This window comes from Paramisgurnus dabryanus, chromosome 9 (genome assembly GCF_030506205.2).
Source record: "Paramisgurnus dabryanus chromosome 9, PD_genome_1.1, whole genome shotgun sequence".
NCBI classification, from domain to species: domain Eukaryota; kingdom Metazoa; phylum Chordata; class Actinopteri; order Cypriniformes; family Cobitidae; genus Paramisgurnus; species Paramisgurnus dabryanus.
This window is the reverse complement of record NC_133345.1, coordinates 41,542,904-41,687,082: the sequence shown is the minus strand read 5'-3', so window position 1 is coordinate 41,687,082 and position 144,179 is coordinate 41,542,904. Positions and strand designations below refer to the sequence as shown.

Here is a 144,179-nt window from a genome sequence, read left to right as displayed (position 1 = left end):
TGACCTTTTGACATGATTACACAATTTTAAACTGCATTGAAACCGTTGAGGTCCACTTAAATTCACTAAATGGAGAAAAATGCTGGAATTTTTCCTTAAAAACATTACAGTATTTCTTCTCGACTAAACAAAGAAAGACATAAACATCATGCATAACAGGGGATTAGTAAATTATCAGAATTTTTCTTAATAAAAGTGGAGTATTCCTTTAAGTTTAGACATTATTATGTGTCTTTTAGAGGGTTCAAAAATTATTAACCATGTATGCAAATGCATGCACATCATGCAACCACAAATTTGTATTAGAAGGACCTGCAAAGTGGAATAAGAGGAGAACATACAGGTCTAATGCATGGTTAGAGTTGCTTTTATTGTTTAACACAGCATATGTAGAACACATGTCTGTTTTCTGGCATCAGTCTTCCTTCTCTGTCATTGCCTCCTATTGCTTATATTTGTCATAATAAAACAGCGCAGACTGCGCCAAAAATCGGTCTCTGACAGGGAAAATAAATGAGCATAGATTTTCATTACCTACAGCTTCCAAAGCCTGACAGACACTATAGGAATATGTTTACTACAGTAATTAAAGAAGCCGGGCAAACAGGAAGGGGGGCAGAGATTAAAGAGATAATCGAAGCTAGTCAAAACAGAAGTAATACAGAAATAAAGCCGGAAGCAAATATGTAACAAGATCCGCGGCCACCTTTGACCCCATCTCCTATTGTTTAACTCATCTTTGAGTTAAGTTAAAAGCCGGTCTCGACATTCCTTAGACAAGAGTTACATAGTCCTGTGTCATTTACAGATTACAACGACACCGTCTGGAGTCCGGATCTCTATTCAGTGTCGGACACTAACGCTTATGCTCAGACATGCATGTCAATGGGAGGCTTTTAGCAAGCTTGGCTTAGCCTTTAAAGCGGCTAAACACAAATATATCGTCTTTCCTTTGTTGTCACAGTTAAGATGTAAAACAGGTCAAAACCCTCATAAATTACCCAAAAAACAAACGGTTTAGTGGTTAACTTGGTTTAAGCCGAAAAGCCTGCATCTGTTTTTTTATCCGCACCACCGTACACCTTCATTTAGGTTTCCCTCCCTCGCTGCTTTTATTTGTGCTGAAAAATTACAATCCTGAGGGACCCTGACCGGACCGTGTCAACTTAATCGTAATCTATAAAAAGGAAACATGTTTTCGGACTTTAGCACAGAAACGGTTCAGAAGGAAATCTGTTATTGTTAAAAGCATAGCTCGATACAGATGTATAAATTGTTGCATTGCATGCTGTCACGCTGTCGAGTGCAATCGCCATAAACCTGCTATGAATGAATTTATGTAGCACCATCTTGGTCTTTGAGGTTAATGTAACATGCTGTGAAACTTCATGAACAATTGGTGCTTGCCTGTGTAAAAATGCTATAATGTTGCCATGCTGAGGTGGCTTTTAGCATGTTGAGTAGGTTACTAGGGTATTTTTTTGGGGGGGGGGGGTGCTTGCTTTCATACAGAAAATCAAAGCACTCCCACTGTCTTCCATTGGCTGGACAAACAGAAATGATATATGGTATAGCACACAATACCGGTATCTATTAACTTCAACTGTGTTGTTGCCATCATTTATTAAAATATCTTCTTTGTGTTCACAGAATAAAGAATGTTTAGCACAACGTGAGGGTGAACATCATATTTTTGGGTAAACTATACCAAAATAGGTGTACTGACTGTCCCTCAGCTCACTATAATCAGTGGACTGGAGTTACACGACTCAAGTTTGTTTGCTTTTTGCAAGATTCAGTTCACAGGAGCAGCTTGGCAAATCCAGGCTAGTAACCTCATCAGTATGGGTGAGCTTGTTGACTCGGCAGGTGAACAAGGGAGGTTTGACTCTACAGTCAGCAGTAACTTCACTACATACATGCACCACAATGCCTCCCCCTATCTATTTGATCTGTTTGAGCAGGCCAGGAGGACAAGCTCGTATGAAAACAACAGGTGAGGATGGGGAAATATTTGTACAATTTATCACTATTTCTACACGTTTGCATCATGGGTGTAATACGGCTGAAATATGATGACAAAGAATGAGCTTTTCGTCAGCAAGATTATACATGTTTCGGAGCTGACCCAGCTCCGACATATCTGTTCCACCAGAGTCGGGGGTTTTTTCACAATATACATCTCCAGGCCATGTCTAAAAACCCAGAACAGAGCTTCCTTCCTTTTTCTGGATCTGGAAAGGTAATATAGCAGCCACGAATATAAGGAAAGAAGATTCTGGAAGCAGACACTTAAGTCCTGGGATATATTTCAAATGTAAGGGATTGTAAATTACAGACATAACGACGTTGCTTAACAAATTAACAAACAAACAGAAGTCCAAAAATGAAACAAAAGGCATCTGGAGCTCAGCTGTTAAGATGAAATCTTTCGTTCTGTAGACAAGTGAACATACACTATGTTTGAAAGGCTGCTAGTGTGATCTTATTAATCCCACCAGTCCGTGTCTTTTTTCTTATTTCTGAAAGCTCTAAAAGTGTTAATGTTGGCTCTGGGCAAGAAATTAAACTTTTAAATGAAAAAAATAGATTGTCTTGATTAAAATGTATCAATGTCGTGTGAGTAGCGTGAAAGGTCACATGACCAGATCAGTTTACTTCCTGCTTGCACATCTAGAAGAAGATGTCTACCTCAGACTACTACAAAAAGAAGTAAAACATCTTAATTCACAAATAGAACTATAAAATGTATATATTTTGAGGATTTTTTTAATGGTCACAATTGTGACCGGTAGTATAACACACTGTTTCTAATGTAAATATGTCTAATTGAATTTGAATGAAGTCCGACTACGCTGTTTCCCAGCGGTCACTATTGTGACCGCGTATAAAACCTAATATTTGACTAACTTAACCAATATAAAATCAAAGAAGGGCTATAGTTTGTGTGTTAGGGAGGTCTAATGGGTAAATTGCATGTATTCAAATTCCAAGAAAAAATTTGGGATTAAACGGGTTAAACTTGTAGTATGAAAAATATATTTGATACAGAAACATGTGTGACCCGATCATCTGACCAGATGACCAAATTTTTCAAGTGAAGGATGTTAAAATAAGACATTTGTAATGTTTGAAATGTGACCAATAATGAGGGAAACAAGGTTAAGACAATTGGACTTTAATTTTCTATTGAAAAATCAGACTGATCTCTCGGAAAGTCGTGTTATAGTCACGCAAAATTTGATTAATTTATTCATCTCCATGGCACGAAATTTAGGTCTTGAGCACAAATGTCTTTTTCGTGTAACTCGCAGAAATTTCTATAAATAGTTTTTCGTGTTAGTGGCATGACTTTCTTTTTCGTGTCATTTTATGTATTGTTTTCTTATGGTTTTTTCCCATTTTCTTGCCATTGTAGCTTGGGGTTGGGGTTAGAATCACTTTCTGTTACATTTTTAGACATCCTAACCCAAACCCCAACTCTAACCCCAACCCTAAAGACAATGGCCTCTTTCACACAGTAATTCTAGTAAATTACCATGAATTTACCAGAATGAATTTACCAGTAAATATAAAAATGTGCTGTTCACACATGCAGTGACGTTCCGTCTTTTTACCATTAAGACTTCCGTATCATTCACACATCAGTATCAAAATACCGGTAAATTCGGGGAGAAAGCGGAAGTTACCTGTGGTGCGCGGCCGCGAGCTCCGTGTCGTATTTGTACACAATGGCGGGTTATGACTTAATATCGTCGGTCCGTATTTTGTTGTTTTCACATCTGTGGCAAACAGTCGCGAAGTTGCTCGTGACCAAACAACATTGCGTTAGGCGTCATGAAATGGAACCTGCGTTTGCACATTAGGCTTCACCGAGGGTGTGCTAAGGACGTCGGCAATTTGGCAAATATATGGTAAGCTGTTTTAAACAACTTTGAAGAAATGTGGATGTTAACTTCAGTTGAGCTCGACTTTTAAGCAGCATGGGTGTGGAAACGAACGTAAACAGTGCGGTGGTAAACGCGTCATCTGTTTTAAAATGTTCTGATTGGCCCGATATGTCAGCGCGGTCTGACGTCGTCCGTCATCCTATATTTTTTGTTCACACATAGTGCTTACCGGTAAATTACTGGTAATCTTACAACCTGTCTTACTGGTAAATTGGGAGCACTGATTTACCGGAAAGGTTCTGTTCACACATGACCTGTTAACTGCAATTTACCAGTAAATTACCAGTAAAGACTGTACGTGTGAAAGAGACTAATGATTTAAAAATAGGAAAAAAAAGAGAAAACAATACATAAAATGACATGAGAAAGAAAGTCGTGCAATGGACACGAAAAACTATTTACCCTATTTTCCAGACTATAAGTCGCACCGGAGTATAAGAGCCGATTCACACCGGATCGGTGGCGTGAGCGTCTCAGCTGCGTGGCGTGTCCGTTCTTATTTAGGCTCCCATTTTAGCAGGTTCGACTGGCACACCACCTGCATGACATGCACATCTCAGGCGCGGCTCAAGCTGCGCCGAAAACGCGTGCATGCTAGGAATAGGACCGACGCCTATTTTTCACGCCGCACCCAAGCATCTTGGAAGCGTCAGGTCAGTTTATCAATAGGAAACATACATGCATACAGAATAGGCTAGCAGAGCAACGCCGCGTCAGAAGCGCTTCTGGTAAGCAAGGGCATAGAAAACGCCACACAGCTGCCATGCGAAAGACACACAACAGACACGCCACGCAGCCGGTGTGAATCAGCCCTAAGTCGAATCAGTCAAAAAAAGACATTCTAGCTCAAGGCGTGAAAAAAGCTGAATTTCATGCCATGGACACAAATAAATTAATACAATTTTGCGTGACTACTATATAACATGACTTACCGAGAGATTTCACATGTTGTTAAAAATAAACTATTTAGTTTTGTTTAAAGCCCTTCAGTGAGGTTCACATCACACCATCATCCGTGTCTGGCCATAAGCACAACATATGTGATGATTTGACATGAAAAGATCTGCAGATTGCATCACATAAGGGTGAAAGCTGTGGGGTTAAAAGTGTAGAGTAAACATACTGAAAACATGTATAACTTTCTATGCATGCTGTATTGTTATCTAGGGACGTTCTTTAACAGGTCAGCAACAAACACGATCACACCTTAAAGTCAAAGTATCACACAAAGTACACTGTCAGAAAAAAAAATATATTATCTGTCGCTGGGGTGGTACCCTAAGGTTTTGTTTTGTTGTCTGGTACAACATAAAATTTAAATGCACATAATAGGTCCTAAGGGTATAATATCATGGCTAAACCAAGAGTGTGAACTTGTTACAGGACCACCTGTTTTACCTATGAGGGTCTGTGTGGGGGGAAACTTTTTGCCACTCACAAGTTATCACTAAGACAGTGCTGTTTTTGGAACCATTTTGGAACAGATATGCAACTTTGAGAAACCAGTATGTACCTCTAATGGGTTGGGAATTTAGGCGTGTTAATAGATAGCTCTCTTAAATTTGATAAGCACATCAGGGCGGTAATTGGATCTAGTTTTTTCCATCTCCACGCTTTATAGAAAATTAAATCCTGCCTCCACAAGCGCTCCTTTGAGACAGTTGTCCAGGCCTTCATCACTTCGCGCCTAGACTACTCTAATTCCCTTTATTTCGGTTCTCCGGCCTGTCTCCAGATCGTTTAAAATGCTGCGGCTAGATTTTTGATGGGGAAAAGGAAATTTGATCATGTCACTCCTCTCTTGACATCCCTTCACTGGCTTCCAATAAATTTCAGGATTGAGTTTAAAATGATCCTACTGGTATATAAACCTTTATATAACCTGGCACCCTCCTGCTGGACCTGTCTGATCTCCTACATATATATATTCCCCTTCCAGAAGTCTCAGATATGAATCAAACTCCTTCTCAAAATTCCCTGTACCCAGCTAAATTCAAGGGGACATTGAGCATTTAATGTGGCAGGTCCCACTTTATGGAATAGGCTCCCACTTTACATTAGATCGGCTTTCTTCTATTCGATCGTCTGAAGTGTTTTTATGTTTGTGTTTTTTATTTGTTTCTCATATGTACAGCACTTTGGTTGGCCTGCCGCCATTTTTAAATGTGCTATAAAATAAACTGAATTGCACTTTTTACACTGCACTTAACCCTGGGTTAACTTCGTTCTAAACCTCGCTTTTAACCCTAGGTGTGCATTAAAGCTGTGTCTCAGTAAATTGTGCAATATTCTTTCATATAAATCCTCTTGCAAAAACGTATCAAAATCTCTTTATTAGCAACGTTTCAATCGTGGGATCTTCATCAGACACCAACACACTTTTCTGAGGTTGTGTCTATATTTGGACTTCATTATCTTCTCTTACGCACCTACCGATTACTTACAGGTGTGCGACATTGACTTGTAATTGATATAAATCCTCAAAATGGAAGTTTGAATGAAAACCTTGCTTCAATTGTTGGACTTCATATTGTAAAGTTTTTGTTTTCTGTCGAGAAATACAAATGCTTTTGTCTCAAGCGTCAAATGCAGTTATATTGACATCTTTGAGTATTAAATACAGGACAGCTTTAGAAAGATAGATGAATGCACTATACAAACAAATGGGTATTCTTTCTCTCACACACTTAAATCTCTCAACAAAACAACAGACTTCGGAGACTTTAATTGCAATCCCCAGTCTACCCGGAATGCTTTAGAAACATCAGCATTTCTGAAGGGACTAGCTCTTGGAGTTCATCTCTGTTATATTCGCTTCTTAAGGAGAGTAAAGTCCAGCTCTTAAATCGACGACACATAGGTCCGCTTTCATTTCAAAGATACCAACCAATTAATCCCAGAGACTTGATAAATTTGTTTGCTCGGTGGCTCATTTGCAGTATTGTAAGTGTGAAGCAAATAAGCATACAACTAAGAGGTGATGCTCTGATGTGAACAATAATGATTATGATTGCTCAGTACACTGAACAAACACATCCTCAATTAAACCCTTTGAAATATACATTTACAAAACTGATAGGCCACTGTGTGCACTACCAATATAATTAACATACTTATAAAACTGTATAGATTCAGTGAACTGTACTGTAAGGGCGCACTCACATTATCCAAACCAAACCAAGCCCCAGCGCGATTGTCACCCTTCCCTACTCCCCCAGGTGCACGCACTCACACTGTACTTTTTATCGATCCAAGTCCGGGCGTGCTTTCGTCATTAACTCTTTCACCGCCAGCGTTTTTAAAAAAAGTTGCCAGCCAGCGCCAGCGTTTTTCATGATTTTCACCAAAGTTTAATGCCTTCCAGAAAATGTTCTTCTTTGAGTATATAAACATACAATATACCAAATGAAAGAACAGACCCTCTGCTTTCAAACAAAAAAAACCGTTTCATCCTACCTTTAGTGGTTCTTTTGCAATCAGCTTTTGAATATGGGTAGGTTTTTGCAAAAACACCATATTTTGAGCAAAAAGCAAAAATAATTCCATATTTGTGACGGACTTTTCATAGAGATCCCATTCAGAGCGATCTTTAAAACAGACACGGACATGCAGCAGCTTGCCATAGGGCAATACTTCCGGTTTTAAAAAGTTGCGGAAGGGCGCCACCTGGTGGATAATAGCGGTATCGCGGAAAGACGGAAAATCTCGTCATTGGCGGGGAAGCGTTTTCTCTTAATTGACGAGATATCTCGTCAATGGCGGGGAAAGAGTTAAGATGTGATTGTTTTGAAAAAAGCAGGAAGTAAAGCTCTCTCTTAATACTGGAACCCTCCGTAATGATAAGTCTGTGTTTTTATTTTGAGTCGTTTGGTGGGCGATTACAGACAGCCCTCTCACATGTCATCATATTGCTCAGTTGATCTGTCACGTGTGCAGCTCGGACATTCACGTAACCACGCAGCTCGCATCAAAAGGTTTTTACGGAGGCAGATGAAGGTGAGCGGTCGTGCAACTGACGTCTTCAACTTTTGAATCACGCTCAGCGTGCGATTGCATTCACACCACAGCCTTCCGCGCCTGAGCCCAAGTGAATCGTGCTCCGGCCTACCTCTGCAACCCGGCCGCGTCGCGATTAACTGATCCGCGCCCGGGCGTGGTACAGAGCGATCACACTAAACCAGGCTTTGGGGGTCAAACGCGCCTGGGCGCGGTTTGGTTTGGATAGTGTGAGTGCGCCCTAAGTCAGGTGGATAACAGTGTCTGCCAAATGCATAAATGTAAATGTAAGGTTTATTGAAGGAAATTGTGGGAGATCCCTGCCAGTGCCAAATTCGCTGATACCATGCGGTAGTGTTATGGGTAGTTGCCAGTGGTTGGTAGGGAGTCACTCCAAAGACCTCCAAGTCTCTTTACTGTCAACATTTGCTAATCTTTGGCTTATCAGTGCAGCAATAACCCATCAAACGTTAAACAGGTCAACACCAAACGCAAAAGTCAAAGTTTAAATGGGTCATATGACGTTGCTTAAAAAGAACATTATTTTGTGTTAAGGGTGTCATGATCGAAAATAAGAACCCACAATGTCGGGGTCATTTCTAGGGCTGTCACTTTTCGTTCAAAAATCGATTGCACAATCGATCGGACCAACCAAAAAAAGTTTCGAAAACGAAAATAGGCAATCGATTTTAACCAAAAATGTACACTATTAATTTTAAAAGAATTAAACAGTTAAAAATATAGATGTAACAAAACTCACAAACAAGCAGAAAAAGAAAATAAATAATTCCAAAAGTGCATTAGGTGTGCGAAAGCTAGACGGAAAATACCCAGCAATATTACGCACCTATAGTTTCACGCTTTCAATCGCTGCATCTAGTGTTTTGCAAAGAAAATGGAGGACAACGTCAATAAACCTGTGCAACACGAGAGAGCGTCGAAATTGTGACCTTACAGGAGATGATGAGTTATGACAAGGAGCCACCCTTGTGAGCTGACAGAAACCCGCTTTTGTGATGGAAGATTGGCAGTACGAAATACGCAGCTGGCAACGAAATACCCGAGTTTAACTGGAACATCAGTGCGGTCGGAGTGCGTCTTCTCAACAGATGGACATATAGTGAATGAAAGGCGCTCTGCTCTTGACCCCTAAAATGTTGATCGACTTGTTTTCCTGACCAATAATTTGTAATGGCCCTAGTCTTTTTGCGCATTTCATTATGCCTGCCTAGTGCCGCCTAAGTGTCGGTTACGTTTAATAAAAAAATACACAGCATGTTCTCAACTTCAAGTAAGTCTATTTAAAGTTTCATTTTTGAACAGTTGTTTGAAATGGATCGAATCATTATTTAAAATAATTTTTGAATTGCCTAAATCATAAAAGCAGCCGGTTGAAGCCTGCAGTAATGTTTTTCATTTATGGCAGCAGTCCACTCTGCATATTTTTTTAGAGAATGTTGCACTACTGTACTGTTGCTGTTTTTTATTCTGCACGAAACTTAATGACAATGAATTCGAAATATTGCTGACTTGTGCGTTTCAGGCGCTCTCTTTACATTTGTCTGTTATGTGGCGTTGAAAATGGAAACGTCTTTTTAGACATGGAAAATCGATTTTACAATCGATTCAATGAACACTTATATATTAAAAATCGAAAATTATTTTTTCACAAAAGTAACAGCCCTAGTCATTTCTCTGAACTGAGATCTGTTAAAGTTTCAGAACTTATTTCAGTTGCTTAAGAGTTATGAAAACAGCATTTAAACATGACTTATTGGGGTATAAAAAATTGGGTAACACCCAATATTAATTGGGTATATAAAAGCGCGTTTTAAAGGCGCTCTAAGCGAATAATGTGCGACGTCACTTCCTGTTGATGTTTGAACTGTTTTCAAACAGACAGAGCGTAGCTAACTCCTCCCCCTCCCCCTCCCTTCCGTGCTTTCATGAACGCGCCCAACCCCCACCCCCAAATCCTTCTTGTCGTTTATTGGCTGGAATACTTTGTTTCGTTTTGTGCTGCTAGGTTTGGCCATTTGTTGATATTGCCGTTTGTGAAGCCTGGGCTGTCTACAGAGATCGCGTTTTTTTACAGTTTGATCAGCAGACAGTAAGCAAGCAGATAGTGAGGAGATGTTTCCGGTATGTAACAAAAAATGTTTTATGGTCTAAAACGCTTCAATTCGCTTAGAGCACCTTTAAGCTGCAAAGTACTGACAGATGTTCATCTGACAGGAAGTAACTAATTGCATTACTTAGTTACTTTTCATGGAAAGTAATGCTCACATTACTTTTAAGTTACTTTTGCGTTCCTTTTTTTACTTGGCTGAGGCTTGATCTCTTTCAGGCCTTGCATGTGTTTATATGACGGCAAAAATGTCAAGCTCTGGCCTGCCATCCCCGTTTCTGACTCAAACTGTTCCCGCTCAGGCGCACAGAGTGCGTAACTCTACGTTAATATGTTCAGTTTAATTCAGTATTATTTTATTTTTAAATTGAATTAATTGAACTGAAATGCATTACTTTTTTTAAAAAGTAACTCAAATATTACTGTGTACATTTATAAAGTAATGCGTTGTTTCTCCTCTATGACCCGCCTTTCTAAAACGCATCAATTTTTACAAAGCTCATCGTTCTGAAAAGCAAGCACTGTAAAAAATACTTTGCTGCCTTCAAATTTTTTGTTAAATCAACTCAGATTTACAATTCATGTCAACAGTGTTGTGTGTAACGCTTTACAAAGTAACGCGTTCAGGGGCGCCGTAAGGGGGAGAAAAGTTAGGATGATTCTAAGGGCCCATGAACTTTTGAGGGCCCCAGCCGAGGACTGTGCCGCACGTTTGTTTCTGTGTAAGTTATGAACAAAATGATTGGAACACAATTTTGATTCTGTGATTCTAAAGGGCACCAGGTGAAATCTTGCCTAGGGCAGCAAATTGGCCAAGGCCGGCCCTGCACCATCCAGTGCACTAGTGGAAAGGCTGTTCAGCCTGGTAGGTCTTGTGCTTACCCCCAGAAGAAACAGACTTTCAGATAAATTTATTTTGAGACATATGACTCATTTTGAGGTTACCATGTTGTTCCTAAGGAACTTATTGATACTTTTTGATAATAAAGAGCACAAAAGAAATACCTGTTATGTCCTTCATAGTATAACTTTATTTAGGCCTACACATTTAGAAACAGATATTGGGTTCTGCCCAATGTCAGGCAACATAAAAGTAACGTAAAAGTAACGAGTAACGTAAAAAGTTACTTTCCAAAGGCGGTAACTAAGTAAAGTAATGGATTACTTTTTAAAAAAGTAACGAGTAACGAGCAAACACTACTTTTTTAAAGTAACTTCCCCAACACTGCATGTCAACAGAGATGAGTTGTCACAACTTATAAAATATAGTTGAGAAAAGTCAACTAAATTTTATAAGTTATAACAACTAACCTGTAGTTATAACAACTCATCTCTTGTCAAGTTAAATATGAAATCCGAGTTGATTCAAAAAAGATTTTAATGCAGCAAAGTATTTTTTACAGTGTGGTGTGCTTTGATTGGCCAGCTATCCAGTGTGTTGTGATTGGCAGAATACCTCAAGTGTGTGACATAAATGTTAAACCCCTTACCATATTTTGAATATCAGAACTGTCTAAAACACGGCATCTCCACGACATGGCGGCGGCAACAATTCAACTGCGAAAATAAAAGTTAAATATTCTTTCTTTGCTTGAGCGTATTTATGCAAATCGTCCAATTAAGTGACTCAGATATGTGGGGGCGTATTTGAATGAGGTGTTTTAGGAAGGCGTGGATGAACCTTCAGGTTTAGACAGAATATCTCTTTGGTTTAACCCTTTAATCTTTGCAACGTTATGGATCATCTATACGCACAAACAGCTTTTAACATTTCCAAGACAAAGGAAAACATAAAATTGCATCATATGACCCCTTTAAACGATTGCTAATCAACGTCAGATGTGTGTGTGTGGTGGGGGAGTGCTCAAGAAACTTGCTCTTCCTGTTGTACCTATTAACAGTAAACAAAAGGGTATTTACCCCTGAAGGGACACTTTCGTACATCTTAATGTGTTAAAGGGTAAGTTTATTTGAACTCCATTTAAGTGCATTATATGATATACATAGCAGTTCACACACACCGATCCCTTCATGACCTAGATACATATAGGGGCAGTTTCCTGGACAGGGCTTGTCCTAGTCCCAGACTAAAATGCATTTTTGAGCTGCCTTAATTCAAAATCATCTTCTCTTAACATATATCAGTGCTTTTGTTTTGTCTCAAAATGCACACCAGTACTGTTTTTGTAAGGTATGTTTGTAAAAACTTCTTATGGTGTGTTTTCCCAGACAGGGATTAAACTAATTTTAGAATAAAATAAATGTAAGAGCTGTCAAAACTGATAACAACTTGCACTGACATATCTTAAAATACATCAGTGCCCTTTGTTTTGCCTGAAAATGTACATAAGTGATGTTTTTAGTGAAGCATGTTTGTTAAAACTATAGTTATATTTCCTAATATAACTAAGGCCTAGTCCTGGATGAATCAAAACCCTGTCCAGGAAACCGTCCCTAAGTGTACTAAGACTTACATTATGTCAGGAAAAATCATATTTTTATCAACAACAAGCTTTTTGTATATTCTTCTTGTCCGACAGTATGTATTTTCTTGTCAAAATATATATTTAGCATGTCTTATAATTAGTGCTGCCTCACGACTAATCGTTTGCAGAATAAAAGTTTTAGTTTACATACAGTAATATATGTGGGTGTACTGTGTATAATAATTATTTATAGATACAAACATACACATGCATGTATATATCTAAGAAATATTTGCATGTGTATATAAAGTTTTGTATTTATATATAATTTATATTATATATAAATATAAATATTTATTATATAAATATAAATATTTATTATATAAATATATTTTTTCTATAAATTATACATGCACGTGTATGTATTTATTTATACATAATTATTATACACAGTACACCCACATATATTATGTAAACAAAAACTTTTATTCTGCAAACGATTACTCGCGAGTAATGGTGAGGCAGCACTACTTATAATCAACATATTTCTTGGACTTTTATGTTGCTTCAGTCGTGATTGCCTTTGTAGTGGATAAAAAATTAATGTAAAACAGGGTTTGGCTCTTTATCGTGTTTTCTAGACTAGGTGGGCTAATTCCTGTGTGTATTTCATGCAAGATTAAAGCTTTTTAATAAGGAAAGGAACTGAAATACCACAAGCCCTGGCAATCTATACATTACTGTACATTCAAACGGTTGTTATGTGCAAGTGCCGACATGTTACAGAACCATTGCTTGCTTACAGTTGTTGGATACATACATGCAAGCAAACAACGACTTACAAAACACGTCTACATGTGTAAACATGCAGTAAACTGAAATATTTGTCATTGAACTGGATCTATGTGCCCGCACATTCACATGAATGTAAATCATATCTAAAAGACAAAGAATTCATTTGAAATATCTGAGGAATACAGTATAACACATTTCTAAAATATAGAAAGATGTATTTGTGCAGAGCATATGTAGGTCTCCATTTATTTTGAATGACCTGTTTTTTACACTGGTTTACTTTCTTTCAGCCTTATCCTCTTACTCGGTTCATAAATGATTTTTCAACAAAGATTTTCGTCAGCGAGTAATTTTATTTATACTGTCTACTGTACTTGGTTAAACTGTAAAAAAGAAGAGAAATGTTAGCTTGAAACTTATTTTTTTGTGATTCTGAAGACAAGACATTCCCTTTTACTAAGAAATGATTGATGATTTCCCAGTGTTGAAAAACAGACAAACAGTCAAAACTATTATTTTGTGATAAATAGTATCGAACAAATAACTATTATTTTTTGTTATTATGCATGCTTTGTGGTGAATATTGTTGATATTCCTGTAGTAGTGCATCCATTCCACAGACTGTAAAAAAGGACGACGCGACGCCACTTCCTTCTGTTGTAATGAACTAAAAGTAAAATGTACGACGATTGGCGCTGACACGTTACGCAAAAACGTCAGTTTGGAGCCTGAGCATGCTCAGAAGGAATCGTCTGTGAGCCCGGAGGCGGAGCCACGGTATCAAACTTCCCCAATTCAACCACACCCTTTGAACGTCTCATTTGACTAGCTAGCTAAAATAAAGTAAGTTAAATACAACTCATTTTGTCGAGGTGAAATATCACCAAAATCGAAATCTTCCCTTGAAGCTCTGACAGTCCTCTCTGAGAAGCTGTCAATCACAAATGTCAATCATAATGACACGTCCCCTTTCTATAGCATCAAATTACTAACTAAAATTAAACTTATCAATAAAATGAACAATTGAACATATATCAGTGTGCTAACAACTACCTTGAAGAAAGTTTATCGGAAGTGTAATTTTTCCTGTTCGTTTGCTTGGAGAGAGCAGGTTTATACTCTCCAATATATATTATAAATATGTGTAACTAAATGACAGAACGTAACAAAAACTCTTTTCACTTTAGGTGCATCATGCAAACTATACATATGGTATCATATAGGGGATTTAGCTTTCTGCATAATGCATGTGGGCTAAAGAGCGAACCGGAGAGCGACGTGGAACAAGAATACTGATCTCTTTATCTCCGCACAATCATCAGAAAATATGTGTGAGAGCTGACATGAGCACTTCTGTATGAGAAGCTGTCAATTACAAGCTTCACAGGTAGGAACAGATAATGCATTGGGAATAAATAGACATACAGTCTCGATTCACTGTAATGAAACACTTTCTAGTTTTGGTGCCATGAAAGAAGAGTGATGTGACTTCGAACCTCTAAATAGATCCAGAGACTAGAGAGCAGTGCCATTGTATGCACATCCCAGTCTAAATGGCAACAATAGGAATATTGCGAAGTTGTTTGGCATCTTTATGAACAGGGTACAAAATAAGGGCTCTACTTAACCTTCAGAAAATACTGATCAGCAACCTGAGGAGGTCAAACTAAATATTCAGTTAGCTGCATGAGGTTTGTTGTTTTTGCTAAAACAAACCCGTTAACTTGGTTAATTGTATCAATAAATAAACATCTTGCAACGAACATGCTTGCAAATAAAACATGTATTTCCTATAAACATAATAATGTTAAACCAACTGTTCTTAGTTTATTCATTGTGCACTACCTAATTTTAACAAAATAAAGGACTCATATAGTAATGTTGAAGTTAGCATTAACTAATAAATGTTGTAGATGTATCATTTAAATTTAATCAAAATAATTCAGAATTGTTTTACATAATAACTTAGGTAACAGGGTTGAATGGTTCAACATGATAAATGCATTTAACACTAACATTCATTAAAAGTGAGAAAATGGAATAAGATTATTAACTTGTCCCCCTGCCATGCTGTTGAACACTTGCTAGTTTTCATGTTTTTGTGTTAGCTCTAAATTAGCGATATGTCTCTTGCGGTTTGTGCCTGTAATGCTGTAAAAACAGAAACCTGTAATGTATCCATTGAAATTGTTATATGTGCTTAATGATTTCATGATTTTGTTTATTTACTGATAGTCCAGAGCTATTCATTTTAGATACAAATGTACAGTATGCTTCTGTAAAACTGCATACCAATATGACAGCTAAACAAAAAGCGACATACATTGAACCGGGTTACATGTCAATCACAAAATTAAAATACTCTCACAATGTTTACAAATTAAAATACGCAACGATTAGACAACATTTTCGGTTAATATATACACTATAATCATCTGCCTAATTCATTTATTTTTATCACCCTGAATTTATAGTAGTGAAGAGCGGGGTAAGTTGTCCCACTTTTCATACTGTCTGACATTTACTGAACACCATACATCAGAATGGTATAAATCTCATATCAAATGAAAGGAGGATGTCTTGGGCACATATGTTGTATTCATTACATTTTCATATCTTCTCTCATTAGGAAGTTGTAGAATGTGACAATTTGGCCCATCAGCAGGTAAATTGTCACACTAGTTTATCTAAAAAGAAGAACACAACTTAATTGTGATTATTGATTTTAATTTTTACATTCAAACCAGAACTGGAAATATTAACTCTGTGGCTTTTCACACTGGACTTAACCCTGGGTTATCTTCGTTCTAAAAGGTTAAGGATCATTTCACACTTGTAATTTAGAAGCGACGTTATCCTTGAAATTAACCCAGGGTTATGAACCCCTGCCGATGTGCCAAACGCACGCAGTGTGAAACGAAGCAGGGTTATAATGTTATGACATATGTTAAACAAGTAATTGTGTGCACATCCCACCGTCTGGCAGGTAAAGGACAAAAGAAACTATTAAAGTGAAAACCATGTAATTTGTGCAACAGTGCCTTTAACTCCCATGTTTTAATAAAGAAGCAACGTTTTGACCCTACTGAAGAAGACCTGTCGAAACGTTGCTGCTTTATTAAAACATGGGAGGTTAAAGCAGTGTTGTGGACATTATATCTTTTTTCACTTTTATAATGTTATGACCCCAATTAAACACAGCTGAAGCAGCTAATCTAGGTGTCCAGGGCTGCTTGATAATTACAGACAGGTGTATGAGCAAGGTTTCAAACATCTGACCTACACTGTCAATAAATTCTGTAGAAATTATAGTATTACTGGGTATTATTGGCAACTAGCTGCAAGTAACTTACTGTGTATTTTACATTTATGTTATTTACTGGCAACAGTTTGTTCAAAGTTAAATGAATATGAAACATTTTCAGTCTTTATCTTCTACAGTAAGTTACTGGAAATCAGCTGCATTATTATAGTGTAGGGTTTAGGAATGCACAGGGTGAAAGTTCAGATTATAAATAACCAGGGTTATCTCTTAACCCCTGCTTAATTACGGACAGTGTGAAAAGTGAAACAGTTAACCCAGGATTCTGTTAACCTGCGGGTTTAAAATATCCCAGAGTTCATAATAACCCAGGGTTAACTATTTTCAGTGTGAAAAGAATCTGACGACTTGCCCCAAAATCATTAAGACAACTTGCCCTACCTTGGTTCTAACGTGTAAGCAACTCAGAAAGTTTATTAAAACGGTTTCCCAGCATCAAAATGTCTGGTTGTTGCATTTGGTTGCACTAATATAATATACGTATATACATATATATGTATCTGGCAACTTTATTTTTGGCCATCTGCTAACGTCTTCTATCCACTCCACGGCTGTAGCTGTGTTGGAAAAGTTGATAAAGGTAACTTGTAAAAATAACTTTCTCTGTCTGTGTTGCTCACTGCTGATTCTTGCCATACTTCCGTCGCTAAATGCGCGCGCATACGCTGCCACGTCATCATTGTGTACAAACAGTAAAAAGGTCTATTTTGTGCAAAATAATAATTTTAAACATTCATACCTAACAAAGTTGTATTCCATAAAATTTTAAAGTGCAATTTTTTTTACTTTTTAAAGGGATACTTTGGCCAAAAATGATATTAAACCCATGATTTACTCACCCCCAAGCTGTCCATCGTTTTTCAGACAAACACATTTTCAGACATTTTAGAAAATGTTTTAGATCTTTCAGTTAATTAAATGTGAAGTTACGGGGTCCACGTCCTTCAAGTCCAAAAAATGTGCATCCATCCTTCACAAATTAAATCCAAACGGCTCCAGGATGATAAACAAAGGTCTTCTGAGGGTAATCCGTGCGGTGTTGTTGTAGAAATATCCATATTTAAAACTTAATAAACTAAAATAACTAGCTTCTGGTAGCGCCGCCATCTTAGACTCCTCTGTATTCAGGAGAGAGTATTAGCGTAGTGTACGCACTTTTCTTAGTGACGTATGACAAATTCGGAGGGCGGGGGCACAGAGCAGCAGCAGAGTAACCTCTGTAAGCTGCATAAAGCTCTTATCTTGAATGCGGACGTGACTAAGATGGCGGTGCTACCGGAAGGTAGTTATTTTCGTTAATAAAGTTTTAAATATGGATATTTCTACAACAACACCGTGCGGATTACCCTCAGAAGACCTTTGTTTATCATCCTGGAGCCGTTTGGATTTAATTTGAGAAGGATGGATGGACATTTTTTGGACTTGAAGGACGTGGACCCCGTAACATTACATTTAATTAACTGAAAGATCTAAAACATTTTCTAAAATATCTGAAAATGTGTTTGTCTGAAAAACAATGGACATATGCAACTCGGACAGCTTGGCGGTGAGTAAATCATGGGTTTAATATCCTTTTTCGGCCAAACTATTTCTTTAAGCCAAAATAAAAATAAGAAAATTGTGCTAACATCAGATTAGAACGATCTTGACCACATGTGAACACGAAGTTGACTATAGAAGAAGTTGTCACACAAAGTGGCTATTTGATTTTTGAGATAAAGCCTCTAGTGTTGGAGTTATGAACAGTGTGATACTATCTGTACAGGTACATACACAGTACTGTGCAAAAGTCTGCGCTTACACCAACCACTGTAGAGGGGGCAAGCGTGAGTGATTTCAATGTTAAGTCAATGTGAAGACGCGTTGACGCGCGTCTGGAGGTCCCGCGGCGCGAATGAGGCGTTTAGTGCGGCGCAAATTGAGCGTATGGTGCGGTATGCATGCTTTTTGTGCATTTTGCGTTTGACACGAATTTGCAGCTGACGCGCGAGCTGAAAAATCTGAACTTCAATGGATTTCCGCGCCACGTAAACCAATCAGGACCTTGCTGTAGTAGTGACGTGATTACGGAGTCTCCTCGGAGTCGCAGAAGCACCTCCCATGACGCGAATTTCCGCATGAATTTCTGGAATGACTAGAATTTCACGTATGAGGCGAGTGAACTCAAATGTTCAAGCATCCAACTACGCTCGAATAGCGCGTTTTGCCGGCCCTACCGTGGCTGGTGCAAATGCAACATTAGGCCGCCACAACCAGATTTGTTGTTTTAGCAAAGATTTAATATCCATCCATATTTAATTTTTTACCCTTTCTTTAAGATACAAACTGAAAATACTGGAAAATATGTTCACAAAATTAAAAACATTACGACTTTCAGAACTAAATGTCTTCAAAGGCATCAGTCAGTATTTAGTGTGACCTCTATTGGCACGAAACACATCTTGAGCTTTTTTGAGAAAACTGAAGTACTGAAGTTATTAAATATTAATTATTGTAAATTCTAAGGTCATTGATAGTGTATAAGCATACAGTATAGTATGCACAAAAGTAAACTATGAACGAATAGTGTCTGTTCATGATAATGAAAAAAATACATGTCACCCACTGTAAATCATAATAAACCTTAACAGCAACATTTAATAAATTCACACCATATTACCATGTTATTCATGTGAGAGTCTCCATGTATCCCGTGTCTGTTGAGTGACACAGCATGACAGTCAGCTCCGGATGCAATGAAGCCGATTCTGTATCATTTGGGCTTATCAAGAGTGAATTTGCTTTCAAAGGCCTTTGGGGCTACAAAGAGAGCTTTGAGGAGACGGACGGGGACAGCTGCTCTCCAGGCCAGTAGCTCTACGCTCTCTTCTGAGATGATGAAGGGCTGCATTTAAAACTACCAGATGATGGAAAACTGTACTTGCTGTGAAAATGGACCGTGCACATTGTATTTCTCATTCACATCGAGCAGGGTAAAAATATAGTGCTGTAATATTTTTTTTAGATTAAACACTGTGATTTCTAAGTGCAAAAGTGGATAATGCGCATTGCTTCAGAGAGCTATCGGTTTTCTCTATAGGGAGGCCACATCCAGCTGTTAGTGCTATTGGGTTTTAAAGCTCGTGGTTGCAGCTATTTTTTTACAAAGACAAAAGACATTCAAAGGCATAATGAATGCAAGAGTCTTGTATAATGGCATAGTATTTAAGAGTAATTTCCTGTACCTAATGTAAGTATACAATGTGATCTTATATTTAAGACTAAAAATGTAACATCAATTTCACATGAAATAATAAAATAAAACAATTTATGCTCCATCATCTGCGCTTTCAGAAAATATGGTAAAAAAATATCCCTATAGCTGTCAATGCGGCGATACCCTTTAACAAGATCTAAATATGTACCATTTACGTACAGATACTGTATGCATACCAATAAGTATCTTTTAGGTACTAATATGCACTCTTTATGTACAAAGGTGTATTTTTTGAAAGGGTACCACAGTACACTAGGGACAATTTTAACAACTTTTTGTTTGTAACTTGAGTTTATTACGGTGGCCCTGAAGTGCAAACCACAACAACAAATTACTAAACAACAACATCAAATTAAAAAACAGCACAACAAATCAAAAAGCACTGCAACAAATAAAAAAAACAACAACAAATCAAAAAGCACTGCAACAAATAAAAAAAACAACAACAAATTAAAAAAACACTACAGCAAATAAAAAACCGCTACAGCAAATTAAAAAACAATACAACAAAATAAAAAACAAATACAAAATAAAAAACACAACAGCAAGTTAAAAAAAACACTACAGCAAATTAAAAAAACACAACTAAAAATTAAAAACACTACAATAAATTAAAAACACAACTACAAATTAAAAAAACACTACAACAAAATAAAAAACCATAACAAAATAAAAAGCACAACAGCAAGTTAAAAAACACTACAACAAATTAAAAAACACTACAACAAAATAAAAAACCATAATAAAATAAAAAACACAACAGCAAGTTAAAAAAACACTACAACAAATTAAAAAACACTACAACAAAATAAAAAACAACTACAAAATAAAAAACACTACAACAAATTAAAAAAACACAACAACAAATTAAAAACACACCTACAAATAAAAAACACAACTACATTAACGTACAGAGGTAGGTACCAGTGTGCAACATGAGACATCGCTGATTGGACGACACTGCAGTTCGGCTTTTGAACCAGAAGTTATTCTTCCTGTAACGCGTGGTTTGGAGAGGAGGAAGGACAGCAAAATGTTTTGGCCAAACTGCGGAAAAGAACTGGTTGAGCCATCCCTGAACTTTTGCAGCGGCTGTGGCAAAAGGCTTAAAGAAATATCTACCATCGGAGACACCCAACAACCTTCGAGTAAGTTAATAAGAATAGTGTAATGCTTACGTTGCTTGTGGATGTAACGTTAGCTTACTACTATCGTTAGCGGATTCCAGACCGTACCCTTAGCCGGCCCCAGCAGCTGCTACATTTGGGTCATCTGTAACACGCATGTTTGAAAAACTGCGCAACAGGAAGAATAGCTTCCAGTTCAAAAGCGGAACTGCAGTGTCGTCCAATCAGCAATGTCTCATTTTGCCCACTGGTACCTACCTCTTCCGGTAGGTTAATGTAGTTGTGTTTTTTAATTTGTAGTTGTGTTTTTAATTTGTTGTTGTGTTTTTTAACTTGTAGTTGTGTTTTTTAATTTATTGTAGTGTTTTTTATTTTGTAGTTGTTTTTTATTTTGTTGTAGTGTTTTTTAATTTGCAGTTGTGTTTTTAATTTGTTGTAGTGTTTTTTTAATTTGTAGTTGTGTTTTTTAATTTGCTGTAGTGTTTTTTTAACTTGCTGTTGTGTTGTTTATTTTGTACTTGTTTTTTATTTTGTTGTAATGTTTTTTAATTTGCTGTAGTGGTTTTTAATTAGCTGTAGTGGTTTTTTAATTTGTAGTGGTGTTTTTTAATTTGTTGTTGTTGTTTAGTAATTTGTTGTTGTGGTTTGCACTTCAGGGCCACCATAGTTTATACTGCATTCGGAGTAACTTCCATCTATATGTATGTTATTACTAATTAAAGCAGCAAAACCGAATGTGTTCACACAAGGTGCATTTTCACATCTGAAACAACCACGTGCAAACGCAAACACCTGTATTGGATATGCATGTGAGTAATTGTGATTATATTAATTGTGTCATGTAATTATTTCAGTTATTAATTCATGTCATTTGACAGCTTTACTTCTTACATCGCATGTTTTGTATTTAGGGTTAAACGGTAAAGAACTGAAACTTACTGAAAACCTCTGCGATGAACTGGAACGACTGTGAGCCAGACCTCCACTGTCCAACATTGGTGGCGCCTGACCTCACTGATGCTCTTCTGGATGAATAGAAGCAAATTCCAGCATCCACATTCCATCATCCAGTGGAAAGCCTTCCCAGATGTCTGGATATATGCTGTTTGACATGATCTTTAGATGAAATGTTCAATAGACCCAAAAGACATGTTTGGTGAGGAGACCTGGCTCACCATTTCAGATTATCCCCACAAGTTTTTAAAAGAGATTGATGTTAAGGCTTTGTGCAGGCCAATCTTAATCAAGAATTTTGTTTTATAAACAGGAACACTATTATTATAGAGAATAAACAAGCATCAAAAAACTATTGCAACAAAGTTAGTTGATGTGGCATGAGCAAAAGTTTTTAAAAACCACACAACTGGGGTTAGGGGTGGGGTTTCATTATTGTTTTTGTATGATGTTTTTGCAGCATTAATTCAACCAATTCCCATGAGATCAGGCTGGAACAGAATGAATCTGTTATGTTAAACTAAGTAAATGCATTAGCTAAAGATTTTTTATTATTACAATTATTTCTAAATACAACCGATGTATAATTCGCAAAGGATTTATAAACATCTCTCAGTATGCAAAAGAGGTTGTTTTAGATGCTGTTAAAGAGCATCAATTATCCGATTCCCGATTTTACATTTCTTTTGGTGTGTAAGTGTGTGCATGTTAACAATATGCAAAGGTACAAACCCCAAAGTAAACGATGATGCGAGTTATCATCTCCAACGTAAATCTCTTTTCTTGGACTACAACAAACACACGGATTGTAGGCAACAGTTTTCTTCCTAGGATTGGTGATGTAGACATGACTGACATTATCATAATTCCTCCCGCTTCTGACTCACAGCCTGTAAGTTAACTCCTAAGGAGCGTCACATTTCCGGCTGACATCAGAGGTATTCAGGCCAATCACAATGTAAAGATAAGCTGGCCAATCATGAACACAGCACTTTTCAGATCGATGAGCTTTGTACATGAATCTGAAGAGAGTGAAATCTGGAGCTACAAAAATGTATGGTTTGTGGACAATTATGTGTTTTTAACCATAAAATACACAAACACATTGTATTATACCAAATACACAAAATAATGTTGTTTTTAGCAATGAAACATGTGCCCTTTAATATGTTGATTTGTATACACTACTGTTTAAAAGTTTAGGGTCACTTACTCATGCTATATTTAGTAAATTATATATATTTTAATATAAAAGTAAACTCATCAATGGAGTAATACACACTCTAAAAAAAATCTAACCAACATATATTTTTTACTTAACAAATAAAATTAAACAACTTATTTTGACTTATCACAGATCAAAACTTTAGGTCTCATTGTGAGATGCTTATTTAAACAGCAAACATGCTGAGCTCTTATTGGCTGGATATTCTTCATTATTTGTACAACTTAGGTTATGTTAATCTCAGCACTTACTCATACATTTTAAAACCAAAACTTATAACATTAACATTAGTTAGTTAATGCACAATGAACTAACTCAAACAACTGTATTGTTATTAACTAACATTAACAAAGATTAATAAATGCTGACAATCTATATTACTCATTGTTAGTTCATGTTAGCTAACACAATAAGGTTGTATTAACAAATAGGGGAGAGTAGGGCACAAAGTAAAGCTTTTTGGCTTTATCATTCATAAAATATTTAAGTTAGATTCATATATTTTTAACAATTAACACACACATCTCTGCTACAATAAACACTTGAGTTTTGTTTGTGGAACCTACTGTTATCGTACAATTACACAGAAAGTGACAGGAGGAAATGTTTCAGGTTATCCCGGTGGGGTTCATTGTAACAAAAAGAGGGATTGTTGTAACACTTGCTAGAAAATAGTTAAACACAAATAATTCAACCAAATTCTGCCTATATACTAAAGGTGGATATTGTTTATATGTCTGCCTATAATAAATAGATATCCACACATTCATCCAGCTATAATCGTTCATCTAACCATCCTTGTATTGTGCATCATTGCATATGAATAGAATTTTTTAAAGGGCTGCACAATTAAGACAAAAAAAAAAAATCGTGAGTTATTTCCCCTGATATTGTATTAACAGTTATCATTTTGATGAATAGTATTTAAATTGTTTTCATTTCATTATCATTGTATATCTAAAGCTTAATTGTAACACAGTGTGACAACTTACCCCGCTGTGTAAAAATGTTTTTAATCCCAGCTATCATTTACTAGGAGTTGCTGACATGTTTCAAAATGGTGTTATGTTTTAGGTAACAAGACAGTGATTAAAATAGTATAAGGTTGGATTTGGTGATTTACACACCCAATTCAGAAATGAAAAAAAAAAAAAATTATATATATATATATATATATATATATATATATATATATATATATATATATATATATATATATATATATATATATATATAAGATGAAAAATTTTACTTTTATGCCTCCAAAACACTCTTGTTTAGAATTCACAAATTCACAGGAGGTCAAAAGCACGGATTGCTCAGCCCTGTATAAAAATATTGAGTAGCCATGTTACAATTAACCCTGCGTTAGTTTGTGCCCCAACCTTATTGTAAATTGTTACCAAGAAACAAATATGATTTTTTTATTATATTTTTCTTCACACGTTACTAATTTTAAACATTTAAAAACATTTTAATCAAGTGACTCTAAATATTTGAACACCATAGTGTAATGTATTCAGTATAGGTCTCAAACCATTTCAATTCTCAGTTCTAAGCTCATAATGACAATTGTGAGAATAAAACATCATGAATAAACATCCATAGAGTGATCTGGGACCAAGCGTATTTGAACATTGAAATCATTTTAATGTTTTAAAGCAAATACAGTTTACTTCACTGGGTCAACACATGTGAACAATATATATATTTTTCATATCATTACCGACCTCAGCAGACATACATTCACACGGCTGCATGAAGACAAGATCTTTCTTTTTGTTTGTTTTATGCTTTTTTCGTTTGTTTTGTTGCAGTTATGTACAAAGTCATCGTAACGCATCGGCCCCACGCCTCTATACAGAAGCCATTGACATATCAAAACGTATCTACCAAAGTCAATGTTAAAGTAGATTTATGGCAATAAGCTATATATCTCCAACCAAACTGAGCTGTCTAAATTATTTTGCAGACTCCACGCTGCTTCTGTTCCCTCTACATACAGTACAGTAAACCCAGCTATAATCTCCAACTTACATTACATTATTTACAGTGGAATGTCAGGCTTTGAAGTGGGCAGTTAGAAAGACAAGACACAGTGGAATGAGAAAACCGAGACTCCAACCGGACGAAAATATCAAAAAGGAATACAAAAATCAATACTTTACAGCTATATCTTTCTTAAAAAAAAGAAAAACGTTTATGTACGCCCATGCGCTTGTGCGGAAAAGCCTTAACATCAACTGCGCCACCAGACAAAACAAACGGCCGATATGGTTTTTGAAAATGAATTATAATAGCTCGAGTCTTCTTACATGTCATTACAGCCTTTTGGTGGATAAGTTACTTGTGCTTAGCTTGACAAAAATAAAAAGGACCCTCAATAAACAAACCCCTGGGTGCACAGGGATCAAAACAGTCTGTTCATGAGACAGAAGCAAAAAATAACAAAAAACGATTAGAAAAAAGCTTGTGCTTTAGCTGAAGTAATGCCAGTCCGACTGATCTTGCAGCAATGTTTTATTTTTTAAGCTGTCGACGGACCAGCGATGGCCCGCTTTTAATTTATCGAAGCAAAGAAATGCGTGAATTCATAAAAGTTTAAAAACAAACCTGCATCTTCCGTAATACTTGAAGTCCAGGCGATGAGATTTCAGACTCGTGATATGTTTATGATATTGTCATGCTACTGTCTAAAACGATGTACAGTAACACTGCAGACAGGACACGATAAAAAAAAAAAAATATAAATCAAATATGTACAAGTTTCGGACATAAAAAAGTAAAACCTTACATCTCACATCATAGGCACTGCAATTTGAATAACGCTGCACATTCACTTGAGTTAAGCTAAAATATAATCATCAAACTAAGCGACAAATGTACAGTTTTTCATCATGTGGATTGTTTTAGGGAAAATGTGTGAGCATGTGGTCTAGCATTGAGTTTTTAATTAATATGCAACGTAGATAAAAGTGAATTGAGACTATATATATTTTGAGACTTTCATGTATTCGAAGTACACATGTTCTACACCTGGCCGGTTGCATAAACATAGCCGTGACATTAAGACTGCGTCTTAAGAATGATTCTGACTAACTAGCAATTAGTTAGGGCTAATCAGTTTTATTATTTGTATTTAAATAAAACCAATCTACCTTTCTATGTAACATACTTAAAACAGTTATGATCAGTCTTGAAGAAAAAAATTCATGACTAACTTTTAAGACTAGCCTTAAAGTTTTATGCAACCGGCCAATTCAGGTATTCAAATATGCTAATTTGATGATCATTTAAGGAGTGTACAGTGATACACCCACATGTTGAAATCCATCAAATCTGCGTATTTTTGCTTCAGTGCATTTCAGATTCGGTCTGGACCGGCTCGTATAAGTGGCTTTCATCTAGCGTTTCCTTGGGTCCTCATGGATTGTCTGATGTGTGATTATAGCGATTCAGCATCCTGATCTCTATTTCTTATCCAGAGCCCTGTTTAAGGCAGACAAGGGAATTAAATATTTCATGATAAATTCCACTAATGCATTCTTTTTAGAGTCTGGAGGGCATTATGGATGCAGTCGGTGAGCTTATTTGTCTCTGGAAATGAAATCGTTTCGGTGAATACCGCCCACCCTTTCACAAACACAAAACTCCAATACCCTGGTGGATCTCTTGAGAAACATCAAGTCTCTGGCTAAACCGACCAAACGAAAGCGAAACACATGCAATAAAATAAGGCTTGGATGTCCGTACGGTTTGGTGCAGACCGATGTCCATGTGTATAGATGAATTCCGACTTGCGCTGAAAGTTTTACGTGTCTTTTGCGCCATTTCGCGAAAAACATTGATGCCGTTTCATTTATTGAAATGTTGATTAATATGTAGCCAACAAATGTGCTCCTTTTAGAGGATCAGGTACAGCGTTTGGAAAGCATTCCTGACTGCAGACTAGCAGCACTGTGCTTTCGAATATCCAGCAGGTGGTTTCATGCTCGTGCCTGTATTTTTCGGCCAATGGGAGCCGGTCGCTGCCAAGTTTACCTTTGGCTCCAGACTTTGCAAATTCCCATGACCCTTGCCTTTAATGCTACGTTCTCCAGTGTCCAGCAGAAAGGCCCTAAATGGTGCTTGTAAAAACAACATCCTGTGAAACTAAACATTATCATTGAAACATTTGTAGGTCAAAATCCACCACTCCACATCACCAAATCTAAATAACAAACAGGTTCTGTCTTTAAAACAACACCATAATATACAGGATTAGCCTTTTATGTCTGGATCCGGGTATGGAAAGACGACACGTGATGAATGCTAAGACTGAGGAGCTGTGGGATTTTCTCAAACACATCAACCCCACACTCTTATCAGTATACAGCATTGGAGACGCGTGAGGGTTGCATTATCTGTCTATGCTCCATTTTTGCCAGCTATGCGCTATATGACTAATGCTGCATATGGGCGCTTTGAGATGCAGAACCCTCGTAGATGGGTCTTAAAATAAATACTGGTTTTGAAAAGATGTCCTTTTTTCCCATTGTGTTGAAATGCCACATTCGGACAACATAACTCTGGGTCTTTTGAATTATTACTGTGGCGAACTGGTTTCACCAAAATGGCAGAATTGCTTACATAAAACAATATTGAGCTAATTTATCCTCTGACCTCATACATGTATCGGCAAGAATATCTAATATTAAGTTCCCCCTTTTTTTGGTAACCAACACTCCATATAAAAGCAAGATTATACAAAACAGACAAACAAAAAGTCCATTAAAGTAAAATCAATATGATATAAAAAAAAATCGTACATCCAGTGTATGACTTTCACAATATGACCAGCAAAATACCCCTTCCCAAAACAGTTACAGTCTCTTTTTACACATTTAATACATTTATGACAACAAAATGAGGCAAAAATGATAATACAATGTAATATTTTCAAGCAACCTGCCTGTCCAGCCTTAGTGGATGTTGACTGGTCTCAGTCCGTGAGAATACCTCTTGCAGTTTTTTTTTCAAAAGCATGTGGATATTTAATGATGTTGATGCTGCGAGCTGTTTTTCTACAGCTGTTTATTTTGATGGGCTCTGATAAGGTTACCGGGTGAGGGGCTGGGGTGAGGTGCAGGTAGAGATAAACACATGGAGGGTTGTAGTGATGGAGGTGGTTGGGTGGTATTGGATGCAGGATAGGGCAAAAGGTTGTTGCTCTTTTTTGTTTCCATTCCATTGCATGCCGCTTTACACGTACCACTCTTTCTTTGAAATAACAGAGCCGTCGGTTTGGGACACCATGTCGTCGGTGATCTCTGGTTCGGGGTCGTACTGGAAAGCTAGAGTCCGTTCGTCGTAATCGCGACTCTCGCCTTCGTCTACGGTGAAATAGGGTCTCTTCAAATCCTCGGAATTGCCATCGAAATCCCGATCGCCGCCTTCGAAACTGCCAGGCCCGGTAATTTGGGCGGGTTTCTTTTCATCGTCCGAATCGTCGGGGTACTGTAGGTTCTTAGGCACTGGTGGATGTGTTGGTATTCCCCCCGCCTTGCTGTACCCATTGCCAAACACGTGCTTTTTGGTGCTGTAGTCGCCCTTGAAGGTGCGCTGACGACGCCTCAGGAAGAAGACCAGAAGAGCGATGGCGACGATCAGCAGTGCCACGCCACCCACCGCCCCGCCGATGGCCGCTCCAGAACCGTGCTGTTCCAGTGGGGTCGTACGGCTCACGAGAGTTGGGTAGGGAATAGGGAATTCTGGGTAGGAAAAGACAAATGGAGGGGAGAGTGTGTCAGTGCTCAGGTGGGAAGGAGGTGCATTTGTGCAGGTGCAGGTAAGGAACATAGGGTAGGAAAAACAAGGAAAGAAGGAAGAAGCCCCCCCCCAAATTGATCCAATAGGACAGTTTTATATAGGAAAGCAAGCTTTGAAGATTTACAGTCACATGCATGTTATGAAATGAAAAAAAGAAGTTTGCATTCAAAATGAAGCTTTCAAAGGTTCAACGCTACAGAAAACCGATTGTTTGTCTGATGGATAGGAATGTTTAGAGACTGATCCACATCGCCCCAATAAACAGCAACATTTATTTATTCTAAAAAATTCTAAAGATAGCTTTTGGATTAAGAATGCTGGGAAACAGTCACGTTGAAACTTCTCCAACAAACACTAATGTGGTTAACAAACTGATCCAACAAAACCAAACAAAAGCTGAAATTTAGTTTGTTGACGTTTGTCGGGACGGTGTGAATTAGCCTTAACATGCATCTTGGAATTAGCTCAGTCAGTTTGAAATCAAGTGTGGAAGCTGGACCCGCCTCTCTAAAATTCTCATTGGCCAACGTATGCCAATGTCCACCATCCTATTAAAACTTCACTGCGTATCCATAATGCAACTCTTTGTCAGTTTTTCACAGCAGCGCTCTTTTTAAACTCTATTACATAAAGCGACTATTAACAGCAATGATCAAAGCCAACACTACTTTAGTCAGAAAGGCCTAAAAATCATAAATTCAGCACAGATGGCTCTTCTTTGAAGCTCTGACCTTGTTGGCTCGTATTGGATGACAAAGTTCAACTAATTTATGCTATAAAACACAATCATTTTCCTTTATATCTAATGAATTAGATAAACAATGAAATCGGTTCAAGGGAAAGGCAAGCCAAACAATACTGTTGAGCTTTCAAAAGTGCATACAGTAAAACAGCCATGTGGTTTTTAAAATCCTGTTGGAACATGAATCCACTGGAAGCCTACTGTACTGACACCCACAATACGTGGTTACAGCTGAGACAGTGGTTTATGGGTTTGTTTTCAAAGCACATGAAAGACATGCATCCAACAGACAGCAAATAGCATACCATGTAATAAGTCCATTTTCTACAGTACACAAAGCACTGCAATAAGCAAAGAGAAGTAGTTACAGCTCAAGAAGAAATTCACACACGCTCACACACATACAAGACATTTATGGGCTGGATCATTTACAATTGCCGGATTAACAGCTTATACGCTTACACGTTGTTTCCCAAGACTTTACTTTGTTTGACACCCCTTGTAAACATAACCACAAAGAATTGCACCAGGCCTGCCCAAACATCTACCAATGTCAACCAGCATATGAAATAGAGAATCATGAAACCAGATGTGACTAAGCAAACTACCTCCACCACAGTTTTAGTAAAACTTCAATTCCAATCCATATTAAGTTAAAGATTAACTGCTGTCAAGCAAACATATACAAACCTGAGGCAAAGACAGCATGCTGCACACATACTACTGTATTAATATCACGCTTCAGCTTTATGATAACAAGCAAACAGTAAATGCTAGACTCCCGCAGTCATATTTTCAGTCTGAAGTCTATGCCATTTACATGTGCTAATAGAATATGCCTGTTAAAAAGGTCATCTGCTGCTGCATGCGACAGTGACTTATTGAATATAGGCAGTAATAAGACGGTCGAGGTGAGCTGCATTTGACACATCCCAGCTTCTTAATGAGCTTCTGTTCTGGACGTGAAAGAAAACCGTCTGGTACCGGGCTGCACACTCACTGACCGTCGATATGTCATACTGACACGCTTAGAAATCTTCTGAAGTATTACAGTGATAAAACGGAAAAACCTCAAGGGATTCGATCCATCTTGCGGCTTAATCTAAAAATATGAAGTTAAATGCTATGACGGGGGAAAGAACAAGCACTAAAGACAAAACAGACTGAAAGCGAATAGTGAAGGGAAGAGTTTCAGGCTACATCGTAAAAAATGCAGCATGAAGTTAAAACAACTTCAAGTCAATTCAATGTACTATTTTAAGTTTTGACCTGTAGATAGTTGACATACCTTATAAAAACAAGTTGAAATTGCTTAACTTAATTTTAAAGTTAAAGTAGCATTAACCTCCTAAGACCCGAGCTTTGGTTTGTCTTTTTTTTCCGATTTCTTCCAGCTATTATGGAGTTAAGCAGAACCAAAAAATGTAATAACCAAATATTTTTCTTTGAACATGAAGCTTTGTCCACGTTTGTGTACAACAGGTTCCAGTTACACAGCATTAAGTATTTTGGTGCAAACAACAAAAAAATTTGATGTTTAGTGTAAACCGGCTCTTATGCTACGTACATACCAAACGCGTAGCATCGCGTTGCTCGCTCTAGATTATTCGCGGGATTTAACTTTGTGTCATGCTAATTTTTCGCTTGAGTTGAATATTTTCAACTTGCGCGAAGGCGCGTTTGAGGCGAATAGCGTGTGTTTTCGGGGCAATCGTGCCGCCCAATTCACGTCATTCGCATCGCTCCGTGCGAGGACGCGTCTTATCGCGTCTTTGCATTGACTTTGTATGTATACTAGCGCAAATCGTTGAACTCGCATCTGGTGTGAACCCACAGTTAGGCGTGCACACTGAGAGTTTAAAAAAATTCAACTTTTGATCTCTCTCACACAGCCGTCCAATCGGAGTGAATGAGGGGCGGGACAGATATCACAACAACCAACCGGCGCATCGTACAATGATTGATAAACAAAGCAGAAGTATCACAGCAACCAAAGCGCTCAGCTGTAGAAAGCTGACAGTCGGCTGAAAAAAAGCTGTTTGCCGGGCGTCTTCAGTCACGTAAAAAATCTTTGGTGTGCACGCCCCCTAAGGGTCTTTTTTCTTTCGAGTCAACTTATGTCAGTAGCTGCGTTTCAACCAACCACATTTTGAAGTATTGCATGAAAATCCCTTAATTCACAAAAAAGTTTTTACGTTTGCTTGAGGTGGTTTTTGACTTAAATGCAAATAATTGGAGATGGAAACGCATTTGCCGAATAAATTCTGACGTAGCGAACATTAAACCTATGGGACTGATCATTTAACTGTATCAGCTGATGTTGTCTTTGCCATATATGGGGTTCAACGTCCTCGCAATTTTCTTTGCAATGTCATCTTCTGTTTAGTTTGGGAATATATTGTAGTTAAAATGCAGTCAAATATAAAGTCAAAAATCTTGCCAAAACGTAACTAAAGGCAGCCCTGTCTGCCTCTTGTAAGCGTGCCTTGTTTTATTTACTGCTGGTTACTAGGTTACCATTACCACCATCATTCACTCAAACAACTACATGGAAACACACCTAATAGGCTTCATGCCCAGCTGCACTACTTCCTGAACTTCAGCCAGCTCCTTGTTTCCTGTCTGCCATTATTGGACAAACTGATTAATCCAAGTGTGTCTGATTATTGTTGTTGTGACTACTGAGGTCAGGCACACCTGGATTAATCAGTTTGTCCAATAATGGCAGACAGGAAACAAGGAGCTGGCTGAAGTTCAGGAAGTAGTGCAGCTGAGCATAAAGCCAATTTGCATGTTTCTTTTTGGAAATTTTGAAAAGATTCGCTTCACATTTGGATGGAAACCCCACTTCAGAAAAACAGCAGTTTAAAAAGAATCTTGCCGAGCAAGTCAGATTTCATAAACATGTTTATAGACAGCTACCTGCAACCTGTTTAACGGCACAAAATTTTCATCGCTAGATACCCAAAACACAACCTGTTTTAACTGCCCAAACAGTTGAGGGGAACTCTATAATCGAGTTGAGAGGTTTGTCATTGGGACGGTAAAAGCAAAATGCGTGTTTGAGAGGCTTAAACGCTTTTAAAAATTTTGTATCTGTGTTTGGATACGCTTGCATACAGTGTGTTTTATGATATAATGTAAGCAATCATTAAGCTGCTGGCAAGAAAGCCACTTTTGTAATTAGCCATTATGAGAATAAAGCAAGAAACGCAAACATCAAACCACCCATGACGTATAATGGGTTTTTAAACTATTTCATTTTCAAATATATAAACCATTATTTTGCATTTTAAAGCAACACCTAATAATATTAGTATAAATGCTTAAGCTAACTTGCCGCTGTTCTACAGAATGAAGGGTCAAGGGAACAATCTGCCATTACAAGTCTTCCTCTCAAGTTCAATTACACTCCAATGCTAAAGTCATTCATCCAAAAGAACAGTGATGCTCTCTCTCGTCTATTCTGTGTTTACTCAGAGAGCGTCCAAACTGAGGTTTGGCCGCCAGTGGTGTGGCCACTCTCTCATCTATCAGCTCTTGAGTCTTAATCTGGCCTTTAATGGGATTAGATGAACTGGGGGCTTCATTATAAAGCGAGAGAGAAATCCACAAGACTAGAGGACGTGAAAGCAACTGAGCCTCTTTTTCTAATTCGTTTTTCGTTCCTCCTTTGCACCTTTCTGTCAGTATCTCCTCGGTTCTCTCTCCATCACTCTAATTGGCTTACTCGTTTTGTTCCCGTTGGTCTTTATCCCTCATTCTTTTCCAGCTGAAGTTATGTGTTTATACATATACAGTGTTGGGAACGTTACTTAAAAAAAGTAATTAGTTATAGTTACTCACTACTTGTTCCAAAAAGTAACTGAGTAAGTAACTCAATTACTCTATAATAAAAGTAACTCGTTACCAGGGAAAGTAACTATTTGCGTTACGGTTAAAAAAAAGTTGCTATATGTCAAAGAATTTGTATTTTTTTAGCCGTTTTCACATGTCAGTTGAAATGAGTAGAACAGACAGGTGTTCATACATAACTTTCCATATTTATTGCACGTCAACAGACAGCAAGAGTTTTATCCTACACTTCAAGTATTATCTTTGTAAGAAAAGTAAACAGTTACACCATATAAAGTGCATTTAACGTCAGCAAACTAAATTAAATCAAACTCTCTCAACCTGAGACAACTGGTCAAGTAAACAACCTGTACTTCCAAGTGTTTTGTTCACAAAAAGTTAACTTTTAAACAACAAAAAGCGTGTTTGCTCTGTAGTCGTATTCTTAATTAAATAAATCAAACTCCCAATGTCAGACAACTGGTCTGGTAGACATTCTGTACTTCAGGTATTTTCTTCAAAAGTAAACAGTTAAATAATATAAAGTGTGTTTGCAATAACTGTAGCAAATTAAATAAATCAAACTGAGATAAATAGTCTGGAAAACATAGGCTGCTGTATTTCGTTTTCTTCATTAAAAAAGTAAACAGTTTAACAATATGATTCATTAAATTAGAGTTGCTTACAACGGATGTCGACAAAGTCTTCGCTCCCGGACATAATGTACACATTACATGCACGTTCTTGCTTTGACCACAATGAATTTGAAGTAGTGCTTATATCTCCACCTTGAAAATGCCAACTTTTCATCGGATTGCTCCTCCTGACTCGCCATCTCTTCTGCTGCCGCGAATCTCTGTTTAGCTGTTGCGTGTGTGGGGGTAAATTTCAAATGCCGTTTGTGCGCCCTTGAAGGGCACTTCGCGAAGGGGATGTAAAATCCAAATAAACAGAAAAAGACGCTGTATTTTATCACCAAGTGTATTTTAATTAGCCACACTATCAGACAACATTGCGCAACTTTATCTAGAGTTACATCAAGAGATTTGATCTTCGAAGGGAATAGGGCATAGTGATCATCACTTTCGATTGGAATTCGCCCTGTGTGTGTGTGTGTGTGTGTGTGTGTGTGTGTGTGTGTGTCGCCGCAGGCGCGTGCGCTGGCATGTGTATAACAACACTGGCTCTGATTGGCTACCATGAAACACATTACTCTGCCTTAGCCAATCATAATCGCTTATCTCGTTATTAACCTACCTCCTCACTAGCTGTGTGAGCCAGGGTTGCGTTTGGATCACACAGGTTAAGTCAGTGCATAGTAACGCACCGCATATAACGTCCGGTAACGTTAACGGCGTTGTAATGGCGGGAAAAGTAATTAATTAGATTAGCCTGTTACTAAAAAATGAACGTCGTTACGTAACGCCGTTCTTTTAAACGGCGTTATTCCAAACACTGTACATATAGTATATTTATGGCAGGGGTAACAAGCTTTAACCAGACAGACACTAAAACCTCAGAATGACCACTTTGAAAATGTATTGCATTTTTTTTTTAAGTGAAGGCTTATAAGGATCTGTATTTGAAGAGTTTGGTTCCAAAATGCAATAAATCCATTTTGACTAATTTTTCATAAGATCCTCTGGGGTCAATGTGTTAGCATGACAGAAGCTTGATGCTGTCGGGAGAACAAGCAAGAGCCGTCGCCCGAGTGCCTCTCACAGAAAACCACCACAGGTTTATCAATGCCCTCAAAAGTATTATTTTGTTTTTGTTTGTTTGTTGATCACGAAGCACAAAGTAGATGAGGAAATCTAGGATTTCATGTGTATTCAAAGCGCGCCGTTGTTGTCTACAATGGGGGAATGGTGCGCGGTGATTTGTTGAGCAGATTTATTGCATTCTGCAGGGAAGGAGGACTTGCATTTGTCATGATTTTGGAATAAAAATGAGAAAAGATGACAGAATAATATGGCGGATATCAGATTTTGTGTAAATTAAAGAATTTCCTTTTTAATACTGAGCCAACCCAGTCTCACCCCATGTCGTCAATATTTGACGACACTTGACCATGCGTCAATATGTTGACGCGGAGGGTATACCTTTCGAGTCATTTTTTGACGAACTGGGGACTTCAATACTATTACGTCCGTTGCATTCTCTTTCCTATTTTTTTACCATTTTCGCGTCGGTTTAGGGTTAGATTTACATAATGACATCCCTACCCAAACCTAACTCTAACCCCAACGCCAGGTGACAACTGTTTAATTTCGCGTACCTAACTCTAACCCCAACGCCAGGTGACAACTGTTTAATTTCGCGTACACTGTTTAATTTTGCGTAATCTAACCCTAAACCGACGCGAAAATGGTAAGAAAATAGGAAAGAGAATGCAACGGACGTAATAGTATTGAAGTCCCCAGTTCGTCAAAAAATGACGCGAAAGGTATACCCTCCGCGTCAACATATTGACGCATGGTCAAGTGTCTTCAAATATTGACGCCATGGGGTGAGACTGTGTAGACTGAGCAGATACAATACTGATTTTGGCGTTTTTTAATGCCGTTTATCATGTTTTGGAACTAGATTCTTCATTTGTTTTGATTAAGTGGATTAACAAATCACTGAGTGCCAAATAAGAGCTAGTATAGTAGCAATAACGCATGTAATACTTGTCTTAGCCAATCTTAACTAATAAGCCCAAACCTTCAATATTATTTTAAAGAACGTTGCATGGCTTCATTAGGCTCACAAGGACTCTCAAACAATCAAAAGTTATGGAGGAAAAAGATGAAAGACCCGAGGCATGATGGGAATGAAAAGATGTTTTTACATCCCAATCTTCTACTCTTGTTATGAATACTCAAACATCTCATCCATCCTCGAACAAATGGTATTTGTGACCCTACCTGTAAAACCCAGCTAAAATCTTTTACAGTTTTATACATGCTGCAAAATCATCCTGCATTATGAAAAGAACATTCTGTGAAAATATAACCTTGATATCTTTAATATTGATTGAGTAAGATCATGCCAAAGATTAAAATCAATAAATGAAATTTAAACTCTGATCCTCCTAATTTCATAATTTGATTATAATGCTATGCCCAAACCAAAAGTGTTGCATCGTGAAGTGCACTGAACTTATCCGTGTGGTGGGTCTGTTCTTGATCACAGGAGTAATCATATTAACACAACATTAATAATTCAACAGAGACCGGCTGCTTTTCTTCACTGGATGGCAGATCGGGGCAGGGAGGTGACAGACACGTATCATTGCTACAAGGAGGGGATCGGTGGGGACCCCCAGACTTCAATACCATGTTGCCAGTAGCTACACCTGTCAGGAGATAGATAAAACCTCACTGGCAGCGTGTCTCCAACTGCACTGATACTAGTTTGGCTGACAAAAGAGGCCGCCTATTAACAAGCCTCTGGGAATATGCACATAGTGGCGTAACCTTGAGTTGTGATGGACAACCAGTTCACTGGTTAGATAACCTGGCGGAAAACATGAAAGATTATTATTTGATCAAGCTGCATGGATTTATAATGTGCATCTCGCGGGTCCAAAACGGCATCATCAAAAAAACAAAAAACAAAAAATAATATATATATATATATATATATATATATATATATATAATATATATATATATATATATATAAAATAGCTAATTTTGATAAATTTACTCCAAATAAAAGTATTTTGGTATATGATTCTTTTAAATTCAGGCATGCCTAGTTCTGCAAAAATGTAATTATACTGCCAAAAGATTTTCATTTGGGCTAATCCTTTTCAATTCACTTATTAAGTCATTTTAATTTTTAAGTATTACAATTATTATAAAGACCTCATAAAACAACCAAACTGAGTTCTGACATCATATACATATGTGAGCATAGTCACAAAAGTTTAACTTTGTTTTTTCAACCCAATGTTGGGTCAAAAAGGGACAAACCTAGTCTTTGGGTTGTAATTTAATAAATGCTGGGTTGTTTTAACCCATTGCTGGGTCAAATAAACATTTTCTGTGTGTTTTTTTGGTTCGTCCACTTTTTAAACCAACACTGGGTTGAAAATAACCCAGCATTTTTTAAAGGTGTATGGATTGATATCTACTTTCTCCAATGAGATACAATGAGGTGTATCCACATTTTTGTCCAATAAAATGCTTTACAGAATGACAATGTTCCTCTAGCTTATACCACCACAAAATCAGATTACCTAAAAAAATAAGAAATCCTTATTCGCCACAATAAATCCTACAGGCCACTGTTTATTAAAAAAAAGGGGTGAGTATAAAGAAATACACCAACCCAGAAAAGACTAACGTCCTAGTCAACATAGTCTTTAACTCCTTCACCGCCATTGACGAATTAACTCATCAATTAAGAGAACACGCTTCCCTAACAATGCCGAGTATTTCCGGCTTTCCGCAATATTGTTATTATCTTATGCAACTTATACAACCCGGAAGTATCGCCCTAGAGCAAACAGCTGTATGTCTGTGTAAGTTTTGAAGATTGCGCTGAATCTGATCTCTGCTTTTTGCTCAAAATGCTGTTTTTGAAGAAACCTTCCTATATTTGAGAGGTAATAAAAAAAGAACTAATGGATATAGGATGAAACGTTTTTTTTTTTTTTTTTAAAGCAGAGGGTCTGTTCTTTCATTTGATATATTGTATGTTTGAATATTTAAAGAAGAACATTTTCTGGAAGGCATTAAACTTTTTGTAAAAATCGTGAAAATTCTGCCGCTGACTGGCAACTTTTTTTTTAAACGCTGGCGGGGAAAGAGTTAAAATACTAAGACAATTCTTCTTCATGGGCAAAGCATATCCATGAATCTGTTAAGACAATCACTACCACTATATTATTATAAACATAACATGCAAATCAGTAAACAAGTGTTAACTGCATGTTAATAAAGTGACTCATTTGAACAGATTAAGATAGACTTCATAGTTAACACATCATGAGACACCATCTATAAATATACAATAAAAAAATCATAACTTTCAATAGGACATCAGGCGGTTGCCGTCACTGTCATGAAACTGTCATGAGCTGTTTCATGTGAGACTGACAACACGTCTGAATTTAGACATCGCCCGCTAGTGTGGATGATGTGTGTGAAGACGACAGCATTATAAAATGTGACGATGTGTATGTTGCAAGTATGTGTGTGATTGAAAAGAGTCTGGGGGATTAGGATAAATCTAATAGAATTGATGTTATCAAATCAGGAAAAGATTTACAATAACAGGTCGCCAAATTATCTCTCACTCACACACCCCCAGCTACGACACTTGTAACTATTATGCATTCTATTCAAACCATTAATTGTTACAGATGATAAAGATTGCCAGACTTAGAAGGAAATAACCACTGGTTAGGACATAAATAAGTTTCATACTTTTTGCATGAGAAAAAGATCGAAAAAATGTAAACATTGACAATTACGTTCACCTACACTGCAAAAAAAGAAAATGTCTGACTTAGTGTTTATGTCTTGTTTTTCACTATAATATATATATATATATATATATATATATATATATATATATATATATATATATATATATATATATATATATATATATATATATATATATATATATAAAAAACTTATAGGGATCGCAATTAATTGCATTCAAAAAGTTTGTTTTGGCCTAATATATGTGTGTGCAATTATTTTGTATATATAAATATGATATTTTTATAGTATAAATTAATTTTAAAATAATAATAATAAAATAATTATTTATACATGTATATGTTTATTTATATATACATAATAATTGCACACACAAACACAGACACACACATTTGAGAATCCACTTAATTGTTTTTTTTTTTTTTAAGAAAACATGACTTAATATCTTGAGTTATTTTGTTTAAGAATATACATATATAAAATGTAGACAATAAAAATAAGTTAAGATGTTCATTTTTTTTTGCCTTGTATTTATTAATTAAAGCTTCACTTCTGGTTCATTTCGCCCAATGTGAGTTTGCATGTCTATACACGCAGCACATCAGAGAGGATTCCTTAAATATCCAACAAGCTGAAAGGCCGGATGCGAGCAAATAATAAACAGTGAAATCAAGTTGCATGAAATGCAAACATAATGAGATAAAGTGAGGTTTCGAATTAGCTAGTAAAGGTAACTGGAGAAGATGTGTTTATACTCAGTAACTCAAGCGGGAGAGTTAGAGAAGAAATCGAAAGAGCGATTTCTTGCCCTCTTGACTGGATTTGCCAACAGTTGTGAAGTCATGGAAATGTAATGCTGCCACAAAGAATATATTCTCATCAGCAGAACTGATGTCAACAGGCAGACCGCCACATAGAGACCACATAACTCCTTACAGGCTATCATTAGATGTTTTTCTCTTACCTAACACGTCTTTATGCTTCAGCCAAGTCTTAAGGAAACGTAAAGGTTCAACTCGGTTGTCAAGTTAATGGCGGTTACCGCAGAAAATAATCTACATATAAACACAAATGTGTTGACAGTTACACAAAACATGTAATGTAACAACACCGGTTACTACAGTGGAAATAAAAGGAAATGTGAGACTGTCTGTGAAATCCAAGTCTCATAACTTCCTGTAATAATGAGATTAGGTCAAAGTTTGATTTTACGTGACCTTACTAAGTCACTTTTAAAGATATTTAGTTAAAGTTATATTTTCAAAGATCTTTTCATTACAGTATATAGGATGACTTTATGTAGAAACAATGACTTTAGCTGGGTTTTTACAGGCAGGGTTACACATATCCAAAAGATTGAACTACTGTAGCCAGGTTAGTTGCACACTTTTTGCTTTATTTACATATTTAAAGTACTAAACGCTAAATACGTTTGGGGATGTCTTCAATTTATTTGCTGTAGTACTTGTCAGACCTTAACTTGTATTCATCATATTCCTTTAAGTGTCACCTATGTAACTTCAACCTTTAAATGTTAGCCTGCTCTAAGAGAGATAACTGCATATCACAAAAAGATCTTGACATTATGAGAAGATGACACATTCAACGCTCTGATCCCATTCAAAGTGGGGCCAGCACCCATATCACCCTGTAGCCCAAGACTGGTTGCCTACTAAAGCTACGTAGGGTTGAGCCTGGTCAGTACTTGGATGGGAGACCTCCTGGGAAATTATACAGTAGGTTGCTGCTGGTAGAAGTATTTGTGAGACCAGCAGGTGGTGCTCACCCTGTGGTCTGTGTGGGTCCTAACAACTCAGTATAGTGATGGGGACACTATACTGTCAAAAAGCACTGTCCTTCGGATGTTAAAAATCCCAGGATGTCTTTTGAAAAAGAGTAGGGGTGTGCCATGGCATGCTGGCCAAATTTGCCCATTGGCCTGTTAATCATCTCTTATATACTAATTGGCAATATCACTATGTCTCCTCTCCATTAATAAGCTGGTGTGTGGTGGACTTTCCGGAGCAATATGGCTGCCGTCACATCATCCAGGTGGATGCTGCACATTGGTGGTAGTTGAGGAAAATCCCCCCTTATATTTGGAAAGCAATTTGAGTGCTGCAGAAAAGCATTATATAAATGTAGTATCAAAGTATCAAAAAGCTAATGAGTGGGGTGGAGCTTTTTTGCATTCTTTTTTGTATCCATGAGACACTTGGATGGCTAGCTCATTTGGCAAAATGTGCATCATTCAACCAGATATCGCAGCTTGGATAATATATCCCATGATGCAATGCACTTCACTGTGATGTTTGATGCATGAACTAGAATTTTACAAGAACCATTTTTTAAAATAAATTAAAATCTTAAAATAACAATGTTACTATTGCTCACACAGAGATTGAAAAATTATACTTTAGTTTCTAACTTTTATACTTTTTAAAAAAAAACCTGACCATTTCCACATGGCAGACAAAAATAAGCAAAAAGCGAGAAAACCAAGCTTTTTTCGGGACAAGAATATCACAGACTTGATAACCTAGATAAATGTTCAGAAAACCATAAACAGAAAACCACACAGCAAGACTCAATCGGAACAATCGGAATATCTTAGCATCGGAGTATCGCAACCCTATCTCAAGGCACTTCCTGGTATATTCACAAAAAAATGTTTTTCCTATTTTTCATGTCATTAAGCACAAATGTCTTTTCCATGTCACTCAGCAGGAATTCGGTATATTGATTTTATGTCCACGAGCACGACTTTCTTTTTCGTGTCATTTTATGTATTTTTTTCTCTTTTTTTACAATAAATGCTTGGGGTTGAGATTAGATTTGGGGTTTGGGTTAGAATGTCTAAAATGTAACAGAAAGTCACTCTAATCCCAACCCCAAGCAACAATAATAAAAAAATAAAAAATAAATTGGATAAAGCAATGCATAAAATGACACGAAAGAGAACGTTGTGCTAGGAGACATAATAAACAATATATAGAGAGGAAATAGTTTCCATGAACACAAAAAATATACGAAATGCATTGAGATACCTACTAGGCTTGCAAAGGGGCGGAACGTTTTCGGTAAATTCTTGGGAAATTTCCATGGGCACTTAACCTGGGGAATTTTTGAAATATTCCAAATTGGAAACTTACAGGAATTATTTGGAAATGTATATAAACCATATCATATACAAACATAAATAAACATCTTTTGACTGATTTAATTGTAAAAAGAACTTTAATTAATGATTTAATTGAGTAACACAAACGCATAATAAACATAACTAGTTGTTATAATAGTGCTAGCTTACATTTAGATATCTAGTTTGTTGGCTAGCTAGCTAACTACTGTATAAACACATTTTGGTATTTGCTAGTTAAACTGTTAACATGCAGCAAGTGTGGCTTCTTTGATAGTCAATGCCTGGAAAATAGAGGAAAATCCCCCCTCTTAAGGGATATATGGAGGTTTTTCAGGGGGAGTGGGTGTGTCTGGGGAGGGTCTTTTTTAACCCAACTTTTTTAATTATATCACCTAAATGTTTTCTCAATCAGTTTATTTGTCTTTACAATTACACAATATTATGCACACTAGCTTACACACACCACAAGGAAGTATTCAACAAATGTATTTAATTTACGTGAATACATGCAAAGATGGACATTTTGACTTTTTTATGTGCAGGATCTAAGAAATGATCCGTGCATGTAATGGCAGACTGCAAGTGTGCATATGACTGAAGAATGTTGTGCAGGGTAGAAATCAACTAAAATTGCATTGAATCTAGTTGTTTTAAACAAAATTATGCAGCATTTAGGTTCCCTGTTATAGGCAACTCTGCATTTTTTAAATCCCCAGTTTATTCCCATTAATTCCCATGGACAGTTTCCAGACTTGAAACTTCCCAGAATTTTGCATCCCTAATTGCTTACACCATCTAAGCATCAATGACTGCTAACATTTTAGTTATATACTCACATTTTTGTTATATTTATTTTTTAATGGTAACTAAATATTAAATATTAACATATATCGTGGTAACGAGGGAACATTGTAACATACCATTAACTGAAACAATATTATGCAGTATTCAGTATGCAGACATTTTGTTCTGAACGTAATTCCTACTGGGTTGTTTTTTGGGGTCTGTTTCTATCCCCTAATATGTGTTTCTAATGAGTGACTCACCACTGCACCGATGACCCTACAGTAGGTTAACCTGACCCAATTAAACCCCCTTCTCAGGTCTGATGTTCATGACAGGCTCGGACAGCATGATGACAGGAAGAGAAAAGGGGGGCGATCACCGCCAGAGAAAACAGAACTACTCCATCACAGCCCCCAAATCTCCGTCCACAGTGAACAGAAAATGGCCACCATGAGAGGAATGCACATGGGCGTCATAAATTGCAGATATGCATTGTGGTTGTCTAAAGTCATGCTGTTTCCTTCAGGAACACACACATCTAACCGCGAGGAAACGCACCACTTATATTAAAATGATAGGGAGTAATCGCAATGCTCAGCTATATGAAGTCCCTTTAAGAGCCACTCAACTTATTGGAAAAGGGAAAGCCTTTATTGCTCTTGAATACACGTGTATTACCTGGATCAACGTTCAAGGAGGAATTTTTGATCATCGTGTGTTTAATAACTTCTTTGTGCCGAGTGGACTGATGTGCCAGACGTCTCCCACTCCCAACTGAATTCAAATGAGCGAGAAAGACAGTACGATGCACATATGCTAATGTCTCATTTGGATAATGAGGCAGAAGCTTAGTAGGAGTCAAAAAGTCTAAGGCACTTCCTGTAGAGAGCAGAGCAGGCCTGACTTTACACTCCATCGACCTAGCACACTCAAAACTCGCCCAGGTGATCGCCCACGGAGGCCCGTGGGACGCGGTTGGGTTTGCCCACAGCTGGGCGGCACAGACCCCCCGACACGCAGCTTTGCATTTGCTCTTCAATCGCCTTGACAGCGACGTCGTCCATGTGGTGAGAGTTTAATGATACACAAAATCCACATGTACGTCCTGCGGAGGGATGAATTATGCAGCAGGCAGCGTGTGGGAGCTCGCTGTGTCATATCAGTCCGATTGAGACCGACTCCGCAGTGACAGGCAAAACAAACAAATTTCACATTGCTGGGGGATCTCGCACCAAGCAAGCCGTTAAAACGCATCATCAGGGTGGTACTAGTAGTGAGAAGAGAAAGCGAGAAGAAATGAGTCATATCAGGTAAGACTTCTAGAAATTCGTAGCATAAACAACCTGAAATAATATTTTTTACCAAAGTAACGTTTATGGTTTTAATGTGCATTTTTCCAAAGATCAAACTATTTTGCTCATTCATTCATCGAGATGTTATAACTTCTGACAGGCAACGTCAACTGATCAATGTTAACCAATAGGATTACACATAACAAACATCCTGCCTTCATCAGCTGCTCATTCGTGCCACATTAAATTTCCATCCAGTCATGCAATCCTAAATTTTATACTAGTATTTAAGTATAGTTATTATGCATTTTGTAAATTACGAATCAGTGTTTTAACTTTCTCTATGGAAATATAATTCTGCCAAAACTGCCCTGTTAACCTGGATAGGGTGCAAATATTTCGCTAAGCTCCCCACTTGTCACAGGCAAGGTTGAGAGTTTTGCCCAAAACAGTTCCATACCACCCAGATCCATTCCAACTTCAATTTATGCTATTATTTATAAATTTTTACAAAAGTGGTCCTGACTGAACTGTCGATTTAGATGATGTCATCAAGCTCTAAAATACATTTTCAATCTTGATTTGTCTGGATCTTAAAACGTGATATTTTATTGGTAATATTATTTTGCCCTTAGGGTGCTCGATGGCTGAATGGGTAGCATTGTCACCTCACAGCAAGAAGTTTCCCGGTTTAATTTCCTGACGACTTAAGATGACTTTCTGTGTGGATTTTGCAAGTTTTCCTTGTGTTGGCATGAATTTGCTCTGGGTAATACTGGGATAGGTTCCAGCACTCACGGTTACCTTATATTGGATAAGTGGTATTGAAAATTTTGCCCCACCCATCTTGAAAGACAATAAAAGTCATTTCAAAGGTGTAGAAAGTAATAGGCTCTGTGCACGCAACTAAGGAGTTCTACTTCCGCCGCCTTGAGTGTAGGGCCGACCGTTTCCGGTCTTAAGATATGAAGTAAAGATGATATGAATCATGGCGCTGTTTTACACCCAATTTCTGCAAGATCTACCAAAGTTAACAATTACCGACGATCACCGGCTAGTACAAGCGGCATGCTCAGCCCCGAGGAGCAAAAAGGAAAAGGATTATTAAGTTACATCGACAACTATTAAGGTAAGTAATAGCATAAGCTAACTGCCTTACTAGCTAGCGCTAACAGTTTGTAAACGTTAGTACTGACTGACTTTGACAACTTGACAGGCTATTTGATCCTGTGCAATGGGTTTTGATGATTTACGATTACGTGTATGCATAACATGATGAATGATGTCCAAACCCACACAGTTTCAAACAAAGATTCATAAGGGAGGGTGAGCGTCAGCGTCAGGGCTATTTGCTACAAGCTACGAGAACCTCCGAGTAGGAGTAAAAAAAGTGTTCATCAGTTCAAACCCTTAATCAGGTTTATGTTTTGTAGTTTTGATTTACCTAAGGGAGATAACGTTAACCTGTAACGTAGGATTCTAATAAGCCTATCTGGCTGGTGTTTTGCAACAGGTTGCATGTATTGTAACATTTGCAAATCAAATCTTAACGTTAGCAGCTATTTGTGTGTAGTATGACATGACGCAAAATGACGAATAAATTACCTTAACATACACATAGCTTTCATGGAAACCACAGAACTTGGTTCTGACGGCTGCTGTTATTTACTGTATGGTTATATAAACCATGTACAGTCAGTTATCTTTAAGGTTCATTGGCCAGTGGTATTCCAGTACTGATTTTGCTTTCAGTGTTTTTATAAAACAATATGAAATTGTAAATTGAGACAGGTGATTTATTTGGGTGTCCTTAGATTACAGTATTGTTTACAGTGTTATGCAATTGATAACCTGACATGATTTAGCCTATTTCCATAACTGGCCCACTACTTACCTGATCAGTTTACTCATTTTCTGTGAAGTATTGAAATTGTGTCCTGATTCTGAATGTGAAAATGACATATATTGTGTTAATGTTTAGATTGTCTTTGAAGATTGCTCACCAGTTGACATTTCAGTGGCAGACTGTTCCTGTGTGGCTGGAAGAGCACCCGACTGAGAGCCCACCCTGCCGGAAAAGAAAAAATGTCCCAACGCAAAGAGTCATGTAGACTGTAGCTCCTTGAAAATGCCTGTGTAACGATGAAATTAAGCAGACTCACAGCTACTACTGGCAGGTGCAAGGCCAGCCATCACTTGCAGTGATGCAGTGATGTGATTTTGGTGTTTTTGCAGAGGAGGATTTTTTTATACAACACATTTACTGAGAGACTGTGAGGTGGCTATAATAACCATAATGGAGATTATTTACATGGATGTTTGAATCACTTATGGCATGTAATTTGATTAATATGCACTACATTTTTCCTCTTATATTACTAAATATACTAAATATATTACTTTTATGTGCTTTATGTGTGGCTTCCTCTTAATGCTATCAGGTCAAGTGTATAAAGCAATGCTAAACTTTCCTTAGTTGAAACGTGTAACTGTCCATCTCATAAGTTTTGGAGAATGAGGTTTAAAGGGTTCATATACATGTATACTGTTGTTTGAAAAATATCTTTTTAATAATGTGAAAGATGTAAACAAAATATTGTTTCATTAATCAATTCTGGTAAGTAAATGTCTAACAAAATCATAGAACATTAATTAGTATTTACAATAAATTATTGCAAATAGAAACATTCATATAGTATTTATATGAAAACATTTTAGAAATACATTTATTATTAGAAGGTTTTTTAAGTATAAAAGAGTCAAGTCCAGTGTAAGAGAACCGGTTTGCTTCTTTTATTAATCTCCTCAACCCCTTAGTAGTCACTACGAAAGATGCCAGCTACACGCACATACAGGTAGGGTTGAAGCTGTCCCTATGGATCTTGACTTACCGCAGTATATACAGGACTGAAAACGTATCTCTGCGTTATTATAACGTGACGAATGGGAACACAACAATCTAATGCTGACTTTTTTACCCGTTGGAAGGCCAATCGCCTTTCTCTAAACATATCTCTTTGTCGCTGTTGTCTCTCTGTCTACCGCTCTCGCTGTCAGATCACCGCACCGGAAGTACTGAGCCTCACAGTCAAATTCGAAATGTCAGCGGGCGCCATATTGTGCACAGAGCCTATTACATATTGAATAATCAAATAATAACTAATGAATCAGCAATAATGATTATGAAAGTATAATGGCTGTGTTTTGAATGACAATTGTTGCATAAGCCCCCGTGCACACCGAGCGTTACTTCCTGTGACCGGGTTTTGTTCTCAATTGTTTCCAGCTGGCATTTTTTGTGCGTTCAGTGCCGAGACTTGAAAAATTGTTAAATTTGGGTGAAACACTTTTCACTCCATCCAATCACAGTGGTGAAGAGGGCGGGACAAACACCACACCAACCAACCAACCAACCAACCAACCAACCGGCAAATCACACAACGAGTATCAAAGCAACCAAAGAAACAGCAACGCTTTAAACAAGTGGTCTCCAACATGGTGCCCAGGTTGCCCGCACAGGGTCTGTGAGTTGCCCGCCAAAGCACCTTCTATTAACGCTTTTAATTTTAATATTTATTTATTACAGATTTTTTTAATATAAGCTCCTCTTAACATTTTAAACACTGATAAAACAAATCAAATAAAATCAACAAGTAAAATAAAAAAGTTTTGAGTAGACATATCAAAAAGTAGACCTCCAGACTGTTTCATCCATTGTGGTAGCCCTTGCTTATAAAAAGGTTGGAGACCCCTGGTTTAAACGCTTTGGTGTACATGAGGGCTAAGGGTCTATTCGTCCCAACTGTCTCCCTCAGGCGACTTAAAAACAGCAAGAATTGTAATTCCACATATATATGACCGCCTCTACACTCATTGAGATTTAAATAATTGGAGTTTTGCATTGCGAATCAGCCTTTTGCTCCGAGTCACGGCATGATTGAATTTCGAATGAAGCCATGGCTATCAATATATTAAAAGACCTGACGTTTTCATGCAAATTAAATGCTTTCTAAATGACTTCTTATCAGTATATATCCCAAGCTATCTTCCTCCTTCCTATGTGCCGTGTTTCACTTTACTGTGCCATTTTTGCTGTCTGGTACTCTCTTCCTTTCCTATTTTGTTCTCTTGTCAGGCCACGGAGGACAGACTATGTGACAGGGGAGAGAAAAGAGGTGATAGACGCTAGCGCCGGACTCAGCCACTTATATAAAAGCCAGTAAACAAACCCCACCCCACGACACCATTTTCATTTCCATTTTATTCAATCGCCTCAAACGAATCCCAATATTGCGGCCACCCGAGCGTCTCTTTTAGCGACAAGAATTCTTTTATTTATTTATACTTTCATTGGTGTGGCTATGTTTTATTCATCTAATTTTCGCCGTGTGCAAGGCCCTTTCTGCCTTCCTTTGCCTTCAGATTCTTCCTCTCATTGTGAACTTCATTTACTCATGGCGGCATGAGGGATTGCTTGCTCAGGAGAGCGTGAATAGATGTCAGTGGCGTGGTTCTGCTAAGCTAAGCGATGCCGGCTTCCTAAACGAAAGGGAGCTATGTCACCACCCCATATTAACCTGTGTTGGGCAAGCATGACTCTGGAAAGGTGACCAGGTCGAAAGAAAGAAAGAAAGAAAGAAAGAAAGAACGCATATGGAAGTAACCATGACCTGGCTCATTTTCCTTTCTTATACACGATAATGAGATAATTACAACAACCCGCTCATTCTATACTCTCTGTTCAAACACAGATGAGACCACCGACACAAAAGCTCAACACACAGTATGAGAAGACTAAAGAGGCCAGCGCATAAATCTTCTGATTCGTTTCTTTAATTATGGCTCCCTATAGCATCACTGATGAAAGCTTCCTTTTGAAGGCTAACCACAGCTACATGATTCCACACAAAATCAAGCTATTCTATAAGACAGACCCTACAGACTTTCCATGAAAGCATAGCAGTGGCCATGCCAAAGAAAATTACTCAAAAGTAGGCAATGCCATTGAGCCTTGACCCATTGATCCCATTGCAATTAAGAGATAAAACTGTTTAGTTTGTGCTTGTGTCAAAATCTGCCCTAAGGATGAGATCACAACTTATGCATTTTATAGAAAGTAGAAGTGAACACATTCAGTATACACTGGATGCCTCCTATTCCACTACCTAGTTTCCTACTGTATGGTGTCAATTAGTATGTAAAGACACATTTGACCACTGATGATGAGGGATGGTTTTTCTTTCTTCCTTTCTTTTTTCTTCACGCCATTCCAGCATCTATAGGCGCACTCACACTTTCCACACCAAACCGTGACCCAGCGCGATTGTCCCGCCTCCCTATTCCCCCAGAAGCACGCACTCACACTGTACTTTTATGTATTCGAGCCTGTGCGCGCTTTTGTCATTAGGATGTGATTGTTTTGAACAAAGCAGGAAGTAAAGCACTCTCTTAACACCAGGACCCATCGTAATGTTAAGTCTGCGTTTTTTATTCAGAGTTGTTTGGTGCACGATGACACACAGCCCTCTTACATGCCTATCATATTGCTTAGTTGGTCTGTCGCGTGTGCAGCTCAGAAATTCACGTAACCCTGCTGCGTGCATCAGAAGGTTTTTACGAAGGCAGATGAAGGCAAGTGATCACGCAATTGACGTCTCTCCTTTTGAAACGTGCTCTGGTGCGATTTGCGATCACATTGCGAATTCAGCACCTGAGCCAAAGTTAACCGCGCTCCAGCCCACCTCTGCTAGCCGGCCACGGCGCGATTAACCAAACCGTGCCCGGAAACGGTACAGAACAATCATACTAGCGGTTTGGTTTGGATAGTGTGAGCGTGCCCTATGGCTATATTCGAGAACTGATTAATCCATACAAAAGTTGATCCATACCCAGGATAAGGGAGGGGCAATTTGGTATCTCCAATTCACCTAACTTGTATGTTTTGGGCTTGTAGGAGGAAACTAGGGTACCCGGAGTAAACCCATGCTGACACAGGGAGAACATGCAAACTCGAGGATGGTTTTTAAAGCTGCATTTGGGAACTTTCCAGATGGAAAATCACTGGACAAATTCGGACAATCCTAGGAAAGCCTAACACACTGGGCAGCATACTAAGGAGGGAATTAAGATGCACCCCATTACTACCAATATAATAAGCTAAAATCTCAATGAAACTAAACCAACCATAGAACCCCACCACAACAAAATCCTACTAATAATAATTTGTTACCTCTTAAATGCGTTTAAGAAAAAAGCACAATTTTACAATGCCATAATACTACTGCAGTACTATTAGCTTGCTGGCACTACTATTCCGCCAATATGCTAATGCTGTCATCAGCATTCACCTCACACTATTATAAAAAGGCCCATTGGAGAACAGTTTCAGATGGTGAGAACACTGAAAGATCAATTGATTCTGTCTTTCAACCTTGTTCTGACATTAGGGAAACCACTGGCGCAGTTTGGTGTTCTCAAAACGAACTTGCTTGAAAGAATTTGAACCGCTCCCCATCCATTCACTCCATCAGCATTCAATACACTTATCTTCAAATCTTCACGGTGAGAGAATGATACAGTAGGATAAGAGAGAGAGACAGAGAGTGAGAGAGAGATAAGATGAAAGATTCACTTTGGAGAGCCTTTGTCAAAGCACTGCTGTGTTAATCTACAGCGCATTGACAAGAGATCAAAAAGCTTGACAAATTATTGCTCCTTGGAGCTTTTTACTAGGGTACCGTCCACATACCCACACGTTAGATTAACATCCAGTGGGGTGGGTCAGGATACTTTCGATTCTGCACAAAACAAGTAGCAAAACTATGAAACTGGATCGTAAACTGGCACGTCCACCCTCAGGCTCGTGAATTTCCGTTCATTGCGAAATAACCTCATTTGACAAGGTGAATTTCAATGGAGCCAAATGTATATTACAGCACGTCTGGGCACCGATTGTGGTCGTTTCATGCATGCAGAGCACCGTGCATATGGAATGCATTAGCGGCCGTAGGGTTTTAGTTAAATTTCCACCACTATGCAAGACTGCTACTGCAGAGTCACTTGCATGTGTGTGTTTTTATTTGGAGGACGACTCATTTTGCATTCTGCCCTGCTAAATCTCCAGCATAATGCAGTCAGAGGCAGAGCAAAAATCTGGCCGACCTCAGCAAGGCCTGTCCGTAGCTGTTCGGGCGAAGTGAAATTGCCTTTGAAGTTTATGAAGAATCAGCAAAGGCCCATAACCGGGCCTGCCAGTGCTAATATCAATTCGATCCGGCACAGAACCAAAGAGAAAGAGAGTCACTCATTTCTCTAGCTGTCGTAGAGTTGAGTGCCTCTCAGGTCTCCAGAGCACTATACTCACAATGTTATCATCTCTAGCACAGTTTTGCAGCTGTTGCAAGCTGTCGTGAGGCCATGCCAGCAATGCTACATTCTCGTTACACAAAAGCCACCTCCTCCTCCCAGGTGTGGGCAGAGGACAGAGGCAAAAGAACAAAACAGAACCATCAACACATGGTTTACGGGAAGCTGTGCCACTCTCCTCTGGCACATTTCTGGTCTTTGCCACTCAGCCATGTCAGTTGCCGTGACTGTGAGTTGGGCATCTGGAAGCTTTGGCTTTGGCATAAAACCTTTCATGTGGATGAAAGTGTGCAATTGAATGAAATCAGGACACAGGTTTTACAGTGTTCGAGTGGGAAGGCTTTGCCAGATGTATCACTTGCACCCTTGCCATAAAGAATAAGCCTGTAATTGCCATATGTGCTCCTCCGTAGAGAGGTCTCTCTCTAGCCATGATAAAGAAAGATGGAAAATTCTTATTAGCATCTTGTTTGGCCGTGAATGCTGTGGAACAAAACTGCAGGGACCAGACTGAGCCAAAGAGCAACGTCGGTGAAAATCGTGACAGGCATTTGATAAGGTTTTACACTGTGTTCTGGACTGTCGTGATTAGATTACGCCATCCCACTTAAAATCAACACGAAATGCCATTTGCAGCTCACATACTTGTGTAGTCTGCTGTATTTCTAAGTGGAAAGGGATTTTTAATGAGAAAAAAAGTACGGCTTTGTTGGTTTTAAACATTAGATTTTGATTTGGTTGTGAAAATTGGACGTTGCCGGAGGAGGGATTCACAATGTCAGCCAAAAAGGAAAGTCATTTTATTGGCCGAGCTAGATGTTATACTTTGATTAAAGATTATGGAAGCAAATATTCTGGTTCTTTGGAATAATGTGCAACAATAAATCATTCACAATAAGACTAGGAACATTCATTAGTAACATAAATAGGGTGAATTTTGATTTCATGTTGATCTTTAAAGAAAGATTTAGCCATAGACACAGAACTACTGCAGTCCACAGACTATAATATTAATATTATGGATGTACCAATATATCGGTCTATAATCCGTATCGGCAGATAAAAGCATTAACCCCTTCACGATTTCAAAACATATAAAAAAGGGGTAAAAGGCAAAACTATCAGTATCTATAGGTGTTGATAGATGTCATTATAATCAAATATCTGTATCAACAAAGAGATTTTCCATGGGTGCATCCCTAATCAAACAGGGAGCGAGAAAAGCAGCAGCCATGGATGTTAAAACTTATAATGTACGAAAAGGAATATTTAAAGATTTCACATTGCACAACCCAAAAAAGCAGAAGTACGGTTTCTGCACCAATAACGTCACCAAAAGGAGTCACAAAAAACAGGTTTCCCACACAGTCCCCGTATCTGCTATTGGTCAACAAAGAGGACAGTCCTGCCCCTCCTTCCATTGGTCAGGCTAGCTCAACCAAACAAGATTTTGATTGCATCAATGTTCACACCTTTCAGGAAGTACTATCTCTCTTCTATAAAGTCTTACTTATCAACCTGGGATATGAGAAAGTATATTAACATTAAAAAAATGACACATCAAAAGGGACGTTGACATGAAATACATCATATCAACATTATTAGTTTGGACTTCCTGCCCATAATCTCTCATCATCAGTATCATTTTGATACTCCAATATCCGTGAGTGCTCCCACACATCGGGAGAGAGAGAGAGAGACAGACAAAGGTTCAATGACCTCCGGATGGAATGATCCATCAAAGGATATACATCCCCGTAGAGCAGGGATCTATCATCAATTGGGCACATGCAATTCAAAAACATCCCCAAAGCGTTGCCAAACAGAGGTCGAAAAGAACAAACAAGGCTTTCACTGCATGTTCGGTTGGTGACCTTTGGTAAGCAGAGAAAAGAGATATAATTTTTGGTTTCTGAAAAAATACCCTATTTTAAAAGGTGAAGCCTAAATTTTACTATTATTAATAGTAGACTAATACCATAATATTAGTAAGTAAACTACTTAAGCGATACTTCAGCCAAATATCAAAATTGCACCATAATGTACTCACCCTCAACAATCTGAGATACATATGTCCATCATCTTTCAGATGAACCTATTTGGACTTATTTTTGTAAATGTTCTTGATATTTATAATGGTACGAAACAAGGATAAGGGAACAACTTTTGACTTTAAACTCCAAAAAAGTCACAGAAGTAATCCACACAGCTCCAGTGGGTTCATAAAGGTCTTCTGTGGGTAATCAATGTGATTTTGTAAGAAAAATATCCCTGTTTTACATTTTATAAACTATAGGAACTAGCTGTCGGTAACAACGCCATCTTGGACTTACGCAATTACGCAACCAACGCTCACTATGCTGTCCAAAGATGATGTCGTTTCTGGAAGCTAGTTATTCTACTTTATAAAGTTTGAAATATAGATATTATTCTTACAAAATCCCATTAATTACCCACAGAGGACCATTGTTAATTTCTTGGAGCCATGTGGATTACTTCTGTGAAGGATGAATGCACTTTTTGGGGTTTAAAGTCAGAAGTTTCTCCCTCTCTGTTTTCTTCCATAACAAGCTTGGAAAAGCAAAGACATTTACTAAAATAACTGAGATACATGTGTATCTCAGATTGCTTGAGGGTGAGTAAATCATGAGGTAATTTTGATATTTGGCTGGTGTATCGCTTTAGTAAGACTACTACAGGTAAGTGTCTTTTACATGGCACTGAGATAAATGCAGATAAAGGAGAAACAAAGACTTTTGCTTGGGTTCTCTTCTTCTTAGATTTGTCTCCGGATAAAAATAATTGCAAAAGTACGTTGTCAACAGTGGTAAAGGAGATCTCAACAATTTCCGCAAACTGTGCTCAATTTTGCCAGAAGTGTGCAATCCGAATTCAGAAGTTTCGATTTCACTTCCCTTAATATTTATCATCAAATCCTTCCAAGAACACAACACATCTCAGGTTTGCTACACACATTTGTTTAATACAACTATATTCCAGACCAAAGGTGTGTAAACTCGCATCATGAACCGCTACTGAACCTGCGCCATTTCATGCACTGCTATTTCAGAGACGGATCAACATCATCTCTCGTACAGCAGAGGTGCTGAATGCATATCAACACCACGTATTTCCTTCCCTTCGCTTCTCATTCAATACCAGCCATTCAGAATTCTGTTAACGCTTCAGAACGCGTCATCGAAACCTGCGGTGAATGACATCAATGTACCCAGTATAGAAACATCAGCTGAGACACAGAGGGTCCGAAAGTTTAAACAAACTCACCCACGCACACAAAAGAACAGAGGAAAGGCAAGATTATTATCTAACACGCCAAACAAATGCGACCATAACAGCATGCAAAGCAAGACTGCAAAAACATTTTTTTTTTTACATCAGTATTTGTACAAAAATTAAAGCTAGACATCCATGCAACGTTTAGTGAGATGTATGCTTTAATAAGTAAAAAGACCAAGTAAATTATTCGCCAATGGAGTGTGAAAAATAAACTTCTTATGATGTTTTAGAAAATGTTAATACATTTTTACTGGCAAGACAAGAAATACTGACATAGAAAATTATATTTTTGCAGCAACCTTTTATCCAAGCACAGAGAGATTATCAGAGCAAAACTGTGGCAGCCTCCATGTTCTTCAAATATTCCCAGCACCAATTTTTACCATCTGCTTTGCAGAATCGCCTCCTTTGATTCCCATCTTTCTTTTTTAATGTATTGAAAAGGCTGCGAGTGAACTACAACCGTCTGATCCAACAATTAGCGGGAAGGCAGAGGAATGGCTGCAGTTTTGTTCTGGTTTGCAGTTCTCGGCGGCGAAGACGATGAAGAAGTGGGTGGCAAAAGTAGCTCGCAGAATTGTGAGTTTCTTGCAAAGTGGCTGTGATCAATACTTAAGAGGCACGAAAACCGTGAAGTTATTTTGGGAAGGGCATTTTATTCTGCATCTCAGCATCTGTCTTGTGTGAATGTTGTGGCATATCAAAGCTTTACCTTTGAGATATTAAAATGACTGTTATTTTTGTCCAATGATGTTTTTGAAAAGCATACTGTGCTGTTTTCGCATCCAAGTACTTCTCGGGGCCATTGTCTGTGTCATTGTTATCTGCTCTGTTTAATAACACTTTTAGTTATGGATGTGTTAGAAAGCATAAAATGTTCTCACATTTCTGGAGCTACAATTGCCCGAGCTTTTCCTGCAGTAATGCACACAGTATATCAGATGAGCGTACCTGTCACGTTGACCTCTACCAGCCCCGAGCGTGTACCGATGCTGTTGGTGGCGTCGCAGATGTACGTTCCTCCAAGCTCATAAGTCACTGGGCCTTTGAAGAACAGGGTGTTGTTCTTGATTTCAACATTGTTGGGAAGAGATCCATTGAGCCTAAAGAAAACAGAAGACAGATGACATGTTTAAATCCACCCGAATGGCTCAGAAACAAAACCCGCCTACTTTGTGTAGAGTCTTGGGGTTTGGCAATATCTGTATTTTAGATCAGCTGTAGGTTTAGGATTGTGAAGACGGATTCAATCTGCAGTCGTAAAACAAACTGATGGTGCTGAAGAATACCAGGCATTCCTGAAGAACTACACACATCTAAAATCAACAGATGCGAGCGATGGTGCTTCAAAACAAGCGTACGGGCCCTCACAGGCCTGAATGTTCCCCGAAGACAGTGAGATTATTTTAAGATCATGAAAACAAAAACCAAGAAAGAGCGGTCACATGGAAAAAATGTGTTCTTTTGTTGGCACTACTACAGTTTTGGTCTGTTGTGCCTTTAGTTGTATCCCGGGAGACCAAGACGAGCCAATCAAGTGCAAAACACCCAATTTTGGACTCTTTATGGTTCACCTGCCCGGCAGGACTAGGCTTGTCCTGTTCTTCCTTTGAAGATTGACAGAGGTCGCAATCTTTGGCACACCAGTGTCAGATGTTCCCTGTTCTTATAAAAGATCATAATGATGCCTCCTCAGGCACCAAAATTCCTCAATTTCTGTTGATGTTTCCAATTCATTTATACTAGAGCCTGACCGATAAAGGATTTTGAAGGCCGATACCGATACAAATGTTTGTTGGTTTTAAAAATACGATATTCCAATATATCGGCCGGTATTTTTTTTTTTCAGAAACGCGCAACAAAACATTAACAGATTTCCCTAACATTAGTTATTTGTAGTTATAAATGAGTTTTAACTTAAATAATATGATAATGCATTTTAAAAAGAAACCAGTTTCTTTTATTGTCACAACAGAACAGAGGAACATCAAAATATATTAAAGTTCTGATAAATAAAATGTATATAAAATATAAACTTAAGATATGAAACGTAAAGGCCTTTGAACAAAAACAACAACAACCAAATCAAAGTTACCAGTTTTAAAAGACTTGGTTCATAAATATAACTTTGAATAGGACTGGAGACAAATTCTGTTACATTCTGATAAATAACAACAACAGCAAAATATAAATTGTTTCTTCCGTTTTGTTTTTATATTCCGTTATCGGCCATTAAGTAGGGATGCACCGATACCACTTTTTTGGAATACAAGTACGAGTACGAGTACTTGCATTTCAGTACTTGCCGATACCGATACCGAGTACTTAATAAAAAAAAACATGATTTAAATTTACAGGTAACAGCTTTAGTCATATAATTTAACAAAAAAACAAAGGACTAGTTTTCCAGTTTGTTGTAAACTCTGCCTCTTTGGACAACACAAGACGCATTAACCCCTTACACGCCGCTCAAACATAGACATTTCTCAGACCGTGGTATCAATTCCAGGTATCGGGGGACTTTTAACGAGTACGAGTACTTTAGAAAATGTGGTATAGAGGCCGATACCCGATACCAGTATCGGTGCATCCCTACCATTATGAATGCAGATACCGATAGTTTGGAAAATGCCTAATATCGGCCGATAATATCGGCCCGCTGATATATCGGTCAGGCTCTAATTTATACATTTTAATATTCGCACCATCTTAAAAATGTGAAGAACAATGCATATAACCATAAAAAACTTTATATATTTAACAGTATTGTTTTTGTACTGTAGAGAGCATTCATTATTGTAAATGGAATTACAGTAACTTGCTGGCAACCGTGCTTACTGTATAAATACACTGAAGAAGTTATTGTCTCATAATTTCGATAATCCAGCATAATATGAGCATGCATAAGGTTAAGCTAATGAACAACATCTCCAAGTAAGTTAATAATAAGTATTACTATCAATAAATATAAACTATTTGTGCTATTGCGATTTTATCATACTTAAAAGGTGTTGTTAGGTAAGATGTGAAGCAGAGAAATGACTGCAAAAATTAAATTACAAAAAAGCTGAAATACAAAACCGTACATCCCTTAACAAAACACGCCACTACCTCTTTCCTTAGACAATTTCACGGAAAGCTTAACTCTTGATTTGGGTTGTATTGTTTTTACCACTAGATGTAAACAAATTTGCTAAATCTAGCTCACATCTTTCCCGTCTTGCCAAACGGTTACAATAATTTGTATCCCCGGGGCAGGACAGGGCCCATGGGACAGGTTCCAGCCCAAAAACACGGAGAGCGATAATGCGTATCTTTAAATGCTGACTGCTGCAATGTAATCTGATAAGATCCAGCAGATGGGGAACTGGAGTAGAAACAGATAAGGAAATATGGCACAATGAGCTGTTTGGAGTGCACGACTGTTATGTATATGTATGCTAAAAATCCCGCTGATGTGGCTATGAAATTAACACAGATCTCAAGTCGAATGTGTGTGTGAGTGTTCCTGCAGTTTGATGGTGTCTCAATGTGACGTCATGCTATCTTGCGCACAAAGATTGGCATGAAATATGCAAAGTTGTTGGCAAACAGTTTTCCTTAACCAAATAGAGAATTTGGAGCAAGACTTTCTGTGCAGATGGGCGACGTTTGACACAAATAATGTCTTTATCCTCTGTGCATATGTGTAATATTTATGCATGATGTAAAATATTTAGGATTTATATAATGGAGCACATTTGCTTGTGTATGTGTGTGTGTTTATGGTTGCTCTGAATTGAAATGTTGTGTAACAGCACTGTGATGACCTCCACAGTAGAGCCCAAGGGAACCTTCAGTACACATTTGGTGTCTGATGTACACTGCTGCTGTGGCCGTCCCTTCATATATATCACACCAGCGCCTGCGTCTCTCCCCATCACTGTCTTCTCCTCCAGCTCTTCCTATAATCACACCATCACCTCAATCTGCCCTTTTCTCCTAATCGTTTTATAGCAACTCCTGCCTTCACTTTGATTAATATTCTTGGTCGGTTTAGTGGCCAGTGTTACTGTTTTTAAAATGGTTTTATCCAAAGTGACTTACATAAGAGTAATTCAACAATATTAGGAAAATATATTCTTATATTTATAAATAAGTATTTCTATTTATTAAAGTATTGTAATACAATACTGATATATAAGTATTAACAAATTATTCAGGATATGAAGCCTGGTCTGGAAATAAAGAGTTCCAGTGTAAAATGAAGATTATTTTTATCCATATAAAAATTATCAATGGCTTAAAACTTATGAAGCAATGTACATACTTAAAGTGATACACACTTAAAGTGTTCCCTAATCGCTGTTTTCTACCATTATAAAGCTTGAAAGAGCAAGGACTTTTTTTAAATAACTCATCAGAAAGATGATGGACATGTGTATCTCAGATAGCTTGAAGGTAAGTAAATCATGGGGTAATTTTGATATTTGGCTGAAGTTTGGCAGGTTGACATAGAAAAAAACAAAACATTATTGACTGTATTCAGTTACCTTTAAGCATCTTCATTTTTAGGATTTGTATGACCCTGACTAGAGTTCCTCCTTTAAACATTGGCCTTTCCACCACTGTATATCCAGAAATATAAGGTAATATAATATAATATATATTTTTTTATTTTATTAATTTTATTTTATTAATAAAACTATAGGTACCACAATATTAACCAAAATAATATGTTATTACCAACCAATGCTTTTTAATAATACCAGGTACATTTTAATGCATAACCAACAAATTATTGGAACCATATTATATATTATTATATTATATTATATTATATTATATTACATTATATTGTTTGTGCTGTGTGTTATTATTATGTATATATAAATACACACACATTCATGTATGTGTTTAAGAAACATTTACATTATTTATTTATTTATATTGTTATATATTCTACATTTATATATAAATAAAAAACTATATTTAAATAAAACATTTCTTAAATGTATATATGTATGTGTGTTTTTTAAATATACATAATATTTACACACATCTCAAGCCCATATACTATGCAAAACATTACTTTTATTTTTTATGAGATTAATCTAGTTTTAATTTAATTTGATTTAATTAAAAATTTTTTACAGGTACCACAATATTAACCAAATTAATCATTTATAACCAACTAGTGCTTTTAACAATACCAGGTACATTTGAATGCATAACCGATTAATTATACCATATTATATTAATAAATATTATATTATATTATATTATATTCATTAATTAATTGTTTTATATTATATTATATTATGTTATATCTTATTTATTTTATTTTATTTTATGTTATAGGTACCACAATATTAACCAAAATAATATTTTATTACCAACCAATGCTTTTAATAATACCATGTACATTTTAATGCATAACCGATTAATTATCTGAACCATATTAGATTATATTAATTACATCTTATTTATTATATTATATTAATTATATCTTGTTTATTATATTATATTATATCTTGTTATATCTTATTTATTATATTTTATTATATCTTATTTATTATATTATATTATATATTATTATATTATATTATATCTTATTTATTATATTATATTTTGTTATATTATATTGTATCCTATTTATTATATTATATTTTATTTTATTTTATTTTATAGGTACCACAATATTAACCTAATTAATAATTTATAACCAACTAGTGCTTTTAATAATACCAGGTACATTTTAATGCATAACCGATTAATTATTGGAACCAAGGAATGGACACATCCATAGAGAATTGGTGGGTACTCTAGCAACCATATACAACCACTTTATACACCAATCTGACAAACATATATAAACAACCTGGCAACTACCCACAACACCCTAGTGTGCATTGTGTTTCAATGATGTATGTTCAAACGTACAAACATAAATGTTTGTTCCTTTTCCTTCTTTTTTTTTGTTTTTTGTTTTTTACAATTTTTCCAAACCTTCGAACCGTACCTCCTCTTTCATTTTACTTTCTGTCTCAGTGTACCAATTACTAATAAAAATGCTTCGGGAACACCTTAGCACCATCCACCAGTTCCCTATCCCTCTTCACAAAGTTGGCTGCTGCATATGTGTGCTTTGATAGTGTGAATAGGCCAGAATGCTCAGCGCTCTCTCTCTCTCTCTCTTTTTCTCTCTCTCTCTCTATCTCTCTTTCTTGTCCTTTCTCATTAAAACCCAGCCCAGTCCACAGAGTCAGTGGACCCAAAGCTCTGCCAGCTATTAATCCAGCACAGCTGAAGTCCGGTGACATGTTTTCTTTTCCCAGCTTTTGCTTCCTAATTACAGGACAAATTGCCACATTTATCTCTCTGTTTTGCTGCATAATTCCTCCATTTTTATCTGCACCTCACGACTAGCTCGCCTATTGTGTTCAGCGTTGTTGCTGGTGTCGGGTATTTGCATACACATTTGCAACATACGCACATACACGGGAATTAGCGGGGACGAATGCCAGGATGTTTCTAACTGTTATAATTGGCACCTGTGGTGAAGGTGTTGCTCACAATATAATACTGCACCAGGGAGTTTAGACCAAGCAGAAGGTTATATAGGTCAACTTACAAAGTCTATCCATTCTTACCCACAAATGTTTAATAGGCAAGATAATGTGTGCCCTGTTGTCTAAATTGGTGCTGCTGTAACTGTTTCTCTAACTTCCTCCGTAAACTTTATAGGACGGAGTTTTAGTATAAAGACAGATCAAGCTACCCAGTGTCAGCACAAAATAATTCACATAAAACAGCCAGCGTTAGCCAATCAGAAACGTTCTTTGAGTCTAGGCCTGTGACAGAGACAAGTGTAATAGAAATACAAATTTAAAGGGCGGGTTAAATGGTTTCCACACCTTTGACCCTACTAAGCAAACACTAACGTTGTCCTCAGAAAGAAAAAAAATAGCCCCGGGACTGTGCATTCACTGTATTCATTTGTTAAGCAAAGTAGTGATGTCATTTAACATCAATATAGTTTACACCTCAACCCATCAGCACCAGTAAGTCAACATTAGTCATCATCACAAGACAAGACTCTTTATATCTCTTCTTCACTGTACAGGTATATTGGTTAGCTAGTTGTAAGTAAACAAAGCGTAGGTTATTTTCTCATGTTTGATCTTGTTTAAAGGTTATCAATGTCCCTTTGCGCTCTGAATGGACCCATTGTATGCAGCTTGATCTTGATTGTGCGCTAGCTACCTATGAATGGAGAAGTTTACGGAAGGTAATGAATCCCTTATCAGTTAAAATACATCTACAGTATGATGTCATAGTTTTATACCACACATAACATCCTAGAGATGCACTATTCAAACAATTAGTCATTTATTTAACCATGCCAGTTTTAACAACGTCACAAGTTTAAATACACAATCTGACTGATCTGATGTGATCTTAATATTTTTTCCAAAATCTTAAAATAATTTCCATTCAAAAAAGTAACTTTAAATTTGGTTCTATGTAATTTTTGCAAAAAATAAAATAATAATAATAATAATAATAATAATAATAATATTTATATATATATATATATATATATATATATATATATATATATATATATATATATATATATATATATATATATATATATATATATATATATATATATATATATATATTTATTTATTTTATTTTTGGGCTATGGTTTGACATAGGCCAAATTTTGCCTTGTTTTAGCCTAACGCAATTTTGCTTGCTGGGTACGCATGGATGATTTTTAATACTAAATGTTACATGCTACAGTAATATAATTGTTCGATTGACTTTTAAAATAATAACTGAAACCTAACAATGAAGAAGCCAACATATGTTATAAAGTTATAAAATAAAGTAACTCACAATTTCCACTGGTAGACGGTGACGGCCGGGTTGGCGTCTGCGTTGCAGGTTAGCTGCACATTTTGACGATTCAGGTACCAGTTGCCATCAAAACCCTCAATCTTCACTTCTGGTTCATCTGCATGTAGCCAGAAAAAAAACACCTTTAGGCAGGATATCGAAAGGTTTTCTGGTGTCGAAAGACCTTACGATGGGTGCTTGTCATAAATGTGATTAATGGTCTGAGCTCATAACTGAAAGGTCAAGAGTTTATTTCGAAAGCGATAGAGACAAGAGGCAACAAGTGAAGGGTTACTTAGACCAGAACTACCACCGTGGCCTTTAGCTACCCACTTAGCAGCAAGCTGCACAGGGCAACCATCCCAGAAATTGGCCTAATTGGATAAGAACCTCAGCTAAATGTCAAATTTCAATTCATTACGGTACAATTTTTATATTAATGATGGTATTAAAATGCGGCGCGTACTCGACGATAGCCGCCAGTTATTTTGCCGTCTCTTCAGATTTATTCTTAATTGCTTTCGAAGGCATGTACGAGTCTTCGCAAATTTAATTTTGAAATGTTATACAAAAGGCTAACTCGATTAACCAAACACTCAGCGTAAATCAAGAATGAACACAAGATATTTTACCGTGAATTTACCGTATTCCTAAACACAAACCTTCATGCAGACGAATGCAGCAAAGAAAAAATGCAAAGTGTGGTTGAATAGGTGGATTTACTCCAGTTGTTCTCAAACTGAGGGACGGGCCCCTTAGGGAGGCACAGAGGGCCCAGTTTTTTGACATTTTATAAAATACATACATTTATCATAATTAGACTTAAGAAAAATAAGGCTACTAACCAACAGCGCTACATTGTGTCATTGTTTTGTTTAACACAAATTCTAAGTTTGAGATAGTCTTATATCATTATTTTTTTCTGGGGGGTGCACCCTACACAAGGGGGGTGGTACACCGAAAAGTTTGAGAACCACTGATTTACTCTAATATTGTCTGCTTTAACTGTCCTAAACAATAGTGGATTGCAGCAGCAGATCCGACAGACCTCTGACAGGTCTCTTCCTGATCTTAACCTCCTCCGCAACACTTGCATAACTGCAGCCCAGTCTTTTCATTAGTCATCCTTTCCACGTTTCAACATCATCTTGGTTTACCCTTAAGATGGTATCCCAACAATTGTATTCACAACAGAGAAGGAAATTGCTCTTACACTGGACGTTGAGTATGACGCTCTCTGTATAGCGTTCTGCGCGGTAGGTGACGACGCAGGTGAGTTTCTGTTTGTGGCTCTCACGGCTGGGCACCACGATGTAGTTACTGCGTACGGTCACTGTGCCGTTGGGATTGCGTGTTTCCTGGAATGAGGCCTCGCCCTTTAGATTGGTTTCCCATTTGATGACGCTGGGAGGCTTGCCGTTAGCCGACGTGCAGGTGGCCACGGCCATCTTATGCTTGGGTGTCCGTGCGACGATGGTGGGTGAAGTCAACATCATCTTGGTCACTGGTAGCGCTGGATGTATAAAAAAGAATTAGTAAGAAAATGAAGAAAAAAAAATGAAAATGTTATTAAACAGGGTTGCAATTAACTCTTTTCCTGCCAGCGTTTTTTTAAGTTCCCAGCCAGCGCTAGCATTTTTTATAATATTCACAAAAGTTTAAAGCCTTTTAGTAAATGTTCTTCTTTAAATATATAAACATACAATATATCAAATAAAAAACTTTGCTTTCAAACCAAAAAGTTTTATCCTATCTTAACTCTTTCCCCGCCAGCGTTTTTAAAAAAAGTTGCCAGCCAGCGCCAGCATTTTTCATGATTTTTACAAAAGTTTAATGCCTTCCAGAAAATGTTCTTCTTTAAATATATAAACATACAATAATTAGATGAAAGAACAGACCCTCTGCTTTCAAAAAAAAAAAAACTGTTTCATCCTACCTTCATTAGTTCTCTTGTAATCACCCCTCAAACATGGGTAGGTTTCTTCAAAAACACCCATTTTTGAGCAAAAAGCTTAGATAATTCCATTTTTGCGAATAACTTTTGGATAGAGATCAGATGCAGAGCAATCTTTAAAACATACACCGAGTTCTTTCTCTTTCACGTGAGGCGCTACTTCCGGGTTGTATAAGTTGCGGACCACCTGGTGGATAATAGCGGTATTGCGGAAAGCCGGAAAATCTCGTCATTGGCGGGGGAAGCGTTTTCTCTTAATTGACGAGATATCTCGTCAATGGCGGTGAAAGAGTTAATTTGTTCTCTTTTTTATTACCTCTCAAATATGGGTAGGTTTTTCAAAAATACCAAGATAATTGCATTTTTGTAAAGGACTTTTGTTAGAAGTCAGATTTATATAAACATACACAGAGAATTTTTCTGTTTTTTGGGATAACAGTATTTTTTTGGGGGGATAAGTGTATGCCTTTTATAATTTGGGTAAAAGTGCCACATAGTAGATAATATTGGAAATATGGATTGCCGTAAAAACTTGGCATTGGCAGGGAAGCGTTTTCTCTTAATTGACAAGATAACTCGTCAATGGCGGGGAAAGAGTTAATAAGGCCAATTGAGACAAATGTTGCTTTCCTTTAGCTTTCCCTTACAAAAAGTTACCATGGTTTTACTACAGTTAAAAAAGCATGGGTACTGTAGTAAAACCATGGTAATCATAAACTAGCCATGGTTTTGCTAATAGTAATCAATATGGTTGCTACATGGTTACTACATTTTTACCAGACAAAAAAAACATGGTTAATTTTCGTAATTGTCCATAATTTATGAGCTCCAACAGAAATGAAATAAAGCATTTGGATACAACACAACTGTAACCTTGGTAACAGGGTTGAAATGTTGAGTTTAATGAATACTTATATTTGTATGCTACAGTATTTTCTCTAAAAAATGTTTATCTAACCTCTCCCTACAAACAACAAGGGCCTTGAGCCTGTAATGCTTTTCAAACCAGTAGCTAGAGACCAAAGTGTACAGCATTTCTGAAAACTGCCAGGTGCCCTTGAAAGTTGAAAAGATTAAATTAAATTAAATTAAAGAAAACATGTTTATGTAGGATGTTTTCGGATTCACCGCCTCTCATACGTTCATCTCGTTCAGTGGCATTTTCCTGTCAGTCCAAATCAAGTGATTCACTAATTATTTTTTTCCCATCACTGTGTTCAAAACCCTTGGTTTCTCACGGTGCCCAAAATCATTCAATCTCCAACCTTCATGGGCTGCCAATTAGCAATTAACCAGGGGCCGCATCAAAAGAGAAGATGCGTGTTGGTGTGAGTACGTGTCGGGGAGTGTTGATAGTGGGGGATTGAGGTTTGTGGCGGGGGTTGATATGACATGAAGAGGCTCTTTGAAACCACTGAGCCGGTTATCTCCATACAGGTTGCTTAAACTCGCAGCTTGTCAGAGCTCTCAAAGGACGCCTGTGAACGTGATATACAAAATGGGTTTGGGAGTTAACAAGCCACACAAGTAAAAAAACACTGTGCTTGAGCCAAGCTACTCCTCTTTGACTGTGTTAATGAAAAACATATCAACACTTTATTTCTAATTGGACCTGCCATCAGTAGGAGCGTAACCTACGTCTCTAACTAAATACTGCTTAATTCTCACACACATACAAATACGTAATGTGCGTTTTGTCTTTCTGAACTCGATCTGCTTACTAAAAGAGATATTACTAAACTTATAGTGTGTCTTAAACCTTTCATTGATTTCAGTTTAAGGCATCGTTTATTAAATGGATTGTTCAATTAATATGAAAATGTTAGCATCAATTACTTGCCTGTGTTGTTTATTATTGTTTTACACAAATTGTGCTTTTTCACTGCGTAGTACAACTCGGTACAGCTCACTTTTAAGGGTGTATCCCCTATTTTGTACTGTACCTAGTACCTGGCACTTCTTTTAGTACCCCCTCTGTTGGTTTACTTGAGCAGATCACTGATTGGTCAGAGAGAATCGTCACTACCAGCGTAACAAACATTTTTAAATGCTAGATTTGCTTAGCATCGTTCGCCGTCAAGAAAACCAAGTTATGTTGTCATTGTAGCAGTGAAAAACATCCATATGCTGAGAATAAAGAACACCGTTTGTGTCGTGATTACGATTATGTAATGGCAGTAGACACAACACAACTATTCTCTTAAGTCTATAATCCCGCCCACTTTGAAGCGATACTAAACGATTAATCTTTTGACAGCCCTAATTTAAAACAGCTTTTACCATTTTTATTTATAGTTATAGTGTGAACAGTTCTTGATATTTTAGCTGAAATGTAAGAACATCCTGCAATTTAAGTTATTTACTGTTTACTAACTTCCCCATTGTTCAGGAATCTCATTTACAGTCAAATACTTTACAGCTATGTGAGAACGGATGGCGTTTGCCGTCAATTGTGTCATAGCTGGCGTGACACATATCAAGATACAATTTTAGTCATTGAGCTGAAAGCGTGAATGTGATATGTGAGCTCTGGCAGAAGATTCGGAGTGAATAATTCAATAACATTTTTCTCTCTGCTCTTCACCCAGAGCTATGTCGCTTAAGACTTGAAATATAGCACTTTTATGATAGTTTTATGGTGCCTTTTGTGCTTTTTGGAGCTTGGCAGCATAAATTACCATCGACTTTTGTTGTATGGAAATAAACTGCTTGGACTTAATAATATGGGGTCGGGATGACATGAGGGTGAGAATACGATGATAATGTTTTCATTTTTGGTTGAACTGAATAAAAGCCAGGGAAACAAGCCTACACACTATCTTGTGTGTGTGTGTGTGTGTGTGTGTGTGTGTGTGTGTGTGTGGGTGGGTGTGTGTTAGTAACATAGCAGGACTAGCATGGTGAAAATTGATCAATACGGTTCAAGTGCATTGAAGGTTGGAGCGAACACATCACAAACAAGATGGTGAAATACAAAGACAATGTTCCTCAAGGGTTCCCGTGGTCATGAATAAAATATTGCTGAAACACCCATTAACATATGCTAACCATGATGACACCTTTGATTGGTAATATCTCACCTCATAAGAGCTGATAGTGCTGAAAATATCCAAGAAAGTTCAGTGCTCTCAGTGAAGTTAAACTGTATGTGAGCCACGAGCAAGCTGCGTTTATTGCTCTTTATATTTAGTTGTAACCAATACTGTGGTTATAAGGTACTGTTGGTTATAATACTGTTAACTAATAATGATACATTTGACTGAATTGTTACTTTGTGTAGCTGAATAATATTAGACCCTAATTGTGAAACAAAAACATTATACATTTACAGTATGAGAAATTTGTGGGGTTTATTTATTAAATATTAGCAACACAATTTTTTGTGCAATTTATTTTTCTAATGTTAAGCAGCGCTTATAGTGCGTTAAAATGTCTGTTAAAATTGTGAAAGGCTTTATGAACGATGTACACATTAAAAAAGTGTTTTAATTCTTTTCCCCATCATTGACAAGTTATCTCGTAAATTAAGAGAAAACATTTGGATACATTTTTTTTGTGTTTATGGTGAATTTTTATGTTTTTATGCACTTACCCAATTTATGAAAAAACTGAAGCCAAAATGTTATTAACTTATTTTAAACTCTGTGTAAGTTTTGATAATGGATCTGAATCTGATCTCTAACAAAATTCCTGCAATCATTTCAGCTTTTTGCTAAAAAAATATTTTTTTAAAGAAAAATACCCATTATTTAAGAGTTTATTCCCGTTTTGTTTGTTTATTGTTTGTTTGAAAGCAGAGAGTCTGTTCTTTCATTTGATATATTTGTATGTTTATATATTTTTTAGGAGGACATTTTCCTGGAAAGCATTTTGCGAAACTTTTGTGAAAATCACAAAAAATGCTGGCAGGCAACTTTTCAAAAAATGGCTGTTAAAAGCAATTTGGTCTATTGTGTCATGACAATTTACACAAATACGTTTAAGAGCAATTCATATACAAATCTGCTATGTGACCCTGGACCACAAAACCAGTCTTAAGACGCATGGGTATATTTGTAGCAATAGCCAACAATACACTGTATGGGTCAAAATTATTGATTTTTCTATGCCAAAAATCATTAGAATATTGAGTAATGGTTTGTCAATTTCTCAACATAAATATATCAAAACTTTATTTTTGAATGAATGCAGATAATAAGGACTTCATTTAGACCAGTGGTTCTCAAATTGGGGGCCGTGAGATGGTGCCAGGGGGGCCCCATTTTTATGACATTTTATAAATTACATTCATTTAACATGAATTCTGTGTAATTAAACCTAAAAAAATAAGGCTACTAACCAACAGCAATACTTTGTATAACTTAATATGTTTTGTTAAATTAAAATGTTAAATATTAGAACAGTTTTTGTCATAAATTTTCTTTGGGGGGGCCGCGAAGAAGTGCACTGTATACAAGGGGGGCCGCACGCGGAAAAGGTTTGAGAACCACTAACAATTGCTAGACAACATATATTTTTTTGCACCTTCAGATTTCAGATTTTCAAATAGTTGTATCTCATACTTCAATGGAAAACGTATTTATTCAGCATTTAGATGATGTATAAATCTCAATTTCAAAGAACTGACCCGTATGACTGGTTTTGTGTTTCAGGGTCACAAATTAGATCCAATGTTGCTTCCCTAAATTTAATCGCTTCACATTTAGTTGTTTAGAAAAAAGTGTCTACTAAATGTGTAAATGTAATGTACTTGAACAAGATATCATTCCTATATTTGTGTCATCTCAGATCCCAGTGTTGTGGCATTACCAAAAACAGTCAGGTTGACCATATTCTCCCGGTTTCCTGCTGGAAAGGTGGTGTACTCGCATATGTAGGCCGCCTCATCAGAGAGCCGCAGGCTGGTGAACACAATGGTGGTGTCTTCTAGAGAAGAAGGGGTTCTTTGGCGCACCGCAGGATGCTTGAAGCTCACGCGGTCTTTGAAAGGGGGCAGAACTGATACTCCCAAAGCCGGGTTAGCGGTGGCCACGTTTTGCTTGGTGCCATTTATCAGCTTTTGCCAGGTGACCTGAGAGATCTTCACTGGTGGTTTACTGTTGATGAAGAGACAGCGCAGCTCGACCGTATCACCCACGAATCCAGATTTGCTGGGGTCCGTCTGCACTGCCTGCCCATTCCCCGCTACACAGAGAAAAAGAGAGAAACAGAAGCTATTAATGAAAGCAAATTCACATTTTCATCTTTTATAAAAAAACTATATAAAATGATGAAGCATAACAGAATGCAGAAGAACTGTGTATGAAACTCTCTTTGTTAATTTACTGTTTAAAAATGTACATCCATAGTGCTAATCCATAACTATTAGCATGCTATGTAATACCTCAAACATCACCTTTCAAACAGAACAAATAACAAGTAAAGCAGCAATGTTTACAGGCAGCGTGAGGTCTTAAAGAGCATCGGATGTAGACGTTCCCTGCATGCGTAATGAGGGCAGATCCCCCCGACTCTAATCCTGACTGCCAAACCCTCCCACACTACTCCATCCTAATTATTTCTCATTGGTAAACATGTCTGTGACAGCCTCGAGCACCTATTAATGGAAATAATGTTGGAACCAGCCTGAGTGTGCCCACAATGATGCCACTCGAATTAAGCTACAATAAAGACGCCGTGCAATTAGTAGTAAGCCAACGCTGTTACTTGTTATCCCGTGATGGCTTTCAGGAGTTCAAGGGTATAGAGATGCTTCTGCTGCCCTCGATTGAAACAAACCGTTTTATCTTTCCAGATAACCCTAAATACCAAACGCCCCCCAGTCAAACATGGCCGCATGCCTTTGCGTCTTGTTTTGGCAAGCCCCCGGCCTTTGTCTTCACGGTGACCTTCTTATGCCCCTCCAGCTGAGATCGATGTGTCAACACTCCATCCCAACACCCCCTTTCTCACCATTCTTTCCTCTCCGTCTCATTTTTACTCATACTTCTGTTACTTTACACCCCCTTGACTTTCCTCTCACGCTTGTTTTCATTCATACTATTTCTTTGTCTCTACATCCTCAACACCTGACCAGATAACAAGCTCGTCTTACTTTATGCTTCCTCACAATGTCCATATGTTCAATCGCCAACTTCCCGTTCCAGGAAAACATAGTTTAAGTCTGAGGCAGATGTGTCCCTCGTGGGCTCGTGACTTCTGTTGTGTTTCAAAACTAGACATCGGAGACCCACGTGGATATATTTCTGCTGTGTTGTCCTCCTGGCCTCGCTTCCTGCACAAATACATCCTAAACCTTCTACCCTCACCTGCCTTGTCCTCCTCTTTCTTATTTACGACTAGTAAAAGAGGTAATTACCTCCTATGGAGAGACCTTAGCAAAGAGGAAGCAACTTTATGCCTGCGTGCTTAATCACGCCACTCATAAAGGTTGAAAATCCTGCAGGGGAAATAAAGGAAAATGAAGCAGAGTCCAACAATTCATACAGGCAAAGGTTCAAAGTATCTGTTGACAACAAGGTCGTAACAGATGATTCTGAAGAGACTAGGGTCTGTTGCTGATCCGAGATCAGCTGCCTGCTGTTAATAGTACGGTTAGCCCGTTTTAAGTAAAGCGGAAAAACTGGTTTGAGGATGGGCTTGTGGGTAACATCATTCATCTTTGTTCAACGTGTAAAGGCAAGTGTTTAAATTCTACTTTCGGGTCTTGAGGGTATTTGAAATAGAATCTGGGAAATATGTAAATTTGAGAAAAACTAATCGGGTCTCATGACCAGCGGGGCTGAAACCTGTCATTCATTCAAAGGAAGAGAGAGAGAGAGAGAGAGGGAGGGGGGTATAGAGATGTATGTGCAGTGCTGTCTATTCAATACACACAAGAGTACTAGTGACGTATGTATTTAAGTGTCTGAAGGTTATTAAAACACAAATTTCAAGGTCACAACGGTGCAAATCTCACAAGCAGGATGGACGCTTGATGCCGACCTTGAATATCAAGAAAAAACATTGTTTTGTATACTTTTGTAATATGAATGTTGAAAAAATATGTTGTCATCATTTACTCACCCTCATGTTGTTTAAAACCTATATACCTAGATATTTTGAGGGGTATTTGAAACCAAACATTCCTACTATGGGTCGGAGCCAATGGTGTAGTGGACAGTGCTCCGACATGGTGCAGACGCACTTCGGCGACTCGAGTTCGAATACCGGCTCGAGGTCCTTTGCCAATCCCATACCCCTCTCTCCACCCTGTACTTTCCTGTCACCTCGTAATTACTGTCTATCGAATAAAGGCAAAATGGGACAAAAAAAAAAACATTCCTACTATGGAAGTAAATGGGGCTTATGATTGGTTTGATTACAAACATTCCTCAAAATATCTTCTTTCGTGTTCATTTTTTTACAGGTTTGTAACAACATGAGAATAGGAAAGTGATGACAGAATTTTCATTTTTGGGTGAACTATCCCTTAAAGTGCTTTATAGGGGTCCCACACCTTAGTTAACTTCAAATTCAAGGACCTTTCAAAGACTTTCCAGGTCTAATACCCTCAAGGACTAAATGTGGGGACACATTTCAAGTGAGAGCAAGGTAACATCGTGTCACCTTTTAAGATACATTGTTACAGTTCCCTTTCGAAGGAACTCGCGCTGCATCACTGCAGTGACACTTTGGGGACGCCTCCAGGGGTAAGTGCATGTGTATATCAAATTCAACCAATTGTGAGGCTTAATGACAAAGACAGGGTGACGCGGGAGCCAGAAAGTTATTGCTATCTCAAATATTGACAAAGATGGCATTACAGAGACGCATGAGGTATGACAAGTGTGACGCAGCGTCTCGTTCCCTTCTCAGGGAACAACAGTTACATACGTAATATGGATTTTTTTTTTTTTTCAGAAAACTTCTTGCATTAAATAGAATCAAGCATTTTCAATGACCTGTATCTATGTATGTATTTCTTCAAAACCTTCCCAGGGCCTTGAATTTTTTTCCCCAGATTCACAAACTTTCAAGGATTTCAAGGACCCGTGGGAACCCTGGCTTTAAAAAAAGAACATGAAAGATCATTTTAGGTTGTTTTATTTGCCGCTGCGGTACCTTCTAAGAAATAATTAAGGCATTTTTTTTAAGTAAATACATCAAACACTTCATTTCCCATGTACTCAAGCCTAGACGGATGAAATGTTTTTGACTGGAGTGTAAAGTCCCATCAGCATGGACTCGGTAGACGACAGACTGAATGATTAATTGGGTTTGACAGATAGAAAGCTGGCAACCTCTGCACTGCTACCTTTGGGAACACCTGTGTCTTTGGACACCTCGGCCTGACCCTGTTTCCGTCCGCATTCGCTACCGTGACAGGGTCGAAACAGAGGAAATGACTTGTAAAAAACCAACACGAGCTACAGCGTGCCAACATTACTTAAAAAAAGAGGGGGAAGAGAGTATGAAACAGAAGCCTAGCTCATTGTAGCTCAACAGATGTTGAGACATTGTTAGAGGAGGAAAAACCTAAAAGCTCCTCCCACTGAGTGCTCTTATTGGACCACTACGAAAAAAAGGTCAGCCTCCGCTTTTGGAGGAGCTGTTGGTAATTACAAGTTTCCGGTCCCCAAATCTACACACCGGGGAACCAGAGCCTTTCAGTTCCACCTCCACCACCACTTAAGGGCTGAAGGGGTCTTCCAAAAAAGTCAATAGATGGTAATTATAGCTTGCACACTGGTGTTGAACAATAGAGGCCGAATCGGTGAGACGTTTCTGGAGAGTATAAGCAATCTGTATACAATAAAGAGTAGTTGAGTTGCTATGAGACGAAACAAAGAACAAACATGCGATAAAGTAAGTGCATGAGACAAAAGCAGGAATATATTTGTCATTCGTACAACGGTGTCCTTGAAATGCACTCAAAGATAAATAAAAGGTTGAATAAGATCACTTACTAAAATGATGAAAGTGCAGGAATACGATACAAAACTTCATGCTATCAGTTTATTAAAATGAATCATAGCTTTCGTGCACCCATCATGAGGTGCATTTAAGTATATGTAATCTGTGAATGTGGTGAGGCTGTGATTGAAAGCAATAGCAAAATTTGGTACGTGGTGGTCCTACAGGAGGGTCTTCCCTGAAGCTGAAGACCAACTTTGTTTTGCAGTGCTGAGCACTGACTGGGGATGCCTTGAAAAATTAAATACATAAAACATGCATTGCATGTTAAAGCACTGATCAACGTCCCTGATGTAACTCCTACATGGTTTGAAATATTAGGTTTATTAACAAACATCTATTAATTTTGACAAAAAGCATCACACGGTGCAAATAAAGTTTATTAAAGCTGATGATCTTAGATCGAGGTCTCATAATGATAATAAGACTTAGGCATCACCGACATAATGGTGCAATTTCAGATTTTACTATAGATGCAGGATTTTAAAAAGTATGCATAAAGTGACAAGGATCACGATCATAAACAAGTTGCTTCAACTAAATGCAGCACAGAATCCGCCCCATTCAATCGCACACGCGGATGCATTTGAAGAACCCGGTGGGGGAGACTGCGGGAGTGAGTCAAGCCACTCCAACTAGGACGCCTCCCATATCACACAGCCTCACGCTCCAAACAGAGCTGCCATTCTCCGTGACCGGATCCGCATCCCTCCCCGGGCACGAGGCACAACACTGGACCCGCTTTAGGCCTCTGAGATAAACGGTGGCATTCGGCCCATCTCATTTGGTAAACCGCAGAAAGGCCCGTTTAGAGACTCTACAAAATACACCCCATTGTGAGCGAGTAATCTAATAGCGATCCAGGTCCTTGAGAGGGGAAAAGAAGAGTTTATCTCCAGCAGGAAGACTAATATGTTTATGTACTGGAGAGTGATGACACGCTGCCTGCCAGCACATCCCGCACACGCTGCACATTACAGGACTGTACCATGCTAGCTCCCCAAAATTGATGAGGGGAACGTGACCAATCCTACAGTTTTCCACACACGTACGACTCAATATTTGTTTGCAGGTGCGAATGTGTTTTTGTAGACGTGTAGACCCCTCCTTCTGAATACATGGCTTTTTATACCTGTTTTACCAGCTCTCCTCATCCAATGTGTCAACCTAAGCTAATATTTACCTTTAGAAACCTGCTGCGGCAGATGGTCAGCACTACCATTGACTTTCACCGCTGACGCTCAAACTTTACACACCGAATATGCCGTTTCCTGACAGACCATCTACCATCTGTTTCTCAAAGCTGCGTATATTTCTAAACCAAGTCCCTGTACAGGAAGTTAAAAAATGCTCAGGATGTGCTACTTGTCAAACTGTTTGGCACGCTTGATTTACCCTAAGGGTGGAACGCTATCAATCCCAGCATCCCACAATCCCATAGACGGTTTAAAGTGTAGACATACCGCACTTTGGAAACTGAATAAGAGAATGTACAATGCTTATGATGGCAGCTGTATGATAGGAAATTTGAATAAAACATCCAATCATCAATCACCTTATTGGCATAGGCATCTCCTGATTTTTTTACTACAGACTGCACATTTGAGCTGCCAGAACCTACTCGAAAATTGCATTTAATAGCCTGATTTTGCTAGAAGCAAAAGCGATACCATTTAGGTCGAAATTTAGTAATACCTTAGCAAACTGTTTAAGAGTTTTTTTCTTGTTTCGCTCTTACTTACAAACAGATGCAAGCCTTATAGGCATGACTGCTAAATAGCTGGCAGGGGGCATTACAAAGATTGCTGTCGAGTAAAGACTTGCTTTAAAGGACTTGACAGTGATCATACAACCATATGTTGCTTCCTTCCATCTTTGACTACGGATCCAAACCCACGTGGCGCGAATCCAATACAATGTGGGATGAAGCGTACAGACCCACACTGTGTTCCCCCGAGAGCATTTTTAAGGCGTCGTGAAAATGTCAAGGGGATGCATCTGCATGCCTATATTCTACCATTTTGTTCTTCATTTACATCATTTTTTACACACCGATTCATCTTTCATAACTTGGCCTGCCAGCTCTTCCTCTATATTTTTATATGCACAGTTCAATAGAAAGCAAAAACAAGGGGTGGGAGTCTAAGCTTGCTGGGTTCATAAGCTACACTGTAAAGGTCAATAAAGAGAAGCACAGACTTTTAAAATGAATGTTTATTTTATTAAATTGGAGGATTTTGTTTAACCACTAGCAATAAATTGTGCACTTTGAATGCAATGTCACTTTGGATTAAAGCATCTGCCAAGTGCAAAAATGTAAATGCATATGAATAAGAATTTGTAAAATATACTCACTTAAGCCAAAAAAATATTGTATTTTAGCTGCTAATCACAACTACACTGTAAAAAATACTTTGCTGCCTTAATTTTTTTTGTTGAATCAACTCAAGATTTACAAGTCATTTCAACTTACTATTATTTATCTTGACTAGAGATGAGTTGTTATAGCTTATAAAATTAAGTTGACTTTTCTCAACTATATTTTATAAGTTGTGACAACTCATCTGTCTTGACATGACTTGTAAATCTGAGTTGATTTAACAAAAAAATTTAAGGCAGCAAAGTATTTTTTACAGTGTATATATATAAATATATACACTGCAAAAATGACTTTCTTAGTATTTTTGTCTTGTTTTTAGTACAAATATCTAAAAATGCTTAAATCAAGATGAATTTTCTTGATGAGCAAAATGACCTAATAAAATTAGTCTAGTTTTTAGACAAAAAAAAATATACAATTTAAGTGAATTTGTGCTTAAAACAAGCTAAAATATCTGCCAACGGGGTGAGAATTTTTTTCTTGAATTAAGCTTTTAAGAAAAACGTAATCTTATTTGTAGATTTTTTTCTCACCCCTTTGGCAGATATTTTAGCTTATTTCGCTTAAATTTGATATATTTTGTCTAAAAACTTATTTTCTTACGTCATTTTGCTCATCAAGAAAAAGCATCTTGATTTAACCATTTTTAGACATTTGTACTAAAACCACGTCAAAAATGCTACGTAATAAAGTCATTTTTAAATTACTAAAATGTTGGATTATTTTATAATTTTGTTTATTTCCCTGACTTTTCCGGGCTGTTACATTGCCACGTTACAATTACCCGACAAGACAGTCCCAAGTTTAATGGCCGTGAGAACATTTCTAAGAATACAAAGCCTTAAACAAACAAACTATTATGCATAGTGATTGAAAAAGACGCCCAAAGAGGTCAACGGTAACAAACTGATACAAAACGAGGAAACAAGTTGTGCTTACTAACGCTCTCTCTCTCTCTCTTTTTGATATGTAAACAGGGATTCTGTCATGGTTTCGGTTGGACGGAGGAAAAAGAGAACAAACAGGATTCGTTGGCACTTGCTCTAACAGCTGATGTCATCATCCAGATACGAGATAACACACCACCTGTCAGTTTTCGAGAAGTCATGGGCTGTTAGGTTGGTTGAAACCCACCTAGTTAATGATTACAAAGGGCAACAACATGACTACACATAAAACGGCCTGCTTATTTGCAAAAGCGTGACAGAAACTAGGCATCAGCCAGAAAAATAAAACGGCATCAGCTGCCATGCAATACATAAACGCGTGCATAAATGCATTAAGGGGAACAATATGTGGCTAAATTATTGATGACCTCATTCAATAGAAAGCTTTTGTTGTAGTACACAGTGAAGAGTGTGTTTATAAGTATGTGTATATACACGTTTGAGTGTTTTTAATGCATTTGTGCATGTGTAAGTTGTTGAAAAAGGAGCAAATGGTTGCCAGCTTCTAATAAAAAAATAAATAAACTAGAAATACGACTAACAAACTGGGACGTTTTAAAGAGACACAACCCCCTGTGGATATTAACAACACAAACGTGACCACTGTATCTCGGCGGGTGATTTACGACCAACATATAACCAAACAACCCCTACAAGGTGTGCAAAAGCCTTTGAGTCATAGTAAATGTCTAGAAATTTAGAAATAATGAACAAAGTATAATTAATCTTTTAATGCACACATTGCCGAATAAATACACCTGTGAGCGTTAAATGATCAGAGCTGGCAATTTTTCAATAATGCAGCAATATCCTAAGGCATAAAATCAATAACTGCTGCTAGATGTCTTTATGTGAAACTATCTAATCAATAAATAATGTGACCGTGGCTATTACTGGTGAGCCGTAAGTAATGGATTACACCTCAAATGCCTGTTGTGTCTGGGGGATAGCGGTGGGACGGATATAAATCGTATACGAGTTCAAGGAAATTGAGAAAGATTATTTTTTATTTTTTCCAATTGAAAGGAAAAAACTGGAGAGCAGAGCAGTGCTTAAAAAATTATGTAGAAAAACAAATTTGTCAAAAGAAGGCTAAATGTTGTGTTTAAGAGAGAAAGCATCGGTCCAAGCATTTTTTATTCCAGAGCGTTGCCTCTTCTTGGGTTTATAAATAATAATAATAATAACAGCATTATAGAAATGCCTACTCAACATTAATAATACCTCTAAAGGATCTCGGTGAGTTATGTGTCATGCAACAGCATGCAATGCGACACAAGCCAACAAATTCATTGCCTAGTGCAAATCTGTTGTGTGTGTGTTTGAATATGAGTGTGTGTGTGCTGCAGAGCCTGTGGCCCCAGTGCACCTTGGGCTGTATTGTCTACTCAGCACATCCAGCAGCAGAAAAAAAAAAACATTTCAAGTCCAGCCAAAAGCGGCGCTGGGGAATACACCAAGGACGGCCATGCATGACAAATCCTCTCTCTGTCCATCATCTTTAATGGTAAAAATTTCAGTCTGGAAAGCTTCAAATAAACAGTGCTCGATTCCAAGCAATGCCAAATGACCTGCCAAGAATTCTGCAAAATGACTTGTATTCATTTATTTATTTGCGCTGATCTATTTGTGGTAGAAATATGCATCACAAAACTAACAAAACCACATACCAACAACTGGTAATAGTGTTTCATGCATATGCAACATTGCATGCTATGTCAACTGTACCAAATTACAGTACCATAATAAAGTGTTGCTCACTATGGAATGCTGGTCTGAATGCTAAAACAGAAGAATTAATCGACAGCACCAAATGGCTCACTTATCAGGCATCAAACATGACTCTAATCACTTTGAACACGCGAATAGCTTTCCAAGTTCCCAAGGTTCCTGTGACTGCCAGTAACACAACCCCCTGATAGGCAGGTCGATCTCAAAACAAAAAGAGAACAGATAATCAATATTTGATGTGACGTGCTTCTGAAATCTCCAGGCCCCCTTCTGCATCTCTTACTGATGAAAGAGCTTCAATGAGACGTCTTAGAAGGATGCCACATCGAGAGATTCATCCATTTTTAATGATCTGTAGAAAAATACGAACGTGTCCATCTAATATCAAAGAGCATGATTAATTACAGAGCAGTACTGTGGAAACATGGCACTGGGACTGGTGGGCAAAACTGGTCTCTTTTAATCATGCGACACGGCAGATTTATCCATTAGCATGTCCAGTTGGGAATTTACACTCCTACTGGGATACTGAGAGAAACCCAACCGTCACAATTAACATGTGTAGTGTTAGTATGTGACTGGACTAGTATGTGAATGTCACCAACTGATGTGTCATCTGGCATTTGAGAAGATCACAAGGATATGAAAGCTAAAGTGCTTTGGGAATATAATTTAGCTGATGCTGTCCTGGTTTTTAAAGGGGTTAAAGCGATACTTCAGCCAAATATTAAAATTACCCCATGATTTACTCAACCTCAAGCAATCTGAGATACATATGTCCATTATCTTTCAGACCAACACATTTGGAGTTACTTTAGTAAATGCTTTTCCAAGCTTTATAATGGTAGAAAACGGGGACCAGGAAACAACTTTTGACTTAAAACACCAAAAAAAGTTCATTTATCATTCACACAGGTAATTCACATGGCTTAAAGGGGTTAATAAAAGTATTTTCCAGGTAATTGAAGCGATTTTGTAAAAAATCCAGATTTCAAACTTTATAAACTGTAATAACTAGCTTTCGGTAATGGCGCCATTTGGGATTCAAGCGAGAGTTTTATGGCGCTTTTCCATTGCATAGTACCCCACGGTTTAGTTTAGTTTGGGTCGGGTCAGCTTACTTTTGGGAGCTTTTCCATTGGGTGCAGTACGTAGTACCCGATACTGTTTTTCGTACCACCTCGGTTGGGGTTCTAAGCGACCCAAGCTGATACCAAACGTGACGCAAAAACACCGTAGATCACTGATTGGTCTGAGAGAATCGTCACGTCATCGCTATAATGTAAATATTAGCTTTAGCTTACTGCTAGCTTGCGCTGTCTCAAGCAAACATGTTGTTATCTGTGTTCTGCTATAAGTTTCAAAACACCCTTTTAGTGATGAAAAACATCCACAGGTTGGGAATCCGGGACACCATAACTGTATTATAAATAAAAGTTTTTTCCAGACTTGCAGTTTGTGGCGGCACATTTGCGACGTGCACGTCCGCATTATATATGCTTAAATGCAACTTGAATGAGGCTCAGCGGAGCGCCGTCGACTGACGCCACGGGTCGGGTGTTTAAACAGAAACTGTCAAGTGAGACAGAGGTAGTTATAAACGCGATGTGCAAACATCTATTTGTGGTGGCCAATTTTAATTTTGTGGCAGACTGAGAAAATAAATGAATGTATGGGAATGTACAACAACGCTCTCACGTGTATGATGTCACAGCAGTAGGCAGCGTAAATATAACAACATGCCTATAATCCCTCCCACTCCAAAGTGATACTAAATTCGATGGAAAAGCTAACCACGCCAAAGTGAGGTGAGCTGACCCGACCCAAACTAAACTAAACCGTGGGGTACTATGCAATGGAAAAGCGCCATTAGTGCACCCAGGGTACGTTGTGCAGTGACTCTCTTGAATCGCATTAGTCCAAGAGGGAATTGTTACCAGAAGCTAGTTATTATCGTTTATAAAGGGCAATTTGTCTTGCAATATCGCACCGATTACACAAAATCGCACAAACATTTGTCCCGACAAAAGTCTCTAAATGTTGAATATAAAGATATATATGGGTTAAGTAAAGCAAAGAGGTGAGGCTTAAACAGTTCCCTGATTCTGTAGGGGTATGGGGCTGTACTATTTCCGCGACCATGACCGCAATGGATCTTTCCAATGGCTCTATGGAAGTTCTCCATTCTCCACACACAACCCACAGAATGTTCACCACATTTCTTCAGTCTCCAGAGCATGTGCTGCCCAGCTGGGTAGAGGGGACGTCCAACCCCCTTTCCCAATATTTCCACACACACCACATTTTAGAACTTTCCCATATCCATGCACACACACATATACACATACGTACTAAAGTCCAAAACACACCATATCTAGGTCCAGGATCCGGTTTTCTCTACAATAGTTCTGTTTAAAATGTCAATGGTACTTTTGTTCTAGTCAGCTAAACTTTCCAGAATTCTGTCAGATTTTATCATTCCCTACACTGTAGGTTATTATTGCAGGTCGCACATCAAAGAGCAGAGGAAACTTGATCTTAATGACACAATATCTATCTTAATACGTGTTCATCCACAAACCCAGCAGTCTGCGGTGCGATGGCGAAACGTGATATTCCGGTGAGATTTTTCTTCATTTTAAACCTCACAAAACAGCTTTGTGGTCATTAGATGAACAGCGGCACAGTAGTGCACAGTGACTGGCTGTTTGTTGCATTCTGATATCATCTTAGCCAAAACAAGAACATTTTATTTTAAAACAGACCAAACTTCATGGACTTTAAGTGATAGTTTATCACAAAATTATTTAATCACTCCCATGTAGTTCATGGCTTTCTTCAGCACGACACAAAAGAAGATATTTTAAAGAACGTTTGAAGCAAAACAATGCTGGCTTCCACAGTATAGACACAAAACCACCGAGACATTTTCCAAATATCTTCTCTAATGTATAAGTTTTCAACAACACGAATGACTAAATGATGTATTTTCTTATTTTGGGGTGAACTATCACTTTAAGTATTTTTTTAAGAGTTAAACACTGAAGCACTTTTGGCTTTCAATTAAGTGAAGAATCTGGCTTGGAGATGAAGACGAGGAACCACAAAACCACAGGTTTAGGAGAGGAGAAAGTCTGAGATGGAATGAGTTACTCTGTTCCCCACAAGATCTCAGAAGTCCAGGGATGTAAATTGACATGAAGGCCGTGAGGTGCCTATAGATCCTGTACAAAGAGCCTTCGTATGTTTTCATACGGGACTTAGAACCCTACCAAACAGAATGTGGTGAGGGAAAATCGCAGCAGAAGTGCCTCATTACTTCATCATAAAAGCAGGCCTGAAGTAATTGCGTTGGTCGTCTGAAAGCAACAGAGTGGGTGGGCCAGCAAAGGAGGGTATCGGCTAAAAAACAAGGAAAGGGACTGGTGGGACTGCGCGCAGGGTCTCAAATCAAAGGTTCTTGAGTGGTAGATTCTTTAAAACAGCTAGATTACAGCAGAAGGACATTAATATGAATCCAACCGTGTGCTTTATTCTTCACTTGAAGATTTAAGATCTGAGAGAGGAATATGAAATAGCTCTTTGTTGATGACTAAAAAGATTTAACTAAGGCTACAAGGGATAATTGCCCAGTTCCCGGCTGTTTCGCCATAGACGCATCGACAGCACATCTGACGCTCCTTTTCAAACGGACGTCAAAGATGCACTATAATTTCCCTCTGTTTCTAAGATGCTATGTAGTTCAACTCTAAACTGCGTCAATTCCCCCGACCTGCCTCATGAATGCAAACAAACCCACGGGTCTACTGAGGTGGGATGAGACAATCCTGCATGAATAGAACCTGCTTTTCGGCTGCTACCCTTTGATAAAGAAAGCATAGGATAAATATATAAATAAATAGGCCTAGCTGACACATCACAATAGCGTATTACTATTGATCAGAGGCCCTGAAGCCAGCGAGAAAGGGACTCGAAGATAGATTCAACAACGCAATTAGCTCGGATTGAAATTACTGTCACTCACTCAAGCTCGTGAGCGCAGACAAACCGCTCGGAAGAACTTTAAATCAGGCGCAGTCTTGGCAAATCTGAGCGTTGCGGCTTTGCTAGCAGCAAAGAATTAAATCCATCATCATTTCCCTTTCGTAGTACAAACTGTATTCTGGTGGAAACGGCTCACACGGTGCTTCCACTGCGGCAACAAGTGATTGAATTTGTATAGCTCATTTTAAGACACCCCCAAATTTTGCATATAATAGCAGCTTCGATTCAAACCTTTGTCAATGTGCGTTGCCCACCTGGATAATGCGGTGGGAGTCGCTACAATCATTACACATTTGCAATTCAGTTGGGAGAAAATGGGAAACTTGCTTGGGGGGGTTTATTCACTTCACGGTAATGGTTTTGATTGAGCTGTGCAGGCAAACTTGGCAAATAAGGCTGGATCGGGACATTTGCATTACCACTGAAAAGCATTTTTTACTCAGTACTTTAGTCAGTGTGTGATTTGGATGTTAATTTATTACCTGTTTTTTTTTTCAGAATCTGTACGTTTTAGAGGGATTTCCCAAAACTGACATCATTAATGTCACTTGTGTCAAATTGATCCTTTATTTAAGTATTTGTCTGACAGTATAAATCTATCTCTGTCGCAATTACCTTAGACTACTAAATACTGTATTTAAAAAAAAAAAATTGGATGTTTTGTTGGCCACTTAAGGGTCAGTGGGGGTGCGATGGTCCAAGAAACTCCATTGTTCTTTAACTGCTACATTGAAAACCACAAAGACCACTGCGCATGTGGTAGGTCTATATTAAAAACCACACAAATTCTGTACTAAAAAATTAAAACCTAATTGACTTAATAGCTCTCTAGCTGCTGAAATATAACTATTTCCTGTTTCGGTCAAAATGCAAACCCTTTGCATGTGCTCGCAACCCTTCCTCTCCGTCTCTCCACTGCTGATGTGCTTTGAAGGGATTGACGGGCTCTCAGACAGAGCTGATTAAAAGCTTTAAGGTCAGAGAAGTGGGACATCTATTGAATGAACACCTGTCTGGCCGTGCACATAAACACACACACACCGCCGGCCTGATGCATTTCCATCGCTGCTTCATCAGAGACCCCAATAATACAGCGTCCTGCCATCTTCTATTGGTGTATACACACACATGGGTGACTGCCCTGCCTATCTGAACACCATATAGAAAGCACCACACTTAAATGCCAAATGGGTCCATCTCCTTAAAGAGACAGTGCTACCCAAACTGACATTATCCATGTCACTCCAAATTGATCCTTTATATTTTCATCCATGAAATGCAGTAAGTATGCAGTGAGTTTCTGTCTGATAGTATAAATCTTCTTCTTAAGTTAATGGTATGGGAAACATTTCTTCAGTATGGAATTTCTTCGGATGAAAGGATGTGGTGGATGGAAATAATATTATGGGGTTGGAATGACACGCATGTGGGTAAATGATGATTGAATATTGTGAACTATTTCTTTAAAGGTCCCGTCCTGAACTCTAGTCAAAAATAATACAGTGTTATTGACATTCTTATTGGTGAGGGTCTTTTTATATTTCTCTGTGAAAACAATGAAATAGAAGGATAAGGGTCAGTGTGAGAATGCAAATGTAATGATCCAGACTAGGGATAATGAAAAACGTCCATTTCCTGGCACCGATCATAGATTCCCAAACACTGCCAAACCTCAAACTGTCCTGATGTGAACTTTCAAGTCAATTCCAACATCCACAAATCATCATGCATTAAAAATAAGTGTAAAAACCCCATATTAGTGCAGAGCTTGATGCTATTCAGCCTTGTAAAAGAGAAAGGAGAAGGTTGTTGGAGCTGAGGGGTGCTTTATCCTCATCGGAGAGTAAAGTAAAACATTTCGGCTCTGAACTGAACAAGATTCAGCTTGTCGTCGCGTTTTTATGTGAAGTAGTTCACCAAAACCGAATCTGCCTGTCGGGCATATGACATTTCTGAAAGTCACATTGTGATTAACGTAAACTTAAAGATAAACAAGAAGCAGAATATTCATATCCATACAACTTTGATTGTCACACAGTGCACTGCTTTCACTGTGGCGGTATTTTTTCACCTTTGTAGCTAAAGACTTCATAATAGTACCTTAAGGGTATAAGTACCAAATATATATTTGTACCTAAATTGTAGATTTTAGGACCTTTTTAAAGGGTAATGCCCCAGGGACAGCTACACTCTGGGTTTCTGTGCTATTTTCAACCCAGCGTAGCGAAGGGATGAATCCAGCCCATTGGGTTGTAATTTAATCTATGCTGGGCTGTTTCAACCCCAAATCTGGATTGTTTTAACCCATTGTTGGGTTAAATAAAAAATTGTGTTAAGTTAACCTTTTTGACATAAAGCTGGGTTCGAAATAATCCTGCATTTTTTAGACTGTAGGTCCCATTTATTTAAAAAAGCTGACAGCCCTACTGAACAAACCAAGCTGGCAGTTTACCAATTAGACCAGCTAAAAAGTGACCAAAACACAGCTAGACCAGCTTGCTATACAAGCAAAACCAGCTAAAACCAAACAGGGAGACCAGATAAAACCAGCTCACCAGTTTATACTGGTTTTAGCTTGTCTCCCACCTTGGAAGACCAGCTGACCCACCAGCATGACCAGCTTTGCAAGACTGGGAGGACCAGATTAAACCAGCTACTGCCATCTTAAACTAGCTACCAGCTCATGCTGGTCTTAGATGGATTTTCCAGTAGGGATTATACTAACCCCAGTCTAAATATCTCAATGCAGCATCTGTTTGATATTCTGGTCCCTACATAAGACTTTGTTATCACATTTAAAGTACTACTATGGCTTATTGCCTGATTTATCCTACACCAGGTGAACAGGATAAGTCAGTCACTTAGAAAAGTTCCCTTTCAATAGCCTGTATGATTGGAGGTATTATTCAGGGTTGTAGCACAAACCTGCGGGACAAGTTATGTGCTAAAGTTTAATACTTAAGGCCGGTTCAAATCCCTAACCTTAAGTATGAGTAATTGCGATAGTGATGCTTGGCTTTGCAAGCCCCACTATTAATAATTTTCAAGAAAGAGACACACAAATTACTTTGCCAGAACATCAGAGGATAGCACTTTAACCTCCCCAGAACATGCCCGCAATCCCATTTCCTCCTTCAAAGACATTAAACGGCTTCATCTTATTTTGAGCACGTAATTCTCTTCAGCACAATGGGAGTGGTGTAGTGTGACCTTGGAGATAGGCTCGGAGCTGATCTGCGCCGTGTGGATACTCTATCAGTCCTGGCACACATCATATTCAACCAGGTGCTGCCAGCCAATGAAGTATGTCCTGTTTTGCAAGTTCAGAGTTTCTCTTTCATCCAGCCCAGTGGCTTAACCTGTCTGGTCGGATATGAAAACACACAGCTATTGTGCTTGACCGGGCTTTTTTGCCTATTTCCCACGTTGATGACAGGACGCATTTGAATAATGATAAAATTGTGCCGGAAAAATGCAGGTCACAGGGTAAATTTCAAGAAGACTTAAATCGTGAGGATAAATTTAATAAAAGAAATGGCTCTAGTATAGCTGAACAAAAGGGCAATACCCTTTAATATTTAAATTTAACACTGTTGACAATTGCCTCAATAAATAGCGAATTGTCTATAAAAATGTGCTATTAACATTTTAAGCTACAGCGAAGGACACTAAAATAAGTATTTATACATTTTTTTGCATGCATTTCTTTCAAGAAGCAGGGTAGGGAAATTTACGTTTACCTTACACAATATTTTGTTGTACTATATGTTTGATATCTTGCTGATTTATTGACCCATCTGACACCTCAGTGGGTGTTTGCATTTCTGTATTATGTGAGATGTGCCTGTGTACACAGCTAGAGGTGCTAGTGATGTCATCACCAAACACATCATTAATCTTATATGTGTATTGTAGATGTGCAAACTATTCCATTCACAATGCTGAGCTGTTGTTTAAAAAAAAATCACCCAAAAATTGTTTCATGAAATAAGATTTAAGAGTAAGAGTGGACAGCGCAGCTTATATAGACTTTTCATCTAGATTTATTGTATCCTGTATTGCATTACAAATGGGTTTGGATCGACATTGCTTTAACAGTTCACACAACAAGCATCTGATGTGGTTCTTTTATAATCAAGTCATGTAAAAGCTGTTCAGTTGGCTCCTCCAGCACAACGTTGCCATGGTGCTGTGTATATCAGATTAAGAGGCATGTCCACCGTTCCTCTTCTGAACACATTTGCATTGGAAACAAGTTTATGGATTTAATGAACTGCTTCTAGCGGGACTACAGCTGTTGATTCAAGCTGCGAGGGGCAGTTTCTAAAAACGTCTCCAAAAATGGGCATGGGCAAAGCTATGCTCATAAAACCTTCTCTGTTTCATGAACCGCCATTAGATGAAAGGTTAACGTTCAATTAATGTGACAGTCAGTTTGTTTTAACATCATATTATCTCTAGCCGCAAGGTATGCATTTATACTTGCTGAAATGTAAATGTAGGAATGTTTGCGTACGTTTTGGAAAAACCTGACTCGTGTGCACTAATGGAGCGAAAGCGCTCGATCTGTTCACATAACTATCACCTCTGTTTAGCAGAGTTTATTCTAACAAGACATGGCACCGATGTTCGCACAAACTTGACAGATGAGGTGCTAGATTCATCCATTTGTGTATATTTTATGACACCCTTTACAGGGTTATCCCACCCTTGCAGAGCCGTTCCAAGAAAATCATAGATGTCATTGAGAATTTATGTCTAGTTGGGTTACAACTCATTCAACGGCTTACGAACTGCAGAGCGCTAGTAAGCAAAGACGCGCAAACACTGGCCTACGTGATAATTAAGACGTTTTACAAGAAAACCAAGTCCATAATTTATGCACTTAGTTATTTCACCACTGATCAAAGTTAACGGTTTATGAGGCTATGGGGAAAAGAAAACCAGCTCTAATGAAATAACCTAGTTATATTCCCAAAACACCTCCTTCAATTACAACAATGCAATTATTCATAGATGGAAATACGACAAAAAGTCCTCTGCACAAATTGCTTGATTTGTTATTGTAATACTTCGGCTTTAAAGATTAAATATTCAGGCAGCTCAACAAAAACATCACTCATGAATATTTATGAGCGATTCCAAGCCGTGCACCCGATTCACTCAGCCGAAATCAAGTGAACCTTATAGCGACCTACTTAAAAGAATGCCAGATGACAAGGCCATCTCATGTTTTTTCATCTTGCTATCTAGTGAGGCAGAAAACCCAACGCTGCATCACATTTTAAACAGGGTCCTTATCATCCCAATATGAGGGGGGAGGCAATCCTCGGGCGGCACCGGGTTTGGTTGATTAGCCCTGTGAAGGGCAGGACGACTGTATCCTCCCACACTGGCCTGTACCGTTTCCATCACTTCTGTTTTTAATGCCACCTCACACCCCTGCAGAGCGAGAGCAGGCCCGAACTTGACCGGGCCGATGCTTACGTTTTTTTCCATGCACCATGCAGCACTCCGCTTGGCCGGTGGACTGTGACAAGACCAGGGCTCCAAGGTTGTTTGTGCCATGCACAGGCTGAGCTAACAAGCCAAAGGTGACACTTGAACCCGGTCCCGCCTTACCAGATGGCAGCTGTTTCTATAATCAACAAAGGTGTCTATAGGTATGCACACCTGAGAAGTCACCTGTCAGCCACTCAAGAGTAATGCAATGCAGGTGTGTCAGGAAGTAGCTGCTTTACTGTTAATAAATGCAAAAAGACACATTGCAGACAAGCAGAAACATGACGCCATATTGACGCCCAATTGACGAGCCACTCTGATCCTGCAGTAATCTTTAATCGTCTAATACATGACGCATTTCTTTCCCAAAAAGGGTGCTGCCCACTTGGGTATTAACCCACAATGGCCATTTAAAGAAAAAGACTCGATTTTAAGAGTGAGTCATATAACTGTTGAATAGTGCTACGGGGAAGCAGCCCATGTCAGTTTGAGCAGCTCTTGCAATCATTTATCGGTGCTTGACTGAAAGACCCAATCCCACAATGGCCGGGCCCCTGCTTCTGTTCCACCAGGGGGAAATGATACCCACAAAGACCTCACTTCTCAACAGGGTCACTCAATAGCCCCTGAAAATAGTGGATCAATGAACCCATTGTACAATTTTGAAGGCAGTGGACCAAAAAAAAACCTTGAAACATTACAAATAGACAGCAGGAATGGCTGACAAAATCTCATGGGAGGTATCATGATCTCCCCTGCAGTGGGCCAACTTCAGATCGAGTATAGTTTATTATGAACAAAGACATGTAAGAACACACCTACATCTACTCAAACTTTCTTTCAATGTGGAGGGTGATTCAGCAATGTTTTGTAAATAATTGCAAGATGTAAAATGCAGTCAATTTTGGTGTCCTGCCAAAGCAACGGCACAAGACTAACAAGACCAAATGAAATGGCCGGAAATTTCACGGTCATTTACGATTCAAAACACTCCCCACTGTTGCTGTTATTGTTTAAACAGTTAAAAATGAACACTGCCTGTAATTACAACTCTGTTGTAGTTTCATTTCAAGCGTCTAGAAAATTACAGGCTTGATTTTTGGTGAATGCACGGATTAGAAGACCAAACAACCTACCGCGTGTCATTTCGATATCAGCGTGACCTTTCGAAAGAACAGTGGACGCAAATTCAAGGTTGAGAAGCTTTGGTATAATTTGTCTTTCGATTTCTTTTCGAGAGGTTTTAATGCCGGTTGAGTCACCAAAGGCCAGCCAACATCTGCATAAGTATGAACATAAGGCCTTTCACACTCTTTCACAGCATGACAGTACTCTCACTAACTCTCGGCGACCTTCAAGCAATCGTCTGCTGAGCGGAGGTGAGGAGAAATAGATGGTGAAAGAGAGAGATGGAGGAAGGAGGAATGGGAATTTGCATACTGCATGTTTGACAGGGTATAGAAAGATTGCTGGTCTTTCTTCACGGAGACATTTTAGAGGTACGTATGCATTTATACATAGATTTAAATCATACATATTTGTGTACGTCTTCAGCACCGTGTCATCTATCAGATAATAATAGCTAGGATAATAAAAGCAAAGGATCAGTTGCATTTTTGTGCTTGCGTAAATAAACCGGAGTAACACAATATCATTACAGACATCATGCCGGTGCAAAAAAACACAAAATCCAAACCACACACCAGCACCCACTGGGACTTTGTACACAGAAGTATCCTATTGTGCAAATGTGGCAATCCGAAAACTGATACGGGGTTAAGTTTGCCTTATAAAACAAAGCTTAACAGTTGAGCTATCCTGACCTATTTCGAGCATGCATGAACAATATAAGTGTGTTCAGCTCACGTGCACGCTTATGTGCATTGTCCCATGATGCTCCTTTCTCGCATCTCATGTGCTATATTGACTTGACAGCGAAGATAGAGAAAGCAGCTGCCCGACCCCATCAAAAAGACACTGAGCTGAGCTTTTTATGCCAAATGCCATAATAGGAAAGACAAAGCATCCGTGCATTTCATCCGTGCATTTAAGGCGAGTTTTACGGATGCAAAACAGGAGATAAATATCCTCAAGGAAAGGCAGAAAGAGCACGCTCTATTTTTGGGACATGATGGGCACCGTCTAGAATAATTGAATTAGTTTAATTAGGAACAGCAGTGCATGACCATACCAACATGCTCGTTCGCTATTTCTTTGCAGATTTGACAACAAAATCTTTCGGGTCGCCCGACGTTTAAGGTTAAGTTAGGTGTTAATTTGATACATTTACACACGGTGACGGTGCGCCGGCTCCAGTTGAGCGTAATATTATGTTTTTTTTGTTAAATAAAGGCTGAAAGCGGAGCTGTAATCATTGCAACCCAGTAACCCGACATCCTCCCGTCGCAGATCACAGGGACAAATTCAACCACCCAGAATCCTGCTGTTTCATGTTCAATACTCTTGCTGTTATTGAGGAGCAAGCTGGGACAGGAAGGGGAATTTAAAATGTCAACCACCTTCCCGGCAGAAGGAAATATGACTCAGAATGCAATGGCACAAGCAGGGGTCAGTTTCGCAAAAAAGCAACGGGCATCAACAATGCACGGCTGCGCTGGGAAAATAAAGCATCGGGGGATTGTACATTTAAAGCGATATAAAAAAATTGATGGCCGACGCATGTTGTGCGGTGAAACGGTTTCTCTTTCTCGTCCGTCGTGTGATGAAGCAACAAACCAGGATGGAGAGTAATTATAGAGTGATGACTGTCCATCTTCTGCTTCTTGTTTTCAGAGAAACGACAATGTTTTCCAAGCTCACAGTGCTTATTATATCCATCTTGTTTCACTGCACACCTGCATCCATCCTCGGCGTTCTAGTCCCTAGATTCAAGCACCAGATGTACCCCTAAGCGAATCCAGCCTGCCGGGGAACAGATCTGGGAAAAAAAGGTGAAAACAGCCTGGAGAACATCAACGTTCTAATAAAAAACAGCACAGCAAACACAATGAGAAAACCTGCTAAAAAGTCCCCAAGTAGCTACGGATATACAGGAGCGGCTTGCTCAATCATACAGGGGATTTTACTGTCTGATGCATTTGTTTCGTAATAAATGTACTTCCAGTCTTGGAAGTAAATTGGAACAATTCGCAAAAGACCTGTAATAACAGGATGCAGTAATATTAATGGGCCCGCATTGGGAAGACAGACTCGGAAATGTGTTTTCTCAATCGTATGATTCACAATTCTCGCCAAGTTTTTGAATACGTTTGGCGAGGAGACCGTCTGAAAATGTCGGGAGTGTATGATTGAGCACATCTCCGGCTACTTTCAGACCTGAAAGATGACAGGGCCGTGCGGTACGATAAACTGACGCAGCGTAAGAGGAAACCGCGCTACTGCCCTCAGGGGTGAGGTTAACCGAAGAATACAATGACAGCACAGTCAACAAGTTTTGAAATCACACAAACAGACGCTAACGTGTGTTATCAGGCAGACGTAGATCCAGTCTTGCAAAATCTGCCCACGCAAGCGAAATCTCACCTGAGGACCTGTTTAACCGCTTCCCCCACTGCAACGTCTCAGCGAGACACAGGCGTGACGAAGTGACCTAACGGATGCTGTGTGTTGAAAGATCGCTCTGTGTTTCTGCAATTGGGTTTCTTTTATATTTTATCCTTCGCACATGGTCTAGTTAGCTTTGGGCAGAAAGGAGTGGCCGCTTTGCCACAGAGTTGGTCCTGTAGCTGCCCTCCCTATAATTGTCTACACATTTCCAAGACCGCAACATCACCAATATGAGAAGGTTGCAAACCCAAAAGAACCAGAGACAACTTCTGGGCTTCGCTGCGAGTCTGTCACTCAAACTCTGTGGCTGATAGCTGGTTTCTATATTAAGATATTGTGTGTTTTTGGTAAGAGTATATAGGCAGCATAACTTCCTCAATGACATATACGGGGCTTTCCATGTTGATTTTTCAAGTAAAATGTTATTTTATTTTTAGGGCTGGGCATAGATTAATCTAGAATAATCTCATACAAAACAAAAGTAATTTTTTTTTTGCATAATATATGAGTTTGTGATGTGTGTAAATATTATATATATTTAAACACACACACATACAAATATATATGTTTTATTTAAATATCTTTTTTTATTTATATATTAATTAGAATATATAAAAATATTAATAAAAATATATATACATATATACAATCTCAATTTGTTGCTATAATAATACATTAAACATGGTATTATCATGATACCATGTCCAATAAAGCATACCACTACAGTACTATTTATTGTAATGGTGAGATGGGTGAGTTCACAAATAATGCTGTAATACTTCACGAAAAAATATTTCCTCATTTCTTTTCATCCCTTTCTGTGCTTGTTATTATGCTCTCCGCATGCCGGTGTTGCGGCTGTTGGCCGCAGGCCAGTTAAATGCAGGGTGCCTCTATTAAATGCATCTCTATCTCCAAACCGGCTTGTTCTCCACTGATCAGGAAACGGCGCCGAGGTCCCTGCGATTCCCACAGAATACAAACACTCGCTTATGAATCACAGTCGCTGAGGAGAACAGGATGAGTACGTGACTATCTGTGAACAATACTTTGATTGAGGCTGTGCAACTCGAATGATGGGTGTTTATCGTACAGTTTTGAAGCGTAGCCGGAGGGGGGTTTCGATGGAGCTGAAGGTGCAAGAACCGACTTGTTCCTCCTTCCATAGTATACGTTTAACATTTCAAATAAAGCAAAGGGAGACAGACAGAGCTGCCGTGCAATAAATGCTGCGTTGTGATCATTTATTTAATTTCTCCAATGACGTTCGCACCAGACGTAACTTGAGGGGGGTTCGGTAAAAGTCTAGTGAGCAAGGATATTATTCCTTAATATTAATATGCAAGAAAAACTGCACAATGGGGTGCACTCATGTTGTCTCTAATCAAAATACTGTTTGCGAATAGCATGCACATTTCTTTTTCCGAGTTTGCAAACTGCAACTTCGGATCCATCATCTCCAATTTTGCATTTATATTGTGTGGCCGTACGTTAATCAACAAGGCATTTTCTTGTTATCAGCTTCTCTGGAAATCACTCAGAAATTACCGCCCTAAATAATTTCCTGGATCAAAACAGCAAAGGTGCAATTTTTTTGTCATTAAAGCCCAACCCTTTATATCGCACCAAGCCATAGTTACATAAAAGCTATTGCGTAATATCCTATTTTCCCACAGTTCGTCGCAGTAGCCTTCATGGTTAATTTCACTGCAGTTTAGCAACCTTTATTATTTTTAAAAAGGGTGCCTTTTATGCCTTAAACCCAGTGGTGACATACGTATTAGATCCTTTGTGTGATCTCTTTAAGGGCGAATGAACAAGTCATTGCGTTTCATTGAGCACCAGACGTCCAGTCTAAAGAAAGGCTTCACCACATCATGTCGGCAATCTAGATGAGCAGAATAACGTTACACTCGTAAAAGCAATGTGTGTGAAATACCATCTGCATTTACACGTTTTCCATCACAATAATCATTATAATAGCTTGTCTGATGTCTCAAAAATCTGTTTTGCAGCAGATTGCACATATGCGAATGTCTTCAAACATACTTATAAAATATGACAATATGTAACATTCTTGCTTGCGTTAGATAACATAAGAATATAAAGTTATAAAACAAATACAAAAACACCTCTAAATCTCCACTAAAATCCACTAAAAATTAAAGGTTGATAGTCTACATGTGCAGCAGTTTGACTACAACTAATGATAAATTAGCTAAGTTGAAACATTTATTTGTTTATTTCACGAGTTTGCATTTACATGTATTCAATAAAAAATGAGATAAAGCATATTTGCCACGCTGTCCGAGGGTAGGGCTCCGACTCGGAATTTTATCCCGAACCTTTTAACTGGGATGTAGTAGCTGAGAATGAGGCAATGGGGTGGAAAAGGGATGCTGCAAAAACGGGACGGGACGGCTATATTTAGACACCTCTTCACACTGATTGGTTGTATTACACAATCATGCTCATCCCAAACTTAGTTAAACTTTATTTGTTTCAATTTATTTGCAGTGTCAATATATTATAGCAGTGAGGCCATAAGAAAGCAGCATACTTTGAATAACATTACCCAGGGCTCTACACTAACTTTTTGCACTGGTGCGCCTAAAATTTTTTCTTAGGTGCACCAGCACAAAAGTTAGGTGCACCCTAATTTTTCACCCCATCGGATTTATAGTTCACCCAAAAATGAAAATTCTGTCATAATTTACTCACTCGCATGTTGTTACAAACCTGTATAAATGTCTTTGTTCTGATTGGTCGCACTCTCGAAAAAGGGTGTTTTTTTATCAGGCATAAACCAAAAACACTTGGTCAGCTATTCCCCTAATACAATTATAAAGTCTTGCAAAACCCTTTGGTATACAGATGAGACGATTATTTGTATTGAGGTCAAGCAGTATTGGTGAACTAACAAAGCCCAGCAGGCCCTGAAGTTTGTTGTTACATATGCAGAAAGACAATGAAGGAATACTAGCATTCGTAATCACGTTTCTGCGGTGAGGTCACACCTTCCATTCGTACCAATGAGGATCTCATCAGCATTGTAAACTCGCTCTCCGCTCTCTGGGAAAACACATCAACACCATCTCTCTGCCGTCAACCCAAATTAGTGTTTAATGACCACAGTGTTGCCCATTCACTATTGTTTCCCCCACAGAGCTGTCCCCTACATGCAAACCATCTGTAGCACCATCATAATGTTTATCATCCTTCTCTAAACAGTCAATTTTCCATAATCACCCTCTTTTGCTTACACAATCCCTCATGTTTCCCTTTTTTTAGCGTTGACCTTTGTGCCCCAGAATCTTTGCGCTCATTGTTACCGATGCCATTTTTCGCATACCAAAGCTCATCATGTCTCAGTGGGTGATGTATCCGTGTGGCATTATATTAGTTGGATTTCCCAGAAAGCCTTGCACCCAATCAGCAGAGACATCCAGTAGGCCTCCCCGAGATGATTGCACCCTTCGGCATGTATCCGGATACAGGGATCAGACGCTGTGGAGGGAGAAATAGAGGTGCAGGGGGATGGACCGCAACGTGTTTGTTGTCATTCACAAGGTGGATGGGATGAGATGGAGGTTAGGCTACAGAGCCAATTATTTTCACCCCTTTTGCTTCATCCCTGCCAGCAAACATGCGGTCTTAAATGCTAGCACTGATCCCTGGGTGATCCGTGGTAAGAGAGATAGTGACCTGGGCTAATAGATTGGATCAGAGGAAAACCGCTTATGCAAGGGGGAGTTTGCACCCAGCGTATAGCTCACCTGTCCTCTATTATATCAAATATATATTCACTTCCCATCACACTATTAAAGGGCAAATGCATTACAGAGATCCTTGTCCCAGCCATGGACTTTACAAGCTGTAAATGAAACACGGAGATTTAATTTAAGATGTTGGCAAAAGAGTTATCTTTACACCTGCATGTACCATTTATTTTCCTCAATGTCTTTCTTTCTTTACCTTGTGCTTATTAACTTATGCTATTTGCATGTATTGACTTGTTGGGCAGTTTTGCGAGTATTCAGACGTTTGGTAATAATGTCTCTGAATTACAAAACATTACTCGAAAGTCATTTTAGGTCATTTTCATAATACCGTGTTTTAATTTGTTTTTGTCATCACTTTTCCCCTTGCGAGAACATGGGAGTGTCAAAATCAAGGTACATCATATCTATATCTTAAGTGCTAGGTATACTTTTTATCCACGTGCACGCCGCGAGACGGAAAGCTGTTAAAGTATACTCAACTGTAGATAAGCGCTAACATACACAAAATAAATACTTTTTTATATAAAGACTACACTACCTGGCCGCCAGGACAACACTGATTTGCATAATTTACAGGACATTCAAAAATTCAGGATAGATGAAGTAAAGTGGTGGATCCTCCATTGCAAACTGAAGATTACAACAAACAAACAAACAAACAAACAAGAAATGGATCAAACATTACGGAGAAGAAAATGCTCCTTAGATTTCTTGGAAGTAAATGAAAATACAAAATGAAAAGACTATGGTGTGTGCAAATGCTGTTTATTGCCATTGTGAATGTTGTGTCTAGTCTCAAAATGTTTTACGCTTTCCTTCCGCACGGTCTCAAAAAGTGTACTGCACGTGGGACGGGGTGTGCAGATGGCCGCCAACCCTCCTGATGACAATAATTGCGCCATGCGGATGTCTGCGTACGCAGAAGGCCCGAGTATACTTTGGGCCTCAGGTGTGGCATCGATGTATTGTTACACCCCTAGTAATATATACCATGGTAAAGAATCATTACCAAATTCATAAAACATTAATGTCCAAAGAGCAGGGTGTTACTCTAGTCCAAAAATAAAACAAGGGAAAATGAGGGCAGACTTGATAAAAGAGAAGACTGCAGTATGTATTCTGTCTACGAGTTTCTGCAGGTAATACAGAAGTCAAAGTGTAACAGTGTGTGCATTGGTTTGAGCACGTCTCTTAGCCATTGCAGGTGAACCCAGGAGGGAGCGTGCTTCTGTGTGACTGTATGTACTACAGCAGGTCAGGTGATGGGACACTGCCAAGAATATAAGCATCAGTCTACTTGTGTGTGTGTGTGTGTGTGTGTGTGTGTGCGTGCGTGCGTGCGTGCGTGCGTGTGTGTGTGTGTGTGTACTCTACAGTGACCGTCTGGAGAGTAAGGATGAAATTTCATCTCGGCAATATGAGTTTGGCTATATTACACCTGCTCAGATGTTGAGTTTAGGTGCCTTATAACCATTCCTACCTATTCTTTCAGAAAACAAGTCTACGGCTTTTCAGCACACAAAACTTGGCTGTGTGGATAACACGTGACACAGAACTGTCAATGTTTTGCTTTTTAGAGACAGGAAGTAAGGCTTTTGAAGTGCATCTCTTCTCGATGACAGGGATAGAAAATAGATGCTGAATTTTTGGAATATGATTTGTAAAGTGGACTAAAGCGGTTTGTCAGAGCTAATGCACATTACTGTGTAAATAAAGGCATTGAATTACATGAAATACAAAGGAGAATTATATTAATAGGTCTGGCTCTATTACTTTAATATCATGTTGTTTCCATTTGAGTCCACACTAGAGCTTTTGTTTTGCTATGTTTATGTTTATATATATATATATATATATATATATATATATATATATATATATATATATATATATATATATATATATATATATATACATATATATATATATATATATATATTCAGTACTGTGCAAAAGTCTTAGGGCACCATGCTACCATTAGATTTGTTGTTTTTGCAATTGTATAGTGATCATATATTATTATTTCTCAGTCTCTTTATTAGAATACAACCAGAAAAATACAGGAAATTTGTATGTAGTATTAAAAACGGTATAAAGTATAAGCTGAAGTGTCAAGTATTTAGGGTAAACCCCCCTTGCACTTGAGCAATAGCAGGCAGCTGCAGGATCTCTTAAACCTAAATAAATTAAATCCTAATTTTTAATTCTAATCGAATGACTTCAAGTCTTCATTCTCCTCAAAAAAGATCAAGATGTGTTTTCTGCAAAGAAATGTCACACTAAATACTGACTGATGCCTGATAAAGACATTTAGTTCTGAATTTTTTTTTTTTTTGTGTACATATTTCCTGTATTTTCTATTAGTATCTTAAAAAATATATGGATGGACATTCAAACTTTGTTAAATCAAAGACTTTTGCACAGTAATGTATATCGCTCAGCCCAGAGCTCATGGGTTCAATACCAGGGAACGCATCATAAATAAAATGTAATGCACTGTAAGTTGCTTGTATAAAATTGTCTTTAACTAAAATGTTTAAGTACTTGAAAAATGCTATTTGGAGACTTCTGTGAACATTGTTGACACAAACAAGTTGCTGAACTGCAGTCTGAAATGATTCACAGCCATTAATTTAATTTACCAACATCATTTCAAAGGATGACATCTTAATGTTCCTATAATGAGACATGGAAAGACTATAAAACTAGTTTGCAGACATCTTAAGTATTTGCCACACAAGTGCATTAAAACCATGAAAACATTCCCACTGACACTAAGGGTGTACTCACATGATGTGAACCGTACCGTACCCGAGTACGTTTAACCCCATATTGAGGCTTGTTTGGGGTGCGATACGCTTAAGCATACCCAGGTACGCTTTGGAGAGGTGGTCTTGGGTACGGTTCACTTGATTTGGGGGCGGGGCATGTGTGCCAGAATTCGACTGTCACTGTAAAACACTTTGATATGATGTGAGCACACCCTAACTGTCACATTACTTGAAAATCACAATAAAATATATTGTGAATGTTTCATATATCCCCAGTATGCATTGCTCACTTGACATTGTTAAAGAATGCATGTCAAACCTATTCATCTGACAGACGGCAAGAGAAATATCCATATAACTTAAACGCGAAGGAAAAGTTTAAAAGTGTTCCCTTTCCCAACATCCCCTGTTGTGTTTTCTTCTGATCTCTATCTTTTTCTCTGGCACAGAATAAAGAACTGAGTGACACAGACTCATGCTCTTTTATTTACTGTGCCTGGCATGTCGTATCAAACACACGAAGCGAAGCAGAAGTCCAGACTCCCCGGTGACCGTCTCACCCACACGCCTTGCAGCCGTCCTTTTCCCGCGGTGTTTGTACATTGTGTGAAGGCTCGTCTTTGTTCAAACACTCAGCAGCACTCCTTTAAAATGTTAAAGAAAAGCAAACGGGCGCGGGGAGCAGCCAAAGTCATTAGCTTCCTCGCTGAATACAACTATGTGGTGTGGAATTAAGGTTAAAAAAGGTTTTCTCATGTAAATGAGTCGACAAAGCCCACGAGAGGTGTTCAAACCCCAACTGTAAATCCCTCGTTCCCCAAACACATTAACATTCAATTCAAAGCAACAAAAGGCTAAAGTCGGATACCCTGAAAATAAAAGATACACCTTTATTAGCCACGGCACAAAGACTGAGCTCTCTATCCATGTGTCGTGACAGATTAGTTGGCAAATTGGAAGAATTAGGCAGAAATGTCCTGGACAAACTTTTTAATACTCTAACATGTTTTACTCTAGCAAGCCTAGCTTAACAGTCACCCCAACGCAAGTGCTTCTGTACAGCTCAGTGGTAAAGCACTACGATAGCAGCGCAAAACATCATGGGTTTGAACCCAAGGAACACACATACTAATAAAATAATGTATACCTTTTTGCGTGTACGTGGACTGTGCATGATGCAATTTTCGTTATCAGAAGACGGCGCGCATACTATTTTTTAAAACCTTGCGTACATTGTATGCGCAGGTCGCGTATGCATATAGTACGAGTCAAATAAACTATACACATTCAACCGTGTGCGTACGTTTGCATACACGTAAAAAAGTCGTAATGCGATGTAAATGCAGGTTTACATCAAGGTGTGAATTATAGCAGGGTGGGGTGTTTGGGATGGGTTTAACCCTCTAATTACATAAGGCTTGATCCCACTGAGGGAATTTCAAACAAAAGGTATTTTGGGAGGAGGGCATTTAAATGTTTAAACAACATTTAAGTGACCACGAACACTGGATTGACAAGTCAATGTGCACTGTTAAACGGTCTACAGTAGGAGAACCAATTTTTGTTCCCAAAAAAACTATAAGTTGTGGGTTAAAAGAAACATTTCTTTCTTATCTTTGTTTAGTCTGTAAAACCACCACAAAAACAGAAAGCACACCTGTGCTGTATTCATCTGATAAAGTGGTAACCACAACAACAGTACAACCAAGGGTCATTATGGCACACTACAAAGACTAAACCTAATTGCCTTTAACACCCTATTTTATATTTACATATCAGAGAAGTCTGACACTGTGCCATAGGGGGTCATAATATCAGTTGGGCTGTGTGAGATGCAAGTCAACAAACAGCTCCCTTGAAAATGACCTACAGGATTTCTTTTAAAGTTGTGCACCCAGAAGGTCACAGAATAAATATTAAGCTGACTTGACATTGAATTTGGCATCTCTGTGGAGGTACAAGAACCTTGTTTATTCTGTAGTCTCACACTGTGAAACAGATGCTTACAAGCATATAATCAATATTTAGTCTATCTAAATAAATCCATGGTATATTAGGTTGCAAAGCTTGGGAATTCTGGAAATATTCCAAATTGAAAACTAAAGGAATTAAAGAAAATGATTTGTATTTTTTTACAAACTGCATTACATACAAACATTGGCTTCCTCAACATCTGACTCATCTTCATCCGTGTGCCAAAAATCCTTTATATTCCTGTGTAATTCCCATGGAAACTTTCCAAAATTCCCAGAATTGTGCAACTCTTATATATATATAAAGCTATGTTTGCAATGCAATGCATACTGCCTACAATTTCTTTTAACAAATAGTTTTAGAAACAGTACATATTATGCAATGCTGAACATTTCGAACAGTGACCTTGCTTATTTTAGCTGTCCAGGTATTATCTCTAAATCACTGGCATTACTGGCAAATTACTAATCTGGAATTTAATCCAATTTCACGAGTTCACATTAACATGTAATAGATGGGGAATGAGATAAAGCCTATTTGGCGTGCTGTCCGAGGGTAGGGCTCCGAACTCCGAATTTTAGCCCGAACACAGAGTCCTCCCGCGTCTTTAACTGGGATAGATGAGCTGAAAGTGAGGTGATGGGGTGGATGAGGGATGCTCATGGAACAGATGTGAGGGACGGCTATTTATAGGCACCTCTTCGCTGACCATGCTCCTCCCAAACTTAGTTAAATAAACTTCATGTTGTATAAATACAAAAAATCATCAAAAAAAATATGGTAAAAATGTTGCCTTCAATTGATCTGAAACAATGAACAGGAAAGAAGTGCAAATGTAGTGCACTACTTTTTATTGAGGCTTTTTACACTTGGCATTAACATGCGTTTTCGTCGATCGGATCACAAGTGGACGACGTTAATGCCAGGTGTAAACGGTGTTCAAAACGTTTTGAACGCGTCCACTTTCGACCACTTTCAACCACATCCAGAGGTAGTCGAAACCACTTTCGATCGGATCGCTTTGGAGTTGCGGAACGCAATTGTGGTTGAATGTGTTCGAACAGCCACACGCGACCGCCTTCTCTCCGCCCATTTATCTAATCTGAGGTATTAAACACGTTCAACAAGTAAAACAAGTTTTACATCTTTTTTTGACTTCTGGCGTGAACATACGGTGAACAGCGCTATTTTTTGCCTTTCATTGATGAAACTACTGCGGGTGTTCTCCGCAGTTTCGTTTTGAAAGCGTGAAAGTTGCGCGATCCTATTTCATCAATTGCGCTGAAAATTCAGAGAAAGCTTTTACATACACACGTACAAAACTCTGTGCAGCATGTATAATTGCTAAACAAGCAGTGGACTCTGACATTATATTAGTTTGCGTCCATATAAACTCATAATTACTCCCGCTCGCATTTGAATGACAGCAGAGAGACTCGCCCACCATCTCACGGACCGTCCCCTCAGAGTATTCAGGACAGTAGCGGTCGAAAGTGGACAAAAGAGACGGATTTAAATACCAGGTGTAAACGTAATGTGTCTCTCTCGTCCACTTGTGATCCGATCGATGAAAACAAATCTTAATACCAAGTGTAAACAGCCCCTTTGATACAGTGCCCCATGCAGTTCATCTAGGCATGCATACAATTCAAATATTTCACACAATAAACACATTCTACAGTGTAAAAATAGTAAAAACAATATGGGAGTAGATTATTTCAAATATAGATGAAAACTGTGTATGCAGCACCTGGGAAGCCGATGCATGAATGTGAAAAACCACGAGTGCAGAACTAAAACTGACAGTTTTATTGAAGCATTAAATTGTTTTGCTTTGGAAAATAAATGAGAACTGAAACCTGCAAAAAAATCCCAAATTTCCACAAAGCAGACCAATGTCATATGTTAAACTGCATTGTGTCGTGCAAAAACTTACATTTATTTTCAGCAAAAGCTCAAAAATAAACAACAAAATAATTACAATCGAAGAATTTGCCTCTAATAAAAGGATTATGAGCTTGTAAAAACACTAAAGCAGCCATTTTGGCATCAATTTTCACATAACCAAACCAAGAGCCAAGCCAGAAGAAACAAAGTAAGACAAATGAACCGTGCGACCTTTCCGAGACATTAGCCATTTCGGATTGTATCTGATGTAAGAGCGCTGCATGCTCATTTAAAAAGCAAACATTTAAAAATACACTATATTAAGCATGTCCGGGTGAACGTTTGATAAACAGTTAAATGAACACAGAAGATTATTTTGCCTTCCTCTCTTCTTTCATGTCCTAACCTTAACCACTGGCTTACTGTCATTTCCATCTGCATGAGTCAGCGTGTGCTGATACAAAATGTCCACCCCCACTTCCTCCCTCTATATCCAAAGTGGAGAGGGCTTGTGTTCAGTAGTAAGGAATGCTGTCAGGACCTATGAGGCTTCAGCCCTGCTGCGTCACACTCATTTAACATCTGCGACTCCATATCAGAGCGAATATCTGTCCTGAGCGTGCCACAGCACACGCGCCTCCCAAACACAGGCCGCGTGCCGTGCGAAGACTTCCTATATGATAGTTTAAATATGAGGCACGCGTGAGGTTGTGCAGACATGCAGAAATGAAGACGCTGGGATCGGGTGGATACTAGATGCATGCCATTCATGCGTGCACTGTAAAGACATTGAATACAGTGAGTGGGAATTCTGGGTAAGTTGCATGAATCCTGCACTGCTACAGACTTTGACTTAGGGACTTATGTGTAATGTGTCAAATAGAGCAGTCATGAAAATAGTCATAAGCAAAAAGACCGAAAAATTCTTATTATGGTTATTTTGGTTATAGTAATGGATCCTAAAAGCCCCAGTCCCAATTAACTTTTATTACACGAAATAAAGTGTGCGTGACATTCTTCAAAATGGCAGAATTGTATTTTTTGGGAGAACTATTCATGTAAGTAAAGCCTCGAATCTACAAATCCAAAATGTGTGTCGTGCACCTCCTTTGTGCGACTTCACAGGGAGCTTTGGTACCCATGGGGCATGTGTGAAGGATGAAGCAAAATGACATCTGAGCCCCAAGGGTGCTAGGGCGCATGTCACCATGCCACTCCTCCGAGCATCTTTCTTGCACGAAAAAGGCCCTGAAGCACACGCAGCACAGCATCGCTATTACCATCAACATCATCATTGCTATCTACAAAATTGTTGTCCTTCTCCAAAAAGGGGAAAACACATGGCATCAGCCCTGCACGCACATTAAAGACTGCAGGGTTCATGCATTCGAGGTGAAAGATTACACCAATAAATGGAAAAGTAATGAACTACGACTGCTCCGCAAGGCTGAGCTGTCAGATTAGAAGGGCGATCGGAATCATTTGCAGGGTATTACGGTAATGGCAGCACAGTGTGAAACATTCCGATTCTGAATATATGAAAAGAACGGCACAATGATTGATTTTAATATATTTATTTTTATGTCATTTTAAATTACATTTTGGCACAGCAATCTGACCTCCAGAAAACGTGAAAAGGGGACGACGTATAACAATACAAATGCACCCTCAAGTGCGACTTTGACCTTGGCAAAATAAATCATGTAATATCTTATCACATATACGCAGTGGAATACAGCCCATTTCTTTTCCTAATACAGGAAGCTGCGGAGATGAAATGAAAACACTATCTCAAGAGATGCTGCATCATTTTAATCTTTTCCACTTACTGGGGCTGTTGGTGCAGCTTCACCAACGGAAGGGAAACTCAATTTACAGAAGAAGAACCGCATAAAAAAATCCTATACCGAGGACGTTTCGAGAAATCGTTCGATGGGGGAGAATTTGCAAAGATGCGACGTGCGTTGACTAACCTTGACCGCAGGAATGCTAAGGGAAATTGCTGTTTGATTTGTTGTTGAGATTCTTTACTGTGGCACAACACAGAAAAACTTGTTTAAAGCCTGAAACTCAGCAAGTTTTGCAAAAACCACTCAGGGTTTGTCCTCAAGGAGATGGAAAGCCTGTCTGTTTAGCTGACTTTTAAAACGAATGGGAGAAAAGTGCCAAATGCCACCTTACCAAATGTCTAGTGGTCTTTCACGTAAACCTGAAAAAGGGCCTTGAATGGAGGGGTGTGTTCACACATTTAGCTCCATGGCTGGATTTTCCTTTAAGTCCTGATCAAGTTGAGTGACAGAAGCTGGTAGGGGTAGGCCAAGCTCTGTGGTTCTGCGAATCAACTGCAAAGCCCACCAAAGGGAAGGACATAAAGGAAACGCCACAGGGAAATACGTAACCTCCATATGGTTGAGATATTGAGGTAGTAAGAATGTTGAGGACTGGAATCACACGGATCATACTCAAACAAGAGGGTGTGGGGTCGTTCCCGTCCGGCTTATCTAAACATACGGGCAGCAGCTTACAGTGGGGTGCAAAACCCATTAACCTCTATGTTGACTTAAGAGCAATATGCTTTTGTCATTAGCACCGCCCATGTGTTGTTTCTATCTCTCTTGCTCTGTTTGTCCTCTCTTGTTGTTCCTTGCCAGCTTGAAGCACGGCAACCCGGAGCGCTTTGCTTGGTTGAGAAAAAAATGTGGGGGTGTGGGCAATGAAGTATAGTAATGAATTGTGACAGTTCCTTCCCAGGGATGAAAATATTAAACCCAACCCATTTTAATGCACTCTCTCAATCTTAACCTCTTTTCCCCCCATCCTGTCCTCCTTCTCGATGAATCATACCAGAGATGGGGGATTTCTACATATGGGGTATTCGAGCGAATCAATCAATTAGCCGTATGTGCTAAGTTCTGTCTCAGCGTGGCAGCTGGGGGGAGTGGCCTGAATTCGAGGCGGTTTGGGGTTGGGCGATGCTCTCCTGCTTCTGTGCACTTACTCGTGCGCACAATGAGGTCAACACGTGACCACCTCCGGCACACAGAGCATCCCTTCTGCACCGCTCTAGGGCTGGGCACACAGCGCCATCTGAGCGAGCTCTACGCCATTCAGTACTATAATGCAACCACGGAGGATAAAACAGAGCCAGAGTAGCTAAATATACATCATGTGCTGTTGCACTCCTGAGATGTAAGGCACGGTAAACCTGACTGGGTACCGCCACTGGCTCGTTCACGTGAAATATGTGAGTCTAGGCATGAGAGCTTGTTAGAATTCAGTCCAATGTGTAAAGTAATGACCTCTGCAATGATGAGGGCATAAAAGCAGGGTGTGAAATCACAGTGAATTTCATTACTAAACGGTTGTCGAGTAAGAAGAAAGAGCAGCAAAAGTCATCTTTTATCTTTACCCCAGTGGAAGCCGTGTTACACCCGGTCATGGTTTAATCAGCTGCCTTCTTTTTGAGAAACCTTGAGTCAGTTACTTGTAATCAGAGTTTGCAAGTCCTTGCGGTGATGACAAATGGCTGCAGTGGTCTTGCTGCAACATTTCCCTATAAATATAAACCATAAATCTGCTTTCCGTGTCAGGTGTGGAAGACAAAATGCCAATCGCAAGCAGTGGTAATAAATACATCTAAAGCGGAATGCGGTCCGGGAAGAGATGGCATCCAACCGTAAAAGCGTACCCACTTAACATACGATCAAATGATTTAGATTTTTGCAAATCCTGTGACTTTTACTGGTTCCCCAAAAAGTTTAGCTAACCACTGTGGCATGAGTCTGGGATGGGACCATGTCTCGACCAATGCCAGCTGAGCCAACCCTTAAAAAGCAGTTATTTCTTTTGCGTGACAACAATAGCACAGAAATTACACACTCAATCTCAAAACCTAAAAGAATGCATTATAGATTTGGAAAAAATGTCTTTGATCCTGACTTTCTTTGTTTATACCCAGTTATGCATCTAAAATCTGGCATCTTGAATAGCCCCTCTGTAGCGATTATCTTCAATTGCCAAACACATAAACGAAATAAGAGTTGACAAAAGCATTCGATTCACCATCATGCCCCAAACCAAGCATGAAACGCCTTTAATTCAAATATAAAGTAGCATTTAATGGCAGTTTATCTGTTTTCCTTGCAGCTGGGCCAGCTTTCACGAGAAAGCGAATCGTTATCTGTCAAAATACACAGACCTCTACCCTGAAAGAGGATGCGAAAACCACTTTGTAATGGTGGATAAACGCTGCAATTGAAATCGAATATGGCTTTTCTATCTATTCACTAAATTCTGTAAAAAAACACTATTCAGCTACGAAATAAATGCGACTAACTAATAATAATTCTGTTCGCTGTGGGGTCGTAAGTCACACAAAGCAACATGTGTTTGTCCACACTTCCTATTTTTTTGTAAAATTGATTTTTATTTCTTTTCTTGAACGTACGGCATTATGTTGTCACAATAGGTTCTGATTAGAGTTGTTTTCAATTGCAAAAGCGCAGTGTTTCCCAAAATTCACCAAATATTCAGACAGCCTAAAATGCGTTGATTGCATTGCATGCAATACCACGTTTGACATTCTGAAAGGTAAAATTTATCCCCACTGAAGCTTTTGTAATTTGCAGACACGTTAAAGCGAAAACTATCAACAAAGTTTCATGCAATGCAAAAGAATCCAAAATAAGATTTTACGACGGTTAGATGGTTAAACGTCCATGAGGGCCTTTCTTATAAAATAATGCAAAAGTGTGGTGCAGTTATCCAATTTCTCCCCCCCAGCTCTTCTTTTATTTTGCACATTTGAATATGCAAATTACATCACGGCGGAGAACAAAAACGCTGTATTGTTCTTTTACACTTCTCAAAAATCGCCGTTTAAACAAACAGTAACACTCGCGGTTCACACCACACCGTGTGATGTTCTGTCATTCATCATCGAATCTGACAAACATAGCGTTTTGTCACGAAAACGCTGTTTTAAAGCGTTGACTGTGTATCTGATTAATCTGTGCGGTAAGTGTGGGCTGTCGGTGACTGGCTTGGGCTTTTTGAATGATGGATTTTCCAGCCTGGATCTGTGCAAAGCAGTTGTAGATGTCAAGACTCCCCTGACACCCATTCAATGCTGATCAATCTCCCATTCTGCCGACCCAGGCCTTCCCCACCCATCAACATCAATCCGGTGCAAGTAAATACAGCGAGTGGCTTAATGCATCTCTACTTGGCTCTCACAGGGCCACACAGGTCAGAGAAAGAAGCCCACATACACACAAAAACATCCGAGAGATATCGCAGCAGACAGGAATGATTGTTTTCCGGATTCATCAGGGACATCTCGCGGCTGCCCACATTTTACTCATGGACAAAGACGTAGATAGGAGAGAAAAATCGCAAATGAGATCTGGTCTTATGTTGTTTCTTCTAGATACTCCTGGTTTTGTCTCAGGAGGATAAATTCCTGAGCGATTGAGTCTCCACCTGAAAAAACGAGTTGATTGTTTTAATGCTCAGATGTGAGACTTTTATAGTACATTTTATGTATTTGTCCCAGATGTTTCTTTAAAACTTTCATAGGAGGAATAAACTGAGAGAAATGAGGCAATTGTTGAGCTCAGAACATTTGGTCTGGAGGAATTTAATGAGAAATGTTCATATAACGAGTTCGCGTTGAAACTTTTAAATGCAGATTTTGGTATCTCAGCAAATCTTTGCAAGGTTTGAGAGATTGTTTTTGAATCTTAAGAAGAGACACATGAGATCGTTGTATTTTACGTTGATTAATACCTCAGTAATCTTTCACAATTTAACCTTTTTGTAGTCTAGTTTACCTTCATATGGGTAAGTGATTTTGAATTCATCATTTTCTTCCAAAACCAAATTATCCGAGCGTTCTTTCTGTATGCCAACAATTATCTAATGTGTTTCTATTTTTATTTTATCTAGGTTACTGTAGGAGTTAATCCTTAACTGAGAGCTACATTACATCTCCCGAGATACAATAAATTAAAGATTGAACAGTAAAATGTTCCTCTGAGCACCCTACACCAGCATTATCACTTCCCTAAACTCATGCGGTTAAAGGGAATGTATTCAAACGAAACCCAGCATATATACAACCCCCCCACACACACTTACTCACTCATTGACTCACACAGACACACACACACACACACAGTTTTCAAATCATGATCACACAACCGCAGAGTCAGCATGTACTCACAGAGGATCACATAAATTACAGAAACGTTTCAACATGGCCCCAAATCAACATGCAATCAGGACTTTGGCAACGGCCCGGAAGCCACAATTCTCTCAATCTCTGTGTTATCTCTGAAATCGTTATGCGCGCTGCCATCAAAATTAAACACTGCTGAAACAAGTGTGTACATGAAGTTTTATTACAGTGAATTAAAATGCAAAACAAACACGTTGAAAACAATCGGGGTGCAGCGTTAATTACGGCTAACAGTAACACCCACTGTTGAAAGGCTCCGCCTCTTTCCCCTCATCCGAGTCCAGACTCTAGCTTGATTAACCCCTGAGAGAGAACTTTAACCCTGATCCCTACAAATAAGGACCACCGGGACTTCCTCCTCCACATCCCTAGGGAAGGTTCATCTGAATTTGTCATGCTAATACAAACTTATTGGTTGTGACATGTAGCTAAAGCATTTAATTTACCATCTATTTTTCTTTTCACCAAAACTATCATAAGCAGAACCACAACAAAAGGTTACTGGTCAAATTATAATGGCATATTTAGGGTTACTGTCAATAGGTTTAGATCAATAAATTATAAAAAAATATATCCACATGAAATCAGAATAGATGTGACAATGTTTATGCTTTTGAGGCCATACCAATGCACTATTAAGAGTGGACAAAATATACTTTAGGACATAAAATGTAGGGGACATTTAAGATGTAAAATAAACGTTTGGTTTTCCTAGAGTATGTATGTGAACTTTAAGCTCAAAATACCATTTAGATCATTTATTATAGCATGTTAAATTTGCTCTTTGTAGGCCTGAGCAAAAATGTGCCAATTTGGGGTGTGTCCTTTAACATGCAAATGAGCTGATGAAATGCAAACACTGATCGCCATGATGGTGGTTTGTTGAAATTGGAACTCAATTGTGCTGTCAATTATTTTCTCTCTCTCTCTGCAGTGCCATGGTTGGATAGTGCATATTAAGGGGTGGTATTATCCCCTTCTGACATCACAAGGGGAGCTAAATTTCAATGACCATGCTTGCAGAGAATGGTTTACCAAAACTAAGTTACTGGGCTGAGCTTTTTCACATTTTCTAGGTTGATAGAAGCACTGGGGACCCAATTATAGCATTTATAGATTTTCATGATATGTCCCCTTTAAGAAAATAAAGTAAGAGTATTGATGACTCATCTTGAGTGTCATGTTTCTTTTATTGGCTTTAAAAAAAATTGATGTGTCCTTAGCTTGTTTCAGTGTAAAGGGCAAACCATTTTATGGCTATTTTAAGGGTCACTAATGGACATGCATTAACAAAGACATATAGCTCCTGCCCAATACAATGCTATTTGTGCCAAAGTTTGATAGTATCACACTTTTCGGGGATATTATTGCATGAATGGCTTACCTTCTCCTCATATTAAACTGCGATGGGAAACATAAAAAAATTTACACATCACCTCAAAATGTGAACAGATTTGTTTTTTTTTAATAAACCCAATTGCATCATGGCATTTGCATCCCAATTACCCAGGTTTCTTCACATACATGCCAACGGACAGAATGTGGCCTCATTCTGTGTGACCAATCAAAATGTCTAAACCAATCTGCGTATCACGGCAAAACAAATGATCAGAGACCTTGTGATCATTCACAATGAATGTAAGTGTGACAGCGACGCTCCCTGTCTCGAGGATCAAATGTTCTTGCCTTCCTTGTAGGAAACTGACAAAACTGTCTTGTTTCCTCTGACAGCCTCGTACCTGATCTCTTCGGAAACGAGAGCGAAAGGTTGTCTGGTGCCAAACAATCTTTGGCTGATATACGGTGACTGGCATTAAGTACATGGGGCTTTGACAGGTCCTGTGGGTGGTAGGGAGAAAGAATTAGGGAGGTTATATAACCTCAATGGTATACATTCAACCATTGGGAACATACAGTAGAATCGTCCTTAAACAGGATGCTCAGAAATAATATATCTCAGTATATCAGACCTGCCAACCTTGGAACATTTTTTTGAGTACAGTAGCATCGGCCGAAAGGACAGAACACGGGTTTTTAACATATAATTTAACACATGCACGCGCACATGCACGCACACACACCTCTTGGTAACTTTCAAGGTAACATGCTGCACATTGCACTCACTTTTTTCCCCATCCTGCCATAATCTGCTTTAAAAATAATTATAAATGTGAATAAAATCATGTTTAACTAAATTTGCCTTACATGGTGATTAATAACATTATTAATGTTAAATACTGTATTCTCCAAAGTTTAGCATGTCTGCACAAACACTGTTAAAAGTGATATTACTGTTAAATAGTGGGAGATGGCTAACCCACAAATGACATTCTGTTATCATTTACTCAACCTCATATTGTGTCTAACCTTCATGATTTCTTTCTTGAGTGAAACACACACAAAAAAATTTTTGGAAACAAAATTGTTGTTTTTCCCTGACTAGCAAAAAATACAATGAAGTGGGGACCAGACACTGTGGTTATCAACACTCTTTAAAATAACTTGGGTATCACACAATAAAGAAACTCATAAATGTTTGGATGGTCTGTTCTGTTATGTAAACTATGACTGAATTACATGTTTTAAGTTAACTATACCTTTAAGACAGTATTTTAGAGTTAACACTGCTTTAAATTCAACCATAACTGTGACAGTAGTGCTGTTAACTGTATGTCTGTCTGTAATTTATTGTAGCTTTGTTTACAGTGCAGTACAGTACGGCATAGGCACCTATCACGTGGGCGCTCGAGACACGAGATATTTTCCATTTATAAAACTTTATTTGATGTGGTTTGTATGACGTTTTATTTTATTGACAATTATCAAGAGCGCGTTATTTCAGAACGCATTTAATCCGCTTTACTCGGATGTCTGGTGGATTCCCTTCACTGAGAGTGAACTTTCCGTTTTTATTTGACTAAAACTGGATGCTCTGCCCATGGTAAAATCATTGTACTTTTTCGTAAGCGCTCAATTATAAATGATGCTCATTTACAAATCAGAAGTAATGTTAGCGCATCTTGCGGTCAAGTGCACGTTATGAAACGGAGCCCGGGCGACCGTCGACTTCATATGATTAAGCTAATGCATTATTTCATTATTTGCACATCCACCCTGACCAGTTTACCTTAGCGGGTCAGACGTCTTGACTCTCCGTTGAAAAAGATGGTCAGAAACTGCGGGTGGAGGAAGGAGATCACGCTGGATTTTGTGATTCCATCGATAGCAGACTCTTGTTACTGATTGGCCATACGACTTGTCAATCATCCCCACTTTCTATGTGGTGGATGAGCCCAGTGCTATGATTGGACATATTTTTCTTTTTTCTGTTGCTTCTTTTGAGTACTTCGCGCGGCAAAGGGCGTCATCAGGTTTTTGCGTAGTTTAGAGTGACAAATCGTACCACCGTACTTTGAGGTCAAAATGAGTACCTGCTACGCAAAATGCGTACAGGTTGGCAGGTCTGGTATATGCGTAAAACAGGCATACAAATACAAACCACACAAGCTGATTCATTTCATATCCAACACAAATCTATCATCTAAAGCTGATTTCGCTTCATGCTCTCGAGATCCGGCAAAGAAGACGTGCTTCCAGAAAGACAGCAATCATTACGGATGCACACTAAGACAAACGCATGCGCAGCCAACTGTTGAGCCAACAAATAGCGTTGATCAAAAATGCGAGTTAAAAGCGAGAAAAGCAAGCAACAGGAGTCAGCTGAAAATGTTCGACTATAACTGAATATTTCACGACAGCGGGGCGCAAGAAGCTAATACATGTACACGCAGGTGCAATAACTCGGATGTGCAGAGAAAAGCAAACTGCAGGAGAAAATGAATGGGGTGCGTTGTATTTAACACCTCACTCCAGTGATGCGTGTCATTGGGAAGAAATTAAATAGAAAATAGCAATACAAAAAACAGCAGTATGTTTTATAAAGAACGACTTAATCCACATGCACAGTGGTCAAACCATTTCATTAAACCTCAAAACTACAAACAAACAACTCGTTGACCTCAAAAGACATCTCATGGTTGGGAAATCTCTGTCTTTCAATTGGAATTGTCTATAAAATAAAGGATTATTCTTATTGTGGTGGTTTAAGTATAAGCTGTCTTTGTGAGGCTGACAGATATGTTATTCTATGAGATCGTTCATCAAAACGAGAATGAAATGTTTTGCAATGACTATGGTTAAACTGAGGTAAACCCTGGTGCCTGAACTCTGCAGTCAAAGGTGAAATCTTGGTCAGTCTTGATCAATATGCAATTATACAGTAGTTGTTCAATGTTAAACAGAGCGTAGGTTTATCCATTCTCAACATACGTTGTTTGCTTTTTTGCTCAAACATCTGATATGATGGTGTTATATTTGTTCGAACTCTGTAAATAATGGTTGTAATCAGTTTAGACTTTTCATTTCTCATTCTTCATGAAAAATAGATAGTGTTGATAGGTCGATACAAAAATAAGCTTTTATCCAAGAATATAAATGGTCATGGTATTTCCATTATTTCTATTCGTAAGTCATTTTGATTACAGGATAAGAGTCATTAAAAATCAATTTCAGAGCAGTTCATAGGCAATAAATTTATTTTAAAGATGTGCATAGCTATAAAAATGTATTTGCACTGTAGAAACTTACACTTCCTTTAAACATTTCACTAATTACTTTTCCTAACGAAAAGACTTAAGGTTCCACCTGACTGTAAGAACCCTGAAATTTAAAGTGGTTTGGTGTTTGAGTTTGCAAACATCAGCAATTATTATTTATAATTCATACTGTCATTTTTATTATACTAATATTTTATCATAGTTTTGCTTTTATTGCACTTTTAATTGCATTGTCGTGCATTATTATTATTTATTATTTATTTTTTAATAAAATCTTGGACAGTGTCTTTACTTTCTTCCCAGTTTGCTCTAAAATCATGTCTGTTAAAGCAACAGGATTGTGTCTGTGTTTATCTATGCGAATGCTAATGTGCTAAAGATTTCAGTGGGAGAGTATGTATGTGTCCGTCTGTCGGCCTATCCCATGCCGAAATCCCAGGCATGGCCAATTGGAATCCTATGTTATAGTGCCCTGATGACTGTCGTCTACTCCACACCCCTGACCCCTGTTTCCCTGCTGGTCAGTGTCGCCACAAATCCGAAAAGCCTCCCAGCATCTCCATGGCGACCGGCCCTGACTGAACAGATGGCCTTAGTGTGCTGAGCGGCAATTAAAGAGGGGAGAGTGCAGAGGAGAGAGAGTGAGATAGAGAAAGTGGGTCAGGATCAAGGGGAAGGGGGCTCGACTCTGCTGCACGTGCGCAGTATAAACACACGTTCATATGCGCATGTTACGTACGTACTCACCGTGCCCTCACGCATCGCTTCCCCCTCATTCTCCGAGCTCTCTTCTCTAACAAAAACAAATGCCCTCTCTATTCCTCTCACATCACGGAGGCACAGCGGGAGCACTGCGCTGGGCTTAAAAGCTTTGAGTCATCCTGGAGGAAAGCAGCGAGCACTCATTCCCCCCAAAAGATATAGAGGATCTATCGATAACTTCCAAAAGTCAGGAGCATCAGTCAAGAGAATAACACCGCCAAATCCCAGCCAATTGGATTAACCCTTTCCAATTCGTCCCCGCCTCCCGCAGCTTAACTCCACATGATTACTTCCACAAGAGCAGTGTTCTGGCACAGCCTCTAGATTTATTCCTCTTCCAGTAATTCACAAACAGCAGGGTTGAAAACTCCCCCTCAGCACCGTGGGCTTAATCCAGTTGTCGTCCGTGTCGCGATGTCAATCAAGTTCTATCGCCCCCACCTCCACGTTTTATTTGTTAATGCGTTGCATCACTATAAGCTCAACCTGGGATAAAATATTAATGGCAAACCAGTGTAATGACCACGGCACAATAAATGTAATGATTTTGGGTCGTTTACTGAATGCGTAAATAAATACAGATGCATGGCTTGAACATGTGGCAGAGATTAAGGGAGTTTTAAGGGTTTTTAGAGTCTAAGCGCCCCTGCACGTCCCTAAAGAAAAACAAGTAAAAGGCCGGAAAAACTGTGAACGAAATAAAGATTAACGATGGAGGAAGAAATGAATGAACATAATTTTCTTTGAACAGTTCTTGATCCAGCATGCAGTCCCATGGTGCTCAGAAACATAGTTCGAGCAAACAGGACGATCTAAGCGTGAACTGCCATCAACCCTGGAGCAGGGCTTTATTAAGAGGTATAACGCTCCCACAAGGATCTTGCATGTATATCAGCCACCCCCCGTTCTGTTTTCCATGAATTACGAAAGGAAATGTTGGGCTTTAAGATGTTTTAGAGCACACCTCAGGACTTGGCAGCACGGATGGGTCATATCCAAGACCTTGGTGTTTTTTCTTCCAGTTAAAAGAACAGTTTGGGGTGTTCTATTGATTTTCTCTCTGTTATATTTTCATCAGGGGATTCGTTTAGCCCCTTCCCGTGTGCAGCTTCCCGGCTCTTAACGGAAAAAAAACAGACCAAATAACAGCTCTAAGAACGATTGGTGCAAACAGCAGTGTAAGAAAGCAAATTATCAGAGGCAGCACTGACGTTCCCCTCTGTAAAAGTTTTTGCCAGAAAAACTTTGCCTTTTACATAGCCTTACCTCCAATAAAGCCTGTTGAGAGAGAATTGGAGTGAAAGACAAGCTTGTGTAGGCATCATAAAGTGCTGCGTTGTCTCTGACTATGGTTAAGTTGTTGGGATGTGGATTATTTAGCTTGAATGGGTAAATGCCCCTCCTTCTCCCTAACCAGATATAACTCCTGGCAAAGAATGAGGCACAACAAGGATTTGGCATCCTGAGCTAACTGGCTCCACAGCTTTTATGGCTTCCATACCACTTTATACCACAGCGAAACCAACCGCTGAGTTTCAAGCAGTAAGCCAGAGACTAACCTCCCATTCAGATTTCCTGGCACAGTGGCTCTGAGAAGGTGCGAGGGGAGGGAGGATCCGCTGTGAGAATGGGGTGAAAGGGTGCTGGGGGAGGGCAGTATTGTGTCTATGGTTTTCCCCAAGGAGATAAACCGTACCTGCCAGCTCTTGTCTGGCAGAGTCAATCCTCCAACTGGGCTGACAAAACCCAAATCTAAAGTCTTTATTTGTCATCACAATGCTGGAATTTGTTTCTAAGACTTTTGTGCCATGTCAGTCACATTATTAACCCAGTGCAGAGACAATTCACATGTTGGATCTTTGCAAGTGTTGATGCTAACCCATTCTTCATTGGGGCTTTTCACTACTCTTTATCTTTTCTATCATATCATCAAACATTCAGCTTTCAAATGATCCACCTGTTTGGATTTCAAGGCTTTAAATGTCAATGCAAACCACTGAGACCACTGAGGACCTGCATGATTATTGTGATAGAAAAGAGCCACACCCTATTACAGGTGGAACTCAGGTAGATTTTATCACAGCTGAGACAGCAGGTTTTTCAGGGACAAAAGAGCTGAACATGGGCCAAGAATAAGAAAGGCCTAGAGCAGGCCAGAGCTGAATGGCTGTGTTCAGGTAAATATTTGTGTTGTTGAACACAAGTGTGCCCATCACAATGCCTGAACAAAATGATCTTCTATTGCATCTCTTGCCTTCGCTTTTTCTCATCTCTCTTCATTCTCGCCTTCTGTCTGTCCCTCTCCTACCACATGAAGTCTATAACCTTGTCTCTCACATTTTACTTTTTCCCTTCTGTCACTCATTTTATAAGCACACAAGCTCCATTTCAAGGTTTATGAAAGCTCTACCAAAAAGCAGTCATCTTATGGCATAGTACCCCAAGGTTTGGTTTAGCTTGGGTAGGGTCAGCTTCCTTTCGGGAGCTTTTCCATTATGTGCAGTACGTGGTACCCCATACTTTTTTCGTACCACCTCGGTTGGGGTTCCAAGCAACCCGAGCTGATACCAAACGTGACGTAAAAACACTGTAGATCACTGAATGGTCTGAGAGAATCGTCACTACCAGCGCCATCGCTATAATGTAAAATAATTGTATGTGTTGAATCTAAGAATCACATAATAAGGTGCACTACCCACAAACCCATGCAACATATGAAGAACAATAATGGTGCTTGTCGTGTGGTCCATTTAGGCCAAATTTTTCTCTCTTTAAATCAAGCAGTGACACAGAGCTGTGCAGCCATGCCTAAAACTGGTGAATCAATATCAGACTACATTAGTTACTTTGGCATTAGAGCCTGCCTGGCCAACGCAGGATCAATGCCAAAACAGCAGGCTATCTCTTAGTTTATCTACTTCTTTCGCTCCCCAACTCTTCGTCTATATCTCTACCTTTCAAGACAAATTAAGCACGAATGAAGGTTTACTCCAAGACATAAGGCTAAAAGACAGCCTTTCAATAAAAAAGGCACAAGACTGGATCTTGAGTTAAAAGGAAAAACACGTATTTATTCTCTCATCACCAAATTCAATGTCTTAATCAGTGGCTGGTTGGGAATTTCACAGCGGTTGGAGGTGGGTGAGATTGTATCGATCTCAGCTAGATCTGTCTAAATCCTGGTGGCAGGCAGTGTGCCGCAGTGGGGCGCACACTGGCAGGCAGTGTGCCTCGATGGGGTGCACACGCGCAGGCAGGATAACTAAACCTGTGTTTGTGTTTCTAAAGCAGGCCCTCTTCCCCCACCTCATCCCTCCACAACCGTGCTGTTGATTTGAAGCACGGTTTGCACTAATAACAAGGCTTTAGCTTGGAATATTAAACAAGCAACAAGCATAACTTAATAAACAAGAGAAACGTTTCAAAGCCTCTTTAGTCTTTATAAAGGCTTTCACTGAATTCACAGGTATAGAGAAAGAGCTTGAAAAGACATGATCACGGCATTAATGTCATAATTTAGTATCACTAATGTAATCGTATTGAAGATTTGACACACGTACTTGCTTAATAGTGCTATGAATAAAACAGTCTGACTACAATCCTACAGATAATTATTTTTACAGATAGTATCGCTGATGTACATCTCATGAAGGATTTCACACACATACTTGCCTAATAGAGCTATGAATACAGTCCAACTATGATCATACAGTATGTTAATGTACAATTCATGAAAGATAAGCAATAACACCATTTATTCTATATTCTGTATGTTCTAAATTGAATTTTCTGTAAAGCTGCTTTGCAACAATGATTGCAAATACAATAGAAATTTGAGATTCTGCTATATTTATAATGTGGTATATCATCAACAGGATCCACCACAAAGCTCAAGTATGAGACACAACATAGACTATGCCTGCAACAACTATTCGATAGATAAAATTGATAAAAATCGATAATGAAATTTATTGACAACAAATTTCATTATTGATAAGTTTGTCTGTTATGTCACATGCTTCCACACCACCACCAGACAGCTCGGACACGTGTCTGCTTTATATTGCAGGACCAGTGGGCTTATAATTAAAGTCAGGCACTGTTTCTACATACAACGCGAGCCGCATGTTTATCAGGTTCTTCTTCTACTCCATGTGAGCAGCTTGGTTAAAAGCAAGGTAGCGTTGCCAGGTGCTCTGCCTTTCGGTGGAGTTCTGAATTGGGTTACCTTTAAACTGTTTCCACAGGTTGATGTTTTCTGCAAGTTAGAGATGGAAGGATTTGGTTCATTGGTTGTTGGTTTTGGGCTGAGAATAGTCATTGGGATGCTTTTGGACAAATTTTGAATGACACTGGGCTGGTTTTGTTATGCGAATCTGGCAACCCTGACAGGACAGTAACAGACATAAAAAATCTAGTTGACTGAATATTAATGATTTTATCCAATTAGTTGATAAAAACATAATAGCCAGATTAATCGATTATGAAAAATAATCATTAGTTGCAGCCCTAGCATAGACATTATAAAAATTCATGAATAATATTATATTTTGTTTTGTATCCCTAAAGTTTCAAACAAAAAGGAAACAATCAACTGAGATTAGGACTGTATCTACTGGCTGGACTACCAAAATAATAATATATTAATATAATATAATATAATATAATAATATATTAAAACACTTTTTGGTTGAAGTTTCAGTGTAACTGTGATATAAAATTATTCATATTGTGATATGGGTGGGTCATAATGCCTGCTGCTACCTAGATATTCTTCTTCCATCAGAACCTTTACTTGTCTATCACACACACACACACTTTACTGTCCCATAAGAGACAACAGAGACAAGAACACTACATCTATAGTCAGAGAATTCCTCTTCTCTATTCCCCTGACTGACGATTCTGCACCGGCCAGTAATCGCCAGTCCATGTCTCTTTAATGGAGGCACATCAGCCCAGCTGCTTTTTGTAAATTGGCTTGTTTAGTCTGAAGTGTGTGTGTGTAACAATCTGATCTGTTTTATTTCAGAGTCATTCACGTGGTTTCACCAGTAGTCCAGGAATTATCCAATCCCTCAATCCCAGATCAGAGCTCGGACGAAGTGCTTCAACCTGACACCATTACCACTGCCGGATGCCTCTCAGCAAAACCTGCACTGCTTTATCTCACAAAAACCTGCAGAGTGAAGACTGAACAAAAACCTTTTTCAAACAAGGTGTCATACAAACAATATATGGGGTATTTCCAATAACCTTAACATGATAACCATGTAAAACATATAAACCAACCAATTCAAATTCATTAAATTCATTTAAAAATACAACTGTGATGGCTACATATGGCAATATATTAATTGCTCTGGGTAATGTCTGTATCTTATAGGTGCAATGTGGGACTTTTAGAAGGATCTCTTGGCAGAATTGAAATATAATATGCATAACTATATTATCAGTGGTGTATAAAGGCCTTACATAATTAACTGTATTGTATGTATTTTCTTAGAATGAGATGTTTTTATCTACATACACCGCGGGTCCCCTTACATGAAAGTCGCTGACATGTTTCTCCAGTAGCCCTACGCGGACAAACTGCTCTACAGAGCACATTGTGTCACTACGTTGTCTCAGACGATGACGTGTTTGTCCTGTGGCAGCTACCGTAGCTTCTCTATGCGTTTCTAAAAGGAGTGTGGACTGAGCCATTGGTTTGCAATTTAAGTCTTGCAGCTAGATGCCACTAAAAGTCCCACATTGCATCTTTAAATTCATTTAATTACATTTTTTACAATACTTTTTTGCTTTGTAGCAAATTTACAGAAAATGCATAGCAGTTCAGGCAAGTTTTTGTATATATGTGTCTTTCCTTTGCCTATGCCATTCGGATGGGAGTTACATCCTGATTGGCGTGGCATGGACAATTCACATTCAATTCCAATTCCAAATCCAAATCATAATTAAAAAATTATTTATTTCTTAAATTAAAAATGTTTTCCACCATGCACACAGCGGCGAGTCAGAATAAAAAAAAAGAAGGGAGGGGGGTAACACCGCAGTGATACAGCTGCCGTCTCTGTTCAGTGAGTGGAAATGCAAGCTTGGGAGGATGGGTGAGCTTAACTGTTTAATCTCTAAATCGAGATGAGAATCGCTAAATCAGATTAATACCGAATCAGAACAGCACAGGCGAGATTGGCCCCGTTTATTGATTTCCTTTTTCTTTAGTCGGCTGATTCGGGCGTTTCGACTCGAAACAGAACAGGATTTCAGGGGTCTGAAGCAGAAAATTGCAGCTGCGCTTCACAGATAAAACAAGGACGCGGGATGGGGGGCTCGTGTGATCAGGGACCTGGAAAACAGGTGTGTATAGCGGAGCTGCATAGAGACGCACAGAGACAGTCGCAGGTGCACACAGACAAACACGTTCTGCACAAAGACTTCACATACCCTCTCATCCACAGAATGCTGAGGATGAAAGAATCCAGCATATAGGCTCTGCTCCAAACCCTAGTGAGCTGCCCCACAGTCTACTGCCTACATAAACAGCATACTAACCGAAATAACACCTCAAAAGTGACTAAATTGGAACACTGTGCATGTGCAAAAGTCGTGGAAACACACGAGAGACTCGATTCAAAACAGTCGGGGTGCTCATCATACAATGGTTGGCCAGGAAAAACTGTACTCTCTTTACTTCAATACAGATTATATAACAGGCAATATTTGTTTACAATTATAATTAGTTTGTTATGATTGTTTACAAGATAGCACACATAAATATTGGTAACACAGTCCATTTTTAATTGCTTTCACACAATTGTACTGATCCTAATGATGACCATATTTTATAAACACAGTTTAAATTTTAACATGGTGCAATGCATTATGGAATTGCCTTTACAACAAGAGATACATGGGATGCTATTTTAAAACATATAATGCATTAAATAACTGACATGCAGTATCACCGTCAGGTCAACCTGCGGCTAACAATCCGTTCCCATTAACACACATCCCAGCCTTAACTAAAGACCCCATGCAAACAAAGAGGAAGAGGGAGCATGTGTGAATGCGCGTGTGCGTGCATGCGCGAGTTCATTTAGCACTTACTCAGTTTTTAGTGTTATTTGTGCAGTCAGCTGTGCAGCGGTGAAACACTCGGCGCTGTCACATCCACTCCATTATTTAGATCAGCAGCTCTCACTCATGTTTAATTCACCATTGAGCGCCTAGGCCACATCTAGACAGCGGCGCAGCACCGGATAAACAAGCGCCACAGATTCAGCTCAAAAACACAGGCGTTGAAGAGTTGATACAATAAAAATGTGACGGTTTAAGTATTTGGAGGACAAAGACGACTACTTTTTATGGATATGAATGAAAATTTTGGGGAAAACTCTTGGTTGGGGGCGGCACAGTGGTAGGGTGACCATACGTGCCATTCTTCCCGGATGCGTCCTGGCCAGGATTTCGGGTGTGTCTTCCGGAAGTCGTATTTGTCGACCGCATACATCATAGAGGATTATTATTATTACAGAAAAGCAACTGTTATATTTTAAGATAAGAATGAAACTACGATTGTATGTCTTATGATTTAACTGAATGGCGTATGCGTTCAACATATACGACTTCCGAAAGACGCACCAAAATCCTGGCCAGGACGCATCCGGGAAGAATGGTACCCTACGTATGGTCACCTTACACAGTGGTTCAGTGGGTAGCACTTTTTTTCTCATGGCAAGAAGGTCTCTGGTTCGAGCCCCGGCTAGGTCAGTTGGCATAAGTTTACTCTGGTTTGCTCCTACAGGCAAGTTAGGTTAACTGAAGATCCCAAATTGGTTGTGTGGATCAACTTGTGTATGGATTAACTGGTTCTTACCAATAAATATAGCCAGAGATGCTGGAATGGCAGAAAGAAAGAAAGAAAACTCTTGGTTGGAAGAAGTCAAAAGGGGGATTTGACTAATAATGATGCTATTGATAGCCTTGTTTATTGATCTTACATTGTTCACTGCTTCCCTAAATGAATTATGAAACACATATATGCAATTTAGATGTCTACCAGACTTGTGAACAGTGTAATACACCATAGTAATATTATTTTGCTTTCACTGTTCCTCACATCAGCATAAAACAAACCAAGTCACACCACGGCATGCCCTCATCTGCATGCTAAATCTAAAACATCCAGTCCAAATGTCTGTATAATCACTTTCACAGCAGAACTCTGCCCCAGCCAAACACCATACCATGTGTCACTGTCTTACACTTACCACCATCTATCTCCATATGGGACCAACAAACTGAACGGCGCAAAATACAAGACATTCCCGGCCTCATCGTGACCTCTTGAGGTTAAGCTGCACTTACTGAGGTCTGGCTGATGAGTTCTGCAGGTTTTCACCCATACAAGCTCAATGTCCTTCAGGAGACACCTGCTTTTGATCAATGTCCTCTTTTATTACCCTGCTTCATCCGGCTTTCGGTTTTCAAAAAATCCACTTCAAATACGCACGAGGCAATCACAACGTTGGATACAACGTTGCCAATTCTACTCCACATTAAACTGAGAGCTACTTAGGTGAATTTCATTATGAACAGTTAAAAACATCTCAAAATAGCAAAGGGCTAATCAAAAGAAGTGGTTTTGGCCGTAGTTAATGGCACAATCAAACGTTAAATGTTGGATACAATAAATATTATGAAACAGACAACGAGGACGACTGATTGAAATAAATCCCATCTGGAGTAGAGGCCGGCATCTCCAAAGCTGCTCATTCATACGGCAAGCACCCATAAGCAACCAGCCTGATGGGTAAACAGAACCAAGGGTGTCTGAAAGCAAAATTATTCACATTTTGCAAAATCAAGTTTGCATGCTGCCAAGTTATTACTTGGATTACATTTCAGAGCTAGACAAATTCACATTGTGAATAATTGCATTTCTGTGGTTGATGCTCATCCATCACTGGATGTGTTCATTCCCCCAAAATGTTTAATCCAACTAAGATGAGGATTTGGAGTCGGAAAAATCGCTTTAACTTGCCAGAGAGGCAATGATCTTTACGACTGAATATATAGACCTATCCCAGCCACCCAGATTCTCATACAATGAAGCGGAGACAATTAAAAAGCAATCAGACATGAAATGACATGGAAGTAAAACCAATGCTTGGTTTTGAGAAGATGATAGCAGGAATTTTGGAAGAAAGACTATATATACATATATAAATATATATATATATATATATATATATATATATATATATATATATATATATATATATATATATATATATATATATATATATATATATATATATATATATATATATATATATATATATTTACTGACAAGATGCGCATGACTATCGTATGCGATTTATCATGCAGCCCTATCTTCAATCCAGCATTGGGTCAAACAGAGAGACGATCCCAGCCATGCTGGGTGGTTTTAACCCATTGCTGGGTCAAATATAAACACTTTCTTGGTTACTTTCAACCCAGCTGCTGGGCTTGTCCATTTTTGACCGAAAGCTGAGTTGAAAATTACCCAGCATTTTTGGAGTGAGGTGATGGAAAGTCGTGTTTAATGTTTAACAATAAACAGTTCTGGAAAGACCTGATTCACTAGTTTTAGCAAAGTTTGCCAGGCTAGTGGCAATTAGTGTGGTTTCATTCATTTCAGATAAACCCACCCATAAATGACATATAAAACCGAAATGAACTGCGTTTGATCGTTTTACGGTTTAGTCAGACACTGAGTCAGACAAGTGTATAAAATAAATGGAAAAAAAAGTATCTTGTCAACTGTATGGCTATGTGAGACCAACACAGCTTCAACATGCAGTAGAACCAGACAAATAATATAAAGCGAGATCATTTTTTACACCATGCGTTTTGTCCAGACTATATTCTAGCCACTGATGCAGAGTATGCTGCTTTCTGTTGTGGCACACGCAATTTCATTTTGAGCACCGCTGTGGATGGCTCATGTTAATAGCTTTCCACCCTGTTAATTTCAGGAATGGTTGGGCAGACCCTGCAGATCATTTCTGCCTGATGATGAGGCGTAGAATCCCATTTTTTCCTGATCCTCGACAACACCTCTTTCCTTTAAATCACTCCTAACTTTGTGCTGTACACTGCTGTAATTAAATGCTATATTTGCCAAACTGACCATACAAACCTAATGAGGTGCCATGCTGCCTAATGGGTATGCAATGTTTGGGTGTATGTTATGCATTCAAATGCACAAATGAGAGACCACTCCAGTTTTGACTTTAATCATCATTTCTAGATGTCTTGTTACCATTTCAGTCCAGTGTCTGTTTAATTACAACCAAAGCAAACCTCGGGACTGACATAAAATCACCCGACAGCAAATGTAAAATGCTGAGAGCATGACAAGGCCCATGAAAGATGTGATTAAAAATCTGTTTTTTTTTCTAAAATGCATTTAATAACCTTTTTACTTGTTTTCTGTGCAGTATTAAATCCCAGAAAATACTGCATATATATATATATTTTTTTTTTGACTTTGTTTTCCCCATTTAAATATTCAGTAAATGAATGCAAATAAAAACTTTTTTTTATTATTAAGAATTTGGCAGAGATTTTGTCTGTAATGGACAGAATTGAAAAAAAAAACATTTTATATTGGTTAAATTTTCAATTTTATCAAAGACACATTTTGTTATTAAGCCGCTATTAAAGGGATAGTTCACAAAAAAATTATCATTTACTCACCTTAATTTGTTACAAACCTTTTTACATTTCCTTGTTCTGCTGAACACAAATGAAGATATTTTGAAAAATGTGAATAACTAAACAGATCTGGGGCACCATTCTCTTCCATAGTATTAATTTCTACTATTATGGAAGTCAATGGTGCCCCAGATGAGCCTAATCACAAACATTCTTCACTTGTGTTAATTTATAAAGGTTTGTGCCAACGTTAGGGTAAATAAAGGACCGAATCTTTGGGTAAACTATCCCTTTAAGAATATTTCGATATTTCTTTTGCATCGTTTGTCTAAGCTCCCCGAAGTGCATTGTGGGATTGCCACTTCCCTTCTTTCCTTTGAAGAATACATCAGTCTTGGCCAAAAGAAGGCATCTTTGGTATTTTGTGTCGTGATTGCGCATAAGATGCCTAAAGTGGTATTTATGCATGCCAGGGATTCGGAAACAACCTAGTGTTTTTGCTGTGTATGCATTATTTGACTGATATGAGTATCAGGCCTACAGCAAACAGGCACGCTTAAGAATAAAAAAAAAAACAATTGTTTACAAAGTTAGACATATAAAATCAAGGCTGATGAAAGAAATAACACAATTACTGAAGAAAAATAAAATGCGTAAGTTTGGTAAGAGAACTGTTTAATTAATTTAAAATGCACAACCAAACAATAAACGGGCAGGTTGACAAATGAAATCAATAAAATAGAAACTGTTCTTTTAATGGACCACATTGTTAAATGCCTTCAAAGAAAAGCAGTTAAATGTGTTAAAATGCTTCCCAGCATGACTGCAGCTTCTGTGTTCTGAAATAACGCTTTGTCCATTAACCATCCCCAGTCTACTTCTAAGCCCTTAGTTGCTTCTGTTTACATTTATTTGATATTTGATGTGAACTAAAATTTCTTTAAAGTGGTATGGGACTCATGTAAAAGTAAACTAATGCAAAAATAATGTGTTTTTTGACTTGGGAATTTAAAAGATTTTTAACAGGTTTGGAAATGCAATTGAGGAGTGGTAACCATCTGTCTGAATTCACAGCAATTTTATGGGTGCAGTAGAAGAAGTGATGGTTTTACACTCACACGCTCACACACACACACACACACACGCACACTTGTTTGCCAGTTAAACCATTTATTGTGTGGGTCAAAACAGCTTGTATATCACTTTAAGCTTCAAAAGAAGGGGTGACATTAATAGCCCCACCCTTTGACCTTAAAGTGAATGACCAAATTCCAGCCTTTGCACATAAAGCAAAGCGTAAACCCATTTGACACAAAAGGGAGCTGAGCTTTTGCATCGAACGATATATTTACCCTCACTGAACACTTTTGCACATCGCGTGCACTTACGTGAAAGACCCCAGGCTATCTTATATTGCTCATCGCAGAAATTTAGAGAGCATTGGCAAAACTCACAAATTAAAAATGCCACTTGAACGTGGCTTTCACAGTCAATCGGATAATCACAATTTGGGGGGGTATCACGAAATGTTCTTCTCTCTTCATGATTGAACTACTTCAAACAAAAATTTAGACGTGATTCATCCAGCCAGGAAACTAATCCTGATCTTTTACATGAACCAGCGGATCATCTCCACACAAATCAGGCAAGACTCTCTGATCAAAGAGCAGAACGTACAAAATCAGCTGTCGTGTTTTTAGAAAAAGAGACCCGTGGGTACCAAAGCCAACCGGGTGATCCTTTGAAATTCTTATAAATATACTATTCAAATAAATATGAAATCAAAACTAATGTTTAAAGGCGGAGTCCACGATGTTTGAAAAACGCGTTGGAAAAGGAGACGGGCCAACTACCAAAACACACTTATGGCCAATAAAATCAAATCAAACGCCGGGTTGCGTATGTGTGGGGCGGGTCTATCAACAGAAGGTCCAGATTCTATTGGGGTAGGGGCGTGTTTGTTTAGGTGATTTCAAATATCAACATTGGCTTTCAAACATCATGGACTCCGCCTTTAAGTTTATAAAACACATTCTATTGCGAACAATTTATCAGTGCAATTTATCAACTTACAAGTTATACCAATAAATAAATAAAAAGCAAAAGGCAAATTATTCCTTTGAGCAGTTCCAGCATTATGGATGTGACATTTGTAGTCAAAATATAATTTCTGAGAGAATCCATACCAATATATTGACCAATCTGTTTATATTTTACTAAACCCCTGATGATCAAGTCCAGACATAGGAAACATATCAGTCTGTTCATGTGTTTTCTATGTTAAATGATGGACTTAGATGGGAAACATGCATGTGTTATGAATGTGTCATAAAAAGGCACACGTTTTTGAGAGATACTTTGTAGGAATTCTGTAAGTTAAAATGCACAAACCAGTAGCAATAATACCCAACATACTGTATGGAGAAAGGATGGCTCTTCAAAGAACAATAATATTTATTTTATTTTAATTTTGGAATCGCATTTATAAAGAAAAAATTCTGAAATTCGCCCTTACTTAACTATGGAAAATAGTTAAGCATAATAATTTGTCACAAAGTGACAAAAACGATCGACGCGTCGTTTAAATGAGCGGTAAAAACCCGGTTTTGTCGTGCATGCACGAGTGTGTGAAGCACGTGTGTGTGAATGCTGTCAAAAACACATCATTATTCACGTCACTTCACACGCACCAGCGCAGCGCATACACTGGCGCGGAGCAGAGCGAGACCTTCAGTATGTGTGCAGTCCTGGCCCAATTTAAACCCTGCATATGTATCCGAGTCCTGATCGGGAGGTAACGTCCGATTCCGATCGAGTCTGAAAACACGTGATCGGGGCCGATTTCTGATCCTGTGATTGGATCGGGACATCCCTAATTATTACTATTAGAGCCCGACCGATTTATCGTTTTGCCGATTTTATCGGCCGATATGAGCCTGTCGCAGATATATCTGTATCGGCGTATAAGCCGCAGATATGAAGCCGATATGAACGTTCCTTAGAGAAGACATTAAATGCTTTTGAAAGATGTAAGAACTTGTTTTTCCAGCAGAGTGCGCCCTACTGGTTGCTAATGGTGACCCAGGTCACTCACTGTAGTGACACCAGCCAACCCCCCTTCACTTCAGTCAGTCTCTCAGTTCAGGTGGAGGCAGCCACGCGGTTTCTTCACAACATTTTACACCTGGTATTAAGACGCGCTGTGGTCGATTGGATTATAAGTGGGCGAGAAAGACACATTCCGGTTTACATTTGGTGTTTTTAATCCGTCTCTTTTGTCCACTTGCGAGTTGTTTAAAACGCAAGCGGAAGAAATGACGCGAGGCGGAGAAAGGACGCGCTTTAACTGACGCGTCTGTGGGAGTACAGCTGCTTGTGCTGTTACTGAACATGCTCATTTCAAAGCAATTGATTAAATAAGCTCGCGCAACTTTACACCCTCGCTAAATTAAAGAGGCGGAGAGCAGACGTTTAGTTTTATAAAAGTTTAAAGTCCCGGCAGAACACTGTGGGTTCGTGTTATAAAAACGTTGTGCAGTACATTAAACATAAGCCTACATCATTATGTTGTCAGCAAGTCAAGCATTGTCATCTTAACGGTAAATTTCTAATTAATTTGTGAAGTACATAACTTATTGTAAAGCTAATAAACAATGACTTTGTAAGTTTCCATTTTCAAAATAAGCCCAATATAACATTATTCTCGTCAAACTGACAATCATTTAAGTTATATGTATTTTGTTTTGTTTGTGTTTTAAAGTTATTTATAATTAGTCAAGTGTACTGTTTTGTGCACTTATATTAGAATCATTTTGGATAATAAAGTTTATTGTTAACTTGTAAAACACACCTGCCTATATTACATATCTTTGTCACGTCATTTTAAGTGTTTGATCACCACATTTGTGAGTGATCATTGCAAAAAAAGTATTTATATATAGTATATTCTGTTTATGTATATAGTGTATTATATGTACAGTAGCCTGCTGTAGTATAATATACTGTAGTATATGTGTACTGTACTATAATATACACATAAAGAATATCGGCCGATATATCGTTATCGGTCTTTTTTTACTCCCTAATATCTGTATCGGCATCGGCCCAAAAAAATGCATATCGGTCGGGCTCTAATTACTATATGGTAATACACCACATACTGGTTAAAACAGAACAAGAATTGTGTTTGATGCTGACTTTAAAGTCCATTTTACCAATAACATGCATGAGAAACCTTAAAAAAACTGGTTCAATCAGTTCATGATTTTCCGACTCATTGACATGCTGAAACCTGCAAGTTGTACTACATCAATCATCAAAGGAATGCAAGGAGAAAAAAATCTGCTGTGGCTCTTATACACAGTCAGGAAATGATTTAATTTATAAACTTCATTTAAAAGCACATTTCATTTAAAACGAGTATGAAAGTGCTCTACAAGCAAGAGCAAAGCATTTCGGGCATTCAGCCACATTTCAACCTTGAATTGCCCAGAACACACGCTTTGCCAATTCCACCTTAAAACATCCCTCTTAGCCAAACTGATGTTTGTGGTGGGCTCGCATAATTAACATTTAGTGCAAAGGATTTTTTGTGAAATAATCCTTAACCAGGCACAAACACAATAAATGTGTCTAAGCATAAAGTTTTCCATTCTAGTAAAAAAGCAATGCAGTAAAAGATACCGAAGAGGAAAATACAATTTAGTTTATTATTATTTTGCCAAAAACTAGAGGTTAAGAGACGATGGCCTTCTACCACATTTCATAGGAATGTCTTTCTGTGAATTATCTAATTGCTATCAATAGAAGCAATTTAGAGCCAAGAACTCTCGCCATTGAGTAGATTTAAATTAAATACAATTAAAATAGATCTGATTTAGCAGAGAATCACAAAAAATAGCAGAATGCGTCCAACTCACTATTAATTTGGTAAAACAGGACTGTCAGTCAGTGGCCGTGGGCGGGGCTTTATCAGTGTGACATCACATTGCTAAGAGAATCAAAACAGCATGTCTTATGAGATTGCTTTGGTTTAATGGGGATTAAAAAAGAAGGGGTGAATAGATTTGATTTTTTTATTGTAGAGTTGACTTATTTTGTGATTGCTTTTCCACATGAAGCGCAACAATAATAACCAGGTGTCTTTTAAGACCCTCACTCCATCTGTTAATTGTAAGGCAAGTGTCTAACAAACACAGTGGACAAAAGGTAATGCGTTCAGTAGGCCTGCGTTGTGTATATTGTTTAGATTTGCAAGGTGTATTCAGTGTGGTCCGATTGTAAACAGGGTTAGGTTGGGTTTGTTTGCTTTGAGATCTCGGGTGAATGGATCTTTGCCACATGGCTTTATATACAGTACGCTCGTATAACCTTTCCCAGCATTTCTTTTTAACATGTAATTGTATTTTTACACTTTGAAGTCATAAATTATAGCCTGCGCAGAAATGAATGGTTGTATGCATTTCATTTATGTCAAGAAGGTTAAATATTTTGCTCAGTTAAGAAACCAAACCAGTGATTGCTTATAATGTTAAACGCAAGCAAATTGATTCATTCAGGAGTCACTCCTTACTCGTGGGAATATCGTCTTAAATGCTGACTGTTTTAATAATGTATGAGCTTAAGAAAAAACTAAAGCAACACTTACACAACCAACTATTTGCTTACAGTGGTTTTTGTGGTACTCATCTGGTTCTGGTTGCTGAAGGACTCAGGTTTTACTTAGGTGACATCACACTAAATCTGTTTAGTATACAGAATTAAACAAAAATGTCCTTAATACAAACAGTTGTAAATATTTCTATTTACACAGCTTTGTTTGTTTCAAGATCGATGGCATGAGATGCAACCTGTGTCCATGTTGACGTCATGTCCAATTTGGTTAATTTGGGACAGAGTAGACGAATAATTCTGGACGTAGTTTTCTCTTCACAGCCATTTGTTATTTGCCTTCATCATTTTCATTTTGCATTGTGCTTCCCTGCTCAAAACCAGTGCACCACTAAACAAACAAGACTTTAAACAAAAAGTTTCACTGTACCACTGGGATACAGGATCTGGAAACAGGCTTTCAGATCTGTGAACATGCATCCATACATTTGGCCACCGCATGGTTCAAACAAGGTTCTTCTGTTTTTGGAGTCATGCCAAAGGCAACAAGTTCAAGCAAAGATATTTCCAACTGTATACAGAGTCACATATTATGAAGACGTCAGTAGAAGCCATAAAATTGTAAAACTTTAAAGCAACATCCTAAGCTTTAAATGGCTTCTTTGAACTTAGCAAATAGTTTATTGAAAGAACAGAGGTGTGCCAAGATGCAAACAAGTCTTGAAATAATTGCTCTTGAAGGTTTTAATCAAACATGCACAGGGTCTTTACGGCATTTAAAGAGATGATAAAGAAAATAAGTACTCTGGCAGAAAGTAAGTGCGTGTGTTATCACGTAGGCCTTTCACTCAGCTGACCCCACACAGCTGTTTTGACTGGCTTAGCTTTTTTCTACGAAGCCATTGGGGGCAGAGAAGAGCAGCCAATACATCAGACAGTTTGTTTACAACATTAGAGGTCAGCAGTGCAGTATTGATTGGAAAATATACTCTCAAGAGCAGTTTATTAAAGACACCAAACACTGTGCCAATAGGTAGTACTGTCAGACAATGGGAAAAGCACATGAACTCAATTGTCTTGCTGATAAAGAAACCGGATATCTTTATAAAGTAGCTGTATGTCTGAATCAGGTTATAGTGCTCCTGCGCATGATGCATTCGTTTGAGGCTTTTAAACAGCCGAGTAGGGATTGTGAATGGCAACGAGGGAATTTCGACCTTTCTAATCTTCACAGAGGGGTCACACCCATAAATCACTCATAGAAAAGCACCATGCCGCTTAAATCTGACAGTCAATAATCAATTAACTCATTAAACTGGTAGTTAACCAGAACACATAATCTGTTCTTAGAACATTACAAACCTTTCTAATTACAATTAGTTGGTAATTAAAATATAATTGTTGCCATTTTGAGTCGTGGGAAAATCTCAAAATATGAGCTGGATATTAGTACAAGATGATCAATGTCATATATGCATTTATTTATTTTTTATTTTGATTGTTTGGATGTCAGCTCCAGGCTCTGAACACCTGACACTTTTGGTTATTGAGAAAAAAAAGACAAAAAGGTTAAAGCAGTTCCTTTCATTTGTGTAATGATTCATCAAAATGGTTTACTTGATCAACATCCCTTATTTGATATCTATCGTGATGTAATCAAAAATGTATATAATAATAACAAAAGTAATGACTTGAAATTCGTAAAATTATTTAATTTCCCTCTTCTTTTGAAAACTACTCATATTTCCCCAACTGCGTAGTATTCCAAAAAAATATAAAAAACAGGCTGCACAAATGTATTACCTAGTGCAGCATCACTATCGCCATCTGCCTGCATCTCATATTTGCATGCATTCAATTTGCGCCCATTTGTCTTAATAAATGCAACATTGAAGCATTCGACAGCTTGGTTTGACGTAACGCATGTTGTTACGCATTGTTATTAACGTCCCATATAGATTTCTCATCCGTCAAATATCTCTGACAAATGATGCTCTGACTAAGAGGACAAGACTTCCACAGTTATGGACTTACCTGGAGCGTTCCAAGCAACCAGCAGGAGTATCCAAAAAGTCGCCAACATCGCCATCGCACTTTACGCCTTGTGACAAATATCCGAACTGGTATCGCGATCTGATCACGGGGCGACTCTGTAATTCATGCAACTTCGACACTATCCACTTCAGTCCAACCCTTCACAACGGCACAGAAAGTCGACGAGAATTGTGAATAAAACTGCACTTAACGCGACGTCTGCAGATGATCCGTAATAAACGCGAGTATGTGCAGAGAAGAGTTTTGTAGGCAACCAGGTATCGAGATTACAGCCAGAGCTCGTGTAATTGTGAACAGATGCGCTCTCAATCTGATGCTACAGTCCGAAAAGTCGTGAGAAAGCACTAGATGCGATTAGGATAAATTCGGATAGCAGTTTTCAGGTCAATGAATCCCGCGCATCCCAAACGTTGAATCCTTGTTTAGCCCCCTTCACTTTGATGCCTCACTGACAAGTCCACAGAAAGACAGGCTTTGAAAAATGCCCTGGATGTCTGAGCGCTTTATGCATGCGATCCGTCTGCTCCACAATAAAAATACGTATAATAAGACTCTTCAGTAGGCTACTTTGTTTTGCGCAGTAAAAGTAAGCAGAATATGTCCCGCCGGTCCCGGTCTGCCCCCCTCAATGTGGGAGTCCGGGGATTATCTGATTATTTTAGCTGGATGTTGGAGCGGACCTGAAATCCTTTCGTCTTCCAAACCGAGTAATTTTCTTTTTAATTTCCGCAAAAAAGATATGGCAACAATCCCAACGTTTGAAGGACTTCAGGCAATGCCGCCACAACCTGAACTGTTATAGTGAAGCTGATACAAGCGCGAGGAGAGATCCGAATCCGGGTGACGTCAGATGAAGGCGGGCTGAACAGCGAGTAGGAGGATTTAAGTCGCCATTGCGCAAAATTAACTCTGTGGAGAGGATTAAAATCGCAGACACGAGGAAAGTCTACGCTTAAAGAGATCGTCTAAATGATAAAATGCGAGATATCAGCGTGATGTTATCGAAGATGAGGTAAAATACTTACTGGAAAACTTATTTCAAGCCCCAACTGTTTATTTATGTAGACAAGCACTTTGACTGAACCGCAGACAAAGTCAAGATTTCAACTTCAAGGTTGAAGCTGTATGTCACGATCTAAAACATTTTATCTGCCTGAATTTCCCTAACAGTAGGAACTATTTGTATTTCACAAACTGATTTCACGTTTGACAGTCAGTGTGACAGAATATGAAGTGATTGAGGAGGTGGGAATAGTAAAACACTTCCCCCTGCTGGTCACTCTTACATGATAGGTAACATTAACCTGCAGTTTAGGGCTTTTTGGTTATCCACATTTTTCTTACGTCATACTCTTATCTCAGGTTTACCTCAGGTGATAAGGGCAGTAGCACTTCTACAATTTATTAAATAGGCTACACCATATAACAATATGTGTAATTTATATATCATAGTTTAGTTTCTTACCTATTTTACAAATGTAATGCGGCTTATCAAATTAGAATCTAGAATCAAAACTTGTATGTATAGTTGTAGACGTCAGCAACAACATAAATAAATGGCTTTCATGGAAGACATATCTTTCTGTAAACTCTGCAAAGAATCAAGAACAACAGAGTCATTTTAGAGTAGCCTAGTTCATTTCTGATAGAAGGCTAAATAAATAACAAGTAGATTACCTTAGTTAGCATTGCTAAAGTGTATCAAAAACTACACTGAGCTAACGTTATTGTGTAAATTGTGTAGTATATAATGTATACAATATTAGCTACAGATCGGCTGCCAAACCTCTCTTCACATAGCAGTGATTCATGATCTCCGTTTCCCCTCGTCTTTTGGAAACCAAAACATTTGTTTTTTTTCGACAAGGTTTTTGTTTCAGAGTTCAGTTTAGCCACTAGTCAGACTATTAAACAGAGACCGGAAGTTAAAGGGTTAGTTCACCCCAAAATGATAATTTTATCATAAATTACTTACCCTTTCTAAACCATCAAGTGTTCCAGTTGTCTTCAGAACACATTTTTAGATATTTTTGATGAAACCGGGAGACTTTTGTCTGTCCCACTGACTTCAATATCATCTGTTTCTGAGAAAAAAAATTTAAAGACATCGCCAGAAAGGTCCATGTTCCATTAGTAATCTAATAATAATATTATTAACAAATAATAATATAACAATAATAATATTAACAAATAAAATATAATATTATGAAGCAACAGGAAAATTTTTGTGAGCAAAGAAAACAAAACAAACGCTTGTATTCAACAATTTGTTCTCCTCCTTGGTTGTTCAGATCGCGTTTGCGACCAGACTACGATGAATGCTGCTGATGTCACCTGCTGACGTAGTTGCCAGCGTAGTCTCGCGTAGCCAGACCTTCAATACTGAACAAAGCCCGGCCCACGAGCTGTTTGACCGACATGTTAAACAACCAATCACAGTTTGTTTCATCTACCGTCACGTTTTGGACCCCCACAATAACGAGCCGGCTGGCAACAAGTCAGGTATTGAAATAACCAGCCAACCGAATAGCATCTAAATAAACATCATTACTTACCATAGAACAACGTTGTGCACTTCATCAACAGCCACACCAATGAGACGCTCCCGTTAAAACATCTGTTTTTAGCGTATCTCTTCACTTTTTAACACCTACAAGCAATTCAGGAGAACCAAACTTTTTGACTCCACTAACTGGCTCAAGCAAAACTCTTGGACGTCTTTGAGAGAGTCTGTGCCGCAAACTGTGCACATTTTTTAGAATCCAATGTTTAGCTAATCATGATAACTGTTCATTATTATCCACGTGAACACGACTGATTCTGTTCCTCAATGGAACGTCATAGCTTTGCTTTCCAGGGACCGAAACTAATCGCGACACTGGCGTCTCCTGGAAATTCGGTTTATTTCAACCAATCAAAGACGACTTCGACATTCCCACAGGGTTTACAGAAAAGTGTACAAAAACATCAGACGTTTAGCCAACAATCTGTAGGGCGTGACTTCTGAGGCTTAGACTATTGCCAGCTTACAGAAACGGAATACGCTGGCAAGTAATTTGCGCCTTTATACGGGCTGTTTGTGTATTGTTTACAATGTTTGCATAATGGCATTAATAAACAAGCAGAAAAAAAAAACTTTGGCAACTACATCAGCAGGTGACGTCAGCAGCATGTGCCATAGTCTGCTTGTGAACGTGCTTCAAATAACTGGAAGGAGAACAAATTGTTGAATAAAATCGTTCGTTTTGTTTTCTTTGCACACCACAGTGTTCTCGTCGCTTTATAATATTTAGGGATGTGCATGTATGTCTTATTTTAATTTCGATTAATCCATAGGTCTTAAAAACGAGTACGCAATTAACTGGGGGCGGGGCAATCAAAGGGGCTGGGCAAAATTACTGCATCCTTTTAAAACCATAGTGCCTCAGTGATATGAGGTGTGTTCGGCTTCACAGCGTTGTGCGGATCAGCGATGTTGCCGTGGCGCAAGTGCGCATAGAAAGCTTTTGAATCATGCATGGTACTGATGTCATACGCCGGTCTGCGCAACTTACGTCAACATCAAATACAACGTCAAAAACTCCCAGTCTTTACTACCAAAGGTGCTTGTAATGCTAACCAGATATCCAAATGCCGCCATAACCACAAAAAATAAAAAATAAACCCACACGGTCATCATTTTCGTGATTGATCGTCGATGCCACGTCTGAGTATTCGAGCAATCGATTACTCGTACCCATCCCTAATAAAATTATTATTGAACGACTGATTGTGAAACTTACTGAAGTTCGACCGGTTTTCCTCAAAAATATCTAAAAATGTGTTCTGAAGACAATCGGACACATGTTGGTTTAGAACGACACAGAGGGAAGTGATTTATGATAAAATTATCATTTTGGGGTGAACTATTCCTTTAAGTTCCACCCAGATGCATAACCGAAACCATGCATGTATGTTTAGAGCGTTTGTCACATCATTACAGTTGTACGTCATGTCTCGTCACAACACTCATACCATCCTACTGCCAAAACATTGTGACAATCTTGAAATGATGATCTATTTTTAGAAAAAGGAAAACAGCTGCACATTTAATGGGATGAATTGTCACAGATTCGTTTAAAAATGATGTTTATAACATGGTGGCAAAATTGCACTCTCTGAGTAATTCATACACACGCTAAAGGTTCAGTTTCCCATGCACCGTGGGTGGGAGTTTTTCTCAACAATTTACAAATTGGGATGACTGATGACTTCATTCATCAAAACATCCATCCTGTAATGTTGATGGAACAACACTGTTTGTTGTCTCCCCAAAGCACGATCTAGCGTTTGATTCATGGAGGTGTTTTGACTCATGTTGAAGCATGCACAACGTGAGCGGTTCCAAAACAACCAACAAGCCTGGTCTTCATTCTCTGTTTTCTACACAAATGACCAGTAAGACAGAAAAAAATAAAATAAATGAAAACTTTCCATTATGAGTGGTCCCACTGCACCATCATTTTCCATTTACGAATGGTCCATTAAACAAACACATGACTCCTGAAGTTCACCCATGGCGTGAAACATCATCCCCTTCACCATTTGTTGCAACAATAAACAGACACCCTCTCGCCCCAACTTTATTTTCCACAAATACAAACACAAGTTTAGATACGCACAAACATGCCATCTATTTGTTTAGCCATCTATTGTGGGGCTGGATTAGGTTGTGTGTAAACACATCTCTAAAAATCTCCCCTGGGAGAGAAAAACAAGCCAAAAATTCTATAAATTGTTTGTTATAGTATTTTCCACATGGTGTAAAATATCATTAATCACAGCTGGGACACTGAGAGACATTTTTAGAAGTGGAAGGGGTTGAAATGAACATATTTAAGTGTCTTTGAACGTTTTCATGTTTACCCAACGGGCCACTAAGTCCTGCCAATATAGTTCTATTTCACAGACTCTTCAGCTAATAGAAGCCACACCTCAATGACCATCATTTATGAGAATTAACACCCATGACCATGCTATTGGAAATGACTGAACTTCTGACTGACTTAATGATTATAGTGTCATTTTATACGCCTTATCCTAGACTTTGCTGGAGTGGGACCAAGGAGACTTTAATTACAATGATCCTACATGGTCATGCAAAAAAAACTGCATATTTTAGGTCAGTGGTTCTGAAACTGGGGGTCGCAAGATTGTGCCAGGGGGTCCCCAGTTTTATTTGTGGCCTGTGCTTGAAAATTGAGTCAGAATGAGCAAATTTTCAATTTAAATTCAGACATTCTCTATTAAAAAAAATGTCAAAACAATGTATGATTTGTTGGAATCTGACAAAAAAAATGACCTGTTTGAAGTTGATAGATCAAATAAGTGAATTTTGAGGGGAAAAAATGAGTAAAAAATGTTTGAAGGTTCAAAAACAAACTCACCGCATCCATACCTTAAGGTCACTTGTAAAACTAATTTGGCACACACAAAGTCAAAAACAACTTTTTCTTTCTTTTATTATTTGATATTAAGACGACAACTTTAAAGGGGACATACCATGAAAATCTGATTTGTCCATGTTTAAATGCTATAATTGGGTCCCCAGTGCTTTTATCAAACCTTCTCCACAAGCATGTGGAAAAAAAGGTAATTAAAATTTTGCTCCCCTTGTGATGTCAGAAGGGAATAATACATACTTAACCTGCACTATCCAACTACACCACTGCCATTTAGTGCAAAGATCAGCTTATTTGCATGTTAAATGACACACCCTAAACACATTTTTGCTCACACCTACAAAGTGACAATTTTAACATGCTATAATAAATTATCAGATATTATATTATTTTGAGCTAAAACATCACATATGTACTCTGGGGACACCAGCGATTTATTTGACATCTTAAAAAAAGTATTGTCCCCTTTAAGATCTACTGTAATGCAAGGATCTAACATAGCAAGACAGCATCTTTTGCATCGATTTGTGTGTGAGCATATCAGTGAACACCCCTGACCACTCGGTGAGTTTCACGTCTTTGTAAACGAAAGTTTATTGCATTTTAGGAAGGATTGTTCCAGTGCACCATTATAGAGGTGGGGGCTGATACATCAAACACCCACAAATTCTCGGGCCAGCATCAGATGTCCAAATTTCAGTCAAAATCGTTCTATTTCATTTTAAACTATCTGAAAACAGGGCTTTAAATGTAAAATACCGAACTAGTCCTTTAGCAATTTGTTTACACTTTTTTTAAACACTTTTTATTAAAATATAATAAATAATATTAAAGAATATTATGCATACATATATACCATCTAAATCCACATAATTTCACTTCTAAAGTTTAATAATTGTGTTTTATTTATTATCTTTGGATGTTAGTAACAAAATAAACACATCATGTGGCTAAGAACACTGTCTCAATAGCTATTTGTATGAATAATGACAGCTGCTTATACAGCGCATCTCTCTCTCTCTCTCTCTCTCTCTCTCTCTCTCTCTCTCTCTCTCTCTCTCTCTCTCTGTGCGGCGCAAAAGCCTGCTAACTTTATACCTGATCTGTCTTCTGCACAGCGCAACTGTCAGCAGTCCATGCTAGGTGCACATCAGAGCATGCTGTCTATGCGAAAGTCATCTTGCAGCACATCTTTGTCTTTGCAAAATACGAATTACAATGTCATTTAGATGACATTGTATCATCTGCTCCTTAAAAGTGTCTGAATTTGCATTAGCTGCTGATAACACCAAATCAGTAACAGAACAAAAATGATCTTCATGATTTTGCACTTCCTGCTATCCCCCACCTGATCATTTCTGCCCAATGAATGGATGACCTTAACACACATGTGGTTTTGTTTACACATTTTGGTTCACTTGCAAAAAGGGCAGCGTGAAAGCGAACCACACCAAAACAAAAAAAAATTGCATTTTATTTGGTTCAGACCAAAGCATGTGTACTAGTGGACTTACCTGGTATGAATGCACCTTTAATAACTCTTCAACATCAACCAAGTCCTGCACTTATTCTAATTCCTGCATGTTTTAAACCCAAACCAAAATGTCAAGTGCATTTGCACCGTACAAAAGAACCACTGTCTTAGATTTCCATTTCTGTCTAGAAAGTCATAATCGTATAATACAACAAACAGCCAAGCAATCAAACAACCTACAGTAAAGGACTCCAAGGGCAATGTGAAAGTCTTTACGTGTAGTAGGCATACTTCGAGCCATTTGTCTGTGTCAATGTCTTTGTGATATCCAGGAAATCAGAGAATAAAATAACGTTTCTGCTTTGGATGTCACCGTTAAATTGATTTCTCTGGGACTGAGGCTGAGCTACACAAGACACACTGCTGAAACATGTTTGTTATGACCAACAGTATTGTGTTGTAGATACGTGATACTGGTGGCAGCATTTGACACCTACACACAACTGATATATATATATATATATATATATATATATATATATATATATATATATATATATATATATATATATATATATATATATATATTTATTTATTTATTTATTTATTTATTTCAATACCGTTTATCGCGTTTTGGAACCAAACTCTTAAAATTTATTATTTATTTATTAATAAATAAATATATATTTATTTATTTATTTTAATGCCGTTTATCACGTTTTGGAACCAAACACTTCAATTTATTATTTATTAATAAATAAATATATATTTATTTATTTATGTATTTTAATGCTGTTTATCGTGTTTTGGAACCAAACTCTTCAAATTTATTAATAAATAAATATATATTTGTTTATTTATTTTAATGCCGTTTATCCTGTTTTGGAACCAAACTCTTCAACTATACCTGTGCTACTTGTGACTGGTTTTGGGTACAGGGTCACAATATGACCACCTTAACAAATGATGCTATTTATAAAATCTTGCTTGTACTTTGCAAAAAAGAGAATCTGTACCTTATTCAGAGATTAAAATATGGGGGAAATGAGATTTGGGGCTTGTAGTACAAGAAATGATTTAGAAAGATAAAAAATTTATTCACAACTACAGCACTAAGCAGGGCATGATAACAGCCAGCAATCACACATGTCATTTGTTTTTCATGGCTTTCTCTCCATTATTCCACAGACAGAATAATCAAATCTAGTATTAGACTTGCATTTTTGATTTCCTGCCTTCTGCATAACCATTCAGCAGCTTGTTTATGCTTAACACAGACGGCAGAGCACGCATGCTGATGACATGCACAATTACGGCATGGCTGATGATTACTGTGATTTTCTTTAACAATTACCAGGTTAATATCACCTGTAGGTTCCTAAACAAGCCACATTTTTATTTCATTTGATTGATAGGAAAACAAGCTTCTGAATGCAGGGTTTTTCATGGACCGAAGTGGTGGGGGTGGTACCATACACGTGTAAAGTTAAAGCATTTTTTTGTTAAAAATAAGCCCCGTTCAATATTCTATTCCTTTTTTTCTTTATTTATTCTTTATGCCATTCGAGGATCTATGGCTATATTCATGGCGAGAGCTGTTTAATCTATACATATGTTAATCCATACGCAGTTTGGGGGATGGGTAATTTGGTATCTCCAATTCCCCTTACTTGCAAATTTGTGGCCTGTGGGAGGAAACCGGATTACACAGAGTAAACCCACGCTGCCACATGGAGATCAAGCAAACAATATTAATATTAAATTTCTTAAATATAAAAAAATGAAGGCTAATGTGTTTATTAAAGTTAACTAGAGCAGTGGTTTTCAAACTTTTTTAGGAGCGACCCTAATAAAAAAAAGATTAAGATTATGCGACCCCCTTCCTCACTCTCTCAGTGGCATGAAGCAGGGCGGGGCCGAAAGCCGTCAGAGTGCAGTGAGGTCGGTGAAACGTGCACACGCGCATCTATATGTATATATAACTTACCTAATGAGCAGACCCGGCGCCAGACACAAATTCACGGATGGGCATTTCATTTTTTCAGGGGGGCACAAATGAGATTTACCTCACTGCAATGCATAATATCATTAATTATGATAATGGAAAAAAACGAGGAAGAACTGACATACGCAACACAACGGAGGAGTCGTAAAGATTGGACCTAGCCTACTGAAGCAGTCTAAAAACACGTCGCAGGGCTCGACATCAACACTTGTCCGCTTATCAGGGACAAGTAACTTTAGATTAAAACGCCAAGAACAATCACCAAAACACGATACTGATTCTGCATCCTTTAGTCTCAATTGCAACCGAAAATGCATAATGTAATAACGCTAAGTTATACAAATATGCACAGCAAACACAAAGTGAGTTAACACTGTGTTAACAAAGTGGGTTAAACATACTGCGGAAAAAAAGTGGAGTTTTTAATAACATGATACAGCTACGCAGCATCACATCACGGTTGAAAATTTACAGATTTCATATGACAGTTCACTAAACAAGTAATTAATATTTAGTCACTTACATTTTAGACGCAATGTTGGCTGTTTTTGTTGTTTCAGCAGCGAAAATAGTTAAGATAACAGCAGAACCATAACGTGTCGGTCTCACTGCAACACTCAACCGTGTCTTAACGTTAACCAATCAAATACATTTAAAATATATATTTTTTTAAATCAGACGAAACACATTTTTTTTATTTAGGAGTTTTTATTTCCCCTTGCATCATTTCAAGGGGAAAAAATGGCTGTGACCCCGCGCACAATTTAATACAGTAAGCTGCGCAAGCACATGGGTCATGTGACACAGTTGTGGAGTATTTTTTATTTAGTGTATTTAAAAGATATTTTTTACTGTGCTGTTATTCAAGTGTTTTGTTATTATTATTGTTTTTATAATAAAATGTAATAAATTATTTTAGTAAAATTTTTCTGAAATCTTTCTGGCGGCCCAGTTTTTAATTTCCGCGACCCACCAGAGCGTCGCGACCCAGGGTTTGAAAACCACTGAACTAGAGTTGGGTATCAAAATAAATTTTCTGATTTCGGTTCCAGTTCTGCCTACAGATTCCCGGTTCTGATTCCGATTCCATTATAATAAAAGAAATATAAAAAATAATACACAATACCTAAACCATTCCATTTTTTGTTTATTAATCACTGACAAAATATTTTAAATGTAATGTGAATTGATTTTTTCAGTCACTATATAATGTATTCCTGTTAAGAAGCGGACATGTTAGGAGCAGTAGTTCTCAAACATTCGAAAACACTGCATGATTTGAGATTTATGCCGTGCTGGAGGAAGTGGTTGGTCATATTACTTGTAAACCCGCCTTAGTAATAAACAGTAATAAACAAAGTATACAAAGTGTACCTTATGTACACATTAATTCACATCCCCTGTCACTCTCAGTGGGAAAAAAGCTGTTTTTTTACCACCTTTTATTGCTTAATAGACTGTCATTTTTATCGCCTAAAGTAGGGCTGCACGATATACAGTATTTCCCTGTATTCAGATGCTGCATTCATGTGTCCTGTGTAGCAGGACTTTAATTTTTTTTACTTGTCGAAAAAATGAGAGTCATTGGAGAGAATCGTGATCTCATTTCTCATGGAGAAAAATTGTGATTCACATTTTCACAAGAATTATGCAGCCCTATAAAGTCATTTTCAAAAATTTATAAGGAAAAAAGGAAAAAAATTGTCTACTATCGCCAATCAAATAAAAACAGCAGTTCACAGAATAAAAATCGCACCAAATTATAAAACGTTGTTTCGGCAGTCCAAAGTTTAGCCTGGGCGACGCCGGACAGTTTCAATGCAGGAAACCCTGCTGTAATAATTAAATGTTGTGTGCCACTACAGTGGTGTAATACTGCAACTGTTGTCACAAACAGACAATCCACACAGTGTAATGATTTTAAAGTCGCCATTAAACGGAAGTATCGATTGTCTTGTTTTCCCCGTGGTGACGTATCGAAGTGAAACGGCTTCGGAAATGAAATAAAGGTAGGGCTGGACTTGAGTTCATCCATCGAGAACTGTTTGAAGTGTTTTTCCAGGCCCTGCCCACCTGCCATATCATATGACCCGATCATTTTGAGGAGGGGAGGAGATTTGCGTTTTTGATTAAAGATTATGAGGCAACTAAAAAATAATGTAGCTCACAGATAAGTAATTTGTTAAAAATACTACAATATTCCAAAACAATTTTATTTCGACTTTAAGCATTTTCCACAAAGATGCCTGACAAAAATGTTTGACAGTCGGAGGCAGCATGAAATTTGATGGATGCGGCTGCCACAGAATTTTCCATGCTAAAACCCTGCTTTATATTTATTTTAATCAACTGAATTGGCTAATCCAACATAAAACACCACTGTTGAGAAAACTTGAGAAAAAGGCTAACTATTTATTAATTAATCTTCAATGTATGTACAAGAACTCTGTAACCATACTGTATTCTGATACTATTTATCCATGACTGTAAGGCGAACTCAGTGCCATCTGCCAGCTCAGCTACTCACCATCTGGGATGCATTTGCTTCTTTGTCTGTGATATCACCTCACTGGGTGTTTATCAGCGTTGTAACTCGTGCAGCCCTTCACTATTGGGACTCAGTAAGGGGGCATCTCGTTCCACTGTCAGGTCAAACTCCTGTGATTGCAGGTGGGACAACAGATAGCATGTCAGGGTGGATTTATCAACCAATGCATCCACAGATGCCGCTTCAGACACTTTTACCTTTAAAAGTTTACATTTAAAACATGAAGAAATGTTGCTTTATCTTACCCCCCCCCCATTGCACACATATGCCATTATAGTAACATTAAGGTGTATGCATCTGGACTTTTTCCAAAATTGTCCAAAAATTAGTAGGTGGGCTATAACAAATTACTTGTTACAATACAAATGCAATGTGGTCACAAAGTGTTAATACCAGATGTGAATGTGATCATGTATCTCTACATAATTGGGAAGCTTACTATTGACTTCCTATTGG

General features: G+C 38.3%; 1 protein-coding gene across 1 annotated transcript; it reads right to left on the bottom strand.

The window, feature by feature from the left end:
* Positions 1 to 24,808: 24,808 nt before the first annotated feature.
* On the bottom strand, positions 24,809 to 133,071 carry nectin1b (nectin cell adhesion molecule 1b). The gene is made up of 6 exons (XM_065282765.2): positions 132,235 to 133,071; positions 69,537 to 69,911; positions 63,987 to 64,286; positions 62,774 to 62,891; positions 55,838 to 55,989; positions 24,809 to 28,929 (listed from the first exon to the last, which is right to left on the bottom strand). The coding sequence occupies exons 1-6, from the start codon at positions 132,287 to 132,289 to the stop codon at positions 28,421 to 28,423; spliced, it is 1,509 nt and encodes a 502-aa protein (XP_065138837.1). The 5' UTR covers positions 132,290 to 133,071; the 3' UTR covers positions 24,809 to 28,420.
* Positions 133,072 to 144,179: the final 11,108 nt, after the last annotated feature.

Coding starts and splice junctions, on each gene's coding strand:
- nectin1b (XM_065282765.2), bottom strand. CDS start 132,289: ATGGCGATGTTGGCGACTTTTTGGATACTCCTGCTGGTTGCTTGGAAC. Junction 64,287..69,536: donor GGTCAACCTGACTGTTTTTG/GTAATGCCACAA, acceptor TTATACATCCAG/CGCTACCAGTGACCAAGATG. Junction 62,892..63,986: donor CGTCATACTCAACGTCCAGT/GTAAGAGCAATT, acceptor GGCTACATGCAG/ATGAACCAGAAGTGAAGATT.